The 144,179-nt window shown below is 43.6% G+C and overlaps 3 protein-coding genes and 1 long non-coding RNA gene across 6 annotated transcripts; 3 read left to right on the top strand and 1 right to left on the bottom strand.

Annotated features, from left to right (window-relative positions):
• The first annotated feature begins 31,455 nt into the window (after positions 1–31,455).
• On the top strand, positions 31,456–39,060 carry mtnr1al (melatonin receptor type 1A like). Its single transcript, XM_035766712.2, has 2 exons — positions 31,456–31,701; positions 35,356–39,060. Exons 1-2 carry the CDS (start codon positions 31,470–31,472, stop codon positions 36,156–36,158), a joined length of 1,035 nt encoding a protein of 344 aa, XP_035622605.1. The 5' UTR covers positions 31,456–31,469; the 3' UTR covers positions 36,159–39,060.
• A 4,253-nt stretch (positions 39,061–43,313) lies between these two features.
• LOC118373104 (proton-coupled amino acid transporter 1-like) lies at positions 43,314–116,934 on the bottom strand. Of its 3 annotated transcripts, none has more exons than XM_052487542.1 (12): positions 116,405–116,934; positions 103,719–103,846; positions 102,636–102,762; positions 102,250–102,340; positions 98,543–98,631; positions 98,041–98,130; positions 95,128–95,212; positions 81,045–81,263; positions 78,498–78,596; positions 78,152–78,318; positions 66,058–66,227; positions 43,314–43,837 (listed from the first exon to the last, which is right to left on the bottom strand). In XM_052487542.1, exons 2-12 carry the CDS (start codon positions 103,747–103,749, stop codon positions 43,563–43,565), a joined length of 1,443 nt encoding a protein of 480 aa, XP_052343502.1. In that variant the 5' UTR covers positions 103,750–103,846; positions 116,405–116,934; the 3' UTR covers positions 43,314–43,562. The 3 variants fall into 3 exon arrangements, with proteins under 3 accessions (XP_052343502.1, XP_052343500.1, XP_052343501.1); XM_052487540.1 differs by having other exon boundaries at positions 103,719–103,809; positions 116,405–116,933; XM_052487541.1 differs by having other exon boundaries at positions 103,719–103,809; positions 116,495–116,933.
• Positions 98,698–100,219, top strand: LOC127913882 (uncharacterized). Its single transcript, XR_008087104.1, has 5 exons — positions 98,698–98,748; positions 98,981–99,096; positions 99,329–99,415; positions 99,619–99,705; positions 99,793–100,219. It is a non-coding gene; the product is annotated as an uncharacterized LOC127913882 (long non-coding RNA).
• Positions 116,935–117,144: 210 nt separating the features above from the next.
• Positions 117,145–119,807, top strand: LOC118373100 (copper transport protein ATOX1-like). Its single transcript, XM_035759167.2, has 4 exons — positions 117,145–117,305; positions 118,560–118,632; positions 119,040–119,195; positions 119,324–119,807. Exons 1-3 carry the CDS (start codon positions 117,297–117,299, stop codon positions 119,165–119,167), a joined length of 210 nt encoding a protein of 69 aa, XP_035615060.1. The 5' UTR covers positions 117,145–117,296; the 3' UTR covers positions 119,168–119,195; positions 119,324–119,807.
• The last annotated feature ends 24,372 nt before the right edge of the window (positions 119,808–144,179 follow it).

The following is a 144,179-nucleotide window of genomic DNA, read 5'->3' as shown; positions in this document are numbered from 1 at the left end:
AATACTAGTCTCTCTAAAAACATGAAACCATTGAAATACTTGCCTCTCTAAAAACATGAAACCATTGAAATACTAGCCTATCTAAAAACATGAAACCATTGAAATACTAGCCTCTCTCTAAAAACATGAAACCATTGAAATACTAGTCTCTCTAAAAACATGAAACCATTGAAATACTAGCCTCTCTCTAAAAACATGAAACCATTGAAATACTAGCCTCTCTCTAAAAACATGAAACCATTGAAATACTAGTCTCTCTAAAAACATGAAACCATTGAAATACTAGCCTCTCTCTAAAAACATGAAACCATTGAAATACTAGCCTCTCTCTAAAAACATGAAACCATTGAAATACTAGCCTCTCTAAAAACATGAAACCATTGAAATACTAGCCTCTCTCTAAAAACATGAAACCATTGAAATACTAGCCTCTCTAAAAACATGAAACCATTGAAATACTAGCCTCTCTAAAAACATGAAACCATTGAAATACTAGCCTGAAACCATTGAAATCTAAAAACATGAAACCATTGAAATACTAGCCTCTCTAAAAACATGAAACCATTGAAATACTAGCCTCTCTAAAAACATGAAACCATTGAAATACTAGCCTCTCTCTAAAAACATGAAACCATTGAAATACTAGCCTCTCTCTAAAAACATGAAACCATTGAAATACTAGCCTCTCTCTAAAAACATGAAACCATTGAAATACTAGCTAAAAACATGAAACCATTGAAATACTCTCTAAAAACATGAAACCATTGAAATACTAGTCTCTCTAAAAACATGAAACCATTGAAATACTAGCCTCTCTCTAAAAACATGAAACCATTGAAATACTAGTCTCTCTCTAAAAACATGAAACCATTGAAATACTAGCCTCTCTCTAAAAACATGAAACCATTGAAATACTAGCCTCTCTCTAAAAACATGAAACCATTGAAATACTAGCCTCTCTAAAAACATGAAACCATTGAAATACTAGCCTCTCTCTAAAAACATGAAACCATTGAAATACTAGCCTCTCTAAAAACATGAAACCATTGAAATACTAGCCTCTCTCTAAAAACATGAAAACATTGAAATATACTAAAAAGCATTGAAATACTCTCTCTAAAAACATGAAAACATTGAAATACTAGCCTCTCTAAAAACATGAAAACATTGAAATACTAGCCTCTCTCTAAAAACACCATTGAAATACTAGCCTCTCTCTAAAAACACCATTGAAATACTAGCCTCTCTCTAAAAACATGAAACCATTGAAATACTAGTCTCTCTAAAAACATGAAACCATTGAAATACTAGCCTCTCTCTAAAAACATGAAAACATTGAAATACTAGCCTCTCTCTAAAAACATGAAAACATTGAAATACTAGCCTCTCTCTAAAAACACCATTGAAATACTAGCCTCTCTCTAAAAACACCATTGAAATACTAGTCTCTCTAAAAACATGAAACCATTGAAATACTAGCCTCTCTAAAAACATGAAACCATTGAAAATACTAAAAACATGAAACCATTGAAATACTAGCCTCTCTAAAAACATGAAACCATTGAAATACTAGCCTCTCTCTAAAACATGAAACCATTGAAATAACTCTCTAAAAACACCATTGAAATACTAGCCTCTCTCTAAAAACATGAAACCATTGAAATACTAGCCTCTCTAAAAACATGAAACCATTGAAATACTAGTCTCTCTAAAAACATGAAACCATTGAAATACTAGTCTCTCTCTAAAAACACCATTGAAATACTAGCCTCTCTCTAAAAACATGAAACCATTGAAATACTAGCCTCTCTCTAAAAACATGAAACCATTGAAATACTAGCCTCTCTCTAAAAACATGAAACCATTGAAATACTAGTCTCTCTAAAAACATGAAACCATTGAAATACTAGCCTCTCTCTAAAAACATGAAACCATTGAAATACTAGTCTCTCTAAAAACACCATGAAACCATTGAAATACTAGCCTCTCTAAAAACATGAAACCATTGAAATACTAGCCTCTCTCTAAAAACATGAAACCATTGAAATACTAGCCTCTCTCTAAAAACATGAAACCATTGAAATACTAGCCTCTCTCTAAAAACATGAAACCATTGAAATACTAGTCTCTCTCTAAAAACATGAAACCATTGAAATACTAGTCTCTCTAAAAACATGAAACCATTGAAATACTAGTCTCTCTCTAAAAACACCATTGAAATACTAGCCTCTCTCTAAAAACACCATTGAAATACTAGCCTCTCTCTAAAAACATGAAACCATTGAAATACTAGTCTCTCTAAAAACATGAAACCATTGAAATACTAGCCTCTCTCTAAAAACATGAAACCATTGAAATACTAGTCTCTCTAAAAACATGAAACCATTGAAATACTAGCCTCTCTAAAAACATGAAACCATTGAAATACTAGCCTCTCTCTAAAAACATGAAACCATTGAAATACTAGCCTCTCTAAAAAAATGATGAAACCATTGAAATACTAGCCTCTCTCTAAAAACATGAAACCATTGAAATACTAGCCTCTCTCTAAAAACATGAAACCATTGAAATACTAGCCTCTCTCTAAAAACATGAAACCATTGAAATACTAGCCTCTCTAAAAACATGAAACCATTGAAATACTAGCCTCTCTCTAAAAACATGAAACCATTGAAATACTAGTCTCTCTAAAAACATGAAACCATTGAAATACTAGCCTCTCTCTAAAAACATGAAACCATTGAAATACTAGCCTCTCTCTAAAAACATGAAACCATTGAAATACTAGCCTCTCTAAAAACACCATTGAAATACTAGCCTCTCTCTAAAAACACCATTGAAATACTAGCCTCTCTAAAAACATGAAACCATTGAAAAACTAAAAATGAAACCATTGCCTCTCTCTAAAAAATACTAGCCTCTCTCTAAAAACATGAAACCATTGAAATACTAGCCTCTCTAAAAACATGAAACCATTGAAATACTAGCCTCTCTCTAAAAACATGAAACCATTGAAATACTAGCCTCTCTAAAAACATGAAACCATTGAAATACTAGCCTCTCTAAAAACATGAAACCATTGAAATACTAGCCTCTCTAAAAACATGAAACCATTGAAATACTAGCCTCTCTAAAAACATGAAACCATTGAAATACTAGCCTCTCTAAAAACATGAAACCATTGAAATACTAGCCTCTCTCTAAAAACATGAAACCATTGAAATACTAGCCTCTCTCTAAAAACATGAAACCATTGAAATACTAGCCTCTCTCTAAAAACATGAAACCATTGAAATACTAGCCTCTCTCTAAAAACATGAAACCATTGAAATATACTAAAAACATGAAACCATTGAAATACTCTCTAAAAACATGAAACCATTGAAATACTAGCCTCTCTCTAAAAACATGAAACCATTGAAATACTAGTCTCTCTAAAAACATGAAACCATTGAAATACTAGCCTCTCTCTAAAAACATGAAACCATTGAAATACTAGCCTCTCTCTAAAAACATGAAACCATTGAAATACTAGCTCTCTCTAAAAAAAAACCATTGAAATACTAGCCTCTCTCTAAAAACATGAAACCATTGAAATACTAGCCTCTCTAAAAACATGAAACCATTGAAATACTAGCCTCTCTCTAAAAACATGAAACCATTGAAATACTAGCCTCTCTAAAAACATGAAACCATTGAAATACTAGCCTCTCTCTAAAAACATGAAAACATTGAAATACTAGCCTCTCTAAAAACATGAAACCATTGAAATACTAGCCTCTCTCTAAAAACATGAAACCATTGAAATACTAGCCTCTCTCTAAAAACATGAAACCATTGAAATACTAGCCTCTCTCTAAAAACATGAAACCATTGAAATACTAGCCTCTCTCTAAAAACATGAAACCATTGAAATACTAGCCTCTCTAAAAACATGAAACCATTGAAATACTAGCCTCTCTAAAAACATGAAACCATTGAAATACTAGCCTCTCTCTAAAAACATGAAACCATTGAAATACTAGCCTCTCTCTAAAAACATGAAACCATTGAAATACTAGCCTCTCTAAAAACATGAAACCATTGAAATACTAGTCTCTCTCTAAAAACATGAAACCATTGAAATACTAGCCTCTCTAAAAACATGAAACCATTGAAATACTAGCCTCTCTAAAAACCATTGAAATACTAGCCTCTCTCTAAAAACATGAAACCATTGAAATACTAGCCTCTCTAAAAACATGAAAACATTGAAATACTAGCCTCTCTAAAAACATGAAACCATTGAAATACTAGCCTCTCTAAAAACATGAAACCATTGAAATACTAGCCTCTCTCTAAAAACATGAAACCATTGAAATACTAGTCTCTCTAAAAACATGAAACCATTGAAATACTAGTCTCTCTAAAAACATGAAACCATTGAAATACTAGCCTCTCTCTAAAAACATGAAACCATTGAAATACTAGCCTCTCTCTAAAAACATGAAACCATTGAAATACTAGTCTCTCTAAAAACATGAAACCATTGAAATACTAGCCTCTCTAAAAACATGAAACCATTGAAATACTAGTCTGTCTCTAAAAACATGAAACCATTGAAATACTAGCCTCTCTAAAAACATGAAACCATTGAAATACTAGCCTCTCTAAAAACATGAAACCATTGAAATACTAGCCTCTCTCTAAAAACATGAAACCATTGAAATACTAGCCTCTCTAAAAACACCATTGAAATACTAGCCTCTCTCTAAAAACACCATTGAAATACTAGCCTCTCTCTAAAAACATGAAACCATTGAAATACTAGCTCTCTCTAAAAACATGAAACCATTGAAATACTAGCCTCTCTAAAAACATGAAACCATTGAAATACTAGCCTCTCTAAAAACATGAAACCATTGAAATACTAGCCTCTCTAAAAACATGAAACCATTGAAATACTAGCCTCTCTAAAAACATGAAACCATTGAAATACTAGCCTCTCTCTAAAAACATGAAACCATTGAAATACTAGCCTCTCTCTAAAAACATGAAACCATTGAAATACTAGCCTCTCTCTAAAAACATGAAACCATTGAAATACTAGCCTCTCTAAAAACATGAAACCATTGAAATACTAGCCTCTCTCTAAAAACATGAAACCATTGAAATACTAGCCTCTCTAAAAACATGAAACCATTGAAATACTAGCCTCTCTCTAAAAACATGAAACCATTGAAATACTAGCCTCTCTCTAAAAACATGAAACCATTGAAATACTAGCCTCTCTAAAAACATGAAACCATTGAAATACTAGCCTCTCTAAAAACATGAAACCATTGAAATACTAGCCTCTCTCTAAAAACATGAAACCATTGAAATACTAGCCTCTCTCTAAAAACATGAAACCATTGAAATACTAGCCTCTCTCTAAAAACATGAAACCATTGAAATACTACCATCTAAAAACATGAAACCATTGAAATACTAGCCTCTCTCTAAAAACATGAAACCATTGAAATACTACTAAAAACATGAAACCATTGAAATACTAGCCTCTCTAAAAACATGAAACCATTGAAATACTAGCCTCTCTCTAAAAACATGAAACCATTGAAATACTAGCCTCTCTCTAAAAACATGAAACCATTGAAATACTAGCCTCTCTCTAAAAACATGAAACCATTGAAATACTAGAAACCATTGAAATACTAGCCTCTCTAAAAACATGAAACCATTGAAATACTAGCCTCTCTCTAAAAACATGAAACCATTGAAATACTAGCCTCTCTCTAAAAACATGAAACCATTGAAATACTAGCCTCTCTCTAAAAACATGAAACCATTGAAATACTAGCCTCTCTCTAAAAACATGAAACCATTGAAATACTAGCCTCTCTCTAAAAACATGAAACCATTGAAATACTAGCCTCTCTCTAAAAACATGAAACCATTGAAATACTAGCCTCTCTCTAAAAACATGAAACCATTGAAATACTAGCCTCTCTCTAAAAACACCATTGAAATACTAGCCTCTCTCTAAAAACATGAAACCATTGAAATACTAGCCTCTCTCTAAAAACATGAAACCATTGAAATACTAGCCTCTCTCTAAAAACATGAAACCATTGAAATACTAGCCTCTCTCTAAAAACATGAAACCATTGAAATACTAGCCTCTCTCTAAAAACATGAAACCATTGAAATACTAGCCTCTCTCTAAAAACATGAAAAATGAAATACTAGCTCTCTCTAAAAACATGAAACCATTGAAATACTAGCCTCTCTCTAAAAACATGAAACCATTGAAATACTAGCTCTCTAAAAACATGAAAACATTGAAATACTAGCTCTCTAAAAACATTGAAAAACCATTGAAATACTAGCCTCTCTAAAAACATGAAACCATTGAAATACTAGCCTCTCTAAAAACAAAACCATTGAAATATAGCTCTCTAAAAAACCATTGAAATACTAGTCTCTCTAAAAACATGAAACCATTGAAATACTAGTCTCTCTAAAAACATGAAACCATTGAAATACTAGCCTCTCTAAAAACATGAAACCATTGAAATCTCTCTAAAAACATGAAACCATTGAAATACTAGCCTCTCTCTAAAAACATGAAAACATTGAAATACTAGCCTCTCTCTAAAAACACCATTGAAATACTAGCCTCTCTCTAAAAACATGAAAACATTGAAATACTAGACTCTCTCTAAAAACACCATTGAAATACTAGCCTCTCTCTAAAAACATGAAACCATTGAAATACTAGACTCTCTAAAAACACCATTGAAATACTAGCCTCTCTCTAAAAACATGAAACCATTCAGACAGGAAGAGGTGTGTGTGTGTGTGTGTGTGTGTGTGTGTGTGTGTGTGTGTGTGTGTGTGTGTGTGTGTGTGTGTGTGTGTGTGTGTGTGTGTGTGTGTGTGTGTGTGTGTGTGTGTGTGTGTGTGTGTGTGTGTGTGTGTGTGTGTGTGTGTGTGTGTGTGTGTGTGTGTGTGTGTGTGTGTGTGTGTGTGTGTTAAAATGGGAGTTGAAGGTAATTGTAGACATTGTGGTTAGCAATTGAAGCTGTTACCCAGAATCAAACAACGCATACCAGCCTGGTCTCAAGAACTAGACGTAACATAGTATATATATATCCGGGACACTCAAATTAGTATGCAAAAATTAATGCAAACGTCACACAAGCCAAAGAATTTGTTCTTAACTGACTTACCAATTTAAATAAAGGTTACATTTAAAAAATATATATATTTGTGTTTGATGGACAACTTGACCATTTTTGCCTTTTTAGCCATTACAGTGAGAGGTATCATACTGTCTAGTCTCTCCATAGTGATTACAGTGAGAGGTATCTCTACTGTCTAGTCTGTCCATAGTGATTACAGTGAGAGGTATCTCTACTGTCTAGTCTGTCCATAGTGATTACAGTGAGAGGTATCATACTGTCTGTCCATAGTGATTACAGTGAGAGGTATCTCTACTGTCTAGTCTGTCCATAGTGATTACATTGCGAGGTATCCCTACTGTCTAGTCTGTCCATAGTGATTACGGTGAGAGGTATCTCTACTGTCTAGTCTGTCCATAGTGATTACATTGAGAGGGATCATACTGTCTGTCCATAGTGATTACAGTGAGAGGTATCATACTGTCTGTCCATAGAGATTACAGTGAGAGGTCTCCTACCGTCTAGTCTGTCCATAGTGATTACAGTGAGAGGTATCATGCTGTCTGTCCATAGTGATTACAGTGAGAGGTATCTCTACTGTCTAGTCTGTCCATAGTGATTACAGTGAGAGGTATCCTACTGTCTAGTCTGTCCATAGTGATTACAGTGAGAGGTATCTCTACTGTCTAGTCTGTCCATAGTGATTACAGTGAGAGGTATCCTACTGTCTAGTCTGTCCATAGTGATTACGGTGAGAGGTATCTCTACTGTCTAGTCTGTCCATAGTGATTACAGTGAGAGGTATCATGCTGTCTGTCCATAGTGATTACAGTGAGAGGTATCTCTACTGTCTAGTCTGTCCATAGTGATTACAGTGAGAGGTATCCTACTGTCTAGTCTGTCCATAGTGATTACAGTGAGAGGTATCTCTACTGTCTAGTCTGTCCATAGTGATTACAGTGAGAGGTCTCCTACCGTCTAGTCTGTCCATAGTGATTACAGTGAGAGGTATCCTACTGTCTAGTCTGTCCATAGTGATTACAGTGAGAGGTATCTCTACTGTCTAGTCTGTCCATAGTGATTACAGTGAGAGGTATCTCTACTGTCTAGTCTGTCCATAGTGATTACAGTGAGAGGTATCTCTACTGTCTAGTCTGTCCATAGTGATTACAGTGAGAGGTATCATACTGTCTGTCCATAGTGATTACAGTGAGAGGTCTCCTACCGTCTAGTCTGTCCATAGTGATTACAGTGAGAGGTATCTCTACTGTCTAGTCTGTCCATAGTGATTACAGTGAGAGGTCTCCTACCGTCTAGTCTGTCCATAGTGATTACAGTGAGAGGTATCCTACTGTCTAGTCTGTCCATAGTGATTACAGTGAGAGGTATCTCTACTGTCTAGTCTGTCCATAGTGATTACAGTGAGAGGTATCATACTGTCTGTCCATAGTGATTACAGTGAGAGGTCTCCTACCGTCTAGTCTGTCCATAGTGATTACAGTGAGAGGTATCTCTACTGTCTAGTCTGTCCATAGTGATTACAGTGAGAGGTCTCCTACCGTCTAGTCTGTCCATAGTGATTACAGTGAGAGGTATCCTACTGTCTAGTCTGTCCATAGTGATTACATTGAGAGGTATCTCTACTGTCTAATCTGTCCATAGTGATTACAGTGAGAGGTATCCTACTGTCCAGTCTGTCCATAGTGATTACAGTGAGAGGTATCTCTACTGTCTAGTCTGTCCATAGTGATTACAGTGAGAGGTATCATACTGTCTAGTCTGTCCATAGTGATTACAGTGAGAGGTATCCTACTGTCCAGTCTGTCCATAGTGATTACAGTGAGAGGTATCTCTACTGTCTAGTCTGTCCATAGTGATTACAGTGAGAGGTATCATACTGTCTAGTCTGTCCATAGTGATTACAGTGAGAGGTATCTCTACTGTCCAGTCTGTCCATAGTGATTACAGTGAGAGGTATCCTACTGTCTAGTCTGTCCATAGTGATTACAGTGAGAGGTATCTCTACTGTCCTGTCTGTCCATAGTGATTACAGTGAGAGATATCATGCTGTCTGTCCATAGTGATTACAGTGAGAGGTCTCCTACCGTCTAGTCTGTCCATAGTGATTACAGTGAGAGGTATCTCTACTGTCTAGTCTGTCCATAGTGATTACAGTGAGAGGTCTAGTCTGTCCATAGTGATTACAGTGAGAGGTATCCTACTGTCTAGTCTGTCCATAGTGATTACATTGAGAGGTATCTCTACTGTCTAATCTGTCCATAGTGATTACAGTGAGAGGTATCCTACTGTCCAGTCTGTCCATAGTGATTACAGTGAGAGGTATCTCTACTGTCTAGTCTGTCCATAGTGATTACAGTGAGAGGTATCATACTGTCTAGTCTGTCCATAGTGATTACAGTGAGAGGTATCTCTACTGTCCAGTCTGTCCATAGTGATTACAGTGAGAGGTATCCTACTGTCTAGTCTGTCCATAGTGATTACAGTGAGAGGTATCTCTACTGTCCTGTCTGTCCATAGTGATTACAGTGAGAGATATCATGCTGTCTGTCCATAGTGATTACAGTGAGAGGTATCTCTACTGTCCTGTCTGTCCATAGTGATTACAGTGAGAGGTATCATACTGTCTCGTCTGTCCATAGTGAATACAGTGAGAGGTATCATACTGTCTCGTCTGTCCATAGTGATTACAGTGGGAGGTATCCTACTGTCTAGTCTGTCCATAGTGATTACAGTGAGAGGTATGCTACTGTCTAGTCTGTCCATAGTGATTACAGTGGGAGGTATCCTACCGTCTAGTCTGTCCATAGTGATTACAGTGAGCGGTATGCTACTGTCTAGTCTGTCCATAGTGAATACAGTGAGCGGTATGCTACTGTCTAGTCTGTCCATAGTGATTACAGTGAGCGGTATGCTACTGTCTAGTCTGTCCATAGTGAATACAGTGAGAGGTATCATACTGTCTAGTCTGTCCATAGTAATTACAGTGAGAGGTATCCTACTGTCTATGGAGTTAGTTCTACTCTATAATAAGCAGGGGTACTGAGCTGGGGGATGTGTGGTCTATGGTCTATGTTGTATGTTGTATGGTCTATGTTGTATGGTCTATGATCTATGTTGTATTGTCTATGTTGTATGGTCTATGTTGTATGGTCTATGTTGTATGGTCTATGGTCTATGTTGTATGGTCTATGTTGTATGGTCTATGGTCTATGTTGTATGGTCTATGGTCTATGTTCTATGGTCTATGTTCTATGTTCTATGGTCTATGTTCTATGGTCTATGTTGTATTTTCTATGGTCTATGTTGTATGGTCTATGTTGTATGGTCTATGGTCTATGTTGTATGGTCTATGGTCTATGTTGTATGGTCTATGGTCTATGTTCTATGGTCTATGTTCTATGTTCTATGGTCTATGTTGTATGGTCTATGGTCTATGTAGTATGGTCTATGTTGTATGGTCTATGTTGTATGGTCTATGTTCTATGGTCTATGTTCTATGGTCTATGTTGTATGGTCTATGTTGTATGGTCTATGGTCTATGTTGTATGGTCTATGTTGTATGGTCTATGGTCTATGTTGTATGGTCTATGGTCTATGGTCTATGTTCTATGTTGTATGGTCTATGGTCTATGTTCTATGGTCTATGTTGTATGGTCTATGGTCTATGTTCTATGGTCTAGCCCGCTAGCCCCGAATAGCTGCACTGTAGAAACTATTACACTCAACGGAACGACTTGATTAGTGTAGTGTCAACAACGCAGCCACTGCCAGCTAGCCTACTTCAGCAGTACTGTATCATTTTAATCATTTTAGTTAATAAGATTCTTGCTACGTAAGCTTAACTTTCTGAACATTTGAGACGTGTAGTCCACTTGTCATTCCAATCTCCTTGTATTAGCGTAGCCTCTTCTGTAGCCTGTCAACTATGTGTCTGTCTATCCCTGTTCTCTCCTCTCTGCACAGACCATACAAACGCTCCACACCGCGTGGCCGCGGCCACCCTAATCTGGTGGTCCCAGCGCGCACGACCCACGTGGAGTTCCAGGTCTCCGGTAGCCTCTGGAACTGCCGATCTGCGGCCAACAAGGCAGAGTTCATCTCAGCCTATGCCTCCCTCCAGTCCCTCGACTTCTTGGCACTGACGGAAACATGGATCACCACAGATAACACTGCTACTCCTACTGCTCTCTCCTCGTCCGCCCACGTGTTCTCGCACACCCCGAGAGCTTCTGGTCAGCGGGGTGGTGGCACCGGGATCCTCATCTCTCCCAAGTGGTCATTCTCTCTTTCTCCCCTTACCCATCTGTCTATCGCCTCCTTTGAATTCCATGCTGTCACAGTTACCAGCCCTTTCAAGCTTAACATCCTTATCATTTATCGCCCTCCAGGTTCCCTAGGAGAGTTCATCAATGAGCTTGCTGCCTTGATAAGCTCCTTTCCTGAGGACGGCTCACCTCTCACAGTTCTGAGCGACTTTAACCTCCCCACGTCTACCTTTGACTCATTCCTCTCTGCCTCCTTCTTTCCACTCCTCTCCTCTTTTGACCTCACCCTCTCACCTTCCCCCTACTCACAAGGCAGGCAATACGCTCGACCTTATCTTTACTAGATGCTGTTCTTCCACTAACCTCATTACAACTCCCCTCCAAGTCTCCGACCACTACCTTGTATCCTTTTCCCTCTCGCTCTCATCCAACACTTCCCACACTGCCCCTACTCGGATGGTATCGCGCCGTCCCAACCTTCGCTCTCTCTCCCCGCTACTCTCTCCTCTTCCATCCTATCATCTCTTCCCTCTGCTCAAACCTTCTCCAACCTATCTCCTGATTCTGCCTCCTCAACCCTCCTCTCCTCCCTTTCTGCATCCTTTGACTCTCTATGTCCCCTATCCCCCAGGCCGGCTCGGTCCTCCCCTCCCGCTCCGTGGCTCGACGACTCATTGCGAGCTCACAGAACAGGGCTCCGGGCAGCCGAGCGGAAATGGAGGAAAACTCGCCTCCCTGCGGACCTGGCATCCTTTCACTCCCTCCTCTCTACATTTTCCTCCTCTGTCTCTGCTGCTAAAGCCACTTTCTACCACTCTAAATTCCAAGCATCTGCCTCTAACCCTAGGAAGCTCTTTGCCACCTTCTCCTCCCTCCTGAATCCTCCTCCCCTCCCCCTCCTCCCTCTCTGCAGATGACTTCGTCAACCATTTTGAAAAGAAGGTCGACGACATCCGATCCTCGTTTGCTAAGTCAAACGACACCGCTGGTTCTGCTCACACTGCCCTACCCTGTGCTCTGACCTCTTTCTCCCCTCTCTCCAGATGAAATCTTGCGTCTTGTGACGGCCGGCCGCCCAACAACCTGCCCGCTTGACCCTATCCCCTCCTCTCTTCTCCAGACCATTTCCGGAGACCTTCTCCCTTACCTCACCTCGCTCATCAACTCATCCCTGACCGCTGGCCACGTCCCTTCCGTCTTCAAGAGAGCGAGAGTTGCACCCTTCTGAAAAAAACCTACACTCGATCCCTCCGATGTCAACAACTACAGACCAGTATCCCTTCTTTCTTTTCTCTCCAAAACTCTTGAACGTGCCGTCCTTGGCCAGCTCTCCCACTCTCTCTCAGAATGACCTTCTTGATCCTAATCAGTCAGGTTTCAAGACTAGTCATTCAACTGAGACTGCTCTTCTCTGTATCACGGAGGCGCTCCGCACTGCTAAAGCTAACTCTCTCTCCTCTGCTCTCATCCTTCTAGACCTATCGGCTGCCTTCGATACTGTGAACCATCAGATCCTCCTCTCCACCCTCTCCGAGTTGGGCATCTCCGGCGCGGCCCACGCTTGGATTGCGTCCTACCTGACAGGTCGCTCCTACCAGGTGTCGTGGCGAGAATCTGTCTCCTCACCACGCGCTCTCACCACTGGTGTCCCCCAGGGCTCTGTTCTAGGCCCTCTCCTATTCTCGCTATACACCAAGTCACTTGGCTCTGTCATAACCTCACATGGTCTCTCCTATCATTGCTATGCAGACGACACACAATTAATCTTCTCCTTTCCCCCTTCTGATGACCAGGTGGCGAATCGCATCTCTGCATGTCTGGCAGACATATCAGTGTGGATGACGGATCACCACCTCAAGCTGAACCTCGGCAAGACGGAGCTGCTCTTCCTCCCGGGAAGGACTGCCCGTTCCATGATCTCGCCATCACGGTTGACAACTCCATTGTGTCCTCCTCCCAGAGCGCTAAGAACCTTGGCGTGATCCTGGACAACACCCTGTCGTTCTCAACTAACATCAAGGCGGTGGCCCGTTCCTGTAGGTTCATGCTCTACAACATCCGCAGAGTACGACCCTGCCTCACACAGGAAGCGGCGCAGGTCCTAATCCAGGCACTTGTCATCTCCCGTCTGGATTACTGCAACTCGCTGTTGGCTGGGCTCCCTGCCTGTGCCATTAAACCCCTACAACTCATCCAGAACGCCGCAGCCCGTCTGGTGTTCAACCTTCCCAAGTTCTCTCACGTCACCCCGCTCCTCCGCTCTCTCCACTGGCTTCCAGTTGAAGCTCGCATCCGCTACAAGACCATGGTGCTTGCCTACGGAGCTGTGAGGGGAACGGCACCTCAGTACCTCCAGGCTCTGATCAGGCCCTACACCCAAACAAGGGCACTGCGTTCATCCACCTCTGGCCTGCTCACCTCCCTACCACTGAGGAAGTACAGTTCCCGCTCAGCCCAGTCAAAACTGTTCGCTGCTCTGGCCCCCAATGGTGGAACAAACTCCCTCACGACGCCAGGACAGCGGAGTCAATCACCACCTTCCGGAGACACCTGAAACCCCACCTCTTTAAGGAATACCTAGGATAGGATAAGTAATCCTTCTCACCCCCCTAAAAGATTTAGATGCACTATTGTAAAGTGGCTGTTCCACTGGATGTCATAAGGTGAATGCACCAATTTGTAAGTCGCTCTGGATAAGAGCGTCTGCTAAATGACTTAAATGTAAATGTAAATGTTGTATTTTCTATGGTCTATGTTGTATGGTCTATGGTCTATGTTGTAGGGTCTATGTTGTATGGTCTATGTTCTATGGTCTATATTCTATGGTCTATGTTGTATGGTCTATGGTCTATGTTGTATGGTCTATGTTGTATGGTCTATGTTCTATGGTCTATGTTGTATGGTCTATGTTGTATGGTCTATGTTCTATGGTCTATGTTGTATGTTCTATGGTCTATGTTGTATTGTCTATGTTCTATGTTGTATGGTCTATGTTGTACGGTCTATGGTCTATGTTGTATGTTTTATGGTCTATGTTGTATGGTCTATGGTCTATGTTGTATGTTCTATGTTGTATGGTCTATGGTCTATGGTCTATGTTGTATGTTCTACGGTCTATGTTGTATGGTCTACGGTCTATGTTGTATGGTCTATGGTCTATGTTGTATGGTCTATGTTCTATGGTCTTTGTTGTATTGTCTATGTTCTATGTTGTATGGTCTGTGTTGTATGGTCTATGGTCTATGTTGTATGGTCTATGTTGTATTGTCTATGGTCTATGTGCTATGTTGTATGGTCTATGTTGTATGTTCTATGGTCTATGTGCTATGTTGTATGGTCTATGTTGTATGGTCTATGTTGTATGGTCTATGGTCTATGTTGTATGGTCTATGTTGTATGGTCTATGGTCTATGTTGTATGGTCTATGTTGTATGGTCTATGTTTATGGTCTATGTTTATGGTCTATGTTGTATGGTCTATTTTCTATGGTCTATGTTGTATGGTCTATGTTGTATGGTCTATGGTCTATGTTGTATGGTCTATGTTGTATGGCCTATGGTCTATGTTCTATGGTCTATGTTGTATGGTCTATGGTCTATATTGTATGGTCTATGTTGTATGGTCTATATTCTAGGGTCTGTTGTATGGTCTATGTTCTATGGTCTATGTTGTATGGTCTATGTTGTACGGTCTATGGTCTATGTTGTATGTTCTATGGTCTATGTTGTATTGTCTATGGTCTATGTCTATGGTCTATGGTGTATGGTCTATGTTGTATGGTCTATGTTGTATTGTCTATGGTCTATGTGCTATGTTGTATGGTCTATGTTGTATGTTCTATGGTCTATGTGCTATGTTGTATGGTCTATGTTCTATAGTCTATGTTGTATGGTCTATGTTGTATGGTCTATGGTCTATGTTGTATGGTCTATGTTGTATGGTCTATGGTCTATGTTGTATGGTCTATGTTTATGGTCTATGTTGTATGGTCTATGTTCTATGGTCTATGTTGTATGGTCTATGTTGTATGGTCTATGGTCTATGTTGTATGGTCTATGTTGTATGGTCTATGGTCTATGTTCTATGGTCTATGTTGTATGGTCTATGGTCTATATTGTATGGTCTATGTTGTATGGTCTATATTCTAGGGTCTGTTGTATGGTCTATGTTCTATGGTCTATGTTGTATGGTCTATGTTGTACGGTCTATGGTCTATGTTGTATGGTCTATGTTGTATTGTCTATGGTCTATGTCTATGGTCTATGGTGTATGGTCTATGTTGTATGGTCTATGTTCTATGTTCTATATTGTATGGTTTATGTTCTATGGTCTATGTTCTATGGTCCATGTTGTATGGTCTATGTTGTATGTTGTACGGTCTATAGTCTATGTTGTACAGTCTATGGTCTATGTTCTATGGTCTATGTTGTACGGTCTATGGTAAATGTTGTACAGTCTATGGTCTATGTTGTGCGGTCTATGGTCTATGTTGTACGGTTATAGTCTATGTTGTACGGTCTATGGTCTATGTTGTACGGTCTATGTTGTATGGTCTATAGTCTATGTTGTATGGTCTATGGTCTTTGTTGTATGGTCTATGGTCTTTGTTGTACGGTCTATGTTGTATGGTCTATGTTGTATGGTCTATAGTCTATGTTGTACGGTTATAGTCTATGTTGTACGGTCTATGGTCTATGTTGTAAGGTCTATGGTCTATGTTGTACAGTCTATGTTGTATGGTCTATAGTCTATGTTGTATGGTCTATGGTCTTTGTTGTATGGTCTATGTTGTACGGTCTATGTTGTATGGTCTATGTTGTATGGTCTATAGTCTATGTTGTACGGTTATAGTCTATGTTGTACGGTCTATGGTCTATGTTGTAAGGTCTATGGTCTATGTTGTACGGTCTATGTTGTATGGTCTATGTTGTATGGTCTATAGTCTATGTTGTAAGGTCTATGGTCTATGTTGTACGGTCTATGGTCTATGTTGTATGGTCTATAGTCTATGTTGTATGGTCTATGTTCTCTCTGGTCTATGTTGTATGGTCTATGGTCTATGTTGTACGGTTATAGTCTATGTTGTACGGTCTATGGTCTATGTTGTACGGTCTATGGTCTATGTTGTACGGTCTATAGTCTATGTTGTATGGTCTATGTTGTACGGTTATAGTCTATGTTGTACGGTCTATGGTCTATGTTGTACGGTCTATGGTCTATGTTGTATGGTCTATAGTCTATGTTGTATGGTCTATGTTGTACGGTCTATGTTGTATGGTCTATAGTCTATGTTGTAAGGTCTATGGTCTATGTTGTACGGTCTATGGTCTATGTTGTATGGTCTATAGTCTATGTTGTATGGTCTATGTTGTATGGTCTATGTTGTATGGTCTATGTTCTATGGTCTATGTTGTATGGTCTATATTCTAGGGTCTGTTGTATGGTCTATGTTCTATGGTCTATGTTGTATGGTCTATGTTCTATGTTCTATGGTCTATGTTGTATGGTCTATGGTCTATGTAGTATGGTCTATGTTGTATGGTCTATGTTGTATGGTCTATGTTCTATGGTCTATGTTCTATGGTCTATGTTGTATGGTCTATGTTGTATGTTCTATGGTCTATGTTGTATGGTCTATGGTCTAAGTTGTACGGGCTATAGTCTATGCTGTACGGTCTATGGTCTATGTTGTACGGTCTATTGTCTATGTTGTGCGGTCTATGGTCTATGTTGTACGGTTATAGTCTATGTTGTTCGGTCTATGGTCTATGGTCTGTGGTCTATGTTGTATGGTCTATAGTCTATGTTGTATGGTCTATAGTCTATGTTGTACGGTCTATGGTCTATGTTGTATGGTCTATAGTCTATGTTGTACGGTCTATGGTCTATGTTGTATGGTCTATGTTGTATGGTCTATGTTCTATGGTCTATGTTGTATGGTCTATGTTGTATGGTCTATATTCTAGGGTCTGTTGTATGGTCTATGTTGTATGTTCTATGGTCTATGTTGTATGGTCTATGGTCTATGTTGTATGGTCTATAGTCTATGTTGTATGGTCTATAGTCTATGTTGTATGGTCTATGTTGTATGGTCTATAGTCTATGTTGTACGGTCTATGTTGTATGGTCTATGTTGTATGGTCTATGTTGTATGGTCTATATTCTAGGGTCTGTTGTATGGTCTATGTTGTATGTTCTATGGTCTATGTTGTATTGTCTATGGTCTATCAAATCAAATCAAATCAAATCAAATTTTATTTGTCACATACACATGGTTAGCAGATGTTAAATGCGAGTGTAGCGAAATGCTTGTGCTTCTAGTTCCGACAATGCAGTGATAATCAACAAGTAATCTAACTAACAATTCCAAAACTACTGTCTTATACACAGTGTAAGGGGATAAGGAATATGTACATAAGGATATATGAATGAGTGATGGTACAGAGCAGCATACAGTAGATGGTATCGAGTACAGTATATACATATGAGATGAGTGTGTAGACAAAGTAAACAAAGTGGCATAGTTAAAGTGGCTAGTGATACATGTGTTACATAAGGATGCAGTCGATGATGTAGAGTACAGTATATACATATGCATATGAGATGAATAATGTAGGGTAAGTAACATTATATAAGGTAGCATTGTTTAAAGTGGCTAGTGATATATTTACATAATTCCCATCAATTCCCATTATTAAAATGGCTGGAGTTGGGTCAGTGTCAATGACAGTGTGTTGGCAGCAGCCACTCACACTGTTAGTGGTGGCTGTTTAACAGTCTGATGGCCTTGAGATAGAAGCTGTTTTTCAGTCTCTCGGTCCCAGCTTTGATGCACCTGTACTGACCTCGCCTTCTGGATGATAGCGGGGTGAACAGGCAGTGGTTCGGGTGGTTGATGTCCTTGATGATCTTTATGGCCTTCCTGTAACAACGGGTGGTGTAGGTGTCCTGGAGGGCAGGTAGTTTGCCCCCGGTGATGCGTTGTGCAGTCCTCACTACCCTCTGGAGAGCCTTACGGTTGAGGGCGGAGCAGTTGCCGTACCAGGCGGTGATACAGCCCGCCAGGATGCTCTCGATTGTGCATCTGTAGAAGTTTGTGAGTGCTTTTGGTGACAAGCCGAATTTCTTCAGCCTCCTGAGGTTGAATAGGCGCTGCTGCGCTTCTTCACGACGCTGTCAGTGTGAGTGGACCAATTCAGTTTGTCTGTGATGTGTACGCCGAGGAACTTAAAACTAGCTACCCTCTCCACTACTGTTCCATCGATGTGGATAGGGGGTGTTCCCTCTGCTGTTTCCTGAAGTCCACAATCATCTCCTTAGTTTTGTTGACGTTGAGTGTGAGGTTATTTTCCTGACACCACACTCCGAGGGCCCTCACCTCCTCCCTGTAGGCCGTCTCGTCGTTGTTGGTAATCAAGCCTACCACTGTTGTGTCGTCCGCAAACTTGATGATTGAGTTGGAGGCGTGCGTGGCCACGCAGTCGTGGGTGAACAGGGAGTACAGGAGAGGGCTCAGAACGCACCCTTGTGGGGCCCCCGTGTTGAGGATCAGCGGGAGGAGATGTTGTTGCCTACCCTCACCACCTGGGGGCGGCCCGTCAGGAAGTCCAGTACCCAGTTGCACAGGGCGGGGTCGAGACCCAGGGTCTCGAGCTTGATGACGAGCTTGGAGGGTACTATGGTGTTGAATGCCGAGCTGTAGTCGATGAACAGCATTCTCACATAGGTATTCCTCTTGTCCAGGTGGGTTAGGGCAGTGTGCAGTGTGGTTGAGATTGCATCGTCTGTGGACCTATTTGGGCGGTAAGCAAATTGGAGTGGGTCTAGGGTGTCAGGTAGGGTGGAGGTGATATGGTCCTTGACTAGTCTCTCAAAGCACTTCATGATGACGGAAGTGAGTGCTACGGGGCGGTAGTCGTTTAGCTCAGTTACCTTAGCTTTCTTGGGAACAGGAACAATGGTGGCCCTCTTGAAGCATGTGGGAACAGCAGACTGGTATAGGGATTGATTGAATATGTCCGTAAACACACCGGCCAGCTGGTCTGCGCATGCTCTGAGGGCGCGGCTGGGGATGCCGTCTGGGCCTGCAGCCTTGCGAGGGTTAACACGTTTAAATGTCTTACTCACCTCGGCTGCAGTGAAGGAGAGACCGCATGTTTCCGTTGCAGGCCGTGTCAGTGGCACTGTATTGTCCTCAAAGCGGGCAAAAAGTTATTTAGTCTGCCTGGGAGCAAGACATCCTGGTCCGTGACTGGGCTGGATTTCATCTTGTAGTCCGTGATTGACTGTAGACCCTGCCACATGCCTCTTGTGTCTGAGCCGTTGAATTGAGATTCCACTTTGTCTATGGTGTATGGTCTATGTTGTATGGTCTATGTTCTATGTTCTATATTGTATGGTTTATGTTCTATGGTCTATGTTCTATGGTCCATGTTGTATGGTCTATGTTGTATGTTCTATGGTCTATGGTCTAAGTTGTACGGTCTATAGTCTATGTTGTATGGTCTATGGTCTATGTTGTACGGTCTATTGTCTATGTTGTGCGGTCTATGGTCTATGTTGTACGGTTATCGTCTATGTTGTACGGTCTATGGTCTATGTTGTACGGTCTGTGGTCTATGTTGTACGGTCTATGTTGTATGGTCTATGGTCTATGTTGTATGGTCTATAGTCTATGTTGTATGGTCTATAGTCTATGTTGTACGGTCTATGGTCTATGTTGTATGGTCTATGTTGTATGGTCTATAGTCTATGTTGTATGGTCTATGTTGTATGGTCTATGGTCTATGTTGTATGGTCTATGGTCTATGTTGTATGGTCTATGGTCTATGTTGTACGGTCTATGTTGTAAGGTCTATGGTCTATAGTCTATGGTCTATGGTCTATGTTGTACGGTCTATGTTGTAAGGTCTATGGTCTATGTTGTAAGGTCTATGTTGTATGGTCTATGTTGTACGGTCTATGTTGTAAGGTCTATGGTCTATGTTGTACGGTCTATGGTCTATGTTGTACGGTCTATGTTGTATGGTCTATAGTCTATGTTGTATGGTCTATGTTGTATGGTCTATATTCTAGGGTCTGTTGTATGGTCTATGTTGTATGTTCTATGGTCTATGTTGTATGGTCTATAGTCTATGTTGTATGGTCTATAGTCTATGTTGTATGGTCTATGTTGTATGGTCTATAGTCTATGTTGTACGGTCTATGTTGTATGGTCTATGTTGTATGGTCTATATTCTAGGGTCTGTTGTATGGTCTATGTTGTATGTTCTATGGTCTATGTTGTATTGTCTATGGTCTATGGTGTATGGTCTATGTTGTATGGTCTATGTTCTATGTTCTATGTTCTATATTGTATGGTTTATGTTCTATGGTCTATGTTCTATGGTCCATGTTGTATGGTCTATGTTGTATGTTCTATGGTCTATGGTCTAAGTTGTACGGTCTATAGTCTATGTTGTATGGTCTATGGTCTATGTTGTACGGTCTATTGTCTATGTTGTGCGGTCTATGGTCTATGTTGTACGGTTATCGTCTATGTTGTACGGTCTATGGTCTATGTTGTACGGTCTGTGGTCTATGTTGTACGGTCTATGTTGTATGGTCTATAGTCTATGTTGTATGGTCTATAGTCTATGTTGTACGGTCTATGGTCTATGTTGTATGGTCTATGTTGTATGGTCTATAGTCTATGTTGTATGGTCTATGTTGTATGGTCTATGGTCTATGTTGTATGGTCTATGGTCTATGTTGTATGGTCTATGGTCTATGTTGTACGGTCTATGTTGTAAGGTCTATGGTCTATAGTCTATGGTCTATGGTCTATGTTGTACGGTCTATGTTGTAAGGTCTATGGTCTATGTTGTAAGGTCTATGTTGTATGGTCTATGTTGTACGGTCTATGTTGTAAGGTCTATGGTCTATGTTGTACGGTCTATGTTGTATGGTCTATAGTCTATGTTGTATGGTCTATGTTGTATGGTCTATATTCTAGGGTCTGTTGTATGGTCTATGTTGTATGTTCTATGGTCTATGTTGTATGGTCTATGGTCTATGTTGTATGGTCTATAGTCTATGTTGTATGGTCTATAGTCTATGTTGTATGGTCTATGTTGTATGGTCTATAGTCTATGTTGTACGGTCTATGTTGTATGGTCTATGTTGTATGGTCTATGTTGTATGGTCTATATTCTAGGGTCTGTTGTATGGTCTATGTTGTATGTTCTATGGTCTATGTTGTATTGTCTATGGTCTATGGTGTATGGTCTATGTTGTATGGTCTATGTTCTATGTTCTATATTGTATGGTTTATGTTCTATGGTCTATGTTCTATGGTCCATGTTGTATGGTCTATGTTGTATGTTCTATGGTCTATGGTCTAAGTTGTACGGTCTATAGTCTATGTTGTATGGTCTATGGTCTATGTTGTACGGTCTATTGTCTATGTTGTGCGGTCTATGGTCTATGTTGTACGTTCTATGGTCTATGTTGTACGGTCTATGTTGTATGGTCTATGGTCTATGTTGTATCTCTATAGTCTATGTTGTATGGTCTATAGTCTATGTTGTACGGTCTATGGTCTATGTTGTATGGTCTATAGTCTATGTTGTATGGTCTATGTTGTATGGTCTATGGTCTATGTTGTATGGTCTATGGTCTATGTTGTATGGTCTATGGTCTATGTTGTACGGTCTATGTTGTAAGGTCTATGGTCTATAGTCTATGGTCTATGGTCTATGGTCTATGTTGTACGGTCTATGTTGTAAGGTCTATGGTCTATGTTGTATGGTCTATGTTGTACGGTCTATGTTGTAAGGTCTATGGTCTATGTTGTACGGTCTATGGTCTATGTTGTACGGTCTATGTTGTATGGTCTATAGTCTATGTTGTATGGTCTATGTTCTATGGTCTATGTTGTATGGTCTATGTTGTATGGTCTATGTTCTATGGTCTATGTTGTATGGTCTATGTTGTATGGTCTATATTCTAGGGTCTGTTGTATGGTCTATGTTCTATGGTCTATGTTGTATGGTCTATGTTGTATTGTTTATGGTCTATGGTGTATGGTCTATGTTGTATGGTCTATGTTTTATGTTCTATGTTCTATAATGTATGGTTTATGTTCTATGTTCTATGGTCCATGTTGTATGGTCTATGTTGTATGTTCTATGGTCTATGTTGTATGGTCTATGGTCTAAGTTGTACGGTCTATAGTCTATGTTGTATGGTCTATGGTCTATGTTGTACGGTCTATTGTCTATGTTGTGCGGTCTATGGTCTATGTTGTACGGTTATCGTCTATGTTGTACGGTCTATGGTCTATGTTGTACGGTCTGTGGTCTATGTTGTACGGTCTATGTTGTATGGTCTATGGTCTATGTTGTATGGTCTATAGTCTATGTTGTATGGTCTATAGTCTATGTTGTACGGTCTATGTTGTATGGTCTATAGTCTATGGTCTATGTTGTATGGTCTATGTTGTATGGTCTATGTTGTACGGTCTATGTTGTAAGGTCTATGGTCTATGTTGTAAGGTCTATGGTCTATGGTCTATGTTGTATGGTCTATAGTCTATGGTCTATGTTGTATGGTCTATGTTGTACGGTCTATAGTCTATGTTGTATGGTCTATGGTGTATGGTCTATGTTGTATGGTCTATGTTGTACGGTCTATGTTGTAAGGTCTATGGTCTATGTTGTAAGGTCTATGGTCTATGTTGTATGGTCTATGGTCTATGGTCTATGTTGTACGGTCTATGTTGTAAGGTCTATGGTCTATGTTGTATGGTCTATGTTGTGTGGTCTATAGTCTATGTTGTATGGTCTATGTTGTACGGTCTATAGTCTATGTTGTAAGGTCTATGTTGTATGGTCTATGTTGTATGGTCTATGGTCTATGTTGTATGGTCTATAGTCTATGTTGTACGGTCTATGTTGTATGGTCTATGGTCTATGTTGTACGGTCTATGTTGTATGGTCTATAGTCTATGTTGTATGGTCTATGTTGTACGGTCTATAGTCTATGTTGTAAGGTCTATGTTGTATGGTCTATGTTGTAAGGTCTATAGTCTATGTTGTATGGTCTATGGTCTATGTTGTATGGTCTATGTTGTATGGTCTATAGTCTATGTTGTAAGGTCTATGGTCTATGTTGTACAGTCTAAGGTCTATGGTCTATGTTGTACGGTCTATGTTGTATGGTCTATAGTCTATGTTGTATGGTCTATGTTGTACGGTCTATAGTCTATGTTGTAAGGTCTATGTTGTATGGTCTATGTTGTAAGGTCTATAGTCTATGTTGTATGGTCTATGATCTATGTTGTATGGTCTATAGTCTATGTTGTAAGGTCTATGGTCTATGTTGTACAGTCTAAGGTCTATGGTCTATGTTGTACGGTCTATGTTGTATGGTCTATAGTCTATGTTGTATGGTCTATGTTGTACGGTCTATAGTCTATGTTGTAAGGTCTGTTGTAAGGTCTATAGTCTATGTTGTATGGTCTATGGTCTATGGTCTATGTTGTATGGTCTATGTTGTAAGGTCTATGGTCTATGTTGTAAGGTCTATAGTCTATGTTGTATGGTCTATAGTCTATGTTGTAAGGTCTATAGTCTATGTTGTATGGTCTATAGTCTATGTTGTATGGTCTATGTTGTACGGTCTATAGTCTATGTTGTATGGTCTATGTTGTATGGTCTATGTTGTACAGTCTAAGGTCTATGGTCTATGTTGTGGATCAAAAAATGGCCAGATAAAGAAAAAGCTGACTTGTTGGGGGACATTTTCTAGGGGACATAGATGGGTTACCTTGGATGAAGTATAGAAGTAACAGAGGTGTGAGATTTGACATGCTCATGTTGATTTATATAAGAAAAGGGATACTGTCGACTCTTCTTCGGATGCTGTTTAATGAATTGTCCGTATGCTCCGTTGAACTGTGTGGCGATAGTGGCCCTCCAGTGGGTGGAGGACGTACAACCTGTTAGAATTATAGTATGCTCAGATTCTCTATCTGTATTGAATAGTTTATCATCTGGTCAATCTAAATAGGAGTGACCTACTATTGGAGCTATTCATGTTATTATGGAGAATAGAGAGACCTGGGTGTAGTAGTGAGATTCTGCTGGGTCCCAGCACATTCAGGTGTGGAAGGGAATGAAAATGAAGACCAGTTAGCCAAAAGAGCTTTGCAACTAGATATAATTGTTGACAGTTTTTCCTCACTTGCTTTGAAACAATTCCTGGAACAACTCACCATTCTCTCAAATCTTCACACGCAATTTTAAAAACCTCACGCCCAACGGTACAAACATCTAACTTCTGGGTCCCGATTCAAACTTTGCCCTCAAACACAGACCAGCTGTCAAAAACACAGACTACATGACTGTTTGTTACACACTGGAGGGATTCATTCAAAACACTGCTACCAAAATGTTTAGAATAGGTTTTCAGATAAATAATTTGGAATTTTGTAAAATCACAGAACTGACTATACAGATAACCTTTTCAGGAACACCCTGGTGAGAGAACTTCAACAGTACTGTAATAAATACCTCTTACATTAGTGGATAAGGGAATACTACTGTAATAAATACCTCTTACATTACTGGATAAGGGAATACTACTGTATATGCTGTTTTAGTCAAAAACCTCACCTTTGAAATGTCACACTGACAGAACATGTAAGCAAGAGTCCATGCACAGTACAATACCCCATTTAAAAAAGCTTTATTTCCAAATGCAGTAAATGTACAGGTTACTCAGCATCCGCGTTCTCATCATCTCGTCTCAGGTCTGGGGTCAGGCCATAATATCTCATCAACGTTCTCATCATCTCGTCTCAGGTCTGGGGTCAGGCCATAATATCTCATCAGCGTTCTCATCATCTCGTCTCAGGTCTGGGGTCAGGCCATAATATCTCATCAACATCACACATTATGTTTTAGCTGATATTGAAGTAGAAGGACTTGTGCCGAGTCGTATGGACCCACTTTGACATGGCTGTGGAAGACGCCATGATTGCTGATGGCTGCACATAGGATGACGTTGCCGGCACATACTGGAATCTTTGTTCCTTAACTCTGTTTGAATTCCTCTCAAAAGGCCCACGGTGCGGCTGCTTTGTTCTTATGGAGGTTCCTCTGAACGATCCGGTCAATGGTGGAAATGCTGATGCTGTCAAATCCTTGGAAGACGACCCGGTCTTCAACTCTTTGGGTTTTGAATTTCCCGTCAAACGGATGGCATTATTGGCAATCACCATATTCACCAGGGCAGTCTCCTGCTCAGCTGTGAGAAGTCTCAGTTCTGCAAAAATGAAATTTGACCATTACTGACCTGTGGTCATCCATTACCGTGGTAAAAACTACACTGCAAACAAAGTGGAGATTCAGTCTCTATGTACTACAACATTACATGTATCACAGTAACAACCAGGCAAATGACCTGTTTTCCCTTCTGAAAATACAGACAATGGATGCAACCGTGTAACGGTTTAGGTTGCGTTGCACTAGCTGTCCAGCTTCTCTCATAGACCTCCCATGTATGAGCACATGATGAACTAGGGCGGCACGGATATCATCTGAGATTACTTGTCTTTGTTGTTGTTGTCATCCTCGTCCTTGTCCTCATCCTCTTCCTCTCTGTTGTCTTGCAACTTCAACAGTGTTAGGATCCATTGTTCCAAAGCACATGGACGTGCCTCTAGGCCCTATTTATTGATTCTGCAATTCTGATTGGTGTGTTAACAATTTTGAGGCTTAGTGTTTGCACCTGGAGAACAGTGTGTTCTTTGAGTTTAGGTTGTAATGACTTGAGTTAATTATATTGAGAGCATGTGTTTGCTGAATTAATATATAGTGCAATGAATTATTCATTTGGCCACTTTTGTGTAAGGCTTTGCAGAAATAGTATTGAATATTGAAACAGGTGAATAGTGTTTATGGTTATGGGAAGCGTGTGTGTGTGTTTTTGGAAATGACGTAAGGGTATAGTTTTTTTGTGCCACAGGAAACCGTTTTTGTGTTTAAGCAATTGAGAAAAACTGTAATGTTCCACTGGGTAGAGGTGAGGGCAGACGTAAGATCACAGCCATTTTGATAGATGTGTGGCAGAAGAGATGAGACTCTGAGCCCAAGGGCCGGCATTTATATGCCCTCTAAAGAAACCTCTTTGGGCGAGACGTCCCGCTAGCGGCACACCTCGACAACATCCGGTGAAATTGCAGAGCGCGAAATTCAAAATACAAAAATCATAATATTAAACATTCATGGAAATACAAGTGCCTTGCATCGTTTCAAAGCTTAACTTCTTTTTAAACCAGCTGCTTTGTCAGATTTCAAAAAGGCTTTACTGCGAAAGCATATCATGCCATTATCTAAGGACAGCGCCCAGCGTACAAAAGCATTAAAAACATTTTCCAAACCAGCAGAGGCATAAATAGCGATAAAATAAATCACTTACCTTTGAAGATCTTCCTCTGTTTGCAATCCCAAGGGTCCCAGCAACATAACAAATGGTTGTTTTGTTCGATAAAGTCCTTCTTTATATCCCATAAAAGTCCATTTAGTTGGCGCGCTTGATTCAGTAATCCACCTGTTCCCCTCATTCAAAATGCATACAAAGGAATCCCAAAAGTTACCAATAAATAAACAAGTCAAACAACATTTCTAATCAATCCTCAGGTACCCTAATATGTAAATAAACAATCAAATTTAAGACGGAGAATAGTATGTTCATTACCAGAGATAAATAACAAAGTGCACGCGCCACAAGACTACAGTCAAAATAAGAGCCACCTAGAAAATCTACATTCTAGCTCATTTTTCAAAAAACAAGCCTGAAAACTGTTGACATCTAGGAACTGCAATCTGGGAGGATTTCCTTTGATTTTCCCATAGACAGCAATTTCAATGGGTGGTGACCTCAACAAAACGGATGGATTCTCCTCGGGTTCTTGCCTGCCATATCAGTTCTGTTATACTCACAGACATTATTTTAACAGTTTTAGAAACTTCAGAGTGGTTTCTATCCAATATTGTCAATTATATGCATATCAAAGCTTCTGGGCCTGAGTAACAGGCAGTTTACTTTGGGCAACTTAGTCATCCGAACTTCAGAATACTGCCCCCGATTCCTGAGAAGATAAAGAAAGGTCGCTGTACCAAGATTCAAAGGTCAGATTAGGAAGGAAGAGGTGGTGTTTGCTCGATTGCGCTTAGGACATTGTACATTGAACTCGTCATTACATCTGGTTGGCAAGCATGTTTGCGTCTGGAGGAGGGCTCTTTTTTATTTTCTCAGAAGTATTGAGTTAGGTAGTAGGATTTCGACATGTTGTAAACAGTGATTGACCACACTCCAGCACAGTAGGTGGCGCCATGCACCTTTAATGTTGGTTTACGGACCGCCATTATATCATAGAAGAAGAAGACGGACGTTATGACCAAAATTATCCTATTTACACGTAGTACATTTTGACATTAGAATAAAGGTTTTTGACTCCCTTCGATGCCACACAGGCTGTTTTCCAAATGAGAAGTTGTTTTGTAAGGGGCAGTTACTCTTTAAGCAAGTAAGGAGTTTTTGTATGACGGCCAACAAGTGTCAAATTTAGCAAAGATGAAAGTGAATTGCTTTTTTGCTACATGAGCTTTGTTTGAATGAATATAAGTTTTGTAATGCTTGGGTTGTTGCTAGGAGTGTACTGATATAAGTGTGATGCGCATGTGACATCCTGGCAACTTTGAGAAAAAACACTTTATATCGGAGTTGTACCTGTTGGAATACGAGATGGTCTGTGTATATTCATGAGGCTAGCATAACATCTCACTCTCCATTGAGTACAGATGGTTGATGTCAACGCCCCTCATCGAATATTCAAAAAAGTATTCAAATAACAAGATAAGTATCCACCAATCCAAAGAGAGGAAGAGGTGGGAACTTGACAGCTCGCCGTTCCTCTCTGTGGACAACGAATCTCATTGTTAGGGCAGAGACACAAGCATCTCATCACTATATCCAGTATCTCTGGTAGAGCAGCGTTTCCCGAACTTGGTCCTTTACTTTAGATATTTGAGTATATTTTAAACCAAAGACTTTTACTCAAGGTATGACAGTTGGGTACTTTTTCATGTTCTATTAATTACTTTTACTCAGGATATGACAGTTGGGTACTTTTTCATGTTCTATGAATTACTTTTACTCAGGGTATGACAGTTGGGTACTTTTTCCACCATTGGATGTATAAATGTAATATAAAATGATCTGGGCACTCAGTTCTTCTCTCCTTGTTCTGTGCTGGTTCCAAAGTGCCCTATATAGGAGTCATCCTGGTCTAAAGTAGTGCTGTATATAGGAGTCATCCTGGTCTAAAGTTGTGCCCTATATAGGAGTCATCCTGGTCTAAAGTAGTGCCCTATATAGGAGTCATCCTGGTCTAAAGTAGTGCCCTATATAGGAGTCATCCTGGTCTAAAGTAGTGCCCTATATAGGAGTCATCCTGGTCTAAAGTAGTGCCCTATATAGGAGTCATCCTGGTCTAAAGTAGTGCCCTATATAGGAGTCATCCTGGTCTAAAGTAGTGCCCTATATAGGAGTCATCCTGGTCTAAAGTTGTGCCCTATATAGGAGTCATCCTGGTCTAAAGTAGTGCCCTATATAGGAGTCATCCTGGTCTAAAGTAGTGCCCTATATAGGAGTCATCCTGGTCTAAAGTAGTGCCCTATATAGGAATCATCCTGGTCTAAAGTTGTGCCCTATATAGGAGTCATCCTGGTCTAAAGTAGTGCCCTATATAGGAGTCATCCTGGTCTAAAGTAGTGCTCTATATAGGAGTCATCCTGGTCTAAAGTAGTGCTCTATATAGGAGTCAACCTAGTCTAAAGTAGTGCTCTATATAGGAGTCATCCTGGTCTAAAGTAGTGCCCTATATAGGAGTCATCCTGGTCTAAAGTAGTGCTCTATATAGGAGTCATCCTGGTCTAAAGTTGTGCCCTATATAGGAGTCATCCTGGTCTAAAGTAGTGCCCTATATAGGAGTCATCCTGGTCTAAAGTAGTGCCCTATGTAGGAGTCATCCTGGTCTAAAGTAGTGCTCTATGTAGGAGTCATCCTGGTCTAAAGTTGTGCCCTATATAGGAGTCATCCTGGTCTAAAGTAGTGCCCTATATAGGAGTCATCCTGGTCTAAAGTAGTGCCCTATATAGGAGTCATCCTGGTCTAAAGTAGTGCCCTATATAGGAGTCATCCTGGTCTAAAGTTGTGCCCTATATAGGAGTCATCCTGGTCTAAAGTAGTGCTCTATGTAGGAGTCATCCTGGTCTAAAGTTGTGCCCTATATAGGAGTCATCCTGGTCTAAAGTAGTGCCCTATATAGGAGTCATCCTGGTCTAAAGTAGTGCCCTATATAGGAGTCATCCTGGTCTAAAGTAGTGCCCTATATAGGAGTCATCCTGGTCTAAAGTAGTGCTCTATGTAGGAGTCATCCTGGTCTAAAGTAGTGCTCTATGTAGGGAATAGAATGTGAAAAGACATGGACATTCTGGAATTCCGCTACTTGCTACCTCTTTTACATTGACTGACCCCATGCATTTAAAATCATTTGGATGGTGTACAGTATTTTAAGAAACATGATTGCAGTAGATCTTCAAGTCATCGATAATAGATCGAGGATAATAAGTTAGATGGAAATCCGGGTGAACCATCCATGATCTGCATGTCTGATAGGAGTGTGTTGATAATCAGAGTTAGTTAGTCAACCGAATAGAACCGATGACTTGTAGCTACTGCAAACACTGCATCTTTAAGGGGTTATAGGCAAGCTAACGGAGTCACTCAAACCAATTACACCAAAGTACAGTTACGTTGACTTGTAGCTACTGCAAACACTGCATCTTTAAGGGGATTTATAGGCAAGCTAACGGAGTCACTCAAACCAATTACACCAAAGCCATGCGGAGACTGGAAGAGAGGAGTACAGTTACGTTCATGCAAAATCAAAATCCGAATTAATTTACTTTATCTAAACCAGTGTTGCGTACTAAATAATATGTGCAGCCCTTAAAGTCATTAAAATGTAATAACAAAGGTTTTTAGTGTCTACAATGATGACTCATAAGTAGCCTATTGGACGTAATGCATGTATGAAGTCTATTATCCAGCCAGATGTATCTGGAAAGGTACCATAATATAATCTCTGAAAATACTCACTTTATTGACATTAAAATGTTATTAGACTGCAGCTTTTAAGTCTGTCATTAATAGGTTTTGAGCACACATAGTTGTTGGGTTTTTCTTTTTTGATCGCGGGAGGGGTGCTATGGCAGGGGACTAGCCTTCATTTGCACCGTGGACGTGTCGTGTGCTGAGGAGAGCCCAACATCAGCAGCATCATCATCTGAAAACGAAGGCGAGGAAAGCAGAGACTTTCTCGCGCACAGGAGTGACAGGAGAAAAGACAACACCGACGCTAAAGCGGAGATACGGAACGGAACTATTGCGCCCCACCGGATTGATAGGGAGAAAGTGGGGATACAAACCGCTCGAGGTGGGAAGGGTGTGGGAAAGTTCGCTGTGCGCGCAGCAGCAAGATCATTTTATGAATGAAGGATTAAAGACTCCAGATTAATGAAGAGGTTTATGAATATTTTGTAGAGATGGTAGAGATTTTGTAACTGGTCCTGTCACACAATTTTGCCAGTGTGAGATAATTAAATTACCTCTGCATGCATTGACTATTTGCCTAACCATGAATAAACTGTTGTTCCGAGTTTAATAATAATAATAATTTGCTAAAATATCATTTTTTTTTGTGCTAATAATTTCTTCTCATTATAAAATATCATGATGCATTACAATTAAATCTGCTATGATTCCATTTCAAATCAAAGTAGAAGAAGACAACATTCTTCTTTAAGAAGATTAGTTATCGGAAAAATAACAAATGACTTTCGTGCATTCACTGACTGGAAAGTCATACAACTTAAACTCAATGCAAGTCGTCATTGAACGGACAAGGACCATGCAGGACATACTGTCCCTGACGTTAAAGGATGAAGTGAGGATGGTTGAAGATACTGTGGCCCCTAGAAACTCTTCTTCACAAGGGGGTGGCAGGGACACAGAGGGGCATCCTTACCCGTTGGTGGTCACTCTACTGGCAACAGTCCTGATCCTAACTATTGTGGTAGACATTCTGGGGAACCTGTTGGTCATCTTGTCTGTCTTCAGGAACAGGAAGCTCAGGAAAGCAGGTAATAACCTATTGCAAGTAGCCACCCAGTCTGTTATTTTATGTGTTGTTAGTCGTACTATTTTACTGAGGTAACTGTGTTGTTAGTAGTACTGCAGTACTGGGGTATGTGTTGTTAGTCGTACTGCAGTACTGTGGTATGTGTTGTTAGTAGTACTACAGTACTGGGGTATGTGTGGTGTTAGTAGTACTGCAGTACTGGGGTATTTCTTGTTAGTAGTACTGCAGTACTGGGGTATCTGTGTTGTTGTTAGTAGTACTATTTTACTGAGGTATCTGTGTTGTTAGTAGTACTACAGTACTGGGGTATCTGTGGTGTTAGTAGTACTGCAGTACTGGGGTATGTGTTGTTAGTAGTACTGCGGCACTGGGGTATGTGTTGTTAGTAGTACTACAGTACTGAGTTATATGTGTCGTTGGACAATTACATTTACAATTGTGATATTATGTCATGCCTTCAGAAGTGCTCATCTCCTTTTCTGATCAATTTGGCCTCAACCCAGTTGTCTCATTCCAATTCACAACAGAAGCTTCCCATGTAACGTCTTCCAGTTATATTTCATCATTTCATTTCATAGCATCATGTCCCACAGAGAGGACTGTAAACTGAAGACAAATACAGTACGTTCATATAAATAGAAGAATAGTTTATTAAATGTATATGGATACAGTATCCAGTGATTCAGTCAGGGGTGTTCATATGTAACAGTATAACTTTCGACCGTCCCCTCGCCCATACCCGGGCTCGACCCAGGGACCCTCTGCAAACATCAACAACAAGTCACCCACGAAGCAATCGTTACCCATCGCTCCACAAAAGCCGCGGCCCTTGCAGAGCAAGGGGAACCACTACTTCAAGGTCTCGAAGCGTGTGACGTCACCGATTGAAACGCTATTAGCGCGCACCACCGCTAACTAGCTAGCCGTGTCACATCCATTACACACATCCTTTCTTCAACTGATTTGAAAAGCAGAGAGTATTTTGTTCTGGTTTCGGCCACAAATTGTCAGACAGGAACACTGTTGTCAATACGTTTCGACCCCTTTCACCAGTGCAGTTACTGCAGGCATAGAGGACATCCTGGTTGTGCTACTCCGTAACTGTGCCAGATCATCAGCTGCAGGTCACCCATCACGACGTGTCACGATGTGTCACAATTTAATTTACTTCCTGAAGTGAGCGATCCCTAATGACTACTGATTTTTTTAACCTTTATTTAACTAGGCAAGTGAGTGAAGAACAAATTCTTATTTACAATGATGTCCTACACCGGCCAAAACCCGGACGACACTGGGCCAATTGTGCTCCGCCCTATGGGACTCCCGATCACGGCCCGGTTGTGATACAGCCTGGATTCGAACCAGAGTGTCTGTAGTGTCGCAACTAGCACTGAGATGCAGCGCCTTAGACCGCTGTTTAACTGTACAGCACATCTGTGAATGAATGCATCAATGAGATGAGTTGGCTATTCAGTGTGAACTATGGCGAGGCAGAGATATGATGATCCATCACTTCTGTAAAAATCCTGCTCTTTCTTGCACCGGGGGACATGAATCCACCTACCAAGCTAAACATCTATGTAGCCCTCAGCTGCTCTGAGTACACCGTATATGTCCACGTTGGGGGTTAATTAACTCAGTTTTCAATTCAGGGTATAGGATTTAAAAATTCAAGCTCCTATGTAGGTATCACCTCAATGGAAGTCCTGTTTTCTGCAAGCACATCTCACGGCTCTAGAGAGACTATTTAAATTATCGAGACAATAAGGCTGCGTTCATACAGGCTGTTCTTTAGCCACTAATTGGTCTTTTGACCAATCAGATCTTTCGAGAATAAAAAAAATCTGAATTGGGCTGCCTGTGTAAACATAGCCTAAGATACAAACTGCCTAGACACACTATGAATTGACAAGTTGTAGTGGAGAGGGAGGCTATTTCAGGGAGTTCTACCCCCTTGTTTGATAACCTTATTAAATACACCTCACTCTTTCCTCCTCTCCCTCCCCTCTCCTTATCCTCATCTTCCTCCCCTCTCCTTATCCTCCTCCCCTCTCCTTATCCTCATCCCCTCTCCTTATCCTCCTCATCTACTTTCCTGCTTGGCCTTGTCACAGGTAATTACTTGATTATTAGTAAAGTAAAGACAATCGTGCATCGTCTCTCGGGGTAGATTCACTGGCAGCCTTCGCACACACACACACACACACACACACACACACACACACACACACACACACAGAGAGAGAGAGAGAGATGAGAAAGAGAGAGAGAGGTGAAAGAGAGAGAGAGGAGAAAGAGAGAAAGAGGAGAAAGAGAGAGAGGTGAAAGAGAGAAAGAGGAGAAAGAGAGAGAGGTGAAAGAGAGAGGAGAAAGAGAGAGAGGAGAAAGAGAGAGAGAGGAGAAAGAAAGAGAGAGAGGAGAAAGAAAGAGAGAGAGGTGAATTAGAGAGAGAGGAGAAAGAGAGAGAGAGAGGAGAAAGAGAGAGAGAGGAGAAAGAGAGAGAGGTGAATGAGACAGAGAGGAGAAAGAGAGAGAGGTGAAAGAGAGAGGAGAAAGAGAGAGAGGAGAAAGAGAGAGAGATGAGAAAGAGAGAGAGAGGAGAAAGAAAGAGAGAGAGAGGAGAAAGAAAGAGAGAGAGATGAATTAGAGAGAGAGAGAGAGAGAGGAGAAAGAGAGAGAGGTGAATGAGACAGAGAGGAGAAAGAGAGAGAGAGAGGAGAAAGAGAGAGAGGTGAATGAGACAGAGAGGAGAAAGAGAGAGAGAGGAGAAATAGTGAATGTGTGGATTTGTATGAATACCAACCCCATCTATCAGGACAGTGATATTACTATCTGACTGGAAGCAATGATTCAACTCATTAGACTCCGGTTCAAGTCAGATCGTGTGTCTGACTCCAGGGGCTATTCAACTCATTAGACTCCGGTTCAAGTCAGATCGTGTGTCTGACTCCAGGGGCTATTCAACTCGCATATAAATGTCATGTTTATGTTTTATGTTATTGCACACGTGGATGGGATGCTGTAAATTAAATCAATGAATGAAATAATCTAGCATGCAAGCACTAGCTGATGCTGAAATCCTGGGGGTCTTCATTAACCATTTACAATTATTATCATGTAGTTTTAACACACAAGTCATAATGAGAATTAACAAGGATCCTCAAATCCCCTGGTCTTTCCCTATGTACTGTACATACTAATAGGAGTTTTATGAGGGTTTGGCAAGACAGGAATGATAACAGGGTTTTAAGGATATACCCTTAGAAAAATGAACTATAGTTAATTTGGAGCAACCAGTACATATTAGATAGGGTCAGATTATTTACCAATAATTATTTGATTTATTACGTTTTGGTGATATTGAATGGTTTTACAAAGAGGATGGGAGACCTTGAACTTCTGCTAATGAACGGTCACAGAACAGAACAAAACAGACTATTTAATCTGAGGTATCCTCTGCCCCATCGGAAATGCCTGTGTGTGGTGAGTTTGGCTCTGACAGACCTTGTCGGTGGAAATGTATCAATATTTTATTGTTTTTATTCTGTTTTTTAGATTATAAATGAATATATTTACAAATAAAAAATGGCAGCCCTTGAAAACTGTCCTAACACTCTGAAGATCCATCCAATCTTATGCACTCTCTGCCCCATAGGAAATGCCTTTGTGGTGAGTTTGGCTCTGGCAGACCTGGTGGTGGCGATCTACCCTTACCCTCTGGTTCTGACAGCCATCTTTCACAACGGCTGGATCGCCGGGTACATCCACTGCCAGATCAGCGGCTTCCTGATGGGCCTGAGCGTCATCGGCTCCATCTTCAACATCACCGGCATCGCCATCAACCGCTACTGCTACATATGTCACAACCTGAAGTACGACAAGCTCTTCTCCAACCAGAACACCGTGTGTTACGTCATCCTGGTGTGGGCGCTGACTGTGTTGGCCATCGTGCCCAACTGGTTTATGGAGTCTCTGCAGTACGACCCGAGGGTCTACTCGTGTACCTTCGCCCAGTCGGTGAGTTCCTTGTACACCATCACCGTGGTCGTGGTTCACTTCATCCTCCCCATCAGTATCGTCACGTACTGCTACCTGAGGATCTGGATCCTGGTCTTACAGGTGAGGAGACGGGTGAAACCGGACACGAGGCCCAAGATCAAACCACACGACTTCCGTATCTTCCTGACTATGTTTGTGGTGTTTGTGTTGTTCGCTGTCTGCTGGGCTCCTCTGAACTTCATTGGGCTGGCGGTGGCTATCAACCCCAGACTGGGAGTGAATATCCCTGAGTGGCTCTTCACAGCCAGCTACTTCATGGCCTATTTCAACAGCTGCCTCAACGCAGTCATCTACGGAGTGCTCAACCATAACTTCAGGAAGGAGTACAAAAGGATAGTTCTAATCATTTTCAAGTTCCACTGCAGAGGGTTCGCTAGGGCTTCGGAACTGCACTGCTGAGGGTTCCGTAGGGTTCTGGAACAGCACGGCTGAGGGTTCCGTAGGGTTCTGGAACAGCACTGTTGAGGGTTCTGTAGGGTTCCGGAACAGCACTGCTGAGGGTTCTGGAGGGTTCCATAGGATTCTGGAACAGCACGGTTGAGAGTTCCATTGGGTTCTGTGACAGGAAAGACTGAGACTAAAACACTGTGCCAGGATGGGGGATGAGTCAAATGATGATGTCTTGGTCAAAGTCAGAGCTGTTGGCAATGTCACAATCATCTGTCAGCAAGCTTTGAGTTACAAATTCTGAAACTTTGGGTTTGATCTCACACCTTTTCCATGGGTTGTCCATCTTGCATTTTCCCTGGAAGCGTTTTAGTATGGATCTGAGTGTAATGAAAAGTTGAATGCCAATCTGTTGAAGTACATTGTTTGGTCATGATGTAAAATCAACATCGTTACACATGTTACCATTTCTTTTACTGCACAACTCAATTCAAATACATATTCATAAGCAATTGACTGCACTTCCATTAAATACCCAATCCTACCTATCCCTTTAAACAATGTCCAATTCAAACTCCACACATTTGCTTAATCGAAACAAAGAATGAGGAACGGAAAACAATAATTAATTCATTTAAAAAAATGTATACCGGTAGATACAGTTGAAGTCGGAAGTTTATATACACTTAGGTTGAAGTCATTCAAACTCGTTTTTCAACCACTCCACAAATTTCTTGTTAACAAACTATAGTTTTGGCAAGTCGGTTAGGACATCTACTTTGTGCATGACACAAGTAATTTGTCCAACAATTGTTTACACACAGATTATTTCACTTATATTTCACTGTATCATAATTCCAGTGGGTCAGAAGTTTACATACACTAATTTGACTGTGCCTTTAAACAGCTTGGAAAATTTCAGAAAATTATGTCATGGCTTTAGGAGCTTCTGATAGGCTAATTGACATCATTTGAGTCAATTGGAGGTGTACCTGTGGATGTATTTCAAGGCCTACCTTCAAACTCAGTGCTTCTTTGCTTGACATCATGGGAAAATCAAAAGAAATAAGCCTATACCTCAGGAAATAAATTGTTATCCTCCACAAGTCTGGTTCATCTTTGGGAGCAATTTCCAAACACCTGAAGGTACCACGTTCATCTGTACAAACAATAGTTCACAAGTATAAACACACTGGGACCACGCAGCCATCATACCACTCAGGAAGGAGACGCATTCTGTCTCCTAGAGATGAATGTACTTTGGCGTGAAAAGTGCAAATCAATCCCAGAACAACAGCAAAGGATCATGTAAAGATACTGGAGGAAACAGGTACAAAAGTATCTATATCCACAGTAAAACAAGTCTTATATGGACTTAGCCTGAAAGGCCGCTCAGCAAGGAAGAAGCCACTGCTCCAAAACCGCCATAAAAAAGCCAGACTACGGTTTGCAACTGCACATGGGGACAAAGATCATAGTTTTTGGAGAAATGTCCTCCGGTCTGATGAAACAAAAACATAACTTTTTTGCCATAATGAACATCGTTATGCTTGGAGGAAAAAGGGTGATGCTTGCAAGCCGAAGAATACCATCCCAACCGTGAAGTACGGGGGTGGCAGCATCATGTTGTGGGGGTACTTTGCTGCAGGAGGGACTGGTGCACTTCACAAAATAGATGGCGTCATGAGGAAGGAAAATTATGTGGATATATTGAAGCAACATCTCAAGACCTCAGTCAGGAAGTTAAAGCTTGGTCGCAAATGGCCCCAAGCATATTTATATTTATTGCCTTAACTCCCTTATCTTACCTCATTTGCACTCAAACTTTTTTTTGTTTTCTTTTGTTCTATTGTATTATTGACTGTATGTTTGGTTTATTCCATGTGTAACTCTGCGTTGATGTATGTGTCGAATTGCTATGCTTTATCTTGGCCAGGTCGCAGTTGCAAATGAGAACATGTTCTCAACTAGCCTACCTGGTTAAATAAAGGTGAAATATATATTTTTTTAAATACATCCCAAGTTCTAGCTAAATGGCTTAAGGACAACAAAGTCAATGTATTGGAGTGGCCATCACAAAGCCCTGACCTCAATCCCATAGAATATTTGAGGGCAGAACTGAAAAAGCATGTGTGAGCAAGGAGGCCTTACAAACCTGACTCAGTTACATCACTTCTGTCAGGAGCAATGGGCCAGATTTCACCCAACTTATTGTGGGAAGCTTGTGGAAGGCTACCCGGAACATTTGATCCAAGTTAAACAATGTAAAGGCAATACTACCAAATACTAATTGAGTGTATGTACACTTCTGACCCACTGGGAATGTGATGAAAGAAATTAAAGCTGAAATAAATAATTTTCTGTACTATTATTCTGACATTTCACATTCTTAAAATAAAGTGGTGATCCTAACTGACCTAAAACATGGACTTTTTTACTAGGATTAAATGTCAATAATTGTGAAAACTGAGTTTAAATGTATTTGGCTAAGGTGTATGTAAACTTCCAACTTCAACTGTATTTGATGCGTCACAATACTTCATTATAAGGTCCAATGAGACTGGTAACGTGGGATGGGAATATCGATTGGCCAATTAGCTGCAACTACCCAATCCTAGGTCCAACACAAATGTGTTTTACTTGTTTAATTCAAATGATAAAATATAAGGACACAATTAAGGAAATGTTTAGTTTTTTCATAGTTATTAAAAATAGCCAATGAAGAAATGTGTAAGGATCGATGCTGGAGACGAGAAGCAGGTACAGGGAGTGGACATTTAATGAAACAACGGACATGAAACAGAACAGGATCAGCGTCTGGACAGGAGTAGAAATAACGACATCAATGCCGACACAGGGAACACATTTAGGAGCAGACAGAAATAGAGGGGGTAATCAACAAAGTAATGGAGTCCGGGTGATAATGGTTATTTATAATGGATATTTGACTCTGTCCATTAAACGAACGGTAAGGTGCACATGTTAGAACGGTGTTTTCCCAACACATTGCATTTTGAAACATTCTCGCTCAGGCCTACCGCCGTGTGTACATTGCTGCGCCGAAATAATACTTGATCAACATTTTAAGCTAAACTTTCTGATTTGTTCCATCAGTTTTATTAATTAATAGAGCGTATACCTCCACTACACTACTTTGATACGCATTGTGGGGATTAAGAAGTGAGTATACGAAATTATTTAATGTTTACGTCTATTGTTTACGTATCAGGCATACATATTTGTTTACATATAATTTTTTTGTGACGTTTCACGTGTATATGTGAGTTATTTGAATGTCCTGGGTAGCTTGGTGAAAAATATGATTATGAGAATGTCCCATTTTTTTGTCATGCTTTTTTTTCGCAAATGATCATAAAAATCATAAAGATGATGGAGAATGGTATTTATGACTTTAATAAGTTTGATGAGAACATTTTGTGTCTAAGATAATACAAAACAGTTGTAAATAAAGATGTCTTGTGGATGTGCTGTTGTTTTTCTTCTCTAGCTTTATATATGCACTCGGAAAGTATTCAGACCTCTTGACTTTTTCCACATGTTGTTACATCACAGCCTTATTCTAAAATGTATATATTTTTTTCTCATCAATCTACACACAATACCCCATAATGACATCACAATACCCCATAGTGACATCACAATACCCCATAATAACAAAGAGAAAACAGGTCTGGGGAAGGTTCCCAAAAATGTTCTGCAGCATTGAAGGTCCCAAAGAACAAAGTTGCCTCCGTCATTCTTAAATGATAGAAGTTTGAACCACCAAGACACTTCCAAGAGCTGCCCAGCCAAACTGATCAATCGGGAGAAGAGCCTCGGTCAGGGAGATGACCAAGAACCCGATGGTCACTCTAACAGAGTTCCTCTGTGGAGATGGGAGAACCTTCCAGAAGGTCAACCATCTCTGCAGCAATCCACCAATCAGGTCTTTATGGTAGAGTGGCCAGACAGAAGCCACTCCTCAGTAAAAGGCACATGCAAAAGGCACCTAAAGACTCTCAGACCAAGAGAAACCAGATTCTCTGGTCTGATGAAACTAAAATTGCACTCTTTGGCCTGATTGCCAAGCATCACGTCTGGGGGAAACCTGGCATCATCCCTACAGTGAAGCATGCTTTTGGAAGCATCATGCTGTGGGGATGTTTTTTAGCGGCAGAGACTGGGAGAATAATCAGGGTCAAGGGAAAGATGAACAGAGCAAAGTACAGAGAGATCCTTGTTGAGAACCTGATCCAGAGTGCTCAGGACCTCAGACTGGGGAGAAGGTTTTACCTTCCAACAGGACAATGACCGTAAGCACATGGCCAAGACAACACAGGAGTGACTTCGGGAAAGGTCTCTGAATGTCCTTGAGTGACCCAGCCAGAGCTCGGACTTGAACCCGATCTAACATGTCTGGAGAGACCTGAAAATATCTGTACAGCGAAGCTCCCCATCCAACCTGACAGAGCTTGAGAGGATCTGCAGAGAAGAATGGGAGGAACTCCCCAAACACAGGTGTGCCAAGCCTGTAACGTCATACCCAAGAAGACTTGAGGCTATAATCGCTGCCAAAGGTGCATTAACAAAGTACTAAGTAAAGGGTCTGAATACTTTTGTAAAAGTGATATTTTCATTTTATAGATTTTTTTTTAAAACACTTTTTTTGCTGTGTTATTATGGGGTATTGTGTGTATATTGATGAGGGGGAAAAAAACAATTTAATCAATTTTAGAATAAGGCTGTAACGTAATTTTTTAGGGAAAAAGTCAAGGGGTCTGAATACCTTCCGAAGGCACTGTATGTTGTTCATCGAACTGATGGACAACCTGATATATACAAATGGGCGTGTTCGAGAGAATCGAATCTGATGCATTGTGGGTAAATGGTGACTGACGCACTGATCTACAAATAATAGGCTGTGTTCGACTTGCCTGGTTAAATAAAGGTAAAATAAATAACAGGATTATTCAACATTAGTCACTCCGAAAGCCCTCTCTCTATGTCACTTATCAGTTCAGTCAAAACAGGATTATTAAACTTCAAGCATACTTACAGAAGACCCAACAACTTAAGTGGAGAGCATTTTAGACATGGAGGAAACATGCACATATTTACTATATACACACACTACAGGAGTCTCTATTTTGCTGTAATGACATTCAGTGACTCAAAGGAACAACATTGCACTGGCTTTAACATACATACATACGTGTGAAAACCCCACAAGACAAGCTGTAATGATAGTTGATGATATTCAGAATATGCAAATATTTATTTCCATTAAAGACATGCTCCGGTACTTCTGGCGAATAGTAAGTATCTTTGGGCTGGATGTGTTCATGCAGACATCATCTATGAGGAGAATCACTGTTTCACCTAAATTAGCCATAAAATCCTTAGCTTGATGGCAACTTTTCTAGAAGCTGTGCAGTGCCATTTTCGCTATATTTATCCCCACGTGCGCCAGCCCCCCTAGCAATTTCAATTTCAGGGCCCATTCAGTCCAACCCACTCTAAACTGGGCCCATTCAGTCCAACCCACTATAAAGTGGGCCCATTCAGTCCAACCCACTCTAAACTGGGCCCATTCAGTCCAACCCACTCTAAACTAGGCCCATTCAGTCTAAAAACTCAAGAAAACAGTTGGCACAACAGAGACAAGTGATAAAATAAATGCTGCCTAAATGATGAATAAATCCAATGCCCAACTTGAGACAAATGTAATAAATGAAAGCACCAACATAAATGACCTCAACTGAGAAATAACACAAGGTATTTAGCTCCACAATATTCACATTATTTTGTCATATTTCTTTACAGTCCCTTAAGTTAATCAGTATTACAGTAGGTGATCTGGACAGCTTGACTTGAAACATGTAAATGAGGCTTTTCCTTTTAAAAACAAAATATTTCCATTAAACTATTACATCTTTTTGTCTCTCAATTTGTAGTCAGGAAACTGTATTCAATTTGTAGTCAGGAAACTGTATTCAATTTGTAGTCAGGAAACTGTATTCAATTTGTAGTCAGGAAACTGTATTCAATGTCAATGTCATAGCTACATGTGCAGCAGTAATGATGATGGTGATTGTCAGACTACAGGTTGTAGTGTTCTGATAGTCATATTAAACACGGTCAGTCATTTACCATTCTATTGGAAATACTGTAGTTAAAACAAGGCCTATATAGAATTATGATATGAATCAAAATGGAACTTAACTGTTATTTAAATGCTATTTTATCACTTGGACAACTTCCAGGATGTATTTCAACAGAACGTCGAACAAGAATGAGTATTTCTATTATTACCTATTAGTATTTCTAGTATTACCTATTAGTATTTCTATTAGTACCTATTAGTATTTCTATTATTACCTATTAGTATTTCTATTATTACCTATTAGTATTTCTATTATTACCTATTAGTATTTCTATTATTACCTATTAGTATTTATTATTACCTATTAGTATTTCTATTATTACCTATTAGTATTTCTATTAGTACTTATTAGTATTTCTATTATTACCTATTAGTATTTCTATTAGTACCTTAGTATTTCTATTAGTACTTATTAGTATTTATATTATTACCTATTAGTATTTCTATTAGTACCTTAGTATTTCTATTAGTACCTATTAGTATTTCTATTAGTATTTATATTATTACCTATTAGTATTTATATTATTACCTATTAGTATTTATATTAGTACCTATTAGTATTTCTATTATTACCTTGTTTTAACAATAATAAATGTTACGAGAATGTGATTGCTCAATATTCAATGATTTGGTTAAATTATTCAACATAAAATAATAAAACATGTAAGATAGGTGCTCTTGCGGCATGGAAAAGTTAAAAAATATATATAAAAAAGTACATCATAAAAATAAGAATTTAAAAACATGGAAGCTCATAAGGCACAGAGAGAATGAAGCTCATGTCATAGGGCGGAAACCATTGGACGAGCGCCGTCCGGGTTTGGCCGGAGTAGGCCGCCATTGTAAATAAGAATTTGTTACTTAACTGACTTGCCTAGTTAAATAAAGGTTAAATAAAATAAAATGTGTTGGCTATACGGTTACTGTAACAATTAGTTGGTTTACACTTATATTCCATTAAATAATTGCTCCACAGCGACCAATAACCACAACAGTAAGCAGACTCACAATATCAATAAATGTTTAATCAATGGACAATAGAGCAAGTGAGGAAAACACATGTCTGAAGTCAGGGTGAAGACATCTTTTAACTGTGATTGTTTGACAGCAGTGGAGGCTGGTGTCACTAAATCGAAGGAAGGTACCATCCATACTAAAATGAGCCTGTCTTCAGATTTTATCCACCCGCCAGCCTTCACTGTTTGCCAGACCCAACCACTGTCAAGATATCCTCCTCTTCCTCACTAGATCTCTCACTGGACCTGGAAGAAGGTCACATCCAGATTGTCATGTCTGCCGTTGCGTTTGATGATCTCTGTGATGGATATATAGGTGCCGGTGATGAAGCCGAGGAAGCCGATGACAGAGATCAGGGTGTTCTTGACGATGACCCAGTGAGACAGACCTTCGTTGTGGTAGGTGAGGATCTGGAGGAGTGGCGGGAAGATGAGAGCCAGGAAACTGCTGCTGACGGACCCCACTAAGGAGATGACCAGGTCCAGCTGGGGGACCAATATGGCCAGGACACCTGGGGAGAAAGAGACAGAACCATTTCATCCTCTGGGGAGGGGGGGGACAGAACCATTACATCCTCTGGGGAGGGGGGCAGAACCATTACATCCTCTGGGGGGGCAGAACCATTACATCCTCTGGGGGCAGAACCATTACATCCTCTGGGGGGGGCAGAACCACATCTCTTGTTCTATACAGGTAGGGTGAGGGGTCAGGGGTCGAGGATGAGATGAGACACAAATGAACACACAGAGTCACCTCTTTCTCTTACCTGGGGAGGTAGGAAGGGGTGAGGGGGAATTAAATGAATGGCAGTAGCATAAAAAAAGTACATTGAAAAACAACAACGACCAAAGAAGCATAATTGTTATTGACTGTGTTTTTCATGTCTGTGGGGCTGGTTGGTGGCCTTTCAGTGCTAGGAGACAACTGGGGATCACCCATCTTCATCTGTTGCTAAGGAGATTGATGTGATGTGATGTGAAAAGGAACAGGGGTGGGGCAGCTGTGGCAGCCCAAATAAGTTGAGTTGCCGTGCCAATGCCACGCTGTTCCACTACCCAGCTCCTCACTGATCCACTCACAAACCAACCACCTAACGAGACGCTCGGAGAGAGAGCGAAACCAATCAGTTCCCTTAAAAGCCCGGTGAACACTTTCCTTATATTGAGTTACACCCCCTTGCCCTCAGAACAGCCTCAATTCCTCAGTGCATGGACTCTACAAGGAGTTGAAAGTGTTCCACAGGGATGCTGGCCCATGTTGACTCCAATGCTTCCCACAGTTGTGTTAAGTTGGCTGGATCCCATTGGGTGGTGGACCATTCTTGATACACACCGGAAACTGTTGAGCGTGAAAAACCCAGCAGCATTGCACATCTTGACACAAACCGGTGCACCTGGCACCTACTACCATACCCTGTTCAAAGGCACTTAAATATTTTGCGCATTCACTCTCTGAATGGCAGACGTTCACAATCCATGTCTCAGTTGTCTCAAGGCTTAATTATTTTTTTTTAACCAGTCTCCTCTCCTTAAATCTACACTGATTGAAATGGATTTAACAAGTGACATCAATAAGGGATCATAGCTTCACCTGGTCAGTCTGTCATGGAAAGAGCAGCTGTTCCTGATGTTTTATACACTCAGTATATTTTCAACATTACGAGGTTGGAATAATACTGTGCAATTGTGAAAATATAATAATGCCCTTTTAGTGTAAGAGCTGATTGAAAATAATGCCTGAAATTTCAGCCTGTTTTGGTGGGATGGAGTTTTGGCCTTCCATGGTGACATCACCAGGCGGTAAATTAATGAATAGAAAACAAGAAAGAGTTCCAAACCTCTCTTCCAATAACAGATCATTTTGCAAAGCTGTCATCAAGGCAAAGGGTGGCTACTTTGAAGAATCTAAAAGGGTGGCTACTTTGAAGAATCTAAAAGGGTGGCTACTTTGAAGAATCTAAAAGGGTGGCTACTTTGAAGAATCTAAAATCTAAAATATATTTTGATTTGTTTAACACTTTTTTGGTTACGACATGATTCCATATGTGATATTTCATAGTTTTGATGTCTAGACTATTATTATACAATGTAGAAAACAGTAACAATAAAGAAAAACCCTTGAATGAGTAGGTGTGTCCAAATATTTGACTGGTACTGTATGCATGTACAGGTTCTGTTGTGTGGAATATGTGACAAGGATAATATGACAAAACAGGGAGACAACCTTCACGTTCACTGTTGCAGCAGGTAGCCTCGTGGTTAGAGCGTTGGACTAGTAACCGAAAGGTCGCAAGATCGAATCCCTGAGCCGAAAAGGTAAAAATCTGTTGTTCTGCCCCTGAACAAGGCAGTTAACCCTCTTCGTGACTGTCTTGGTGTGTTTGGACCATGGTAGTTTGTTGGTAATGTGGACCCCAAGGAACTTTTAAAAAACTCTCAACCTGCTCCACTTCAGCCCCGTCAATGTTAAATGGGGGCCTGTTTGGCTCTTCTTCTTCCTGTCTTTTCCTGTAGGTCCACGATCAGCTTCTTTGTCTCGCTCACAATGAGGGAGAGATTGATGTGAGTCATGACCAGCCTTTCAAAGCCCTTCCTGGCTACCTACGTGAGTGCTACGGGGCGGTAATCATTTAGGCAGGTTACCTTCCCTTTCTTCGGCACAGGTCTTGCTCACATATGCTACGGAGAGCGTGATCACACAATCCTCTTGAACAGCTGGTGCTCTCATGCATGCTTCAGTGTTGCTTGCCTTGAAGCCAGTATAAAAAGGCATTTAGCTCATTTGGTAGGCTCGTGTCAGCTGGGGTTCCCTTTGTAGTTCCTAATAGTTTGCAAACCCTGCCACATCCTTACTCCTGTATTGACGTTCTGCCTGTTTGATGGTTCGTCTGAGGGCATTGCGGAATTTCTTATAAGCGTCTGGATTAGTGTTCCGCTCCTTGAAAGCGGCAACTCCAGCCTTTAGCTTGGTGCAGATGTTGCCTGTAATCCATGGCTTCTGGTTGGGATATATACGTACGGTCACTGTGGGACGACGCCATCGATGCATTTATTAATGAAGCCGGTGACTGATTCTTTAATATTAGACATCGCGCACCAGCTGTTAATGACAAATAGACACACATTCCAACCCCTTGTCTTACCAGACGTAGCTGTCCTGTCCTGCCGATGCACGGAAAACCTAGCCAGCTCTATAGTATTTGTGTCGTCGTTTAGCCACGACTCAGTGAAACAAGATATTTAAAAAATGTATTTCCTGTTGTTAGGTTAATCTCGAACGGAGATAATCTAGTTTATTCTCCAGTGATTGGCCAATAGAACAGATGGTGGAGGCGGGTTACCCACTCGCCGACAAATTCTCAAAAGGAACCCCTATTTCCGTCTTTTCTTCATGCGAATGATGGGGATTTGAGCTTGGTCTTGGGAAAGCAGTATATCCTTCGCATTGGACCGGCGCCATTACATTTAAATGATTTTCAATGTCCGTAGTTTATGCCTGCCCATACCATAATCCCACCATGGGGCACTCTGTTCACAACGTTGACACCAGCAAACCGCTCACCCACACCACGCCATACACATGGGTCTGCGGTTGTGAGGCCAGTTGGATGTACTGCCAAATTCTCTAAACAACGAAGACGGCTTATGGTAGAGAAATTAACATTAAATTCGCTGGCGACAGCTCTGGTGAACATTCCTGCAGTCAGCATGCCAATTACACAATCCCTCAAAACTTGAGACATATGTGGCAATGTGTTGTGTGACAAAACTGCATATTTTAGAGTGGCCTTTTATTATCCCCAGCACAAGGTGCACCTGTGTAATGCTCGTGCTTTTTAATCAGCTTCTTGATATGTTTCACCGGACAGGTGGATGGATTATCTTGGTAAAGGAGAAATTCTCACGTAAACACATTTGTGCCCAAAATTTGAGAGAAATACATTTTTGTGCGTTTGGCAAACTTCTCAGATCTTTTATTTCATCTCATGAAACATGGGACCAACACTTTACATGTTGTGTATATACACTGCTCAAAAAAATAAAAGGGAACACTTTGTAACAACACAATGTAACTCCAAGTCAATCACACTTCTGTGAAATCAAACTGTCCACTTAGGAAGCAACACAAACATTTCACATGCTGTTGTGCAAATGGAATAGACAACAGGTGGAAATTACAGGCAATTAGCAAGACACCCCCAATAAAGGAGTGGTTCTGCAGGTGGCGACCACAGACCACTTCTCAGTTCCTATGCTTCCTGGCTGATGTTTTGGTCACTTTTGAATGCTGGCGGTGCTTTCGCTCTAGTGGTAGCATGAGACGGAGTCCACAACCCACACAAGAGGCTCAGGTAGTGCAGCTCATCCAGGATGGCACATCAATGCGAGCTGTGGCAAGAAGGTTTGCTGTGTCTGTCAGCGTAGTGTCCAGAGCATGGAGGCGCTACCAGGAGACAAGCCAGTACATCAGGAGACGTGGAGGCCGTAGGAGGGCAACAACCCAGCAGCAGGACCGCTACCTCCGCCTTTGTGCAAGGAGGAGCAGGAGGAGCACTGCCAGAGCCCTGCAAAATGACCTCCAGCAGGCCACAAATGTGCATGTGTCTGCTCAAAAGGTCAGAAACAGACTCCATGAGGGTGGTATGAGGGCCCGACGTCCACAGGTGGGGGTTGTGCTTACAGCCCAACACCGTGCAGGATGTTTGGCATTTGCCAGAGAACACCAAGATTGGCAAATTCGTCACTGGCGCCCTGTGCTCTTCACAGATGAAAGCAGGTTCACACTGAGCACATGTGACAGACATGACAGAGTCTGGAGACGCCGTAGAGAACGTTCTGCTGCCTGCAACATCCTCCAGCATGACCGGTTTGGTGGTGGGTCAGTCATGGTGTGGGGTGGCATTTCTTTGGGGGGGCCGCATGTGCTGGCCAGAGGTAGCCTGACTGCCATTAGGTACCGAGGTGAGATCCTCAGACCCCTTGTGAGACCATATGCTGGTTCGGTTGGCCCTGGGTTCCTCCTAATGCAAGACAATGCTAGACCTCATGTGGCTGGAGTGTGTCAGCAGTTCCTGCAAGAGGAAGGCATTGATGCTATGGACTGGCCTGCCCGTTCCCCAGACCTGAATCCAATTGAGCACATCTGGGACATCATGTCTCGCTCCATCCACCAACGCCACGTTGCACCACAGACTGTCCAGGAGTTGGCGGATGCTTTCGTCCAGGTCTGGGAGGATATCCCTCAGGAGACCATCTGCCACCTCATCAGGAGCATGCTCAGGCGTTGTAGGGAGGTCATACAGGCACTTGGAGGCCACACACACTACTGAGCCTAATTTTGACTTGTTTTAAGGACATTACAGCAAAGTTGGACCAGCCTGTAGTGTGGTTTTCCACTTTAATTTTGAGTGAGACTCCAAATCCAGACCGCCATGGGTTGATACATTTAATTTCCATTGATCATTTGTGTGATTTTGTTGTCAGCACATTCAACTATGTAAAGAAAAAGTATTTAATAAGAATATTTAATTCATTCAGATCTAGGATGTGTTATTTTAGTGTTCCCTTTATTTTTTTGAGCAGTGTATTTTTGTTCAGTTTAGATCTCTCAAAGGGAGGGATAAATACATTAAAATGTTCCCTGCTCAGTGTTCATGTACATTTATTGTGAAACCATGATTGAAATAATTGCATGTATACATTTTGGGTACTATGGGTATAATAGAAGCAGCAAGTTTGTCAAAGACAGGCTCATTTGCTATTTTTAGTTTGTGTTTCTTTATTCTCAAAACAGGGCTCTTGTCAGGTTTATTCACAACACAGAGAAATCAATTTTCTACAGTTAATCTACTCGTTACAGCTTAACTTTCAATCTAACATGGTCTGAGAGAGAAAGAGGAGAAGAGCTACCATGGCTGAGAGAGACAGAGGAGAAGAGCTACCATGGCTGAGAGAGAAGAGAGGAGAGGAGAAGAGCTACCATGGCTGAGAGAGACAGAGGAGAAGAGCTACCATGGCTGAGAGAGACAGAGGAGAAGAGCTACTATGGCTGAGAGAGAAAGGAGGAGAAGAGCTACCATGGCTGAGAGAGAAAGGAGGAGAAGAGCTACCATGGCTGAGAGAGACAGGAGGAGAATAGATACCATGGCTGAGAGAGAAGAGAGGAGAAGAGCTAGCATGGCTGAGAGAGACAGAGGAGAATAGCTACCATGGCTGAGAGAGAAAGAGGAGAAGGGCTACCATGGCTGAGAGAGACAGAGGAGAAGGGCTACCATGGCTGAGAGAGAAGAGGAGAAGATCTACCATGGCTGAGAGAGAAAGAGGAGAAGAGCTACCATGGCTGAGAGAGTGAGAGGAGAAGATCTACCATGGCTGAGAGAGAAAGAGGAGAAGAGCTACCATGGCTGAGAGAGTGAGAGGAGAAGAGCTACCATGGCTGAGAGACAGAGGAGAAGAGCTTCCATGGCTGAGAGAGAAGAGAGGAGAAGAGCTACCATGGCTGAGAGAGACAGAGGAGAAGAGCTACCATGGCTGAGAGAGCAGAGGAGAAGAGCTACCATGGCTGAGAGAGACAGAGGAGAAGAGCTACCATGGCTGAGAGAGAAAGAGGAGAAGAGCTACCATGGCTGAGAGAGACAGAGGAGAAGAGCTACCATGGCTGAGAGAGAAAGGAGGAGAAGAGCTACCATGGCTGAGAGAGACAGGAGGAGAAGAGCTACCATGGCTGAGAGAGACAGAGGAGGAGAAGAGCTACCATGGCTGAGAGAGACAGAGGAGAAGAGCTACCATGGCTGAGAGAGACAGAGGAGAAGAGCTACCATGGCTGAGAGAGAAAGAGGAGAAGAGCTACCATGGCTGAGAGAGACAGAGGAGAAGAGCTACCATGGCTGAGAGAGAAAGGAGGAGAAGAGCTACCATGACTGAGAGAGAAAGGAGGAGATGAGCTACCATGGCTGAGAGAGACAAGGAGGAGAAGAGCTACCATGGCTGAGAGAGACAGAGGAGAAGAGCTACCATGGCTGAGAGAGAAAGAGGAGAAGAGCTACCATGGCTGAGAGAGACAGAGGAGAAGGGCTACCATGGCTGAGAGAGACAGAGGAGAAGGGCTACCATGGCTGAGAGAGACAGAGGAGAAGAGCTACCATGGCTGAGAGAGAAAGAGGAGAAGAGCTACCATGGCTGAGAGAGTGAGAGGAGAAGAGCTACCATGGCTGAGAGAGACAGAGGAGAAGAGCTACCATGGCAGAGAGAGGAAGAGGAGAAGAGCTACCATGGCAGAGAGAGAAAGGAGGAGAAGAGCTACCATGGCAGAGAGAAAGGAGGAGAAGAGCTACCATGGCAGAGAGAGAAAGGAGGAGAAGAGCTACCATGGCAGAGAGAGTGAGAGAAGAAGAGCTACCATGGCTGAGAGAGACAGAGGAGAAGAGCTACCATGGCTGAGAGAGACAGAGGAGAAGAGCTACCATGGCTGAGAGAGAAGAGAGGAGAAGAGCTACCATGGCTGAGAGAGACAGAGGAGAAGAGCTACCATGGCTGAGAGAGTGAGAGAAGAAGAGCTACCATGGCTGAGGGAGAAAGAGGAGAAGAGCTACCATGGCTGAGAGAGTGAGAGAAGAAGAGCTACCATGGCTGAGAGAGTGAGAGAAGAAGAGCTACCATGGCTGAGAGAGTGAGAGGAGAAGAGCTACCATGGCTGAGAGAGTGAGAGGAGAAGAGCTACCATGGCTGAGAGAGTGAGAGGAGAAGAGCTACCATGGCTGAGAGAGACAGAGGAGAAGAGCTACCATGACTGAGAGAGAGAGGAGAAGAGCTACCATGGCTGAGAGAGAAAGGAGGAGAAGAGCTACCATGGCTGAGAGAGACAGGAGGAGAAGAGCTACCATGGCTGAGAGAGACAGGAGGAGAAGAGCTACCATGGCTGAGAGAGACAGAGGAGAAGAGCTACCATGGCTGAGAGAGACAGAGGAGAATAGATACCATGGCTGAGAGAGACAGAGGAGAAGAGCTACCATGGCTGAGAGAGACAGAGGAGAAGAGCTACCATGGCTGAGAGAGAAAGAGGAGAAGAGCTACCATGGCTGAGAGAGTGAGAGAAGAAGAGCTACCATGGCTGAGAGAGACAGAGGAGAAGAGCTACCATGGCTGAGAGAGTGAGAGAAGAAGAGCACCCACACAGGGGTGAAAATCAGTTCAGGCTGGTCGCATGCAATCTGCACGTTTTTCAAATGCAGACACATTGTCTAAAATGGACGAACAAGCGCCACCCACTAATCACAGTATCATCAATGGACACTCGGACAGCAAATGCTTTTAAGAAGTACCTAACCAACACAACATATAATTTTCATCAGATCAGATGCACTGCTATGACTAAAAACCTCAACACAGGAATGTCCATCCACAGTAGAACTGAAAACACACACTGGATAGGTAATTGGAGCGACCTTTACCCTTTCCTCCCTGCATTCTCTGAACCCTCAGAGACCTTCCGTGTTCTTTAACCTAGGTGTCACTTTGATTTTGGGGTACGTTCTCTTCGTGAGGGAAGAAGAGAAGACAAATGAGGAGGGATTAGGTTTGTGTGCAGAGGGTCTGTTGCCCTTCCTAGCTCTGTAGGGGGGTGACAGGGTGCATGCCTCTCTCTGTGGGTGCGTGTGCGTGTGTGTGTGTGTGTGTGTGTGTGTGTGTGTGTGTGTGTGTACACTATCCTCCTCAGATTGGTCGACCAGGTCCCGGATGCAAGGACACCCCCTCTGGTCGCGTGTCATGGCTCTCTGCCCCTGTCCTCTCAGACAAGTTAGAGGTCTAAGGAGGCTCACGCAACATCCGGTTTCCATCAAGAGACACAGCAACAGACACACTAGCCTCATCATCCTGAGGCCTGCAGCACAGAGGTTTAGTACCCTGGGAATTATTGCCTTCCTCGTCCGCCGTTTCACATTCATTCATTCATTCATTCATTCATTCATTAAATGTGATGAACCAGTTTGTTTTAATCTGAAAGATCACTTATCACAATATCTTTGCACTAGTTGGCTGCACCAAAACTCCAGTATGTATATTTTTTTATTATACATAATAGCTCGTTCTCCATCTTCTTATTAAATAGGGCGCCAAATGATTTTCAGCACTTTTATTTCTATGACTGATCAAAACCGGTTTTCTCATGGCTCTCACTCGTCCCTCTGCAGCAGATATATTTGGACCACGGAATGGCAATAAAATCACAGTATAGAATCGCAATACATATCCGCACAGAATTATAATTAATTATAACATAATTATGGTAATAATATGGTATTGGTGAGGTACCTGACAATTCCCAGCCCTAAATGATACCCTTGGATATAACTAAACTTTATACGTTTTGAATTTCATTCACTGGTAATTAACTTGGTAAGTTGTTTGAAATAAGTTTACAACACGTTTCTTGACAGTGTTTTGTAGCCCCTTTACAAGAAAGTTAAAAGTGCAACGAGAGATTTGATTGTATGCACCTTTTTCCTCGACTGAGAAAGACAAATCGTGTTCTTTTGTTGTTGTTGTCCTCATCCAGTTAGAAACAGACTACAAGCTCAAAAGAACTGGGAGCATAAAAGTAGATTATACCGAATAAATATCGCGTCAACCCAGCCACTCAACTCCATTGAACATACAGACAAACTTCTGGGATGAGACAAAGAGAGCTGCAGAGCGCAACAAAGACAAGCCCATCTCCAGAGAATCCAGGATACAGATCTTTTGGTTTTCAATGTGAAAGGATCTATACAAAAGCCATATATATATATAACTCCATCCATTGAATGTAAAGTACTGCTAGCCAATGGAGAGAATGTGTCTTTGTGTTTTGGCCGTACATCGTACAAATCGGCTCATTCACTCGAATTAGCCGAGAAGCTACACTGAATAATCTAGAAAATGTCCCGCAGACAAAAAGTGGCACATACTGTACATGTAGTGCCTTATCAATATGTATTATGACAGCTAAGGGCAGAGCTCATCTGCATACCATGTTTCATAGAATAAGAATCAAACCAACAAGAGGCGAGAAAGACCTGGCAGTAAAGCAGAGGAGTAAAAGAAGAAGGGGAAGGACAGAGAGGACGGGGTGTTTCAGGGGTATGGAAGGACAGAGAGGACAGGGTGTTTCAGGGATATGGAAGGACAGAGAGGACAGGGTGTTTCAGGGGTATGGAAGGACAGAGAGGACAGGGTGTTTCAGGGGTATGGAAGGACAGAGAGGACGGGGTGTTTCAGGGGTATGGAAGGACAGAGGACAGGGTGTTTCAGGGATATGGAAGGACAGAGAGGACAGGGTGTTTCAGGGGTATGGAAGGACAGAGAGGACGGGGTGTTTCAGGGATATGGAAGGACAGAGAGGACGGGGTGTTTCAGGGGTATGGAAGGACAGAGAGGACGGGGTGTTTCAGGGGTATGGAAGGACAGAGAGGACAGGGTGTTTCAGGGGTATGGAAGGACAGAGAGGACGGGGTGTTTCAGGGGTATGGAAGGACAGAGAGGACGGGGTGTTTCAGGGGTATGGAAGGACAGAGAGGACAGGGTGTTTCAGGGGTGTGGAAGGACAGAGGACGGGGTGTTTCAGGGGTGTGGAAGGACAGAGGACAGGGTGTTTCAGGGGTATGGAAGGACAGAGGACGGGGTGTTTCAGGGGTGTGGAAGGACAGAGGACAGGGTGTTTCAGGGGTGTGGAAGGACAGAGAGGACAGGGTGTTTCAGGGGTGTGGAAGGACAGAGAGGACAGGGTGTTTCAGGGGTGTGGAAGGACAGAGGACGGGGTGTTTCAGGGGTATGGAAGGACAGAGGACAGGGTGTTTCAGGGGTATGGAAGGACAGAGGACGGGGTGTTTCAGGGGTGTGGAAGGACAGAGGACAGGGTGTTTCAGGGGTATGGAAGGACAGAGGACGGGGTGTTTCAGGGGTATGGAAGGACAGAGGACAGGGTGTTTCAGGGGTATGGAAGGACAGAGGACGGGGTGTTTCAGGGGTGTGGAAGGACAGAGGACGGGGTGTTTCAGGGGTATGGAAGGACAGAGGACGGGGTGTTTCAGGGGTATGGAAGGACAGAGGACAGGGTGTTTCAGGGTTATGGAAGGACAGAGGACGGGGTGTTTCAGGGGTGTGGAAGGACAGAGGACAGGGTGTTTCAGGGGTGTGGAAGGACAGAGAGGACAGGGTGTTTCAGGGGTGTGGAAGGACAGAGAGGACAGGGTGTTTCAGGGGTATGGAAGGACAGAGAGGACGGGGTGTTTCAGGGGTGTGGAAGGACAGAGGACAGGGTGTTTCAGGGGTATGGAAGGATAGAGAGGACAGGGTGTTTCAGGGGTGTGGAAGGACAGAGAGGACAGGGTGTTTCAGGAGTATGGAAGGACAGAGAGGACGGGGTGTTTCAGGGGTGTGGAAGGACAGAGAGGACAGGGTGTTTCAGGAGTATGGAAGGACAGAGGACAGGGTGTTTCAGGAGTATGGAAGGACAGAGAGGACAGGCTGTTTCAGGGGTATGGAAGGATAGAGAGGACAGGGTGTTTCAGGGGTATGGAAGGACAGAGAGGACGGGGTGTTTCAGGGGTATGGAAGGACAGAGGACGGGGTGTTTCAGGGGTGTGGAAGGACAGAGAGGACAGGGTGTTTCAGGAGTGTGGAAGGACAGAGGACAGGGTGTTTCAGGAGTATGGAAGGACAGAGAGGACAGGCTGTTTCAGGGGTATGGAAGGACAGAGAGGACAGGGTGTTTCAGGAGTATGGAAGGACAGAGGACAGGGTGATTCAGGGGTATGGAAGGACAGAGGACAGGGTGTTTCAGGGGTGTGGAAGGACAGAGAGGACAGGGTGTTTCAGGAGTATGGAAGGACAGAGGACAGGGTGTTTCAGGAGTATGGAAGGACAGAGGACAGGGTGTTTCAGGGGTATGGAAGGATAGAGAGGACAGGGTGTTTCAGGGGTATGGAAGGACAGAGAGGACAGGGTGTTTCAGGGGTATGGAAGGACAGAGAGGACAGGCTGTTTCAGGGGTATGGAAGGACAGAGAGGACAGGCTGTTTCAGGGGTATGGAAGGACAGAGGACAGGGTGTTTCAGGGGTATGGAAGGACAGAGGACAGGGTGTTTCAGGGGTATGGAAGGACAGAGAGGACAGGCTGTTTCAGGGGTATGGAAGGACAGAGAGGACAGGGTGTTTCAGGGGTATGGAAGGACAGAGGACAGGGTGTTTCAGGGGTATGGAAGGACAGAGGACAGGCTGTTTCAGGGGTATGGAAGGACAGAGAGGACAGGGTGTTTCAGGGGTATGGAAGGACAGAGAGGATGGGGTGTTTCAGGGGTATGGAAGGACAGAGGACGGGGTGTTTCAGGGGTGTGGAAGGACAGAGAGGACAGGGTGTTTCAGGAGTGTGGAAGGACAGAGGACAGGGTGTTTCAGGAGTATGGAAGGACAGAGGACAGGGTGTTTCAGGAGTATGGAAGGACAGAGAGGACAGGCTGTTTCAGGGGTATGGAAGGATAGAGAGGACAGGGTGTTTCAGGAGTATGGAAGGACAGAGGACAGGGTGATTCAGGGGTATGGAAGGACAGAGGACAGGGTGTTTCAGGGGTGTGGAAGGACAGAGAGGACAGGGTGTTTCAGGAGTATGGAAGGACAGAGGACAGGGTGTTTCAGGAGTATGGAAGGACAGAGGACAGGGTGTTTCAGGGGTATGGAAGGATAGAGAGGACAGGGTGTTTCAGGGGTATGGAAGGACAGAGAGGACAGGGTGTTTCAGGGGTATGGAAGGACAGAGAGGACAGGCTGTTTCAGGGGTATGGAAGGACAGAGGACAGGGTGTTTCAGGGGTATGGAAGGACAGAGAGGACAGGGTGTTTCAGGGGTATGGAAGGACAGAGGACAGGGTGTTTCAGGGGTATGGAAGGACAGAGGACAGGCTGTTTCAGGGGTATGGAAGGACAGAGAGGACAGGCTGTTTCAGGGGTATGGAAGGACAGAGAGGACAGGGTGTTTCAGGGGTATGGAAGGACAGAGGACAGGGTGTTTCAGGAGTATGGAAGGACAGAGGACAGGGTGTTTCAGGAGTATGGAAGGACAGAGGACAGGGTGTTTCAGGGGTATGGAAGGACAGAGAGGACAGTGTGTTTCAGGAGTATGGAAGGACAGAGAGGACAGGGTGTTTCAGGGGTATGGAAGGACAGAGGACAGGGTGTTTCAGGGGTATGGAAGGACAGAGGACAGGGTGTTTCAGGAGTATGGAAGGACAGAGGACAGGGTGTTTCAGGGGTATGGAAGGACAGAGAGGACAGGGTGTTTCAGGAGTATGGAAGGACAGAGGACAGGGTGTTTCAGGAGTATGGAAGGACAGAGGACAGGGTGTTTCAGGAGTATGGAAGGACAGAGGACAGGGTGTTTCAGGGGTATGGAAGGACAGAGGACAGGGTGTTTCAGGAGTATGGAAGGACAGAGGACAGGGTGATTCAGGGGTATGGAAGGACAGAGGACAGGGTGTTTCAGGGGTATGGAAGGACAGAGGATGGGGTGTTTCAGGGGTATGGAAGGACAGAGGACAGGGTGTTTCAGGGGTATGGAAGGACAGAGGACAGGGTGTTTCAGGAGTATGGAAGGACAGAGGACGGGGTGTTTCAGGGGTATGGAAGGACAGAGAGGACAGGCTGTTTCAGGGGTATGGAAGGACAGAGGACAGGGTGTTTCAGGGGTATGGAAGGACAGAGGATGGGGTGTTTCAGGGGTATGGAAGACAGAGGACAGGGTGTTTCAGGGGTATGGAAGGACAGAGGACAGGGTGTTTCAGGAGTATGGAAGGACAGAGGACGGGGTGTTTCAGGGGTATGGAAGGACAGAGAGGACAGGCTGTTTCAGGGGTATGGAAGGACAGAGAGGACAGGGTGTTTCAGGGTTATGGATTTACAGAGGACAGGGTGTTTCAGGAGTATGGAAGGACAGAGGACAGGGTGTTTCATGGGTATGGAAGGACAGAGAGGACAGGGTGTTTCAGGAGTATGGAAGGACAGAGAGGACAGGCTGTTTCAGGAGTATGGAAGGACAGAGGACAGGGTGTTTCAGGAGTATGGAAGGACAGAGAGGACAGGCTGTTTCAGGAGTATGGAAGGACAGAGGACAGGGTGTTTCAGGAGTATGGAAGGACAGAGGACGGGGTGTTTCAGGGGTATGGAAGGACAGAGGACAGGGTGTTTCAGGGGTATGGAAGGACAGAGGACAGGGTTTTTCAGGCGTACGGAAGGACAGAGGACAGGGTGTTTCAGGGGTATGGAAGGACAGAGAGGACAGGGTGTTTCAGGGGTATGGAAGGACAGAGGACGGGGTGTTTCAGGGGTATGGAAGGACACAGGACAGGGTGTTTCAGGGGTATGGAAGGACACAGGACAGGGTGTTTCAGGGGTATGGAAGGATCAAGAGGAATGGAATTATCTGATACATGATGAGTGTGTTGAATCAAACAGCTGTTACAGCTCTTCAAACGAACTGAGCAATTCATCAGGGATTTCAAAATGGAAATTTAAAAGAAAATCTGCTGCCTCCTCAAACTTCAAGACATCACAGTGTGTTCTTTATCGTGTCCACAGGTTTAGAGTTAGGTAGCTAACTCTACCTCAAACATGGGGGTTGGATACTATGCCTAAATGAGGTTAGACTATGGTGGTGAGGTTTAAACTATCCCATTCAGAATACTAACTCAAAATGCTCAAGTAGCCTAGTCTGGAGTTTGACGTCCCCTAATCTTAAAGGAAAGCACTGATGTGGTGGCTCTTCAAGCTATACAATGTTGTAAAGGTCATTTAAATGTTGAGCAGGTAAATTGTAGTTCTTGTCAGCAGTACATTCTACAAAGGGAAACCGAGCCGCAAGCTGCCCAGTGACGCGAGTCTACCAGACAAGCTAAATGCCCTTGACGTTTGATGAAAGGCAAGCAACACTGAAGCATGCATGAGAGCACCAGCTGTTGAGGACGACTGTGTGATCATGCTCTCCGTAGCCGATGTGAGCAAGACGTTTAAACAGGTCAACAGTCACAAGGCCGTGGGGCCAGGGCGTGTACTCGGAGCATGCACGGACCAACTGGCAAGTGTCTTCACTGATATTTTCAACCTCTCCCTGACCGAGTCTGTAATACCTACATGTTTCAAGAAGACCACCATAGTCCCTGTGCCCAAGAAAGCCAAGGTAAACCGCCATAATGGCTATTGCCCTGTAGTACTCACATCTATATCCAAGAAATGCATTGAAAGGCTGGTTCATGGCGCACATCAACACCATCCTCCCAGATCCACTCAAATTCACATACCGCCCCAACAGATCCTTAACAATCTCAATCGCACTCCACACTTGCCCTTTCCCACCTGGACAGAAGGAACACCTATGTGTTCCTTTAGAATGCTGTTCATTGACTACAGCTCAGCGTTCAACACCATAGTCAACAAAGCTCATCAAAGCTAAGGACCCTGGGACTAAACACCTCCCTCTGCAACTGGATCCTGTTCACCAACAGCCTCCAAACAGACCCCCCATTAACATCGATGGGGCTGAAGTGGAGCGGGTCAAGAGTTTTAAATTCCTTGGTGTCCACATCACCAACAAACTACCATGGTCCAAACACACCAGGACAGTCGTGAAGAGAGCACGACAACACCTTTTCCCTCTCAGGATACTGAAAAGATTTGGCATGGGTCCCCAAATCCTCAAAAGGTCTTGGCCTTGTAATTGTTATGTAATTTTATTTTGTTACTTTTTATATATTTTTTTAAAACTTTAGTTTATTTTCTAAATATTTTCTTAACCAACAATGCAGTGCAAGAAATAGAGTTAAGGGCTTGTAAGTAAGCATTAAGCAGTAAGGTTGTATTCAGCGCAATGTGACAAATCAAATTGGATTTTGATTTGAGCCAGAATGAAGGATATTTCAAAGCATCATGCTAAGAACGGACCAGTGACCGTTTGAGGAACTCTGATCCACATACAACACAAGGAGTAAGAGTCTGAAGTTAGTCTAATGGTCACTTCACTAAACACCTACTTTTATAGATTACTACTCTGAGTCAGAGATTGTAGGTCAGCTGACTAAGTATCAACCCCAGATCTCACACCAAGCAACTGATTTTCAGTCTCAACAGTATTACATGCAGACAGAGTGTTCATGTTTTTTTGTATATAACTAGGCGAGTCGATAAGAACAAAATTCTTATTTACAATGACGGCCTACCAAAGAGGAAAAAGTCCTCCTGCTGGGACTGTAAAATAAAAAATATATGACAAAAACACACCACGACAAGAGAGACACCACCACAACACTACATAAAGAGAGACCTAAAGACAACAACAGAGTATGGTAGCAACAGAGTATGGTAGCAACACAACATGACTACAACACGGTAGCAACACAACATGACTACAACACGGTAGCAACACAACATGACTACAACACGGTAGCAACACAACATGACTACAACACGGTAGCAACACAACATGACTACAACACAGTAGCAACACAACATGACTACAACACGGTAGCAACACATGACTACAACATGGTAGCAACACCACATGACTACAACATGGTAGCAACACCACATGACTACAACACGGTAGCAACACAACACGGTAGCAACACAACATGACTACAACACGGTAGCAACACACGACTACAACACGGTAGCAACATCAACATGACTACAACACGGTAGCAACATCAACATGACTACATCACGGTAGCAACACAACATGACTACAACACGGTAGCAACACATGACTACAACATGGTAGCAACACCACATGACTACAACACGGTAGCAACACAACACGGTAGCAACACATGACTACAACACGGTAGCAACACAACACGGTAGCAACACCACATGACTACAACATGGTAGCAACACCACATGACTACAACACGGTAGCAACACAACACGGTAGCAACACAACATGACTACAACACGGTAGCAACACACGACTACAACACGGTAGCAACACAACATGACTACATCACGGTAGCAACATCAACATGACTACATCACGGTAGCAACACAACATGACTACAACATGGTAGCAACACCACATGACTACAACACGGTAGCAACACAACACGGTAGCAACACAACATGACTACAACACGGTAGCAACACACGACTACAACACGGTAGCAACACAACATGACTACATCACGGTAGCAACATCAACATGACTACATCACGGTAGCAACATCAACATGACTACATCACGGTAGCAACACAACATGACTACAACACGGTAGCAACACATGACTACAACATGGTAGCAACACCACATGACTACAACACGGTAGCAACACAACACGGTAGCAACACATGACTACAACACGGTAGCAACACACGACTACAACACGGTAGCAACACAACATGACTACAACACAGTAGCAACACAACACGGTAGCAACACCACATGACTACAACACGGTAGCAACATCAACATGACTACAACACAACATGACAACAACACGGTAGCAACCCCACATGACTACAACACGGTAGCAACACAACACGGTAGCAACACCACATGACTACAACACCACATGACTACAACACGGTAGCAACACAACACGGTAGCACCACCACATGACTACAACACGGTAGCAACATCAACATGACTACAACACAACAACACGGTAGAAACACCAACATGACTACAACACGGTAGCAACACCACATGACTACAACACGGTAGCAACACGGTAGCAACACCACATGACTACAACACGGTAGCAACACATGACTACAACACAGTAGCAACACCACATGACTACAACACGGTAGCAACACCACATGACTACAACACGGTAGCAACACGGTAGCAACACCACATGACTACAACACAGTAGCAACACATGACTACAAAACAGTAGCAACACCACATGACTACAACACGGTAGCAACACAACACGGTAGCAACACCACATGACTACAACACAGTAGCAACATCAACATGACTACAACACAACATGACAACAACACGGTAGCACCACCAACATGACTACAACACGGTAGCAACACAACATGACTACAACACAGTAGCAACATCAACATGACTACAACACGGTAGCAACACCAACATGGTAGCAGCACAACATGGTACAAACATGTTAGGCACAGACAACAGCACAAAGGGCAGAAAGGTAGAGAGAACAAAACATCACGAGAAGCAACATAGATAGCAGCGTGAAGACATTTTCAAATTCACAGATTATTTAAATGACACCATTCCCCCCCCCCAGATATTGGTTGGGAAATTCAACAAGTGGCCTCTCGGCTCCTAGGAGCCGTGCTGCAATGGTTACAATGCTGTTTGAAAAAGTCCTCTCTCATTAAGAACAAATGAACTGGGAGGTCAATGTCCATGCCAAAAGAAAGGAAGAAATTACAATTTTGTCTAGGACTACACCACATTCACCATACCTCACATAACCTTCTGCCATTCTACCTTCACCACTATACCTCACATAACCTTCTGCCATTCTACCTTCACCACTATACCTCACATAACCTTCTGGCATTCTACCTTCACCACTATACCTCACATAACCTTCTGCCATTCTACCTTCACCACTATACCTCACATAACCTTCTGGCATTCTACCTTCACCACTATACCTCACATAACCTTCTGGCATTCTACCTTCACCACTATACCTCACATAACCTTCTGGCATACTACCTTCACCACTATACCTCACATAACCTTCTGGCATTCTACCTTCACCGCTATACCTCACATAACCTTCTGGCATTCTACCGATTGCATGGCTATTAACAAGAGGAACCTGAAACTCAAGGCTCTTTCACAAGAGATGCCACCGAGAGAAAGAGAGAGCAACAGAGAGAGCGAAACAGAAATTGTCAGTGTTTCACAGAGAAATGTAAGGCAGAGAGAGAGAGAGAAATGTAAGGCAGAGAGAGAGAGAGAAATGTAAGGCAGAGAGAGAGAGAGAAATGTAAGGCAGAGAGAGAGAGAGAAATGTAAGGCAGAGAGAGAGAGAGAAATGTAAGGCAGAGAGAGAGAGAGAAATGTAAGGCAGAGAGAGAGAGAGAAATGTAAGGCAGAGAGAGAGCGAGAGAGAGAGAGAGAGAGAGAGAAATGTAAGGCAGAGAGAGAGAGAAATGTAAGGCAGAGAGAGAGAGAGAAATGTAAGGCAGAGAGAGAGAGAAATGTAAGGCAGAGAGAGAGAGAGAGAGAGAGCGAGAGAGAAATGTAAGGCAGAGAGAGAGAGAAATGTAAGGCAGAGAGAGAGAGAGAAATGTAAGGCAGAGAGAGAGAGAAATGTAAGGCAGAGAGAGAGAGAAATGTAAGGCAGAGAGAGAGCGAGAGAGAGAGCGAGAGAGAGAGCGAGAAATGTAAGGCAGAGAGAGAGAGTAAGCCACACAGAGAGAGAGCAAGAGAGCCACAGAGAGAGAGAGGGAGAGAGAGCGAGAGAGAGACCTCTCTGATGAGAATAGGCTACCCCTCCTGTTGGGGGAGGACGCAGAGAGCTGTGGGTTGGCAGCACACTACATTGCTGCCTGTCATAATACGAGGGACAGTGTGTGACAGACCAATCAACCTGCACATATACTCTACTCTATGCTTATTGTTATTGTTCAATGTGTGGTTATTTTGACCCTTGGTTAATGTTGTTACCGTTGTCCCATTGACAATTTTGATTATCTTAATATTGTAAAAATACAAAGCAAGCTTTGCCAATATGTACATTGTTACGTCATGCCAATAAAGCAAATTGAATTTAAAATTGAGACACACACACACACACAGAGAGCGAAAGAGACACAGAGAGAAAGAGACACATTTGACCCCAATAACTACCGTGGGATATGCATCAACAGCAACCTCTGCATTATCATTAACAGCAGACCCGTACATTTCCTCAGTGAAAACAATGTACTGAGCAAATGTCAAATTGGCTTTTTACCAAATGACCATACAACAGACCACGTATTCACACTGCACACCCTAATTGACAAATAAACAAACCAAAACAAAGGCAAAGTCTTTTCATGCTTTGTTGATTTCAAAAAAGCCTTCGACTCAATTATAAATGATAAAATCCATGTACACAAACAACAAGTGTGCGGTTAAAATAGGCACATTTCTTCCCACAGGGCCGTGTTTTTTTTTTTTCTATTCTTTCTTTTCCTTCACTCTGCGGTCCAAATCATCCCAAACCATCTCATTTGGGTTGAGGTCAGGTGATTGTGGAGGCCAGGTCATCTGATACAGCACACCATCACTCTCCTTCTTGGTCAAATAGCCCTTACTTTTATTTTATTTCACCTTTATTTAACCAGGTAGGCTAGTTGAGAACAAGTTCTCATTTACAACTGCAACCTGGCCAAGATAAAGCAAAGCAGTGTGACACAGACACCGAGTTACACATGGAGTAAACAATAAACAAGCCAATAAAACAATAAACAAGCCAATAACATAGTAGAAAAAATGATGTCTATATACAGTGTGTGCAAAAGGCATGAGGAGGTAAGGCAATAAATAGGCCATAGAAGCTAATAATTACAGTTTAGCAGATTAACACTGGAGTGATAAATGAGCAGATGATGATGTGCAAGTAGAGATATTGGTGTGCAAAAGAGCAGCAAAGTAAATAAAATAAAAACAGTATGGGGATGAGGTAGGTAGATTGGGTGGGCTATTTACAGATGGACTATGTACAGCTGCAGCGATTGGTTAGCTGCTCAAATAGTTGATGTTTGAAGTTGGTGAGGGAAATAAAAAAAGTCTCCAACTTCAGCGATATTTGCAATTCGTTCCAGTCACTGGCAGCAGAGAACTGGAAGGAAAGGCGGCCAAATGAGGTGTTGGCTTTGGGGATGATCCGTGAGATACACCTGCTGGAACGTGTGCTACGGGTGGGTGTTGTTATCGTGACCAGTGAACTGAGATAAGGCGGAGCTTTACCTAGCATAGACTTATAGATGACCTGGAGCCAGTGGGTCTGGCGATGAATATGTAGCGAGGGCCAGCCGACTAGAGCATACAAGTCGCAGTTTGCTGAGTAGAGAGATAGAAGCTATTTTGTAGATGACATCGCCGAAGTCGAGGATCGGTTGGATAGTCAGTTTTACTAGGGTAAGTTTGGCGGCGTGAGTGAAGGAGGCATTGTTGCGAAATAGAAAGCCGGTTCTAGATATGATTTTGGATTGGAGATGTTTAATATGAATCTGGAAGGAGAGTTTACAGTCTAGCCAGACACCTAGGTATTTGTAGTTATCCACATATTCTAGGTCGGAACCGTCCAGGATGGTGATGGTAGTCGGGCAGGCGGGTGTGGGCAGGAATGCAGCTTAAGCCCCACCCTCTTCACCATATATGTCAACAAAATTGGCGAGGGCACTAGAACAGTCTGCAGCACCCGGCTTCACCCTACTAGAATCTGAAGTGAAATGTCTACTGTTTGCTGATGATCTGGTGCTTCTGTCACCAACCAAGGAGGGTCTACAGCAGCACCTAGATCTTCTGCACAGATTCCGTCAGACCTGGGCCCTGACAGTAAATCTCAATAAGACAAAAAAATAATGGTGTTCCAAAAAAGGTCCAGTCACCAGGACCACAAATACAAATTCCATCTAGACACCGTTGCCCTTGAGCACACAAAAAGCTATACATACCTCGGCCAAAATATCAACACCACAGGTAAACTTCCACAAAGCTGTGGACGATTTGAGAAACAAGGCAAGAATGCCATCAAAAGGATCCTTATCCCAGTCTGCTGTTCCCACATGCTTCAAGAGGGCCACCATTGTTCCTGTTCCCAAGAAAGCAAAGGTAACCGAGCTAAATGACTACCGCCCCGTAGCACTCACTTCCGTCATCATGAAGTGCTTTGAGAGACTCAAGGAACATATCACCTCAACCCTACCTGACACCCTAGACCCACTCCAATTTGCTTACCGCCCCAATCGGTCCACAGACGACGCAAACGCAACCACACTGCCCTATCCCATCTGGACAAGAGGAATACCTATGTGAGAATGCTATTCATCGACTACAGTTCAGCATTCAACACCATAGTACCCTCCAAACTCGTCATCAAGCTCGAGACCCTGGGTCTCGTCCCGGCCCTGTGCAACTGGGTCCTGGACTTCCTGACGGGCCGCCCCCAGGTGGTGAGGGTAGGAATCTCCACTCCGCTGATCCTCAACACTGGGGCCCCACAAGGGTGCGATCTCAGCCCTCTCCTGTACTCCCTGTTCACCCATGACTGCGTGGCCAGTCACACCTCCAACTCAATCATCAAGTTAGCAGACGACACTACAGTGGTAGGCTTGATTACCAACAACGAAGAGACGGCCTACAGGGAGGAGGTGAGGGCCCTCGGAGTGTGGTGTCAGGAAAATAAACTCACACTCAACGTCAACAAAACAAAGGAGATGATCGTGGACTTCAGGAAACAGCAGAGGGAGCACCCCCCTATCCACATCGACAGGACAGTAGTGGAGAAGGTGGAAAGTTTGTGTACAAAATATTATTACAAAATTTGGCCTGCGGCTGAGCCTAGTTGCCTACCCCCGGCCTAGGCGCTTGAGACTTCAGTCAGACTCACAGGTGAAGTGATGTTTTCAGAGTCTAGCCAGATGCAATACTACACACTGAGGCATTGGGGATGGTAGACTGCCCTGGGGGCATCAGACAGAAAGATAGACGTCATACTCACAGGTGAAGACTACGAGCGCAGTGCGGAGCAGGAGATCAACCGTCAGTTCCCATCTCTCTGAGAAGCGGGACAACACAGGAGGAATCAGGATCGCAGCTGGCACGTAGAACTGAAGGGCAAAGGTGATGTAGATACCGAAACAGTAGAGAAGCTTTACAATCTGATACATCCTGGAGAGAGAGAAAGACACAGAGAGAGAGAGAGAGAGAGAGAGAGAGAGAGAGAGAGAAAGACACAGAGAGAGAGAGAGAAAGACAGAGAGAGAGAGAGGAAAGACACACAGAGAGAGAGAGAGAGAGAGAGAAAGACACACAGAGAGAGAGAGAGAGAGAGAAAGACACAGAGAGAGAGAGAGAGAGAGAGAAAGACACACAGAGAGAGAGAGAGAGAGAGAAAGACACACAGAGAGAGAGAGACACAGAGAGAGAGAGACACAGAGAGAGAGAGACACAGAGAGAGAGAAAGACACAGAGAGAAAGACACAGAGAGAGAGAGAGACACAGAGAGAGAGAGAGACACAGAGAGAGAGAGAAAGACACAGAGAGAGAGAGAAAGACACAGAGAGAGAGAGAAAGACACAGAGAGAGAGAGAGAGAGAGAGAGAGAGAGAGAGAGAGAGAGAGAGAGAGAGAGAGACACAGAGAGAGAAAGACACAGAGAGGTTAAAGTCACAGCAAAGGCTGACACACACAACCATGGTTTTATTGATGACTGCATTTCAAGTTCCTGATGAGACATCATATTCATTAATGAGTAGGGCTAATTATTACGTAATCAGTAGTAGTAAATAATAGTCAAACAGCACAGCATTTTGACAATAATACATCATGTAGAAACAGTAACCGAGACGGTAGTTACAATCTTGTGCCTTTTGATGGCTGCAATTCAAGTTGGGAGTGAGCCCCTGTATGAGAGTAGTCTGATATGAATGAGCCCCTGTATGAGAGTAGTCTGATATGAATGAGCCCCTGTATGAGAGTAGTCTGATATGAATGAGCCCCTGTATGAGAGTAGTCTGATATGAATGAGAGTAGTCTGATATGAATGAGCCCCTGTATGAGAGTAGTCTGATATGAATGAGCCCCTGTATGAGAGTAGTCTGATATGAATGAGAGTAGTCTGATATGAATGAGCCCCTGTATGAGAGTAGTCTGATATGAATGAGAGTAGTCTGATATGAATGAGAGTAGTCTGATATGAATGAGCCCCTGTTATGAGAGTAGTCTGATATGAATGAGAGTAGTCTGATATGAATGAGCCCCTGTATGAGAGTAGTCTGATATGAATGAGCCCCTGTATGAGAGTAGTCTGATATGAATGAGAGTAGTCTGATATGAATGAGCCCCTGTATGAGAGTAGTCTGATATGAATGAGCCCCTGTATGAGAGTAGTCTGATATGAATGAGAGTAGTCTGATATGAATGAGCCCCTGTATGAGAGTAGTCTGATATGAATGAGAGTAGTCTGATATGAATGAGCCCCTGTTATGAGAGTAGTCTGATATGAATGAGCCCCTGTATGAGAGTAGCCTGATATGAATGAGAGTAGTCTGATATGAGTGAGCCCCAGCTCAGACAAACAGGGTACTGATACTCCAGCTCAGACAAACAGGGTACTGAATCTCCAGCTCAGACAAACAGGGTACTGAATCTCCAGCTCAGACAAACAGGGTAATGAATCTCCAGCTCAGACAAACAGGGTACCGAATCTCCAGCTCAGACAAACGGGGTACCGACACTCCAGCTCAGACAAACGGGGTACTGACACTCCAGCTCAGACAAACGGGGTACTGACACTCCAGCTCAGACAAACGGGGTACTGACACTCCAGCTCAGACAAACGGGGTACTGACACTCCAGCTCCGACAAACGGGGTACTGATACTCCAGCTCAGACGAACGGGGTACTGATACTCCAGCTCAGACGAATGGGGTACTGATACTCCAGCTCAGACAAACGGGGTACTGATACTCCAGCTCAGACGAACGGGGTACTGATACTCCAGCTCAGACAAACAGGGTACTGAATCTCCAGCTCAGACAAACGGGGTACTGACACTCCAGCTCAGACAAACGGGGTACTGACACTCCAGCTCAGACAAACGGGGTACTGACACTCCAGCTCAGACAAACGGGGTACTGACACTCCAGCTCAGACAAACGGGGTACTGACACTCCAGCTCAGACAAACGGGGTACTGACACTCCAGCTCAGACAAACGGGGTACTGACACTCCAGCTCAGACAAACGGGGTACTGACACTCCAGCTCAGACAAACAGGGTACTGACACTCCAGCTCAGACAAACAGGGTACTGACACTCCAGCTCAGACAAACAGGGTACTGACACTCCAGCTCAGACAAACAGGGTACTGACACTCCAGCTCAGACAAACAGGGTACTGACACTCCAGCTCAGACAAACAGGGTACTGACACTCCAGCTCAGACAAACAGGGTACTGACACTCCAGCTCAGACAAACAGGGTACTGACACTCCAGCTCAGACAAACAGGGTACTGACACTCCAGCTCAGACAAACAGGGTACTGACACTCCAGCTCAGACAAACAGGGTACTGACACTCCAGCTCAGACAAACAGGGTACTGACACTCCAGCTCAGACAAACAGGGTACTGACACTCCAAACAAACATTCAGATGTATGTACGGAACTGCCTGGTGTTGTTTTCCATCGTGACAAAGTTAAAGAGAGTCTCCTATCAGTCTATAGATGGTCAGAACAGAAGGTGTCCAGGTTTAGATGTCCAGGTGGATGAAACAGAGTGACCTATTGGCACAGCTTCCTGTCATTTGAGCCAGGTGGTTAGGGGTGTGTGTGTGTGTGTGGTGTTTATTTATAGGTGTGTGTGTGCGTGGCCACTATCCGATCCCGCAATGCCGGCCCTACTGACAGCTGAGAGCAGCTCCGAGAGCACAGTGGAATTGGTCGTGAGCCACGCCTCCTCACAGGTTCACTGGTCAACTCTCTTTCATGCTGCCTCCCTCTGACCTGTTCAATCTGTTCCTTCTATATCTACCTGACCGATCTGCTCCTTCTAGATCTACCTGACCGATCTGCTCCTTCTAGATCTACCTGACCGATCTGCTCCTTCTAGATCTACCTGACCAATCTGCTCCTTCTAGATCTACCTGACCGATCTGCTCCTTCTAGATCTACCTGACCGATCTGCTCCTTCTAGATCTACCTGACCGATCTGCTCCGCCTAGATCTACCTGACCGATCTGCTCCGCCTAGATCTACCTGACCGATCTGCTCCGCCTAGATCTACCTGACCGATCTGCTCCGCCTAGATCTACCTGACCGATCTGCTCCGCCTAGATCTACCTGACCGATCTGCTCCGCCTAGATCTACCTGACCGATCTGCTCCGCCTAGATCTACCTGACCGATCTGCTCCGCCTAGATCTACCTGACCGATCTGCTCCGCCTAGATCTACCTGACCGATCTGCTCCGCCTAGATCTACCTGACCGATCTGCTCCGCCTAGATCTACCTGACCGATCTGCTCCGCCTAGATCTACCTGACCGATCTGCTCCGCCTAGATCTACCTGACCGATCTGCTCCTTCTAGATCTACCTGACCGATCTGTTCTGTCTAGATCTACCTGACCGATCTGTTCCGTCTAGATCTACCTGACCGATCTGATCCTTCTATATCTACCTGACCGATCTGTTCCTCCTAGATCTACCTGACCGATCTGCTCCGCCTAGATCTACCTGACCGATCTGCTCCGTCTAGATCTACCTGACCGATCTGCTCCTTCTAGATCTACCTGACCGATCTGTTCCGTCTAGATCTACCTGACCGATCTGTTCCGTCTAGATCTACCTGACCGATCTGTTCCTTCTAGATCTACCTGATCTGTTCCTTCTAGATCTACCAGACTGATCTGTTCCTTCTAGATCTACCAGACTGATCTGTTCCTTCTAGATCTACCAGACTGATCTGTTCCTTCTAGATCTACCAGACTGATCTGTTCCTTCTAGATCTACCAGACTGATCTGTTCATTCTAGATCTACCTGACTGATCTGTTCCTTCTAGATCTACCTGACTGATTACTTGGATTAAGGCACGATTGAGCAAAGAATCAGTCGGCTTTACTGCCTTAAATTGAATTCTCCCTGGCTCATGATGTCTGATTCATGGTGTCTTGTAACCTGCCACCATGAATGAACGTGACTGCTGCACCTCCCAGTCATTGTGTCTGTGTCTCCATGGAGACAGATACAGGAGTGGTATTTACAGAACACCTCCCAGTCATTGTGTCTGTGTCTCCATAGAGACAGATACAGGAGTGGTATTTACAGAACACCTCCCAGTCATTGTGTCTGTGTCTCCATGGAGACAGATACAGGAGTGGTATTTACAGAACACCTCCCAGTCATTGTGTCTGTCTCCATAGAGACAGATACAGGAGTGGTATTTACAGAACACCTCCCAGTCATTGTGTCTGTGTCTCCATGGAGACAGATACAGGAGTGGTATTTACAGAACACCTCCCAGTCATTGTGTCAGTGTCTCCATAGAGACAGATACAGGAGTGGTATTTACAGAACACCTCCCAGTCATTGTGTCAGTGTCTCCATAGAGACAGATACAGGAGTGGTATTTACAGAACACCTCCCAGTCATTGTGTCTGTGTCTCCATAGAGACAGATACAGGAGTGGTATTTACAGAACACCTCCCAGTCATTGTGTCTGTGTCTCCATAGAGACAGATACAGGAGTGGTATTTACAGAACACCTCCCAGTCATTGTGTCTGTGTCTCCATGGAGACAGATACAGGAGTGGTATTTACAGAACACCTCCCAGTCATTGTGTCTGTGTCTCCATAGAGACAGATACAGGAGTGGTATTTACAGAACACCTCCCAGTCATTGTGTCTGTGTCTCCATGGAGACAGATACAGGAGTATTTACAGAACACCTCCCAGTCATTGTGTCTGTGTCTCCATAGAGACAGAACATTTACAGAACACCTCCCAGTCATTGTGTCTGTGTCTCCATAGAGACAGATACAGGAGTGGTATTTACAGAACACCTCCCAGTCATTGTGTCTGTGTCTCCATAGAGACAGATACAGGAGTGGTATTTACAGAACACCTCCCAGTCATTGTGTCTGTGTCTCCATGGAGACAGATACAGGAGTGGTATTTACAGAACACCTCCCAGTCATTGTGTCTGTGTCTCCATAGAGACAGATACAGGAGTGGTATTTACAGAACACCTCCCAGTCATTGTGTCTGTGTCTCCATAGAGACAGATACAGGAGTGGTATTTACAGAACACCTCCCAGTCATTGTGTCTGTGTCTCCATAGAGACAGATACAGGAGTGGTATTTACAGAACACCTCCCAGTCATTGTGTCTGTGTCTCCATAGAGACAGATACAGGAGTGGTATTTACAGAACACCTCCCAGTCATTGTGTCTGTGTCTCCATAGAGACAGATACAGGAGTGGTATTTACAGAACACCTCCCAGTCATTGTGTCTGTGTCTCCATAGAGACAGATACAGGAGTGGTATTTACAGAACACCTCCCAGTCATTGTGTCTGTGTCTCCATAGAGACAGATACAGGAGTGGTATTTACAGAACACCTCCCAGTCATTGTGTCTGTGTCTCCATAGAGACAGATACAGGAGTGGTATTTACAGAACACCTCCCAGTCATTGTGTCTGTGTCTCCATAGAGACAGATACAGGAGTGGTATTTACAGAACACCTCCCAGTCATTGTGTCTGTGTCTCCATAGAGACAGATACAGGAGTGGTATTTACAGAACACCTCCCAGTCATTGTGTCTGTGTCTCCATAGAGACAGATACAGGAGTGGTATTTACAGAACACCTCCCAGTCATTGTGTCTGTGTCTCCATAGAGACAGATACAGGAGTGGTATTTACAGAACACCTCCCAGTCATTGTGTCTGTGTCTCCATAGAGACAGATACAGGAGTGGTATTTACAGAACACCTCCCAGTCATTGTGTCTCCTGTTTACAGAACACCTCCAGTCATTGTGTCTGTCTCCATAGAGACAGATACAGGAGTGGTATTTACAGAACACCTCCCAGTCATTGTGTCTGTCTCCATAGAGACAGATACAGGAGTGGTATTTACAGAACACCTCCCAGTCATTGTGTCTGTGTCTCCATAGAGACAGATACAGGAGTGGTATTTACAGAACACCTCCCAGTCATTGTGTCTGTGTCTCCATAGAGACAGATACAGGAGTGGTATTTACAGAACACCTCCCAGTCATTGTGTCTGTGTCTCCATAGAGACAGATACAGGAGTGGTATTTACAGAACACCTACCAGTCATTGTGTCTGTGTCTCCATAGAGACAGATACAGGAGTGGTATTTACAGAACACCTCCCAGTCATTGTGTCTGTGTCTCCATAGAGACAGAGACAGGATTTACAGAACACCTCCCAGTCATTGTGTCTGTGTCTCCATAGAGACAGATACAGGAGTGGTATTTACAGAACACCTCCCAGTCATTGTGTCTGTGTCTCCATAGAGACAGATACAGGAGTGGTATTTACAGAACACCTCCCAGTCATTGTGTCTGTGTCTCCATAGAGACAGATACAGGAGTGGTATTTACAGAACACCTCCCAGTCATTGTGTCTGTGTCTCCATAGAGACAGATACAGGAGTGGTATTTACAGAACACCTCCCAGTCATTGTGTCTGTGTCTCCATAGAGACAGATACAGGAGTGGTATTTACAGAACACCTCCCAGTCATTGTGTCTGTGTCTCCATAGAGACAGATACAGGAGTGGTATTTACAGAACACCTCCCAGTCATTGTGTCTGTGTCTCCATAGAGACAGATACAGGAGTGGTATTTACAGAACACCTCCCAGTCATTGTGTCTGTGTCTCCATAGAGACAGATACAGGAGTGGTATTTACAGAACACCTCCCAGTCATTGTGTCTGTGTCTCCATAGAGACAGATACAGGAGTGGTATTTACAGAACACCTCCCAGTCATTGTGTCTGTGTCTCCATAGAGACAGATACAGGAGTGGTATTTACAGAACACCTCCCAGTCATTGTGTCTGTGTCTCCATAGAGACAGATACAGGAGTGGTATTTACAGAACACCTCCCAGTCATTGTGTCTGTGTCTCCATAGAGACAGATACAGGAGTGGTATTTACAGAACACCTCCCAGTCATTGTGTCTGTGTCTCCATAGAGACAGATACAGGAGTGGTATTTACAGAACACCTCCCAGTCATTGTGTCTGTGTCTCCATAGAGACAGATACAGGAGTGGTCATTTACAGAACACCTCCCAGTCATTGTGTCTGTGTCTCCATAGAGACAGATACAGGAGTGGTATTTACAGAACACCTCCCAGTCATTGTGTCTGTGTCTCCATAGAGACAGATACAGGAGTGGTATTTACAGAACACCTCCCAGTCATTGTGTCTGTGTCTCCATAGAGACAGATACAGGAGTGGTATTTACAGAACACCTCCCAGTCATTGTGTCTGTGTCTCCATAGAGACAGATACAGGAGTGGTATTTACAGAACACCTCCCAGTCATTGTGTCTGTGTCTCCATAGAGACAGATACAGGAGTGGTATTTACAGAACACCTCCCAGTCATTGTGTCTGTGTCTCCATAGAGACAGATACAGGAGTGGTATTTACAGAACACCTCCCAGTCATTGTGTCTGTGTCTCCATAGAGACAGATACAGGAGTCTCCATAGAGTATTTACAGAACACCTCCCAGTCATTGTGTCTGTGTCTCCATAGAGACAGATACAGGAGTGGTATTTACAGAACACCTCCCAGTCATTGTGTCTGTGTCTCCATAGAGACAGATACAGGAGTGGTATTTACAGAACACCTCCCAGTCATTGTGTCTGTGTCTCCATAGAGACAGATACAGGAGTGGTATTTACAGAACACCTCCCAGTCATTGTGTCTGTGTCTCCATAGAGACAGATACAGGAGTGGTATTTACAGAACACCTCCCAGTCATTGTGTCTGTGTCTCCATAGAGACAGATACAGGAGTGGTATTTACAGAACACCTCCCAGTCATTGTGTCTGTGTCTCCATAGAGACAGATACAGGAGTGGTATTTACAGAACACCTCCCAGTCATTGTGTCTGTGTCTCCATAGAGACAGATACAGACGTGGTATTTACAGAACACCTCCCAGTCATTGTGTCTGTGTCTCCATAGAGACAGATACAGGAGTGGTATTTACAGAACACCTCCCAGTCATTGTGTCTGTGTCTCCATAGAGACAGATACAGGCGTGGTATTTACAGAACACCTCCCAGTCATTGTGTCTGTGTCTCCATAGAGACAGATACAGGAGTGGTATTTACAGAACACCTCCCAGTCATTGTGTCTGTCTCCATAGAGACAGATACAGGCGTGGTATTTACAGAACACCTCCCAGTCATTGTGTCTGTGTCTCCATAGAGACAGATACAGGAGTGGTATTTACAGAACACCTCCCAGTCATTGTGTCTGTGTCTCCATAGAGACAGATACAGGAGTGGTATTTACAGAACACCTCCCAGTCATTGTGTCTGTGTCTCCATAGAGACAGATACAGGATTGTGTCTGTGGTATTTACAGAACACCTCCCAGTCATTGTGTCTGTGTCTCCATAGAGACAGATACAGGAGTGGTATTTACAGAACACCTCCCAGTCATTGTGTCTGTGTCTCCATAGAGACAGATACAGGAGTGGTATTTACAGAACACCTCCCAGTCATTGTGTCTGTGTCTCCATAGAGACAGATACAGGAGTGGTATTTACAGAACACCTCCCAGTCATTGTGTCTGTGTCTCCATAGAGACAGATACAGGAGTGGTATTTACAGAACACCTCCCAGTCATTGTGTCTGTGTCTCCATAGAGACAGATACAGGAGTGGTATTTACAGAACACCTCCCAGTCATTGTGTCTGTGTCTCCATAGAGACAGATACAGGAGTGGTATTTACAGAACACCTCCCAGTCATTGTGTCTGTGTCTCCATAGAGACAGATACAGGAGTGGTATTTACAGAACACCTCCCAGTCATTGTGTCTGTGTCTCCATAGAGACAGATACAGGAGTGGTATTTACAGAACACCTCCCAGTCATTGTGTCTGTGTCTCCATAGAGACAGATACAGGAGTGGTATTTACAGAACACCTCCCAGTCATTGTGTCTGTGTCTCCATAGAGACAGAGACAGGAGTGGTATTTACAGAACACCTCCCAGTCATTGTGTCTGTGTCTCCATGGAGACAGATACAGGCGTGGTATTTACAGAACACCTCCCAGTCATTGTGTCTGTGTCTCCATAGAGACAGATACAGGAGTGGTATTTACAGAACACCTCCCAGTCATTGTGTCTGTGTCTCCATAGAGACAGATACAGGAGTGGTATTTACAGAACACCTCCCAGTCATTGTGTCTGTGTCTCCATAGACAGACAGATACAGGCTGTGTAGAGACAGATACAGGCGTGGTATTTACAGAACACCTCCCAGTCATTGTGTCTGTGTCTCCATAGAGACAGGTACAGGAGTGGTATTTACAGAACACCTCCCAGTCATTGTGTCTGTGTCTCCATAGAGACAGATACAGGCGTGGTATTTACAGAACACCTCCCAGTCATTGTGTCTGTGTCTCCATAGAGACAGATACAGGAGTGGTATTTACAGAACACCTACCAGTCATTGTGTCTGTGTCTCCATAGAGACAGATACAGGCGTGGTATTTACAGAACACCTCCCAGTCATTGTGTCTGTGTCTCCATAGAGACAGATACAGGCGTGGTATTTACAGAACACCTCCCAGTCATTGTGTCTGTGTCTCCATAGAGACAGATACAGGCGTGGTATTTACAGAACACCTCCCAGTCATTGTGTCTGTGTCTCCATAGAGACAGGTACAGGAGTGGTATTTACAGAACACCTGTTAATGCGAGTGTAGCGAAATGCTTGTGCTTCTAGTTCCGACAATGCAGTAATAACCAACGAGTAATCTAACTAACAATTCCACAACTACTACCTTATACACAAGCAAGTGTAAAGGAATGAAGAATATGTACATAAAGATATATGAATGAGTGATGGTACAGAATGGCATAGGCAAGACGCAGTAAATGGTATAGAGTATAGTATATACATATGAGATGAGTAATGTAGGGTATGTAAACATTATATAAAGTGCCATTATTTAAAGTGGCTAGTGATACATTTTTTACATCAATTTTTACATCCATTATTAAAGTGGCTGGAGTTGAGTCAGTATGTTGTTAGCAGCCACTCAATGTTAGTGATGGCTGTTTAACAGTCTGATGGTCTTGAGATAGAAGCTGTTTTTCAGTCTCTCGGTCCCAGCTTTGATGCACCTGTACTGACCTCGCCTTCTGGATGATAGCGGGGTGAACAGGCAGTGGCTCGGGTGGTTGTTGTCCTTGATGATCTTTATGGCCTTCCTATGACATCGGGTCATAGGAAGGCCATAAATGCTCTCAATTGTGCATCTGTAGAAGTTTGTGAGTGTTTTTGGTGACACGCCGAATTTCTTCAGCCTCCTGAGGTTGAAGAGGCGCTGCTGTGCCTTCTTCACCACGCTGTCGGTGTGAGTGGACCAATTCAGTTTGTCCGTGATGTGTACGCCGAGTCACTTCAAATTGACTACCTTCTCCACTACTGTTCCATCGATGTGGATAGGGGGTTGCTCCCTCTGCTGTTTCCTGAAGTCCACGATCATCTCCTTTGTTTTGTTGACGTTGAGTGTGAGGTTATTCTCCTGACACCTGTTCTCACCACCTGCCGGTAGGCCGTCTCTTCGTTGTTGGTAATCAAACCTACCATTTTAGTGTCGTCCGCAAACTTGATGATTGTGTTGGAGGCGTGCGTGGCCACGCAGTCATGGGTGAACAGGGAGTACAGGAGAGGGCTCAGAACGCACCCTTGTGGGGCCTCAGTGTTGAGGATCAGCGGGGTGGAGATGTTGTTACCTACCCTCACCACCTGGGGGCGGCCCGTCAGTCCGTACAGGGCGGGGTCGAGACCCAGGGTCTCGAGCTTGATGACGAATTTGAAGGGTACCATGGTGTTAAATGCTGAGCTGTAGTCGATGAACAGCATTCTCAAATAGGTATTCCTCTTGTCTAGATGGGTTAGGGCAGTGTGCAGTGTGGTTGCGTCGTCTGTGGACCTATTGGGGTGGTAAGCACATTGGAGTGGGTCTAGGGTGTCAGGCAGGGTGGAGGTGATATGGTCCTTGACTAGTCACTCAAAGCACTTCATGATGACGGAAGTGAGTGCTACCGTTAGGGCATTTAGCTCAGTTACCTTAGCTTTCTTGGGAACAGGAACAATGGTGGAAGCATGTGGGGACAGCAGACTGGGATAAGGATTGATTGAATATGTCTGTAAACACACCAGCCAGCTGGTCTGCGCCTGCTCTGAGGACGCGGCTGGGGATGTCGTCTGGGCCTGCAGCCTTGCGAGGGTTAACACGTTTAAATGTTTTACTCACATCGGCTGCTGTGAAGGAGAGTCCGCAGGTTTTGGTAGCGGGCCGTGTCAGTGGCACTGTATTGTCCTCAAAGCGAGCAAAGAAGTTGTTTAGTTTGCCTGGGAGCAAGACATCCTGGTCCGCGACAAGGCTGGTTTTCTTTTTGTAGTCTGTGATTGACTGCAGACCCTGCCACATACCTTGTGTCTGAGCCGTTGAATTGCGACTCTACTTTGTCTCTTATAGCCACAGTAAAGAGAGAGAGAGGATCATATTTAGGGCCATAGTAAAGAGAGAGAGGGGATCCTATTTTGGTCAAATCTTCAAGACGATGCACACTTCGGACAATCCAAAAATGACCAAAAGCCTTTCGATGAATATAATTATGACCAGTGTTACACTGTTAAAAAATACAGCTGCTTTGTGATTATTCTATACAGCACCATCTCTTCAGTATCTATGTGATTCTATACAGCACCATCTCTTCAGTATCTATGTGATTCTATACAGCACCATCTCTTCAGTATCTATGTGATTCTATACAGCACCATCTCTTCAGGACATTGTAAGAAGAACTCACCAGCAGTTGGGTAAGTTAAGGGTGATACTTCCACCTATGGCCTCTCCAAAGGTGATGTACCCTATGGTCCCCAAGCTGATATAGAGGAAGGTGACGATGCCCATTCCCAGACATAGAACCATATTGAAACTCTGAGGCTTCTGCATCTTGTTCTCCAGGGGCAGGACCTGAGACATGGAGAGGAACAACGTTAGGTGACACTTCACCTTAACTTGCCATTATACCAATGAAACTACACCTTACTAACTGTAGTGACTTTGTAATACCATAAAATTATGTCAGTATTAACATGGTAATAATGTTGTTTTTTTGCGGCATATGTTCAACAGGAACAATAATACGTTACCACTCCTATCCCCTCGAAAGCAAAGATGGCCGTTCCAAAGAAGAGAGGGTAGTCTTTGGCATGACCCACCTTGGGCAGGTTGATATGATTTGGGATGTTCTGGAAATCAAAAACAGAAAAATTGGTTGAATATCAAATTAAGTCCAGTAAGGTCATTAAATAACAATGCATAGCAGTTAACATTATAGGATGTTTGAGATTTCGCATAGCTTCCACCCAGTGTCTGGAACTCTATTGGAGGGATACGACATCGTTCTTCCATCGTTTGGTGTTTTGATGATGGTAGAAACACTGGCGGAAACACACAGCCCATCAGCCGCCCCAATGGTCAGGGTCCCCCTGGAGGGAGGACTCTTTTTCTAGCCATGGTAGCCAAAGATAATGGGCTAACAGGCCATTTTTATACACCACGCTAAGCATGATGGGATGTTCACTGCATAATTAACTCAGAAACCACATCTGTGTGGCAGCACCCGCGTTCAGTATACTTTGTGTCCTTCATTTACTCAAGCAGTTTCTTTCATTGACGCAGGTACCTGTATTTTGATCTATTATACATCTGTTTGGGATAGTGATCATTTGAAGTGGCTCCATTTGCCCCCAGAATGCATTTGTCCACCATTCTGAATGTCTTAAGTAGAGATGGGCAACTTTGATGGAGGTGGGGGCCACAAAACCAATCAGAATTCATGATGAAGGGCCAAAGGGGCTCATGGGTTTGCACCCACATCGATGCCCACAGAACATTTGGCCATGGAGCAGAGAGAAAACATTTGGCCATGGAGCAGAGAGAACATTTGGCCATGGAGGAGAGAGTTGATGTTAAGAATGGATAACATTGTTAAGAACGGATGTTTTGTTAAGAACGGATAACATTGTTAAGAACGGATAACATTGTTAAGAACGGATAACATTGTTAAGAACGGATGTTTTGTTAAGAATGGATAACATTGTTAAGAATGGATGTTTTGTTAAGAATGGATAACATTGTTAAGAACGGATGTTTTGTTAAGAATGGATAACATTGTTAAGAACGGATGTTTTGGTGCTTTGCAAGAATGGATAACAGTTATGATAACATTTACTGATAACATTGTTCAGTTTTTTAAGAATGGATAACATTGTTAAGAACGGATGTTTTGTCATGAATGGAAACCGGATAACATTAAAGCTGAGACATTGTTAGGGAACGGATAACAGTTGTTAAGAATGGATAACATTTTAGAATTTATTTTTTAACATTGTTAAGAATGGATATCACGTTAAGAATGGATAACATTGTTAAGAATGGATCACCTCGTTAGTCGGATGTTTTGTTTGGATAACCTGTGCTGGTTCAGAATGGATAACATTGTTAAGAACGGATGTTCTGGCTTTGGATATGTAAAGTTCTGCTATTTACTGTAAGTGTCTCAGGGGATATTAAGTGTCTGGCCAACGATATGAATAAACCAACTAAAGCTGAGGGGATATGTAAGAGTGTCTGGCCCAGTGGGTTACAGGCTTTTACAGTGTTTATTTTTCAAGGGATAGGAGTGTCACGTTAACACAGGGGATCACCTGTAGTCAGTATGTGTTTTCTGTGCTGGCCAGGGGATATTTAAGAGTGTCTGGCTCAGGGGATATGTAGGAGTGTCTGGCCCAGGGGATATTTAAGAGTGTCTGGCTCAGGGGATATGTAAGAGTGTCTGGCCCAGGGGATATGTAGGAGTGTCTGGCCCAGGGGATATTTAAGAGTGGCTGGCCCACTGCTCCAGTTGTCTGGAGAGATGTGGAGGGTTAACACCTTTAGTTGGCTCTCCCCATTTTGATTTCTAACAAACAAAAACTAAATCTGATTTTCCCCTGTTCTGCTCCACTTTGGAGTCTCCTTCCTGTCGAAGTTTGGTGTTGGTTTTAATTGTGTTTGCCTCTTCTTGGGCAAATTTTTAGTGGGTGCTCATGGTGGGTGTCTTTTAGGTTCCAGTTGTTGCAAGTCAACTTTCAGTAGACACCTTAATGAGTGTTTTTCAGAACCCATCCTAAAACCCCACCAGTTTTGTTTTGGTTGTTGTTAGTGATTCGTCATTAGTTCCCCCTTCTGTTTGACAACATTTTGGGGGGGGTTTCTTGCTAGGGAATGTAACACGTGTCATGGGACTGGAGTGTATTCATTAGTGCACACTGTAGCAAACTGTTTTGCAACAGAAAAGTTGCGTTTCTTATTCGGACAAGTTCTTGTTGGTACCTCCCACCAGAAGACAGCCCTGCAGTACCTACCATAAAGCAGAAGACAGTCCTGCAGTACCTACCATGAAGCAGAAGACAGTACCAACCATGAAGAAGAAGACAGTCCTGCAGTACCTACCATGAAGCAGAAGACAGTACCAACCATGAAGAAGAAGACAGTCCTGCAGTACCTACCATGAAGCAGAAGACAGTACCAACCATGAAGAAGAAGACAGTCCTGCAGTACCTACCATGAAGCAGAAGACAGTACCTACCATGAAGCAGAAGACAATCCTGCAGTACCTACCATGAAGCAGAAGACAGTCCTGCAGTACCTACCATGAAGCAGAAGAAGTAGATGAGGACCAGACTAGTACACATGGCCAGGTTGGCTGCCAGAGAGAGGGGGGCCAGGTACTTCAGGTTGCGGGTGAACACCAGGAGTATAACAGCTGGCAGGAGACACAACATGTAGAGACGGGAGTCAAAGCTGGGGACGGTCACAGCCGTCTGGTTTCTGTGGCAGTTCATGGTTGTCCCGTTAGAAGCTTCCACCACCTGAAGGAAGAATGCCAAAGTATAGTGAACACATAGTAGGGTATCCTTCTGTCACGGCATGCGGTATTTTCTTCATATTGCCCTTTCCAGCAAGGAGCAAGCAACCGATGGATAGTGATGGCTTTGGGATGTCTGAACTTTAAATGTTATGAATCATTAGTTATAATAGAGACCTGAGGGGTGGCATAGCCGAGGGTCTACACCAGAGGTTAATGGTTATCTGTAGGAGGAAGGTATATGGTGGGTGTAATTAAGATTGGAATGTACTGAGCGATCACATGTGGCAGGCATTGATAAGGGGAGAGAGAGTCATGGATTAGTGATGAAGGGGGTGGAGGTCATGTCATATTAAGGGGGAAGGAAAATGTTATTGCCCGAATCACTTAGTTTCCTGCCTAGCAATAAAGATAATGTTTAGCGAGGAGGAGGAGACTTCACCCAAAGTGGGGTACAAATACCACCACTAATTTAAACATGTTTTTGTCGCTTCAGAAGTTCGATCCTTTGGGAAGAATAAACTTGGTTTAAGCTTTCACAGTGTCCGTTGAGTTCTTACTCTAATAATTAGAACCTAATGGTTGGCGTTGTCGGCAGGATTCACCATGATTTATAGTCAAACCAGGAAGTGCAGAGCTGGCAACAAACAAGGTAGGCACAGTTCCTACACCTGTTGTTTCCACTCATTTTGATATCTTGGGGAGATGAGAATCGTAGGCTGAACACTTATAGGATCCGGATCTAGAAAGCCTGAGTTTATTCAGTAGGGCCCATTGAGAAAGGACCGGTCGTAAATATATGGTGTAGGGTGGGTTCCTTTAAGGATTAGGTCCCAAGTGGAGGTTTTCCTCTGCGAGATCTGTAAAAGGGGACAGAAATCCCAGCTGCAGTGACAGTGAGGCAGTAGAGCGTATGTGGATAGTGATAAGAAGGTTACCTATAAACTCTGAAGAAAAGCCACATGCATGGTTAAAAGAAAAGCAATAAGATATTCGAAAACTGTTTGAGATTTGTGTAGGAACATTAGCAATAAGGAGAGAGGTTGGTTTATTCCCCATGACAGATTATGTGGAAATAGGAAGTGTGAATCATTCTGGTAATGTGTGTTATCAACAACAGTGATATTTGATGCACAACACTTGAATAAAGTCATTGAGTCATCCGTATTCTCCAGTAATACATTAACAGACACTGTAGTATTGGTTCTAATACAAGGTATTAAGTGCCGTTACCAATTAATAGGCACAAATACCATAACTATTCTCCGGGGAAGTGGGTATCAATACCATAACTATTCTCCGGGGAAGTGGGTATCAATACCATAACTATTCTCCGGGGAAGTGGGTATCAATACCATAACTATTCTCCGGGGAAGTGGGTATCAATACCATAACTATTCTCCGGGGAAGTGGGTATCAATACCATAACTATTCGCCGGGGAAGTGGGTATCAATACCATAACTATTCTCCGGGGAAGTGGGTATCAATACCATAACTATTCTCCGGGGGAATAACTATTCTCGGGGGAAGTGGGTATCAATACCATAACTATTCTCTGGGGTATCAATACCATATTCTCCGGGGAAGTGGGTATCAATACCATAACTACTTCTCTGGGGAAGTGGGTATCAATACATAACTATTCTCTGGGGGAAGTGGGTATCAATACCATAACTATTCTGGGGAAGTGGGTATCAATACCATAACTATTCTCTGGGGAAGTGGGTATCAATACCATAACTATTCTCTGGGGAAGTGGGTATCAATACCATAACTATCTGGGGAAACTCAATACCATAACTATTCTCTGGGGTATCAATACCATAACTATTCTCTGGGGAAGTGGGTATCAATACCATAACTATTCTCTGGGGAAGTGGGTAGAGCAACCTTAGATAAGTAGTTAATCTGGGGAAGAGTGTTCAATATCATAACTATTCTCTGGGGAAGTGGGTATCAATACCATAACTATTCTCTGGGGAAGTGGGTATCAATACCATAACTATTCTCTGGGGAAGTGGGGAAGTGGGTATCAATCAATACAGGGAAGTGGGTATAATAACTATTCTCTGGGAAGTGTGGTATCATAGATATCATTTGTACTTCGGTTTCTGATGGCAGGTTTGATAAAATAATGGCAATTGAGGGAAGTGGGTATCAATACCATAACTATTCTCTGGGGAAGTGGGTATCAATACCATAACTATTCTCTGGGAAGTGGGTATCAATACCATAACTATTCTCTGGGGAAGTGGGTATCAATACCATAACTATTCTCTGGTATCAATACCATAACTATTAACTATCTCTCTGGGGGAAGTGGGGTATCAATACCATAACTATTCTCTGGGGAAGTGGGTATCAATACCATAACTATTCCTGGGGGCTGTAACTATTCTCTGGGGAAGTGGGTATCAATACCATAACTATTCCCTGGGAAGTGGGTATCAATACCATAACTATTCTCTGGGGAAGTGGGTATCAATACCATAACTATTCTCTGGGGAAGTGGGTATCAATACCATAACTATTCTCTGGGGAAGTGGGTAGAGCAACCTTAGAAAGTAGTTAATAGAAGGTGGGTTTTATAGACTAGAGTGTTGAAATCTTAAACACCCTGGACACGGTCGGGAGAGGTTTGGGAATAATAACTATTGATATGGTGACAGACGGACCAGATTCTCCCTGTGAAGCGGAGCTAGAGGATTTTAATAAAGCCATGGAGGCCGCTGAAAGAAGCGCAAGAGCATTCTACCAATTTGGCTCGAATATGGAAAAAAAATGAGCAAACTGGGTCAAATTGACCAGCACTTCCCTGTTGACGGAAAACTCAAAATCAAACAAAGAACTCAGACATGCTGTTGTGCACAATGACGTCAATGAGAAATCACAAGCTCAATATACTAGTGTTCTGATGTCAGCGTTTAATCAACAGAAGAGTATAACTGATTAAAATTCATTTGTAGATGTACTCAGCTTCAAAATGTGAGTACATAGATATCATTTGTACTTCGGTTTTGATGGCAGGTTTGATTTTAAAAAAAATGGCAATTGAGGGGGTAGTGGATGAAATAGAGCAGGATGCTTTAGGGGTAGGAAAAAAAACTCTGCTCACTGAACAGATGTGCGAGGGGTTAATACGACCACAGGGAAAGTCACTAACTATAGTTTCAATGGCCAAGGCAAGGCAACGAAACTTAGAGAAAAAACAAAGGTGTGGGCCTGTTGGTCATTGGAAAAAGGAGTGTAAAAGTAGGAAAGAAGCCTGCTGTATATGGGCTAAATGCTGCCTGCTGTATACGGGCTAAATGCTGCCTGCTGTATACGGGCTAAATGCTGCCTGCTGTATACGGGCTAAATGCTGCCTGCTGTATACGGGCTAAATGCTGCCTGCTGTATACGGGCTAAATGCTGCCTGCTGTATACGGAAAACATGCTGCCTGCTGTATACGGGGAAAACATGCTGCCTGCTGTATACGGGCTAAATGCTGCCTGCTGTATACGGGCTAAATGCTGCCTGCTGTATACGGGCTAAATGCTGCCTGCTGTATACGGAAAACATGCTGCCTGCTGTATACGGAAAACATGCTGCCTGCTGTATACGGAAAACATGCTGCCTGCTGTATACGGGCTAAATGCTGCCTGCTGTATACGGGAAAACATGCTGCCTGCTGTATACGGGCTAAATGCTGCCTGCTGTATACGGGAAAACATGCTGCCTGCTGTATACGGGCTAAATGCTGCCTGCTGTATACGGGCTAAATGCTGCCTGCTGTATACGGGATAAATGCTGCCTGCTGTATACGGAAAACATGCTGCCTGCTGTATACGGAAAACATGCTGCCTGCTGTATACGGAAAACATGCTGCCTGCTGTATACGGGCTAAATGCTGCCTGCTGTATACGGGCTAAATGCTGCCTGCTGTATACGGAAAACATGCTGCCTGCTGTATACGGGCTAAATGCTGCCTGCTGTATACGGAAAACATGCTGCCTGCTGTATACGGGCTAAATGCTGCCTGCTGTATACGGGAAAACATGCTGCCTGCTGTATACGGGAAAACATGCTGCCTGCTGTATACGGGAAAACATGCTGCCTGCTGTATACGGGCTAAATGCTGCCTGCTGTATACGGAAAAACATGCTGCCTGCTGTATACGGGCTAAATGCTGCCTGCTGTATACGGAAAACATGCTGCCTGCTGTATACGGGCTAAATGCTGCCTGCTGTATACGGAAAACATGCTGCCTGCTGTATACGGGCTAAATGCTGCCTGCTGTATACGGGCTAAATGCTGCCTGCTGTATACAGGCTAAATGCTGCCTGCTGTATACAGGCTAAATGCTGCCTGCTGTATACAGGCTAAATGCTGCCTGCTGTATACGGAAAACATGCTGCCTGCTGTATACGGGACAACATGCTGCCTGCTGTATACGGGACAACATGCTGCCTGCTGTATACGGGAAAACATGCTGCCTGCTGTATACAGGCTAAATGCTGCCTGCTGTATACAGGCTAAATGCTGCCTGCTGTATACAGGCTAAATGCTGCCTGCTGTATACGGGCTAAATGCTGCCTGCTGTATACGGGCTAAATGCTGCCTGCTGTATACGGAAAACATGCTGCCTGCTGTATACGGAAAACATGCTGCCTGCTGTATACGGAAAAACATGCTGCCTGCTGTATACGGGAAAACATGCTGCCTGCTGTATACGGGGGAAAACATGCTGGCTAAATGCTGCCTGCTGTATACGGGCTAAATGCTGCCTGCTGTATACGGAAAAACATGCTGCCTGCTGTATACGGAAAACATGCTGCCTGCTGTATACGGGAAAAATGCTGCCTGCTGTATACGGGAAACATGCTGCCTGCTGTATACGGGACAACATGCTGCCTGCTGTATACGGAAAACATGCTGCCTGCTGTATACGGAAAACATGCTGCCTGCTGTATACGGGCTAAATGCTGCCTGCTGTATACGGGAAAACATGCTGCCTGCTGTATACGGAAAACATGCTGCCTGCTGTATACGGGCTAAATGCTGCCTGCTGTATACGGGAAAACATGCTGCCTGCTGTATACGGAAAAACATGCTGCCTGCTGTATACGGGCTAAATGCTGCCTGCTGTATACGGGAAAAATGCTGCCTGCTGTATACGGAAAACATGCTGCCTGCTGTATAGGGAAAAATGCTGCCTGCTGTATAGGGAAAACATGCTGCCTGCTGTATACGGGAAAACATGCTGCCTGCTGTATACGGGAAAACATGCTGCCTGCTGTATACGGAAAACATGCTGCCTGCTGTATACGGGAAAACATGCTGCCTGCTGTATACGGAAAACATGCTGCCTGCTGTATACGGGCTAAATGCTGCCTGCTGTATACGGGCTAAATGCTGCCTGCTGTATACGGGCTAAATGCTGCCTGCTGTATACGGAAAACATGCTGCCTGCTGTATACGGGCTAAATGCTGCCTGCTGTATACGGAAAAAATGCTGCCTGCTGTATACGGGCTAAATGCTGCCTGCTGTATACGGGCTAAATGCTGCCTGCTGTATACGGGAAAACATGCTGCCTGCTGTATACGGGCTAAATGCTGCCTGCTGTATACGGGCTAAATGCTGCCTGCTGTATACGGGCTAAATGCTGCCTGCTGTATACGGAAAAACATGCTGCCTGCTGTATACGGAAAAACATGCTGCCTGCTGTATACGGAAAACATGCTGCCTGCTGTATACGGAAAACATGCTGCCTGCTGTATATGGGCTAAATGCTGCCTGCTGTATACGGAAAACATGCTGCCTGCTGTATATGGGCTAAATGCTGCCTGCTGTATACGGAAAACATGCTGCCTGCTGTATACGAGGAAAACATGCTGCCTGCTGTATACGGAAAAATGCTGCCTGCTGTATACGGGCTAAATGCTGCCTGCTGTATACGGGCTAAATGCTGCCTGCTGTATACGGGCTAAATGCTGCCTGCTGTATACGGGCTAAATGCTGCCTGCTGTATACGGAAAACATGCTGCCAAGCGTTCGCCTCTTTTTCAAAAGAGCAACAACAAATCCTCCTGAAAGTAGCAGGACAGGAGTCCTATGCGCTGTATGGCCTCGGTACGATCAATAGTAGGTCATAGAGATTACAGTTTCTATGTGATCACGTCTTACACAACTTTTTAATAGATGCCAGGATCAAATATCGCGGATTCCTTATGGTGAGAAATTGGCTAAATTTGCCACAGGAAAAAGCATATTGGGCTGAAGGATCTAGTCCAAATACCAGGGGGATGGGTTCTAAAGAGGAAACACATTGATATTATCTGGTCCAAACACTCCTCGCAAACCCAGAAAACCTTGGAAGGTTTTTAATCTCATGAGACATTCTGTCATTTTATTACGGATAGATTTACATTGTATGTCGTCCTACTCTGAAATAGATTTCTAGAATGGACGAAAAGGTGGAGGGGTTCACGAGGAATTAGCATAAGGGTACCACACCTAAAATGAACGTAACATTTTTTTTTGTTCATGAACATGGTAGTGTGGTGGTCATGCAGAATCATGGGGGAAAGAGACCAGTGAATCGTTGGACTCATGGCGAGAATAAGTCACCGTGTCTAAGGGTAGTACATGCTAAATAAAAAATACATAAAAGGATGTGGTGGATTAAAACATGATTGGAGTAATGGACCGCGGATTTACCATTATCTTCTTCGGTTTATAATTAATACTTCTGGATTGCTGATTAAGATGTAGCATAGTGAATGCTAACGAAATGTACACTTTTGTTTTCCAGAAGAGGAGGGGGGTTTCATTATCTCTCGTTGGAATGTTCCAGAGACTGTGGTATTGGGGAGAGCAGTTAGTGATATTCAGCAGTTTTAAGTGTAAAAGGTTCTGAATTAGAAACAGAGTTCCAGATAAGGCCTGTTCATGTGTGTTTTTGACACACACACACACACACACACACACACACACACACACACACACACACACACACACACACACACACACACACACACACACACACACACACACACACCCGGTTATGAGTATGTGTTAGTGGTGTTGATACTGTGGGATTTATTTTCTTATCAACTTGGTTTTAATTTGGGTATGCAATTACTTTACGAGATACCATTATTTCCATATGGAGTTATCAAGAGTTGTAATTCTGAGTTGATTGGTTATTCGAATTGGTTTATTTTTGATGGGACATGTTTTTGAGTCACGATGTGAATCATGTGTTCGAAGGGGAAATAGTTCCCAGGGGCCCTGGTCTTTGGGTAAAATACACAAACGGATTTTGTTCAGTCTGCATATAGAAGGAAAAATATATGTTAATAATGGGTTGACAGTTACTCCAAATGGACTGTGATATGTGAATTGATGATTGCATCGATACAAATTACACCAGATTGGGTCTACTGTATTGTTGGGTTCGGGTGCTAATTCTCTGATCTGGTAACTCTTCAGAGCGGTCAGCAGTAGAATAAGGGAGTATGAACTAACTTTGACAATGGTTGTTTCTACAGTAACAGCATGTTGTTATGCTCTTTGACATTTGTCGTAGAGGTAATGTTATTTCAGAAAATTGGGAATGTAATCATTTACCTGGGTGCGGGCCATTAACCTGGGTGCGAGCCATTAACCTGGGTGCGAGCCATTAACCTGGGTGCGAGCCATTAACCTGGGTGCGAGCCATTAACCTGGGTGCGAGCCATTAACCTGGGTGCGAGCCATTAACCTGGGTGCGAGCCATTAACCTGGGTGCGAGCCATTAACCTGGGTGCGGGCCATTAACCTGGGTGCGGGCCATTAACCTGGGTGCGGGCCATTAACCTGGGTGCGGGCCATTAACCTGGGTCCGGGCCATTAACCTGGGTGCGGGCCATTAACCTGGGTGCGGGCCATTAACCTGGGTGCGGGCCATTAACCTGGGTGCGGGCCATTAACCTGGGTGCGGGCCATTAACCTGGGTGCGGGCCATTAACCTGGGTGCGGGCCATTAACCTGGGTGCGGGCCATTAACCTGGGTGCGGGCCATTAACCTGGGTGCGGGCCATTAACCTGGGTGCGGGCCATTAACCTGGGTGCGGGCCATTAACCTGGGTGCGGGCCATTAACCTGGGTGCGGGCCATTAACCTGGGTGCGGGCCATTAACCTGGGTGCGGGCCATTAACCTGGGTGCGGGCCATTAACCTGGGTGCGGGCCATTAACCTGGGTGCGGGCCATTAACCTGGGTGCGGGCCATTAACCTGGGTGCGGGCCATTAACCTGGGTGCGAGCCATTAACCTGGGTGCGAGCCATTAACCTGGGTGCGAGCCATTAACCTGGGTGCGAGCCATTAACCTGGGTGCGAGCCATTAACCTGGGTGCGAGCCATTAACCTGGGTGCGAGCCATTAACCTGGGTGCGAGCCATTAACCTGGGTGCGAGCCATTAACCTGGGTGCGAGCCATTAACCTGGGTGCGAGCCATTAACCTGGGTGCGAGCCATTAACCTGGGTGCGAGCCATTAACCTGGGTACGGGCAGCAGGAGTGTGCCATGAGTCCGGAGACCGCCCAAATGGAGTGAGCATGGAGAGAGATTACATTCAAACTTCTATCATGCTCCTGGTGTACTGCTGAGAGAAATGGACCAGACAGAATGGTGGTAGCGGCTCAGGTGAGAGGCTTGTGTATGTGGGAAAAAACATATTACTTTATATTGAAATCGGGACATTACCAAGGGCCATCAAAAGTGACAGACAAGAGTTACACATGTGCTGTTGGGAAGGAGGAAATGCCCAGGAGGAGAGGGGAGAGGGGGTGGGATTGAGGAAGGCCTACACACTGCGAACAATTTAGACAAAGAATACATTGGAGATACCGATCTTTAATTACCATGCCTCTCACAACAGGAAAACAGGGACAAAAGGGGGGTTGTAATGAGAATAGTCATTACCAGCAATTAAAGGCCCCAGTTTATAAAGGTACATTCTAGCCGGGATGATGTGTGCCAGGTTGTCAGAATAATAGTAGAGAGAATGATTTAAGCTTTTGTTTCTTTCATCACATTCCCAGTGGGTCAGAAGTTTAGTATTTGGTAGCATTGACTTTAAATTATTTAACTAAGGTCAAATGTTTCAGGTAGCCTTCCACAAGCTTCCCACAATAAGTTGGGTGAATTTTGTCCCATTCCTCCTGACAGAGCTGGTGTAACAGAGTCAGGTTTGTAGGCCTCCTTGCTCGCACACGCTTTTTCAGTTCTTCCCACAAATCCTCTACAGGACTGAAGTCAGGGCTTTGTGATGGCCACTCCAATACCTTGACTTTGTTCTCCTTAAGCCATTTTGCCACAACTTCGGAAGTATGCTTGGGGTCATTGCTTTAACTTGACTGACTGATGCCTTGAGATGTTACTTCAATATTTCCACATAATTTTCCTCCCTTATGCTGCCATCTATTTTGTGAAGTGCACCAGTCCCTCCTGCAGCAATCACCCCCACAACATGATGCTGCCCCGCTCCCATGCTTCACGGTTGGGATGGTGTTCTTCAGCTTGCAAGTCTCCCCCTTTTTTCTCCAAACACAACGATGGTCATTATGGCCAAACAGTTCTATTTTAGTTTCATCAGACCAGAGGACATTTCTCCAAAAAGTACAATCTTTGTCCCCATGTGCAGTCGCAAACCGTAGTCTGGCTTTTTTATGGCAGTTTTGGAGCAGTGGCTTCTTCCTTGCTGAGCGGCCTGTCAGGTTATGTCAATATAGAACTCGTTTTACTGTGGATATAAATACTTTTGTACCAGTTTCCTCCAGCATCTTCACAAGGTCCTTGTGTTTATTTCCCTCGGGTCTTGGCTGATTTCTTTTGAATTTTCCCAAGATGTCAAGCAAAGAAGCACTGAGTATGAAGGTAGGCCTTCAAATACATCCACAGGTACACCTACAATTGACTCAAATGATGTCAATTAGCATATCAGAAGCTTCTAAAGACATGACATAATTTTCTGGAATTTTCCAAGCTGTTTAAAAGGCACAGTCATCTTCATGTATGTAAACTTCTGACCCACTGGAATTGTGATACAATGAATTATAAGTGAAATAATCTGTCTGTAAACAATTGTTGGAAAAATTACTTGTGTCATGCACAAAGTAGATGTCCTAACCGACTTGCCAAAACTATAGTTTGTTAACAAGAAATTTGTGGAGTGGTTGAAAAACAAGTTTTAATGACTCCAACCTAAGTGTATGTAAACTTCCGACCTCAACTGTATATTGTTACTGGAGATAACTGTCCTCCTGTCTCTCTACGAAGCTAACTGTGCAAAATATAGGGTCTATTAGGAGTTCAATTGAACGTTAACACAGACCCAGATCATGGTGAGAGTAGAAGAGATAGTGTCTGAAATGCCATCACTATTGTCAACTTTCAAGAAACCTGTGACTCACGAGTTTTGTTAGGTTGGATATTCTTCCAACTTCATTCAGCTCTTCCCCATTCATAACAACCTGCGAACACTTGACAGATTCCATGAAGTAATTACTCACGGCAGTCGCTGTAGGGACAGTAATTGAAGAAGGCTATAGTAACAGCTTGGAATGGGACTACGGTATAAATGAGGGAGTTTGAGGTATGCATCATCATGGGCATTACTTTAGTAGCATTGTTGGGATATCAGTTTGAGGACTCATGTCACATGGCTTGGTAGCTGGTAACTGGGAGACTGATGGGAGAACCGGGGGCTGTTAGTCACGTCGCAAATTAGTGATCTAGTGGATCTACGTCGTCAGGAAGTGACCCATGCGTTGCAGTGTGTATATTCTCAACTGGAAGTGGCACGTGCTGTCACGTGAAATGAGGTCTAGCTGCATAATGGGTGAGCTTGAAGACGCCATGACAGAGGAAGCGGAGCTAATGAGAGATTCCACCGTAGACATACAGATGGGTTGGGTCTGGAAGCTACTTTAACCTCCATAAAGATGCCATGTTTAACGAGAAGGAGGAGACTTCACCCAAAGTGGGGCACAAATACCACCACTATTGTAAACATGTTTTTGTCGATTCAGCGGTTCGATCCTTTGGGAAGAATAAACTTGGTTTCAGCTTTCACAGTGTCCGATGAGTTTACCACAGGTGGACTCCAATCAAGTAGTAGAACCGTCTCAAGGACGATCAATGGAAAACAGGAAGCACCGGAGCTCAATTTCGAGCCTCATAGCAAAGGGTCTGAATACTTATGTAAATAAGGTATTTGTTTTTAATACAAACATTTCTAAAAACCTGTTTTCGCTTTGTCATTATGGGGTATTGTGTGTAGATTGATGAGGGGGGAAAACGATTTAATCCATTTTAGAATAAGGCTGTAACGTAACAAAATGAGGAAAAAGTCAAGAGGTCTGAATACTTTCCGAATGCACTGTAGCTAAGTAACAGAACAAGCAGAAGAGTTTGGCTGGAATCTTGTCCACACCAGTGATGATAACATCCAAACTGCTGGAATCTTGTCCACACCAGTGATGATAACATCCAAACTGCTGGAATATTGTCCACACCAGTGATGATAACATCCAAACTGCTGGAATCCTGAATTTTAAAAAAGGGGTTAAGGGCAGAGAGAACCCTTGGTTTACTAAGGAACTTACAAAAATCATAAGGGAATGAAATGCTATGTGGCCTAAAGCAAGAGGGACTGGTTTGGCTGATGATTGGACGTCTTCGAAATATAGGTGTGGCTATGATCCGTAAATTGAAAGCAGAAATCTACTTCACAAAATGTAAATAATCCATCCACATTTCGACAAGTAGTGAAAGGTTTGGAGTGCAGAAAAGATCACAGCTTCATGTTGGTCGACACACAGATTGTAACTGAGAGAACCTCCATTCTGAAAGCCTTGAACCAGCATTTTTTAGATGCAGGCAGTTTATTTGAAATGGTCAAAGGTATAATTGAGCCCCCTATGAATTTACCTGACACCCCTGTGTACTCCTTCACCAAGTTCTCCTTTTCATCCTTCTCTGTTTCAGAAGTGTGAAATTGATTTTTAAAAATCCCCTGGCCCTGATGAACTAGACCACCGCCTCCTACACCTAGCTGCTGACATCACTGCTCCCCCTTAACATGTATTTTTAACCTTACGCTTGATGTTAAGGAAAACCTCAAGTTATGGAAATCTGCTTTTGTACTGCCTCTCCTGAAAGGTAGAGATCCTTCGCTACTTGACAACTATCGACCCATATCAAAATTGTCTGTACTGTCACAGGTACTGAGTCCTTAGTTAGTAGGCAGCTAAAAACCTACTTCCAAGAAAACAACATCTTAAATGGAATGCAATCAGGTTTTAGGCCTGGCCACAGCACTGTTTCAGTAACATTGAAGGTTTTAAATGACGTCCACTGTGCTCTTGATAAGAAGTTACATTGTGTGTCTATTTTTATTGATTTGTCGAAGGCTTTTGACACCGTGGACACATGCTGTGTTAGTGCAAAGGTTAAAATGTTGTGGAATTACTGGTCATGCTCTAGATTGGTTTATAAGTTACCTATCAAATCGTACACAATATGTAATGGCGGATGGTTTTAAATCTGAGTCCATAGAGGTGTGCTCAGGTGTTCCGCAAGGTTCTATTTTAGGACCACTGTTGTTCATTTTGTATATCAACAACATTGGGGATCTTATTGAAACAGTAGATGTTAATTTTTATGCAGATGATACTGTTCTTTATTCAAGTGGTAGTAGTTTATATTTAGCTTTAGAAAATGCCCAAAGAGCATTTAACATCATACAACAGAATCTGTATGATTTAAAGCTGATTCTAAATTCAGGTAAAACAAAATGCATGGTATTTTGAAATGCCAGGCATGTTACAAATAACGTCATTGCTACATTGGCTGGACATACTATAGAGCAAGTTAAAGTGTACAAATATTTGGGTGTGTGGGTTGATGATAAGCTGAGCTTCATTCTGCATGTAGAGAACTTGATAAGGAAGCTCAAGCTGAAAATAGGATTTTATTACCGGCATAAGGCTGGTTTTGCTTTTAAGGCCAGGAAGGAGCTGGTACGATGTACATTACTGTCGGTTTTAGATTTGAGTGATGTTATATATATGCAGGCCTCAGCCACGACCCTGAGAGCACTTGATTCAGTGTATCCTGCAGCCCTCAGGTTCATTACCAATCAGAAACGTCTAACACATCATTGTGATGTCAACAGGGCTGTTGGCTGGTCGTCATTGACCTTACGTCGGCTTAAACACTGGTATACACTGATTTATAAGGTCATACTGGGTAAAATGCCATTTTATCTCTGTTCTTTTAAGTCAGGTCAGTAAATAAATATAAATTACGGTCCCAATCTGATTTGCTTCTAACAGAACCAAGAATTAGAACAGGTCATGGTAGAAATAGTTTTAGTTATTCAGCTCCGTGGTCCTGGAATTCTCTCCTGAACATTTTAAAATGTGATGATCTAGTTTCATTGGTGGAGTTTAAACACTTGATCTATGTATATATCACAGAAGAGTGTAATTGTTTTTAGGCCATCTGTTTTGAATTGTAATATGTATCTGTTGTACTGTATGTGTGTTGATAGTTGTGTTTAATGTTGTGTTCGTGTATGTAAGTTGTTTTGTCTGAAACGTTGTTCCCTGTGCTGCTATTGGACCAGGTCTCTCTTGGAAAAGAGATATCTCAATGAGAAAAAACCTGTATAAATAAAGGTTAAATATTTTTTTTTTTAAAGAACATCCAAACTGCTGGTATTTGTCGACTCCAGTGATGATAACATCCAAACTGCTAGTACTGCTCAGGAAGAAGGAAACACCACCACCTGGTGGTGTGAAACAGTACTGGTCAACTTGATGACATGTCACCTACCTGTTTGACGTTGTCACTGAGGAAGACGAAGTAGACACAGCAGAAACCCAGCTGGGTGATGATCAGAAACACGTTCACTATCCGCCTGATGGGAAAACAGGGACAAGGACACAAATAAACATTGTTTCTAAACATTAGAGGGGACTGAAAACACCAGATATTAAACCAAACACTTACTGAATAAGGTGAAAACACAAGCCATAATATAGAATACGAGAGGGAGTTCAACTTGTTATTACAAAATACATTTCATGTGATTCATAACCTTCCTGTAGACACATTCTACAGTAACTACTGTACACATTCTACTGTACACACACTACTGTAGACACTCTACTGTAACTACTGTAGTCACTATTCTGCCCTTGAGTTGCGTTCCCATGCAAAACTAGACAGATAGTTAGCTAAATCTTCAATAAAACTCCCAAGGCGTGACTTTTCTTGAATGAATATATTGAAAACGTTTATGTTGTGAAACTGCAAAATACAGAAAAGAATATACTTTAGTGTTCAATTCACACCGACATACTGTAGCTGTGTACATTAAACATTTGAAGTTGCATAAATACAAAGCACGCGCTAAGGTACCATGCATCTGGCATGATACCAAACCATATAGCTAATTGTTAACCATATGGTAATTGGCTCCTTTCATTACTCTAATAATGTATAACCATCTATGTAGAATAACAAAGCATATTACACTAGAAACAGTCACAAAACTACAGTATTGTTTATTTTACAATTCGTTTGCATGACGCATGAGCAAAGTAATACAGCTAACGACATACATTAAAGGCATTGCAATTTGTGAGTAAATGCAACCAACATTGATATGTAAGAAACTCTATCAATAACAAGATTATCATCATTAGCTAAATGCTTGAATCGAACTTACAAACAAATATTTTTCCAAGGCTGAAGCGTGACAAGAAATAACTACATTGAAAGACCTGCACCGTAGCGTTGTTTGTAGCTGCTTCAATGCGTGCAAAACAAATTCTGAACTTCCCGTTTGCGTTGTCTTTCTAAGTACCAGAAAGCGCCACTAGGGGGCAAATAACACCATTGAACACAATGAAAATCCAATTTAACCATTGTAATAAAATAATCTGTTACCTTCTAACAGGATGGCAGCACAGTCACTCTACTGTAACTACTGTTGTCACTCTACTGTAGACACACTCTACTGTAACTACTGTAGACACACTACTGTAGACACACTCTACTGTAACTACAGTAGTAACTACTGTAGACACACTACTGTAGACACACTCTACTGTAACTACTGTAGACACACTCTACTGTAACTACAGTAGTAACTACTGTAGACACTACTGTAGACACACTCTACTGTAACTACTGTAGACACACTACTGTAACTACTGTAGACACACTACTGTAGACACTCTACTGTAACTACTGTAGACACACTACTGTAGACACACTCTACTGTAACTACTGTAGACACACTCTACTGTAACTACTGTAGACACACTCTACTGTAACTACTGTAGACACATTCTACTGTAATTACTGTAGACACACTCTACTGTAACTACTGTAGACACATTCTACTGTAATTACTGTAGACACACTCTACTGTAACTACTGTAGACACACTACTGTAACTACTGTAGACACACTACTGTAACTACTGTAGACACATTCTACTGTAACTGCTGTACACACTCTACTGTAGACACATTCTACTGTAACTACTGTAGACACACTCTACTGTAACTACTGTAGACACACTACTGTAGACACACACTACTGTAACTACTGTAGACACACTCTACTGTAACTACTGTAGACACACTCTACTGTAACTACTGTAGACACACTACTGTAACTACTGTAGACACATTCTACTGTAATTACTGTAGACACATTCTACTGTAACTACTGTAGACACACTACTGTAACTACTGTAGACACATTCTACTGTAACTACTGTAGACACATTCTACTGTAACTACTGTAGACACATTCTACTGTAACTGCTGTACACTCTACTGTAGACACATTCTACTGTAACTACTGTAGACACACTCTACTGTAGACACACTCTACTGTAACTACAGTAGTAACTACTGTAGACACTCTACTGTAACTACAGTAGTAACTACTGTAGACACTACTGTAGACACACTACTGTAACTACTGTAGACCCACTCTACTGTAACTACTGTAGACACACTCTACTGTAACTACTGTAGACACACTACTGTAGACACTCTATTGTAACTACTGTAGAGACACTCTACTGTAACTACTGTAGACACATTCTACTGTAACTACTGTAGACACAATCTACTGTAACTACTGTAGTAACTACTGTAGACACACTACTGTAACTACTGTAGACACACTACTGTAGACACTACTGTAGACACACTCTACTGTAACTACTGTAACTACTGTAGACACACTCTACTGTAGACACACTACTGTAGACACACTCTACTGTAGACACACTACTGTAGACACACTCTACTGTAACTACTGTAGACACATTCTACTGTAACTACTGTAGACACTACTGTAGACACATTCTACTGTAACTACTGTAGTAACTACTGTAGACACATTCTACTGTAACTACTGTAGACACATTCTACTGTAACTACTGTAACTACTGTAGTAACTACTGTAGACACATTCTACTGTAATTACTGTAGACACATTCTACTGTAACTACTGTAGACACATTCTACTGTAACTGCTGTACACACTCTACTGTAGACACATTCTACTGTAACTACTGTAGACACATTCTACTGTAGACACATTCTACTGTAACTACTGTAGTAACTACTGTAGACACATTCTATTGTAACTACTGTAGACACATTCTACTGTAACTACTGTAGACACGTTCTACTGTAGACATATTCTACATATATTTACCTCCCCCATATTGAGTGCCTTCTCAGCCACGAGACATTCTCCATACCATGCTGCACAGCATCACCATAGTCCAGAAAGGGCTTGTTCAACCTAGAACGGAGGGAACATCACTCAGGGCACAGATTCAGATCTGGGATCAGGACTACCCTGTCCATGTAACCTTATTCATTTTGGTCTGAATGGAAAAACTGAATATGGGCCCAGATGTGTTTTGCCCCACTGTATTTTTGTTCAATTGGATCTGTTTATGGGTCTCCAGAGTGGCACAGCGGTCTAAGGCAGTGTGATTGAGGCGTCACTACAGACACCCTGGTTCAAATCCAGACTGTATCACAACCGGCCGTGATTGGGAGTCCGGGTTTGGCCAGGGTAGGCTGTCAATTTAAATAAGAATTTGTTCTTAACTGACTTGTTATATATATAATAATAATATTATAATGTTATAACTATGGAACAACTGAGAAGTGCTTCAGACAAATGGTGTGAGAAAGGCTCCACTTACTTTGCACTGAGGTGGTGGGAACATTTTGCAAGCAGATTCATACAGTGGACTGCTATTATCCCCATGGCAAACAGACTCAGAGGTCCTAACTGGAAAGGAAGAGAAAAGACTGTCATTAGGTGTAGTCACACTGGGATTCCGTCATTAGGTATAGTCACACTGGGATTCCGTCATTAGGTATAGTCACACTGGGATTCCGTCATTAGGTGTAGTCACACTGGGATTCCGTCATTAGGTGTGGTCACATTGGGATTCCGTCATTAGGTATAGTCACGTTGGGATTCCGTCATTAGGTATAGTCACATTGGGATTCCGTCATTAGGTGTAGTCACATTGGGATTCCGTCATTAGGTATAGTCACATTGGGATTCCGTCATTAGGTGTAGTCACACTGGGATTCCGTCATTAGGTGTGGTCACATTGGGATTACGTCATTAGGTGTAGTCACATTGGGATTCCGTCATTAGGTGTGGTCACATTGGGATTCCGTCATTAGGTGTAGTCACATTGGGATTCCGTCATTAGGTATAGTCACATTGGGATTCCGTCATTAGGTGTAGTCACACTGGGATTCCGTCATTAGGTGTAGTCACATTGGGATTCCGTCATTAGGTGTAGTCACACTGGGATTCCGTCATTAGGTATAGTCACACTGGGATTCCGTCATTAGGTGTAGTCACATTGGGATTCCGTCATTAGGTGTGGTCACATTGGGATTCCGTCATTAGGTGTAGTCACATTGGGATTCCGTCATTAGGTGTGGTCACATTGGGATTCCGTCATTAGGTGTAGTCACATTGGGATTCCGTCATTAGGTATAGTCACACTGGGATTCCGTCATTAGGTGTAGTCACATTGGGATTCCGTCATTAGGTGTGGTCACATTGGGATTCCGTCATTAGGTGTAGTCACATTGGGATTCCGTCATTAGGTGTAGTCACATTGGGATTCTGTCATTAGGTGTGGTCACATTGGGATTCCGTCATTAGGTGTAGTCACATTGGGATTCCGTCATTAGGTATAGTCACACTGGGATTCCGTCATTAGGTGTAGTCATGTTGGGATTCCGTCATTAGGTATAGTCACATTGGGATTCCGTCATTAGGTGTAGTCACATTGGGATTCCGTCATTAGGTATAGTCACACTGGGATTCCGTCATTAGGTGTAGTCACGTTGGGATTCCGTCATTAGGTATAGTCACATTGGGATTCCGTCATTAGGTGTAGTTACATTGGGATTCCGTCATTAGGTGTAGTCACATTGGGATTCCGTCATTAGGTATAGTCACATTGGGATTCCGTCATTAGGTGTAGTCACATTGGGATTCCGTCATTAGGTATAGTCACATTGGGATTCCGTCATTAGGTATAGTCACATTGGGATTCTGTCATTAGTTATAGTCACATTGGGATTCCGTCATTAGGTATAGTCACATTGGGATTCCGTCATTAGGTGTAGTCACATTGGGATTCCGTCATTAGGTATAGTCACATTGGGATTCTGTCATTAGTTATAGTCACATTGGGATTACGTCATTAGGTATATTCACATTGAGATTCTGTCATTAGTTATAGTCACTAATGTTGCAAAATTCAGGGAACTTTCAATATATTCCCTTGTTTTCCCGAAATCCCGGTTGGAGGTTTTAGAATCAGGAGAGAATAAGCAGAGAATCCAGAATCATCCAGCCAGGATTTCTGGAAAACAAGGGAATATATTGAAAGGTCCAGGAATTTTTGCAACCCTAATAGTCCCCATTAGGATTGTGTCCTTCCCTCACACTGCACTTGCAAAATAAATGTATTAGCCATGGATATCTACTAAGGAGCTCTAGAATAGATCAAAGTAAGATAGTTGAAATAATGATAATGGTTTTGAACAAATACAAGAGAACACTTAAATAAAAATGGTGGTAGAACGATGTCCTTCTTCGAACCCTAACCCTTACCACAAGGCCTGCGTTCCTGACAGCCAGAGGTAGACCTAGCAGCCCCGTACCCTAACCCTTACCACAAGGCCTGCGTTCCTGACAGCCAGAGGTAGACCTAGCAGCCCCGTACCCTAACCCTTACCACAAGGCCTGCGTTCCTGACAGCCAGAGGTAGACCTAGCAGCCCCGTACCCTAACCACAAGGCCTGCGTTCCTGACAGCCAGAGGTAGACCGAGCAGCCCCGTACCGATGACCCTCTCCTAACCCTAACCCTTACCACAAGGCCTGCGTTCCTGACAGCCAGAGGAAGACCTAGCAGCCCCATACCCTAACCCTTACCACAAGGCCTGCGTTCCTGACAGCCAGAGGTAGACCTAGCAGCCCCGTACCGATGTCCCTCTTCTAACCCTAACCCTTACCACAAGGCCTGCGTTCCTAACAGCCAGAGGTAGACCTAGCAGCCCCGTACCGATGTCCCTCTCCTAACCCTAACCACAAGGCCTACGTTCCTGACAGCCAGAGGTAGACATAGCAGCCCTGTACCGATGTCCCTCTCCTAACCCTAACCCTTACCACAAGGCCTGCGTTCCTGACAGCCAGAGGTAGACCTAGCAGCCCTGTACCGATGTCCCTCTCCTAACCCTAACCACAAGGCCTGCGTTCCTGACAGCCAGAGGTAGACCTAGCAGCCCTGTACCGATGTCCCTCTCCTAACCCTAACCCTTACCACAAGGCCTGCGCTCCTGACAGCCAGAGGTAGACCTAGCAGCCCTGTACCGATGTCCCTCTCCTAACCCTAACCCTTACCACAAGGCCTGCGTTCCTAACAGCCAGAGGTAGACCTAGCAGCCCCATACCCTAACCCTTACCACAAGGCCTGCGTTCCTAACAGCCAGAGGTAGACCTAGCAGCCCCATACCCTAACCCTTACCACAAGGCCTGCGTTCCTGACAGCCAGAGGAAGACCTAGCAGCCCCATACCCTAACCCTTACCACAAGGCCTGCGTTCCTGACAGCCAGAGGAAGACCTAGCAGCCCCATACCCTAACCCTTACCACAAGGCCTGCGTTCCTAACAGCCAGAGGTAGACCTAGCAGCCCCATACCCTAACCCTTACCACAAGGCCTGCGTTCCTGACAGCCAGGGGTAGACCTAGCAGCCCTATACCGATGTCCCTCTTCTAACCCTAACCCTAACCCTAACCACAAGGCCTGCGTTCCTAACAGCCAGAGGTAGACCTAGCAGCCCCGTACCGATGACCCTCCCCTAACCCTAACCCTTACCACAAGGCCTGCGTTCCTGACAGCCAGAGGTAGACCTAGCAGCCCCGTACCGATGTCCCTCTCCTAACCCTAACCCTTACCACAAGGCCTGCGTTCCTGACAGCCAGAGGTAGACCTAGCAGCCCCGTACCGATGACCCTCCCCTAACCCTAACCCTTACCACAAGGCCTGCGTTCCTGACAGCCAGAGGTAGACCTAGCAGCCCCGTACCGATGTCCCTCTCCTAACCCTAACCCTAACCCTAACCCTAACCACAAGGCCTGCGTTCCTGACAGCCAGAGGTAGACCTAGCAGCCCTGTACCGATGTCCCTCTCCTAACCCTAACCCTTACCACAAGGCCTGCGTTCCTGACAGCCAGGGGTAGACCTAGCAGCCCCGTACCGATGTCCCTCTTCTAACCCTAACCCTAACCACAAGGCCTGCGTTCCTGACAGCCAGAGGTAGACCTAGCAGCGCCGTACCGATGTCCCTCTCCTAACCCTAACCCTTACCACAAGGCCTGCGTTCCTGACAGCCAGAGGTAGACCTAGCAGCCCCGTACCGATGTTCCCTTTCAGGAGGTGGATCAGGGTCTGTAAAAAACTACAACATAAAAAAATAAAACATGATCCGTGTCAAATTACATCCCTTAACGCAATAATGTCGTCAAACAATTATGAATACAGGGTCTCATACGCTCTCATATAATCAGCTCTGTGTGTGGGGCCTCAGGTCTCAGGATGAAAACTGTGTTGCTAGGGATTTACTTGGTAAATAAAAAGTGTCCGTTTCAATACAACAATACAAGTTACGCTCTTTAATTTTGTATGACCAAGAGCTGGAATGAAAAAATAAATACATTTTAATATATATATATATATAACATAACCGTACTTACGAAGTCCCTGTTTGGCCTCCAATTCTCTCGTACTGAGAATCAGGTCCTGGGGGGAGAGGTGGAATAGGACAGAGAACATCCTCCTCAGAGGTGCTCGCTGATATCCTGGAGAGAACTGGACGTGGGCCTGCAATACGGGGACACACAGTTGTTCCTACAGTTGGATTGGTACAACGGCAACTTCAATAATACTTTATATTCAAATCACAAAAATTCCCCAGTCAGAAGAATGTCTTAATTCTGCTGCTGAGATGACAGATACGGCTACATTATTTCGTACGTTAGATAGTAGGGTTGTACTATACAGAATCCCCACAGAAGGACCAGAGTTCTAGGCATAATCAGTCTGCCAGGCTGGGCACAAACAAAGCAGTGTTAGCTAATGATCATCCGGCAGGTAGCCTAGTGGTTAGAGTGTAGAGGCGGCAGGGTAGCCTAGTGGTTAGAGCGTTGGACTAGTAACCGGAAGGTTGCAAGTTCAAATCCCCGAGCTGACAAGGTACAAATCTGTTGTTCTGCCCCTGAACAGGCAGTTAACCCACTGTTCCTAGGTCGTCATTGTAAATAAGAATGTGTTCTTAACTGACTTGCCTAGTTAAATAAAAGGTAAAAAATTATAATTTTTAAAAAATCCACAAACAAGACACTTTAGGCTACTTCCCATCCAAACGAAAAAACACTGAATGGAAAGTAATGAAATACATTATAGCAGAAGAAAATAGCCTCTGCAGGTGGAAAAAATGTGTTATCTAATCAATCACTCGTTACGTCAGTTTCCTGGATATGTTCACGAGGCAAATGTCAAGACATTTATCTTCTACATGTCAGAGAATCTCGTTTGTCCTACATAATATATTGCAAATGAACATGTTCCACAATGTTGAGCCCTGCTCAATGCAGCCCAGGGCCTGTAATCATGAAGCTACTCAAGAGTAGGAGTACTATTTCTAGCATAAAATAATATAATCGGCCTCCTGCTCATACGGAGACACTGGTCGTAGATGAGCAGTCCTACTCTGAGACACTATGAATACAGGCGTCTGTTCTGACTAAAACAGAGCCATGGGGTTTTAAATTCAATACCGTCTTGACGATGGTCAGTGTCAGAGGTCATGGTTGGTCCGCTGGTGCTGGGTGGATCCTCCTGCTGCCTCTTCGATTCCTCCTCCAGACACTGTGGTAAGGACAATGTAATTGTAGTTCATTCCATGCTAAATTCACCAAAAAAAGAAACATCCCCTCACTGTCAACTGCGTTTTTTTCACAACAAACTTAACATGTGTAAATATATTTGTACGAACATAACAAGATTCAACAACTGAGGCATAAACTGAACAAGTTCCACAGACATGTGACTAACAGAAATTGAATAATGTGTCCCTGAACAAAGGGGGAGGTCAAAATCAAAAGTAACAGTCAGTATCTGGTGTGGCCACCAGCTGCATTAAGTACTACAGTGCACCTCAACCTCATGGACTACACCAGATTTGCCAGTTCTTGCTGTGAGATGTTACTCCACACTTCCACCAAGGCACCTGCAAGTTCCCAGAAATTTCTGGGGGGGAATGGCCCTTGCAATGACAACAAGCTCAATCAGATGATGCTGTGACACACCGCCCCAGACCATGACGGATCTTCCACCTCCAAATCGATCCTGCTCCAGAGTACAGACCTCGGTGTAACGCTCATTCCTTCGACGATAAACGCGAATCCGACCATCACCCCTGGTGAGACATAACTGCGACTCGTCAGTGAAGAGCACTTTTTGCCAGTCCTGTCTGGTCCAGCGAAGGTGGGTTTGTGCCCATAGACGACATTGTAGCCGGTGATGTCTGGTGAGGACCTGCCTTACAACCTGCCTTACAACAGCCCTACAAGCCTTCAGTCCAGCCTCTCTCAGCCTATTGCGGACAGTCTGAGCACTGATGGAGAGATTGTGCGTTCCTGGTGTCACTCGGGCAGTTGTTGTTGCATCCTGTACCTGTCCCTCAGGTGTGATGTTCAGATGTACCAATCCTGTGCAGGTGTTGTTACACATGGTCTGCCACTGCGAGGACAATCAGCTGTCCGTCCTGTCTCCTGTAGCACTGTCTTAGGCGTCTCACAGTACGGACATTGCAATTAATTGCCCTGGCCACATCTGCAGTGCTCATGCCTCCTGGCAGCATGCCTAAGGCACGTTCACACAGATGAGCAGGGACCCTGGGCATCTTTCTTTTGGTGTTTTTCAGTAGAAAGGCCTCTTTTAGTGTCCTAAGTTTTCATAACTGTGACCTTAATTGCCTACCGTCTGTAAGCTGTTAGTGTCTTAACGACTGTTCCACAGGTGCATGTTCATTAATTGTTTATGGTTCATTGAACAAGCATGGGAAACAATGTTTAAACCCTTTACAATGAAGATCTGCAAAGTTATTTTGTTTTTTACGAATTATCTTTGAAAGACAGGGTCCTGAATAAGGGACTTTTATTTTTTTGCTGAGTTCATAAATGGTCTACCAGATACCAGACCTCAAGCACCAGCAGCAGTGTTCTTATCTGGAGAAGCCTAGAACTGCTGGAGTCGAGGCTAGTTCTATCCTATTACTGTACAGTCAGATTCTGACTGTGACTGCCGAACAACCTTGAAATTACAATTGCTGTTCTGAATTGGCAACATTCTTTCTATTCTCCTGGGAGTGTGACTTTTAATATTTTGTTGTCTCTCTCGTGCGACAACATCCCAGGGCTTGGTTTAACTTCAACTTCTTGTCAACACATGTAGGCCTACACACACACACACACACCCCCGTCAGTTCCTCCCTCAGGGGAGTGATGGAGAGTAAGTTATTAATAGCACAACGTGCTACCATGTGTGCTGAAGAACAACTTAGACGATTAGCAAGCAGTCAAGTCAGTTTTATTGTCTATTAGGCCTAATCAATATTGATTATTTTTAGACTATCAAGTACAGTTCTTTTTTGTTTCTTGTCACTGGATCAAAGAAAAATTATCTTGCATTGAAGATGCATAGCTAGGAGATGATACCATTCTGGGAAATAGCTAGTAGATTCTATTCATAGACCAACACGTTGCCGTCATGAAGCAATTCAATTTGCTGAATGTTGTCAGTATTTATTTACATTGTTGCAGGTTATGTTAAAAACGCAAATAATATGATTTCTTCTGACACGGGAAAATGCCAAAGTCATGCAAAGTTCAAATGCAAGGGACGATGCAATAAAAACACAGACCTCATAGACTCTCTCTTATACAGACAGCGAGTCCAGACGTCATAGACTCTCTCTTATACAGACAGCGAGTCCAGACGTCATAGACTCTCTCTTATACAGACAGCGAGTCCAGACGTCATAGACTCTCTCTTATACAGACAGCGAGTCCAGACGTCATAGACTCTCTCTTATACAGACAGCGAGTCCAGACGTCATAGACTCTCTCTTATACAGACAGCGAGTCCAGACGTCATAGACTCTCTCTTATACAGACAGCGAGTCCAGACGTCATAGACTCTCTCTTATACAGACAGTGAGTCCAGACGTCATAGACTCTCTCGTATACACACAGTGAGTCCAGACGTCATAGACTCTCTCGTATACACACAGTGAGTCCAGACCTTACAGATTCTACAAGTGTCTGGAACTCTATTAGAGGGATGAGCACCATTCTTCCACAATAAATTCCATCAAATGTTGTCAGGTTGAGGTTTATTGTCATGAGTCTTGCCCTGGAGATAGAACTGAGCGATTTCCGTTTTATAGGCCAGCTGCAAAGTCAAACTTGTCTGTTGTAAAAAAAAACTGATGAGCAGTGTGGTTAATGTTAGGGTTAAGGTTCGGTTAAAAATCTGATTTTATGACAACTCTGAATTGCTGCCTCCCAGGCAAGACTCATGACAAGAATTAAAAACAGGTTCAGCCCCTGGTTCAACCGTGACCTTGCAGAGTTACTCCACCTCAAGAATTGCATTTGGCGAAAGGCTCGGCACATGCATGCTGAGGCTGACTGGCTCTCGTTCAGGCAAATGAGAAATAAGTGCCAAAGTTAGTTACTTTAAGGAGCCGTTCTCTCTGTGGGTTTAACCCCAAGAAGTTCTGTAAAACTGTTAAAGACCTGGAGAATAAACCCTTCTCACAGCTGCCCATGTTCCTTAATGTTGATGATGTAGTTGTTACTGACAAGAAGCACATGGCTGAGCTCTTTAACCTCTTGATGACTGGGGGGGCAGTATTGAGTAGCTTGGATGAATAAGGTTCCCAGAGTAAACTGCCTGCTACTCAGCCATAAAAGCTAGAATATGCATATTATTAGTAGTATTGGATAGAAAACACCCTGAAGTTTTGAAAAAATTTTGAATGATGTCCGTGAGTATAACAGAACTCATATGGCAGGCGAAAACCTGGGAAAAAAATCTAACCAGGAAGTGGGAAATCTTGAGGTTTGTAGTTTTTCAACTCAGCCCCAATTGAAGATACAGTGGGATATTGGTTGTTGTCCTTCCTAATGCTTCCACTAGATGTCGACCGTCTTTAGAAATTTGTTTGAGGCTTCTACTGTAAAGGAGGGGCTCATAAGGGCTGTTTGAGTCAGTGGTCTGGCAGAGTGCCACAGGCTCGTAACGCGCGGTCATGAGAGAGTTAGCTCTCGTTCCATTGCTTTTCTACAGACAAAATAATTCTCTGGTTGGAACATTATTGAAGATTTATGTTAAAAACATCCTAAAGATTGATTCTATACATCATTTGACATGTTTCTACGGACTGTAACGGAACTTTTTGACATTTCGTCTGCTCCTAGTGAACGCGCTTCGTGAGTTTCGATTTGTTTACCAAACGTGCTAACAAAAGTAGCTATTTGGACATAAATGGACATTATCGAACAAATCAAACATTTATTGTGGAACTGGGATTCCTGTGAGTGCATTCTAATGAAGATCATCAAAGGTAAGTGAATATTTATAATGCTATTTCTGACTAATGTTGACTACCCAACATGGCTGATATTTCTCTGGCTGGTTTGGGCTCTGAGCGCTGTACTCAGATTATTGCATGGTATGCTTTTTCTGTAAAGTTTTTTTAAAATCTGACACAGCGGTTGCATTAAGGAGAAGTTTATCTAAAGTTCCTTGTATAATAGTTGTATCTTTTATCAATGTTTATTATGAATATTTCTGTGAATTGATGTGACTCTGCAAAATCACCGCATAGAGACTGGAACGAGCTCCCACAAAACACGCAAACTGGACAGTTTTATCTCCATCTCTTCATTCAAAGACTCAATCAAGGACACTCTTACCGACAGTTGTGGCTGCTTTATGTGATGTATTGTTGTCTCTACTTTCTTGCCCTTTGTGCTATTGTCTGTGCCCAATAATGTTTGTACCAGGTTGTGCTGCTACCATGTTGTGTTGCTACCATGTTGTTTTTGTGTTGCTACCATGCTGTGTTGTCATGTGTTGCTGCCTTGCTACGTTGTTGTCTTACGTCTCTCTTTATGTAGTGTTGTCTCTCTTTTTGTGATGTGTGTTTTGTCCTATATTTAGATTCTATATTATTTATTTTTTATCCCACGCCCCAGTCCCCGCAGGAGGCCTTTTGGAAGGCCATCATTGTCAATAAGAATTTGTTCTTATTAACTGACTTGCTTAGTTAAATAAAGGTTCAATAAAATAAACAAGAAATGCCATCCTCGTTTTGTTGACTGTGTTGGAAAACGCTGTCTTAGGTGCTGCTCCAGAAGTGTTCAAATTTGGTTGAGATTAGACCCACTAATAATTCAATTTTATCAAATTAGTGATCTATGAAAAAAATATATATATATATATATATATATAATAAATTCAGAGCCATCCATGCATAATGCACATTCACTAATAAATGACTAACTTATTGGAGCAGGCTATAGAAAATGAACACAAGTCTCATAAACAATCTCTCAAGCACAAGCCCACATTCTAGTGAGTAGCCAGCTCATCCTTATATTTCCAGTTTAGCCAACTTGTATCTATTTGCTAGCTAACAAAGCAGAACAGTTGAATTGTTCTGAACACACCCTTCGGTCAGTCTCCAACTGTTTGAACAGCGTGCTAGCACGTCCAGTATGCACTTTGTTCAGATGTTGAAATCAAGTGGCCTATCTTATTTCTCAGAATGAGAATGAGTTGCCAAATCCTTATATAAATTGTTTTTTTCTTCTTCTTATTGCACATTTATCAAACAACAAACTATACAGCTAGTATAACAGTGTTTTGCTAAAATGTTGCTAGCGGTACACAGTATAGCAATGCCGCACGCAACAAACTGCACATTAATTTTTCCGGAATCAATATTCATTGATACTCTTTCGTTGCATTACACCCAGAGAGGAAGTCCGCTTTGTGTAGTGTTCAGTATATCCACTAGGGGGCTTGTGGAACCAGAGTAGCTTACCAAGCAAGAGGAGCCTTGTGTTGTGGACAACAACAACTTGAACTGCTATTACTAATGAGGAGGAGAAGGGTGGAAAAAAGACTGAGAAAATAGCAAGTTCATCCACTGAACACTACAAGAGGGGACAATGGAGAATACACGTCTCCTGTCCAACCTATGCGAAGCATTGACGAGGAAAGACATTTTCAATATTTTCAGAAGTTGGTTGCCAGATTTGAAGACTTGCTTCAGCAGCTTGCCCCTCACACCTCGCACAAGACAATGCACAGCTTCCCAGTAACTACTGCAGAAAGGTTGACTGTGACCCTAATTTTCAATGTCTCCCATCCAAAAAAGATCTGATTTCACATGTTCTAACTAGGTATGCTAAACATAACAAACACACACACACTGACTGTACAAAAGAACTCATACGGTACCTTGCATGTTGCTGTCTGTCTGACAATGTTTCACATGAACACAAAACCAATCCAGTTGTCTGACAAACGGTGGGACACACCCCAGCGGCAGCTACACTCCTCGTCTCCTTAACCCTTTTCAGGGTCTTCATCGAAGAGTTGAAGAGGTCCTCGTATTGTCTCACCAGCTCGCACAGACGCTCCTCCGAACTGGACATAGACATAATTGTGCTTAGCAAATCTCTAAATAGTACCCTTATCCTACTCCTCCTCTGGTGACGTAGAGGTTAATCCAGGCCCAGCAGAGCCTAGCTCCACTCACATTCCCCAGGCGCTCTCATTTGTTGACTTCTGTAACCGTAAAAGCCTTGGTTTCATGCATGTTAACATTAGAAGCCTCCTCCCCAAGTTTGTTTTATTCACTGCCTTAGCACACTCTGCCAATCCGGATGTCTGAATCCTGGCTTAGGTAGACCACCAAAAACCCTGAAATTTCCATCCCCAACTATAACATTTTCCGACAAGATAAAACTGCCAAAGGGGGCGGAGTGGCAATCTACTGTAGAGGTGGCCTGCAGAGTTCTGTCTTACTATCCAGGTCTGTGCCCAAACAATTTGAGCTTCTACTTTTAAAAAAATCCACCTTTCCAGAAACAAGTCTCTCACTGTTGCCGCTTGCTATAGACCACCCTCTGCCCCCAGCTGTGCCCTGGACACCATATGTGAATTGATTGCCCCCCCCATCTATCTTCAGAGCTTGTGCTGCTAGTGCTAGGTGACCTAAACTGGGACATGCTTAACACCCCGGCCATTCTACAATCTAAACTTGATGCCCTCAATCTTACATAAATTGTCAATGAACCTACCAGGTACAACCCCAAATCCGTAAACACGGGCCCCCTCATAGATATCATCCTCACTAACTTGCCCTCCAAATACACCTCTGCTGTCTTCAACCAAGATCTCAGCAATCACTTCCTCATTGCCTACATCCGTATTGGGTCTGCGGTCAAACTACCACCCCTCATCACTGTCAAACGCTCCCTAAAACAATTCAGTGAGCAGGCCTTTCTAATCGACCTGGCCCGGGTATCCTGGAAGGATATTGACCTCATCCCGTCAGTAGAGGATGCCTGGTTATTCTTTAAAAGTGCTTTCCTCAGCATCTTAAATAAGCATGCCCCAATCAAAAAATGTAAAACTAGGAATAGATAAAGTCCTTGGTTCACTCCAGACCTGACTGCCCTTGACCAGCACAAAAACATCCTGTGGCATACTGCATTAGCCTCATATAGCCCCCGTGATATGCAATTTTTCAGGGAAGCAATATACACAAGCAGTTAGGAAAGCTAAGGCTAGCTTTTTCAAACAGAAATTTGCATCCTGTAGCACAAATTCCCAAAAGTTCTGGGACACTAAAGTCAATGGAGAATAAGAGCATGGAGAATAAGAGCACCTCATCCCAGCTGCCCACTGCACTGAGGCTAGGAAACACTGTCACCACCGATAAATCCACGATAATTGAGAATTTCAAGAAGCATTTCTCTACGGCTGGCCATGCTTTCCACCTGGCTACCCCTACCCCGGTCAACTGCCATGCACCCCCCCACAGCAACTCACCCAAGCCTCCCCAATTCTCCTTCACCCAAATCCAGATAGCTGATGTTCTGACAGAGCTGCAAAATCTGGACCCCTACAAATCAGCCGGGCTAGACAATCTGGACCCTCCCTTTCTAAAATGATCTGCCTAAATTGTTGCAACCCCTATTACTAGCCTGTTCAACCCCTCTTTCATATCGTCTGAGATCCCCAAAGATTGGAAAGCTGCCGCGGTCATCCCCCCTCTTCAAAGGAGAGACAATCCAGACCCTAACTGCTACAGACCTATAGCTATCCTACCCTGCCTTTCTAAAGGTCTTCGAAAGCCAATTTAACAAACAGATCACCAACCATTTCAAATCCCAACTTAGCTTTTCCATGCTATGCTCTCTGGCTTCTGAGCTGGTCATGGGTGCACCTCAGCCACGCTCAAGGTCCTAAACTTATGCCATCGATAAGAGACAATACTGTGCAGCTGTATTCATCGACCTGGCCAAGGCTTTCGACTCTGTCAATCAACACATTCTTATCAGCAGACACAACAGCCTTGTGTCATGGTGTTGGCCTGCCAAAGACATGACACTTGGTTTCTCAAATGACTGCCTCATCTGGTTCACCAACTACTTCTCAGACAGAGTTCAATGTGTCAAATCGCAGGGCCTGTTGTCCGGACCTCTGGCAGTCTCTATGGAGGTGCCACAAGGTTCAATTCTCGGGCCGACTCTCTTCTCTGTATACATCAATGATGTCGCTCTTGCTGCTGGTGATTCTCTGATCCACCTCTACGCAGACGACGTCATTCTGTATACTTCTGGCCCCTCTTTGGACACTGTGCTAACTAACCTCCAGACGAGCTTCAGTGCCATACAACTCTCCTTCCGTGGCCTCCAACTACTCTTAAATGCTAGTAAAACCAAATGCATGCTCTTCAGCCGATCGCTACCCGCACCTGTCCGCCCATCCAGCATCACTACTCTGGACAGTTCTGACCTAGAATATGTGGACAAGTACAAATACCTAGGTGTCTGGTAGACTGTAAACTCTCCTTCTAGACCCACATTAAGCATCTCCAATCCAAAATTAAATCTAGAAATCGGCTTCCTATTTCACAACAAAGCATCCTTCACTCATGCTGCCAAACATACCCTCGTAAAACTGACTAACCTACCGATCCTCGACTTCGGCGATGTCATTTACAAAATAGTCTCCAACACTCTACTCAACAAATTGGATGCAGTCTATCACAGTGCCATCGGTTTTGTCACCAAAGCCCCACATACTACCCACCACTGCGGCCTACTACACTCTCGTTGGCTGGCCCTCGCTTCATACTTGTCGCCAAACCCAATGGCTCCAGGTCATCTACAAGTCTTTGCTAGGTAAAGCACTGCCTTATCTCAGCTCACTGGTCACCATAGCAGCACCCACCCGCAGCACGCACTACAGGAGGTATATTTCAATGGTCACCCCAAAAGCCAATTCCTCCTTTGGCTGCCTTTTCTTTCCAGTTTTCTGCTGCCAATGACTAGAACGAACTGCAAAAATCACTGAAGATGGAGACTCTTATCTCCCTAACTAACTTCAAGCACCAGCTGTCAGAGCAGCTCACAGATCATTGCACCTGTACATAGCCCATCTGTAAATAGCCCATCCAACTACCTCATCCCCATACTGTATTTATTTAGCGCCTTTGCACCCCAGTATCTATACTTGCACATTCATCTTCTGCACATCTATCACTCCAGTGTTTAATTGCTATATTGTAATTACCTCACCACTATGGCCTATTTTATTGCCTTACCCCCCTCATCTTACCTCATTTGCACACACTGTATATATATATATACTTATTTTTCTACTGTATGTTTGTTTATTCCATGTCTAACTCTGTGCTGTTGTATGTGTCGAACTGCTTTGCTTTATCTTGGCCAGGTCGCAGCTGTAAATGAGAACTTTTCCTCAACTTGCCTAACTGGTTAAATAAAGGTGTTCTCAACTAGCCTACCTGGTTAAATAAAGGTGTTCTCAACTAGCCTAACTGGTTAAATAAAGGTGTTCTCAACTAGCCTACCTGGTTAAATAAAGGTGTTCTCAACTAGCCTAACTGGTTAAATAAAGGTGTTCTCAACTAGCCTAACTGGTTAAATAAAGGTGTTCTCAACTAGCCTAACTGGTTAAATAAAGGTGTTCTCAACTAGCCTAACTGGTTAAATAAAGGTGTTCTCAACTAGCCTAACTGGTTAAATAAAGGTGTTCTCAACTAGCCTAACTGGTTAAATAAAGGTGTTCTCAACTAGCCTAACTGGTTAAATAAAGGTGTTCTCAACTAGCCTAACTGGTTAAATAAAGGTGTTCTCAACTAGCCTAACTGGTTAAATAAAGGTGTTCTCAACTAGCCTAACTGGTTAAATAAAGGTGTTCTCAACTAGCCTAACTGGTTAAATAAAGGTGTTCTCAACTAGCCTAACTGGTTAAATAAAGGTGTTCTCAACTAGCCTAACTGGTTAAATAAAGGTGTTCTCAACTAGCCTAACTGGTTAAATAAAGGTGTTCTCAACTAGCCTACCTGGTTAAATAAAGGTGTTCTCAACTAGCCTACCTGGTTAAATAAAGGTGTTCTCAACTAGCCTACCTGGTTAAATAAAGGTGTTCTCAACTGGCCTAACTGGTTAAATAAAGGTGTTCTCAACTAGCCTACCTGGTTAAATAAAGGTGTTCTCAACTAGCCTACCTGGTTAAATAAAGGTGTTCTCAACTAGCCTAACTGGTTAAATAAAGGTGTTCTCAACTAGCCTAACTGGTTAAATAAAGGTGTTCTCAACTAGCCTAACTGGTTAAATAAAGGTGTTCTCAACTAGCCTACCTGGTTAAATAAAGGTGAAATAAAAAAATAAAACTCTGTGTACTTATTCTTTGTATTATTATTATTATTTTCTGCATGTATTTATCTCTCTGCATTGTGGGAAAATGACCCTTAAGTAAGCATTTCACTGTTAGTCTACACCTGTTGGTTTATTAAGCACGTTGCAATATATATATATATATATATATATATATATATATATATATATGTATATATATGAGAGTGGCAGTTTGTGTGTGTATGAATATAAAACAGAGAGGAAGAGGCAAAGCAAGAGGTTTCACTGCTGAAAAAAATATTTCAAAAATAAGACCAGTGTGTTTTTATGGGCTAATTTTAGACCTAAGGTTGTCGTCTGCCTTCCCACTTTTGGGACGACTCCCATTGTTAGAACGGAGGCATCTCGTCATTATATACAGTTCTCTGGTGTAAAATGGCAAGGTGCACACAGCACAGCAGGAGTGAAGGAGACAAAACAATATATATAGCCTGAATCTTGTTTATCATGGTGTGAGAGTCTTTAGGTGCCGTTTGACAAACTCCAAGCGGGCTGTCATGTGCCTTTTACTGAGGAGTGGCTTCCGCCTGGCCACTCTACCTTAAAGGCCTGATTGGTGGAATGCTGCAGAGATGAATGTCCTTCTGGAAGGTTCTTCCATCTCCACAGAGGAACTCTGGAGCTCTTTCAGAGTGACCATCGGGTTCGCCCTTCTCCGCCGGTTGCTCAGTTTGGCCCGGTGGCCAGCTCTAGGTGGTTCCAAACGTCTTCCATTTAAGAATGATGGAGGCCACTGTGTCAAAGATTTTTATAACGAAGCCAAGATTGACCACAGCTTGTCGTTTCCAACGGAAACAAATGAGTCATAGTGGGCAGAACAAGCAAGGTGGTGGGCAGAGCCAAGCATGCGCTAGCGAGATCCTATTGGCGCGTTCTAGTATAATTCTACATATTTCCATTAGGGAAAGCCTAATCTGTGAAGTCTGCATGTTCAATAACTAAATTTACATTTGCACTCATAAACAGCATGATACTTTTTTACAACTTTTGTAAAGGGTAAAGTCTACAAAACTTAGTCTGTTCTGTTCATAACAGATTTTAGTTTAGGGAACAGAGAACTGTGTTGAGACCGAATGTTTAATTGATGGGAAGATTTGCAGAATGTCGGCCAAAATCCATCTCATTCCATCTTCTCCCACTGCCTGCCAGTGGGCTTCCTCTCATTACCATATTTGGTAGTGAGTGGAAACGCCAACCGGATGCTCAACATTTATACATTCAGTTAAATATCTGTCTCATTGTTCTGTGACTGTGTTCTTGGGGACCTTCAATGCTGTAGAAATGTATTGGTACCCTTCCCCAGATCTGTACCTCGACACAATCCTATCTCGGAGCTCTACAGACAATTCCTTCGACTTCATGGCTTGGTTTTTGCTCTGACATGCACTGTTAACTGTGAGACCTTATATAGACAGGTGTGTGCCTTTCCAAATCATGTCTAATCAATTGAATTTAGCACAGGTGCCACTCCAATCAAGTTATAGAAACATCTCAAGGATGATCAATGGAAAGAGGATGCACCTAAACTTAAAAATTAAAATTAAATGAATTTGTAAACATTTCTAAAGACCTGTTTTTGCTTTGTCATTATGGGGTATCGTGATGTCATTATGGGGTATCGTGATGTCATTACGGGGTATCGTGATGTCATTACGGGGTATCGTGATGTCATTACGGGGTATCGTGATGTCATTACGGGGTATCGTGATGTCATTATGGGGTATCGTGATGTCATTATGGGGTATCGTGATGTCATTACGGGGTATCGTGATGTCATTACGGGGTATCGTGATGTCATTACGGGGTATCGTGATGTCATTACGGGGTATCGTGATGTCATTATGGGGTATCGTGTGTAGATTGATGAGGGGGAAAAAACGTAACAAAATGTGGGAAAAAAAGTCAAGTGGTCTGAATACTTTCCGAATGCACTGTATCTGGACATAATAAGGATACATTAATCAATTAACAGAATTACCAACTGAAGGGCTTTGGCACAGTAGCTGTCAGTTAGCCACTGTAGCTACTTACCCACAACTATCCACTTATTTTACTAGCAGACAACAACGAAAAAGCTATTGGTATGACGTTAACTAGGTACTGCACTTGATATCAGCAAGGCCATAGTTATTCTGCAATTACTGCGTCCAAAATACCACAGTCGACTGCAGGTAGTACACTTTTTTTACTGCGGTTTCAAAACTGTAATATTGTTTTGAATGGTCTCAAAGCCAATTATCATAAAGTTCTGTTGGGGTTGTATTCGTTAGCCAAACTAGCCTATATATCAAGTTACAACATCATTGTTTGATCACATATTACAGCTACACCACCTCCAGCTGGATACTGTTAAGTTGACAACACATCATTGTTTTGCATGCTCCAATCCTGGCTAATTAGCGAGTCATGATTATTGTATGTTAATTCACCTGTAAAAGCTGTGATTCCTGGCTCGGTAGTATTTACATCAAAGAGGTTCGCTAGAGGGGCATGTCTTGGGAAAGCAGTATTTTTCCTACCGTCGATATTGTACTGGTTGTGGGAGGAAGAGGCGATATCTGGTTCCATACAAGTGAACAGCTCGAGCTACCTATCTGGAGACCCCTTCTGAAACCCAGGAGGGGTTGGTCACATGACCTGGAAGATGCCGCATATCAGCTGATTGCATTTTGGGTGCTTGGTTTTATAGCTGGCTTGTTAGCAAACTAACTTTCCATCCAAATTAAATCAATTATCGTTAGTGTGAAATCATGAAGGTTGTCTGGTATAACACATCACCCCAAACATTGAATTGGTCAAGTTGCAACAAGCGTATTTTCCCATGGAGCAAACTGGGCTAGTTCTTATCAGAAAATGCGCACCATAATCTATCGTTATTGTGATATGTCACTTTTTCGTGGTCTCTCATATTTGGTTCATTTGAAGCAGTTTTGTTAAATGTTTTTTTCCCCAAAATGTTTCAAACTTCCGTATTCCGGTGTGACGTTTTAAGGGCTCTGGAAAAGTTACCTGCAGCAATATTTTTATGAGAAGAAAAAAAACTACTTCTTCCAAAATAATGTAATTTGAAAGTGTTCTGCAAAATAATTATATCTGATATTAGTCAGTATAATTGTGCACTCGTCCCACCAACTTTCTACAAGTGAATATTGAGTCAAATATGCAGTTACTTTCACCAATATCTAGCGAAATGTCGATGGTCCCTAACTTTGATGTACTTTAGCTAGCAAGCAAGACAAGGCGGCAACATACTCAGCAGCTAGTTAGTCGTGCAAGCTTTGAAAGAGGAGAAAGTCCATTGATATTGCGCTCTACCTCAACATGACGACCGTGAGTTATTTAATAAATTCGCACATTGTTACATAGTGCTGAGATTGGATTGCAGCGCTTTATACATATCTAGTTAGTCTGATTAATCATGCTGTAATGCACAATTTAATTGGTGTAGCGTTACTGCCTAATGCCTGCACAATCGTGCAATTGTTCCTTACAAGCCAGACTGTAATATAACTTATATTTAAACGTACTCTACCGATTGTCTGTGCGGCTTGTCCTTGGGACAAAATATCCACAGGCAAGTATAGTTTACCCGAATCGGTATCTGGGCGTTTGGGACCGAAATGGTCCGATTTTAAACTCTCATTCACCAGCTTATGCGTTTTGTCAAAATACGTTCGTTGATCACCAAATATGGAGTTTCGCTGAGCAACTATCTTAATTTTCGCCTTTTTAAAATGGCCGGTATTTACTTCGAAAAAAGGCCTAAATAAAAATGTACAAGCAACTGAAAAACAAAATAGCCTATTTGGAACCTCTAATGTATTGAGCTGTTGCAGATTTCCGACCTCTGCGTGGCAGTAATGAGTGACTGGAGGTGCCGGAAAGGATTTGGTTTTCCGTTGCTTGTACATGTTTGTTTTTTTTCCGATGTTTCCTAGAATTATATAGTCGTATGAACTCCATATTTGGTGATCAACGAAAGGTATTTTGACATTTTATAATGCTTTCAGAGCTGGTAAATGGTCTAATACTTAGATCAGATAAACGACTTTCCTATGAAAGTATTGTTTTTATTATTTTTGAATCCGGTTAAAATAAAAGTTAACACAACACAAATGTTCTCCAACCTCCCCTGATACAGACAAACATGGTGTTTCATTGTCATGGCAGGCCGGGTTCAAACGTTTTTGAGAGAACCGAATATCCAATACAACAACAAACACAAAAATATCGGTGCTGACCCGAACATATACCTAGCTGTTTTCTAAGAAGTCAGGGAAACAATACTTTCCTGTGAATAATTTGTCTTAAATTCCAAGCAACTGAAGAACAAAATAAACCACACAGACAACCGGTGTAGAGTACATTTTAAATGTCATTTTATTCCACATTCTGGCTTGTAAAGAAACATTTGACACGATTTTGCAGTGATTAGTTTCAGGCTGTATATACCAATGTATTGTGTATTACAGTCTGATTTAATCAGACTAATAGCTGAGCTAGTCGTTGCTTGCTAACTGATTAGCTGTCCCATACTAACATGAGAATGAGGCATAACTCCCGGACTGTGAATTATTCCCACAGAAGCAGGAATTCTTTGTGGACATGACATGTGAGGGATGCTCTGGTGCAGTTACCCGAGTCCTCAATAAACTGGGTGAGTAGCTAAATGTCACCCGAGTCCTCAATAAACTGGGTGAGTAGCTAAATGTCACCCGAGTCCTCAATAAACTGGGTGAGTAGCTAAATGTCACCCGAGTCCTCAATAAACTGGGTGAGTAGCTAAATGTCACCCGAGTCCTCAATAAACTGGGTGAGTAGCTAAATGTCACCCGAGTCCTCAATAAACTGGTTGAGTGTCTCTAATAGCTAAATGTCACAGCAAATCCAGAATTCTGGAATATTTGGAGGAGGTTGTTAAACAGCACTCTCATCCACACACACTTTGTTGAGAATCGTGTACTTTGGTTTTTGCTCAATTCAGCAAATATAGATTACTTGTCATATTGACTGGCTCGTTGAAATTGTTTTATTTTCTCTCTCTGTCTTATTTGTTGGCGTAAGGTGGTGTCCAATTTGAGATCGACCTCCCCAACAAGAAGGTTTTCATTGAGTCTGACAAGGACACTGATTTGCTTCTGGAAACACTTAAGAAGACTGGAAAGGCGGCTAACTACATCGGCCCCAAGTGAATCCTCCTCTTTCCTCTTTATAGAACAGGTGAACTCTCACGGTCTAAATATATATTAAGTGACAATCAATTCAATATGGACAACTTCCCCCTCCTCCATCCCAACATGTCGTTTCTCTTCTCATCATTTGCAACCTGTTTTGTTTCTGTGTGTTAGCTGTTGGGTCGGTGACTATCTGAAGGATGACTATGAGAAGAAAGAACCCTCTGACTGCAGAACAGGCTTGCTGTTATGTCTTCATGGATCACTGTAATGAGTTCACGCTGCCAAGCTGTCCACTTTTGTTAGTTAAACACTATTATTTATGCATCCCAAATGGCACCCTATGGACCCCAGTCCAAACTAAGGGACTATTATACGGAATAGAGCACTGTTTGGAACGCATCCACTATGAAAATCCAGTACGATTGCTGACAAAATTAAATAGATCATGTACTTCTATGGGTTAATGTTAGGCCTACTGCAGGTAAATTAGATTATGTGAAATTGAAGTAAGTTTTGTCTTAATGAAGCAGCTATTGTAATTCACGTTGATTTGGACAGTTTGGGGGGGGGGGCAAATCATCCTGTATTAAGTTTTCCTTTCATCTCTGAATATTGTTCATGTTCACCCATATGTCGAATTAAAAAGTTAATTCTAGTCACCTGTTCTCTTATTTGTAATACAAAAGGACAGCCTTCCACAGAAGGTTTGACTAAAAAGCTGTTTGTTATCCCAACTAGATACTGCAAAAAGGGGCCAGCATACAAGTTTTAGAACTTCCTATATTGCGCAAACATTATTTTAGATTTGCGTTCCCGAGTGGAGCAGCTGTCTTAAGTCATTGCATCTCAGTGAAAGAGGTGACACTACAGTCCCTGGTTCGATTCCAGGCTGTATCACATCTGGCCGTGATTGGGAGTCCCATAGGGTGGTGCACAATTGACCCCAGCGTCGTCCGGGTTTGGCCCGGAGTCGGACGTCATTGTAAATAAGAATTTGTTCTTAACTGACTTGCCTGGAGAAATGCATTCTTTTTTAAGGTCTTGTCAGATTCTGTTGTGACACGTTGTGCCACTGGGTGGCAGTATTAGTTCTTGGTTTAATTTGACCTGAGGAGCCGTCCCTGTCAGCAATTCCATGGAATTAGACTTCGGTGTCTTGCACAATGACGTGTATGTTTTTACCATGCAAATGCAAACATCAACCGTTTTCATCAAAGATAAATGATTGATCTGTAATGCTCTAATGCAGTGATAAATCCTTTAGCGTTCACATCAGCTACTTGAGACATTTCATAGCTTACCTGAGAGAATATTGAGGCGTTGTGTGGCAATGGCTCTCCTACCTCTGTTGAGCTCTGGTCTGATAGTGAAGAGAGCACGGAAGGAGAGAGCACTGGAGCCAGAGATGAAGATCCAAGACAAACTATGTGTACCTGATAATTAATCAAATACAGTAGGTGCTCACATTAATGCCATCAACTTAGCCTATGTTGTCAATTGTACACACAGTACTAGGCAGTCAGTCAGCCATTACAGGGACATTTGTTGGGTTATTTAGAGAGAAACATCCACCATTTAAAAAAAAAAAAATACTAGGACTGAAGTTGTAATATACTGTAATTGTGGTTATAATACTTTAATTGAAGCTCTATACTTTTAATTGTAGTGCTACATTGAACTGTTGTTCGCTTGGATGAAACGGGTGTGTACGTCAACATAGTAAAGTTGAATGAATAGCCCACATTCATGACATCTTGTGAGTGGGACAACGCTGCCTGATGTAACAAAGCTTTCGGTTTGATGACAGCACGTCACACTACTGCCAACCATACTGTCATTTCAGACACAGTGGCCCAATTGTTGTGCTGTACAGTAGTTTGGAATAGCACTGAATGCATCCCAAATGGCACCCTCTTCCCCATATAATATAGTGCCCTATGGATCCTGGTCAAAAGTAGTGGGAATATAAAGGGATATAATAACGAATAATATAAAAGAAATATGGTGGTTTGGGATTTAGCCGCCCTCCACAAAAGGAATATGGTGGTTTGGGATTTAGCCGCCCTCCACAAAATACATATGGTGGTTTGGGATTTAGCCGCCCTCCACAAAAGAAATATGGTGGTTTGGGATTTAGCCGCCCTCCACAAAAGAAATATGGTGGTTTGGGATTTAGCCGCCCTCCACAAAATAAATATGGTGGTTTGGGATTTAGCCGCCCTCCACAAAAGGAATATGGTGGTTTGGGATTTAGCCGCCCTCCACAAAAGAAATATGGTGGTTTGGGATTTAGCCGCCCTCCACAAAAGAAATATGGTGGTTTGGGATTTAGCCGCCCTCCACAAAAGAAATATGGTGGTTTGGGATTTAGCCGCCCTCCACAAAAGGAATATGGTGGTTTGGGATTTAGCCGCCCTCCACAAAAGGAAGATGGGTAGCAGTAACTCTGCTCACCTGTCCATACTGGAAACATGGTGCAACTGGAGAAGCTGTTACAGACGACGAACAGGCCCTCGCTGGTCCCCTCCGGTTGGACCAGCCACCATGGGGGCACACAGGCACATTGTGTACAGCCTAAACTCCACAGACACCATGGGGGCACACAGGCACATTGTGTACAGACTAAACTCCACAGACACCATGGGGGCACACAGGCACATTGTGTACAGCCTAAACTCCACAGACACCATGGGGGCACACAGGCACATTGTGTACAGCCTAAACTCCACAGACACCATGGGGGCACACAGGCACATTGTGTACAGCCTAAACTCCACAGACACCATGGGGGCACACAGGCACATTGTGTACAGACTAAACTCCACAGACACCATGGGGGCACACAGGCACATTGTGTACAGCCTAAACTCCACAGACACCATGGGGGCACACAGGCACATTGTGTACAGCCTAAACTCCACAGACACCATGGGGGCACACAGGCACATTGTGTACAGCCTAAACTCCACAGACACCATGGGGGCACACAGGCACATTGTGTACAGCCTAAACTCCACAGACACCATGGGGGCACACAGGCACATTGTGTACAGCCTAAACTCCACAGACACCATGGGGGCACACAGGCACATTGTGTACAGCCTAAACTCCACAGACACCATGGGGGCACACAGGCACATTGTGTACAGCCTAAACTCCACAGACACCATGGGGGCACACAGGCACATTTTGTACAGCCTAAACTCCACAGACACCATGGGGGCACACAGGCACATTGTGTACAGCCTAAACTCCACAGACACCATGGGGGCACACAGGCACATTGTGTACAGCCTAAACTCCACAGACACCATGGGGGCACACGGGCACATTGTGTACAGCCTAAACTCCACAGACACCATGGGGGCACACAGGCACATTGTGTACAGCCTAAACTCCACAGACACCATGGGGGCACACAGGCACATTGTGTACAGCCTAAACTCCACAGACACCATGGGGGCACACGGGCACATTGTGTACAGCCTAAACTCCACAGACACCATGGGGGCACACAGGCACATTGTGTACAGCCTAAACTCCACAGACACCATGGGGGCACACAGGCACATTGTGTACAGCCTAAACTTCACAGACACCATGGCTGTCATCACTGTTACTGGGTTCATCATGCCACTCGGTTTTTGTCTTTCTCTGCTCTTGAAAATGAGCTCTTTCAAGCAGCTTAGTCAGATGAATATATTTTTGGGGGGGGACAGATTGGAAAGAGCCTTTTAGTTTATAAGTTATAGCCAATATACAGTATCTGATTAAATTGGTTTTGTCTTCTGGCTTATTTGGCTCATAACTGGTTGTGTCCAGTGACAGCATTGGATCTTCGTGTTCCTGTTTTCAGAATGTGATGTATTTTCTGTTCTATCAATGATATGTGTGTTCTGTTCTATCAGTGATATCATGTGTGTTCTGTTCTATCAGTGATATCATGTGTGTTCTGTTCTATCAGTGATATCATGTGTATTCTGTTCTATCAGTGATATCATGTGTGTTCTGTTCTATCAGTGATATCATGTGTATTATGTTCTATCAGTGATATCATGTGTGTTCTGTTCTATCAGTGATATCATGTGTGTTCTGTTCTATCAGTGATATCATGTGTATTCTGTTCTATCAGTGATATTATGTGTGTTCTGTTCTATCAGTGATATCATGTGTATTCTGTTCTATCAGTGATATCATGTGTGTTCTGTTCTATCAGTGATATCATGTGTGTTCTGTTCTATCAGTGATATCATGTGTGTACTGTTCTATCAGTGATATCATGTGTGTTCTGTTCTATCAGCGATATCATGTGTGTTCTGTTCTATCAGTGATATCATGTGTGTTCTGTTCTATCAGTGATGTCATGTGTGTTCTGTTCTATCAGTGATATCATGTGTGTTCTGTTCTATCAGTGATATCATGTGTATTCTGTTCTATCAGTGATATTATGTGTGTTCTGTTCTATCAGTGATATCATGTGTATTCTGTTCTATCAGTGATATCATGTGTGTTCTGTTCTATCAGTGATACCATGTGTATTCTGTTCTATCAGTGATGTCATGTGTGTTCTGTTCTATCAGTGATATCATGTGTGTTCTGTTCTATCAGTGATACCATGTGTATTCTGTTCTATCAGTGATATCATGTGTGTTCTGTTCTATCAGTGATATCATGTGTATTCTGTTCTATCAATGATACCATGTGTGTTCTGTTCTATCAGTGATATCATGTGTGTTCTGTTCTATCAATGATACCATGTGTATTCACAAATGATACTGGCTTACCTAGACAGCCAAACTTGTGGACACCCCTTCAAATTTACATTACATTTACATTTAAGTCATTTAGCAGACGCTCTTATCCAGAGCGACTTACAAATTGGTGCATTCACCTTATGACATCCAGTAGAACAGTCACTTTACAATAGTGCATCTAAATCTTAAAGGGGGGGGTGAGAAGGATTACTTATCCTATCCTAGGTATTCCTTACAGAGGTGGGGTTTCAGGTGTCTCCGGAAGGTGGTGATTGACTCCGCTGTCCTGGCGTCGTGAGGGAGTTTGTTCCACCATTGGGGGGCCAGAGCAGCGAACAGTTTTGACTGGGCTGAGCGGGAACTGTACTTCCTCAGTGGTAGGGAGGCGAGCAGGCCAGAGGTGGATGAACGCAGTGCCCTTGTTTGGGTGTAGGGCCTGATCAGAGCCTGGAGGTACTGAGGTGCCGTTCCCCTCACAGCTCCGTAGGCAAGCACCATGGTCTTGTAGCGGATGCGAGTTTCAACTGGAAGCCAGTGGAGAGAGCGGAGGAGCGGGGTGACGTGAGAGAACTTGGGAAGGTTGAACACCGGACGGGCTGCGGCGTTCTGGATGAGTTGTAGGGGTTTAATGGCACAGGCAGGGAGCCCAGCCAACAGCGAGTTGCAGTAATCCAGACGGGAGATGACAAGTGCCTGGATTAGGACCTGCGCCGCTTCCTGTGTGAGGCAGGGTCGTACTCTGCGGATGTTGTAGAGCATGAACCTACAGGAACGGGCCACCGCCTTGATGTTAGTTGAGAACGACAGGATGTTGTCCAGGATCACGCCAAGGTTCTTAGCGCTCTGGGAGGAGGACACAATGGAGTTGTCAACCGTGATGGCGAGATCATGGAACGGGCAGTCCTTCCCGGGAGGAAGAGCAGCTCCGTCTTGCCGAGGTTCAGCTTGAGGTGGTGATCCGTCATCCACACTGATATGTCTGCCAGACATGCAGAGATGCGATTCGCCACCTGGTCATCAGAAGGGGGAAAGGAGAAGATTAAATGTGTGTCGTCTGCATAGCAATGATAGGAGAGACCATGTGAGGTTATGACAGAGCCAAGTGACTTGGTGTATAGCGAGAATAGGAGAGGGGGCCTAGAACAGAGCCCTGGGGGACACCAGTGTTGAGAGCGCGTGGTGAGATTCTCGCCACGCCACCTGGTAGGAGCGACCTGTCAGGTAGGACGCAATCCAAGCGTGGGCCGCTCCGGAGATGCCCAACTCGGAGAGGGTGGAGAGGAGGATCTGATGGTTCACAGTATCGAAGGCAGCCGATAGGTCTAGAAGGATGAGAGCAGAGGAGAGAGAGTTAGCTTTAGCGGTGCGGAGCGCCTCCGTGATACAGAGAAGAGCAGTCTCAGTTGAATGACTAGTCTTGAAACCTGACTGATTTGGATCGAGAAGGTCATTCAGAGAGAGATAGCGGGAGAGCTGGCCAAGGACGGCACGTTCAAGAGTTTTGGAGAGAAAAGAAAGAAGGGATACTGGTCTGTAGTTGTTGACATCGGAGGGATCGAGTGTAGGTTTTTTCAGAAGGGGTGCAACTCTCGCTCTCTTGAAGACGGAAGGGACGTAGCCAGCGGTCAGGGATGAGTTGATGAGCGAGGTGAGGTAAGGGAGAAGGTCTCCGGAAATGGTCTGGAGAAGAGAGGAGGGGATAGGGTCAAGCGGGCAGGTTGTTGGGCGGCCGGCCGTCACAAGACGCGAGATTTCATCTGGAGAGAGAGGGGAGAAAGAGGTCAGAGCACAGGGTAGGGCAGTGTGAGCAGAACCAGCGGTGCCGTTTGACTTAGCAAACGAGGATCGGATGTCGTCGACCTTCTTTTCAAAGTGGTTGACGAAGTCATCTGCAGAGAGGGAGGAGGGGGATTCAGGAGGGAGGAGAAGGTGGCAAAGAGCTTCCTAGGGTTAGAGGCAGATGCTTGGAATTTAGAGTGGTAGAAAATGGCTTTAGCAGCAGAGACAGAGGAGGAAAATGTAGAGAGGAGGGAGTGAAAGGATGCCAGGTCCGCAGGGAGGCGAGTTTTCCTCCATTTCCGCTCGGCTGCCCGGAGCCCTATTCTGGGCTCCGGGCAGCAAATGATTGGATTTGGCTATTTCAGCCACACCCGTTGCTGACAGATAAAATCATTGAGTATTACACAGCCATGCAATCTCCATAGACAAACATTGGCAGTATAATGGCCCTTGAAGGTCTCATGGTCATTGGATGCCAACTTTCCAACAACTCAGTTCGTCAAATTTCTGGCCTTCTAGAGCTGCCCCAGTGAAATGTAAGTGCTGTTAACAACGGCTCAGCCACGAAGTGGTAGTCCACACAAACTCACAGAACAGGACCGCCGATTGCAGAAGCACGTAGCACTTGAAAATCGTCTGTCCTCAGTTGTAACACTCACTACAGAGTTCCAAACTGCCTCTGGAAGCAACGTCAGCACAATGACTGTGGTCGAGCAGCTGCACACAAACCTAAGATCACCACAAGCAATGCCAAGCGTCGGCTGGAGTGGTGTAAAGCTCGCCGCCATTGTTCTCTAGAGCAGTGGAAAACGTGTTTTCTGGAGTGATGAATCACTCTTCGCCATCTGGCAGTCTGATGGACGAAAGAATGCTACCTGCCCCAGTGCATATAGTGCCAACTGTAAAGTTTGGTGGAGGAGGAATAATAATGGCCAGAACAGATCCCTGAATTCAACTCCATCAAATATATTTGGGAAGATTTGGAATTCAGACTGTGAGCCAGGAGGCCTAATCACCCAACATCAGTGACCTCACTAATGGTCTTGTGGCTGAATGGAAGCAAGTAACCGCAGCAATGTTCCAACATCTAGTGGAAAGCCTTCCCTGAAGAGTGGAGGCTGTTGTAGCAGCAAAGGGGGGACCAACTCCTTATTAATGCCCATGATTTTGGAATGAGATGAGATGTTTGACAAGCAAGTGTCCACATACTTTTGGTCATGTAATGTCTCTGGGAATGCATTACAATTGTTATTGTAAAATGATTATTTACTCCTTTCATCCGCAACATAAGGAAGGCTATCCTTGAGGGACAATGATAACACTCCGCTCAACTTATTCATTACAGAGGAAGATCATTGGAAACAGGGAGACTTATTTTTGTAATTCATGCTAAAACCCATTTGAGATATTTCTGCATTTAAAACAATCATAATAGTAATAATAGTGTCTGAATGAATCAAACAGTAATGAAACAAGATACAAGCTAATAAATTACTTACTGTATGTGTTGTTAAAATTGACATTCAAATATATTTTTGGAATTCCCTCAACCCACGACTGTTGATTGTCTAATATAGAGACTGATTGATGAGCTATGAAGGCTGTTCAATGAAGAGTCTCAACAATCAGGTAATCTTAATGGGAGATTTTAATATTAATTATGAAGACAAGTCTTGTAGGAAAACCCTCAAACGGATCACTAATACCTTTGACCTTACACAGCTAGTTAAAGGGCCAACCAGGGTGACTTGTTGCTCTAAAACACAGATTGAGTTGGTGTCCAGTAATAAACCAGAGCGAGTGACTAAATCATTCATTATGGTTACTGGGCTATCTGATCTGGTCAGCGGGGTGGTGGCACCGGGATCCTCATCTCTCCCAAGTGGTCATTCTCTCTTTCTCCCCTTACCCATCTGTCTATCGCCTCCTTTGAATTTCATGCTGTCACGGTTACCAGCCCTTTCAAGCTTAACATCCTTATCATTTATCGCCCTCCAGGTCCCCTCGGAGAGTTCATCAATGAGCTTGATGTCTTGATAAGCTCCTTTCCTGAGGACGGCTCACCTCTCACAGTTCTGGGCGACTTTAACCTCCCCACGTCTACCTTTGACTCATTCCTCTCTGCCTCCTTCTTTCCACTCCTTTCCTCTTTTGACCTCACCCTCTCACCTTCCCCCTACTCACAAGGCAGGCAATACGCTCGACCTCATCTTTACTAGATGCTGTTCTTCCACTAACCTCATTGCAACTCCCCTCCAAGTCTCCGACCACTACCTTGTATCCTTTTCCCTCTCGCTCTCATCCAACACTTCCCACACTGCCCCTACTCGGATGGTATCGCGCCGTCCCAACCTTCGCTCTCTCTCCCCCGCTACTCTCTCCTCTTCCATCCTATCATCTCTTCCCTCTGCTCAAACCTTCTCCAACCTATCTCCTGATTCTGCCTCCTCAACCCTCCTCTCCTCCCTTTCTGCATCCTTTGACTCTCTATGTCCCCTATCTTCCAGGCCGGCTCGGTCCTCCCCTCCCGCTCCGTGGCTCGACGACTCATTGCGAGCTCACAGAACAGGGCTCCGGGCAGCCGAGCGGAAATGGAGGAAAACTCGCCTCCCTGCGGACCTGGCATCCTTTCGCTCCCTCCTCTCTACATTTTCCTCCTCTGTCTCTGCTGCTAAAGCCACTTTCTACCACTCTAAATTCCAAGCATCTGCCTCTAACCCTAGGAAGCTCTTTGCCACCTTCTCCTCCCTCCTGAATCCTCCTCCCCCCCCCTCCTCCCTCTCTGCAGATGACTTCGTCAACCATTTTGAAAAGAAGGTCGACGACATCCGATCCTCGTTTGCTAAGTCAAACGACACCGCTGGTTCTGCTCACACTGCCCTACCCTGTGCTCTGACCTCTTTCTCCCCTCTCTCTCCAGATGAAATCTCGCGTCTTGTGACGGCCGGCCGCCCAACAACCTGCCCGCTCGACCCTATCCCCTCCTCGCTTCTCCAGACCATTTCCGGAGACCTTCTCCCTTACCTCACCTCGCTCATCAACTCATCCCTGACCGCTGGCTACGTCCCTTCCGTCTTCAAGAGAGCGAGAGTTGCACCCCTTCTGAAAAAACCTACACTCGATCCCTCCGATGTCAACAACTACAGACCAGTATCCCTTCTTTCTTTTCTCTCCAAAACTCTTGAACGTGCCGTCCTTGGCCAGCTCTCCCGCTATCTCTCTCAGAATGACCTTCTTGATCCAAATCAGTCAGGTTTCAAGACTAGTCATTCAACTGAGACTGCTCTTCTCTGTATCACGGAGGCGCTCCGCACCGCTAAAGCTAACTCTCTCTCCTCTGCTCTCATCCTTCTAGACCTATCGGCTGCCTTCGATACTGTGAACCATCAGATCCTCCTCTCCACCCTCTCCGAGTTGGGCATCTCCGGCGCGGCCCACGCTTGGATTGCGTCCTACCTGACAGGTCGCTCCTACCAGGTGGCGTGGCGAGAATCTGTCTCCTCACCACGCGCTCTCACCACTGGTGTCCCCAGGGCTCTGTTCTAGGCCCTCTCCTATTCTCGCTATACACCAAGTCACTTGGCTCTGTCATAACCTCACATGGTCTCTCCTATCATTGCTATGCAGACGACACACAATTCATCTTCTCCTTTCCTCCTTCTGATGACCAGGTGGTGAATCGCATCTCTGCATGTCTGGCAGACATATCAGTGTGGATGACGGATCACCACCTCAAGCTGAACCTCGGCAAGACGGAGCTGCTCTTCCTCCCGGGAAGGACTGCCCGTTCCATGATCTCGCCATCACGGTTGACAACTCCATTGTGTCCTCCTCCCAGAGCGCTAAGAACCTTGGCGTGATCCTGGACAACACCCTGTCGTTCTCAACTAACATCAAGGCGGTGGCCCGTTCCTGTAGGTTCATGCTCTACAACATCCGCAGAGTACGACCCTGCCTCACACAGGAAGCGGCGCAGGTCCTAATCCAGGCACTTGTCATCTCCCGTCTGGATTACTGCAACTCGCTGTTGGCTGGGCTCCCTGCCTGTGCCATTAAACCCCTACAACTCATCCAGAACGCCGCAGCCCGTCTGGTGTTCAACCTTCCCAAGTTCTCTCACGTCACCCCGCTCCTCCGCTCTCTCCACTGGCTTTCAGTTGAAGCTCGCATCCGCTACAAGACCATGGTGCTTGCCTACGGAGCTGTGAGGGGAACGGCACCTCAGTACCTCCAGGCTCTGATCAGGCCCTACACCCAAACAAGGGCACTGCGTTCATCCACCTCTGGCCTGCTCGCCTCCCTACCACTGAGGAAGTACAGTTCCCGCTCAGCCCAGTCAAAACTGTTCGCTGCTCTGGCTCCCCAATGGTGGAACACACTCCCTCACGACGCCAGGACAGCGGAGTCAATCACCACCTTCCGGAGACACCTGAAACCCCACCTCTTTAAGGAATACCTAGGATAGGATAAAGTAATCCTTCTCACCCCCCCCCCCCTTAAAAGATTTAGATGCACTATTGTAAAGTGGCTGTTCCACTGGATGTCATAAGGTGAATGCACCAATTTGTAAGTCGCTCTGGATAAGAGCGTCTGCTAAATGACTTAAATGTAAATGTAAATGTAATCATAATCTGACACTTATAGACAGAAAGCTGTCTAAGAGCAGGTTTAACCTCTCTACTGTTAGAAAGCCGGATCAACTAAGAACAATAAGTTAAGCTATTTTGAAAACGCAATTAAGGGATTTTTTTTTTTTTTTACCTTTATTTAACTAGGCAAGTCAGTTAAGAACATATTCTTATTTTCAATGACGGCCTGGGAACAGTGTTGGCCTGTTCAGGGGCAGAACGACAGATTTGTACCTTGTCAGCTCGGGGGTTTGAACTCGCAACTTTCCGGTTACTAGTCCAACGCTCTAACCACTAGGCTACGCTGCCGCCCTGGAATGATCTCTTGTCCTATACAGACGTGGAAGCTGATAGTCAGGTTTTTCAATCCACAATCCAGACTACAATAAATAGTTTCCTAAAGAAAATCAAATCCAAACCTGGCCAAAAGAGCACTTTTCCTTGGCTAAATGGAGAAATCTGGAAATTGATGTGAAAGAACGAGATTATGCTCTAAAAACAGCCCTAAAGTCCAAATTAGAGCATGACAGACGTACGTTTACCATGTTGAGAAATAAGGTGATAAAAGAAATCAGACAGTGCAAGGCAAATGTTTTTATTAACATAATTGGTGTAGCAAAGGGAAATTCTAAACGGATCTCGGAGAATCTAAAAAAGTTAACAGGGAAAGACCATAGTAACACTGCAAAAAGACTAGAAATCATGGTGAATAACAATCTAACACAGGATGCAGTCGAAATAGCAATAGCCTTCAATTCCTACTTTATTGACTCTGTCAGGGTACTAACATACCTCCCCTCCACTGGTTTCTTGGGTTCAGTGCTAGTAAATGACACTCAACCTGTCTTCATCATAAGGGAGGTTTCTGAGTCAAAGGTGAACAAGGTGATTAGCTCACTAAAGAACTCTAAAGCCAAAGATGTGTTTGGGCTGGACTCTACCTTTCTTAAAAACTACAAAGCGTCACTCATTGGCCCCATTACTAAGGTCAACAACACATCTATTGGTCCCGGGGTGTTTCCAAGGGTATGGAAGTCGGCCATAATAACGGCCATCTTTAAATCAGGCGACCCTGCTGACGTGAGTAACTACAGGCCCATTAGTATACTACCTGTGGTGTCAAAGGTCTTTGAAAAGTGTGTAGCAGAACAACTGATTTCCCACCTCAACAACAGCCCCTTCACATTACACTCCATGCAGTTTGGCTTCAGAGCGAAATACTCCACAGAAACGGCTTTCTTCTGGAAAATGTGAAGTCCAAGATGGACAAAGGGGGCGTTGTTGGGACTGTGTTTCTGGACCCGAGGAAGGCTTTTGATACTGTTAACCATGAGATTCTCATCAGAAAATTGTCCAAGTTCAACTTTTCCCCCGATGCCTTGAGATGGATGAAATCATACCTTGAAGGCAGAACTCAGTGTGTCAGAGTGAGCAATGAGCTGTCGCCCACTCTTAGCTATGATGTGGGCGTGCCCCAAGGGTCAATACTGGGGCCCCTCCTGTTCAGCCTGTACATTAATGATCTGCCTTTTGTCTGTACTGGGTCTGAAGTTCAAATGTATGCAGATGATACAGTGATATATGTGCATGCAAAGAGCAAACAACAAGCTGCACAAGAACTCACTACTTTTAATGGACCAGGTTACAAATTGGCTCAGTGACTTGTGTTTGCATCTCAATGTGAAAAAAACTGTTTGCATGTTCTTCACAAAGAGGGCAACAGATGCCACTGAGCCAGATGTCTGTGTATCAGGGGAGAAGCTCCAGGTTGTATCTGATTTTAAGTACCTTGGCATCATACTTGATTCCAACCTCTCTTTTAAAAAGCATGTGAAAAAGGTAATTCAAATAACCAAATTCAACTTAGCTAATTTCCAATTTATACAAAATTGTTTGACTACAGAGGTAGCAAAACTGTACCTCAAATCTATGATACTCCCCCACTTAACATACTGCTTGACTAGTTGAACCCAAGCTTGCTGTACAACATTAAGACCTATTCAGTCTGTCTACAAACAGGCTCTCAAAGTGCTTGATAGGAAGCCCAATAGCCATCATCACTGTTACATCCTCAGAAAGCATGAGCTCCTGAGTTGGGAAAATCTTGTGCAATACACCGACGCATGTCTTGTATTCAAGATCCTAAATAGCCTGGCTCCCACTCCAATCAGTACTTTTGTTAAACAGAAAACCCAGACATATGGCAGCAGATCCACAAGGTCTGCCATGAGAGGTGACTGTATAGTTCCCTTAAGGAAAAGCACCTTTAGTAAATCTTCATTCTCTGTGAGAGCTTCCCATGTCTGGAATACACTGCCATCAGACACACATAACTGCACCACATATCACACTTTCACAAAATGCTTGAAGACATGGCTAAAGGTCAATCAGATTTGTGATCATAATCCCTAGCTGTGTGTTGCCGCTTTCCATGTTGTCTGTTGTCTGTAGCTTGTGAGGTGTGGAAACACTTTGTTGCTTTTATGAATTTTGTCTTGCTGCTTTTTGTTCTGTTGCTCTGTCTGTATGCTACGTCTTGCTTGTTCTATGTTGCTCTGTCTGTATGCTATGTCTTGCTTGTCCTATGTTGCTCTGTCTGTATGCTACGTCTTGCTTGTTCTATGTTGCTCTGTCTGTATGCTATGTCATGCTTGTCCTATGTTGCTCTGTCTGTATGCTACGTCTTGCTTGTCCTATGTTGCTCTGTCTGTATGCTACGTCTTGCTTGTCCTATGTTGCTCTGTCTGTATGCTACGTCTTGCTTGTCCTATGTTGCTCTGTCTGTATGCTATGTCTTGCTTGTCCTATGTTGCTCTGTCTGTATGCTATGTCTTGCTTTTCCTATGTTGCAATTGTCTATATTGTAATTGTTTTTAATAACCTGCCCAGGGACTGCGGTTGAAAATTAGCCGGCTGGCTAAATCCGGCACTTTTACTGAAATGTTGATTAATGTGCACTCTCCCTATAAAAATAAAATACTTTTTTTTTTAAATAAAAAGATGGATGAAATCATACCTTGAAGGCAGAACTCAGTGTGTCAGAGTGAGCAGAGTGAGCAATGAGCCCACTCTTAGCTATGATGTGGGCGTGCCCCAAGGGTCAATACTGGGGCCCCTCCTGTTCAGCCTGTACATTAATGATCTGCCTTCTGTCTGTACTGGGTCTGAAGAATGTATGCAGATGATACAGTGATATATGTGCATGCAAAGATTTTTTTATTTTTATTTAGAAAGGAAATCCTAGAAAGGTAGAGGAAATCCACTGTGAACCAGGGCAACCCTCCTCTCACTACCCCGTCTTCCTCTTTCCTGAGTTGACCAGCGAGGCCGTCCTCCTGCGGGGAGGGAAATGCTCCTGTTAGATCCTGTGGTCCCTGCCAAAGGAAACAGAATTCAGATAAATGAGATAAATGTGCATATTGAGTGCTGAGAGTAAATATGCAAAAGTGGACATACAGACATGTTTAGACTTGCTGAAATGTTATTTCCTTTCTGCACTGCCCACATCATTAGATTAAACTACATGTTGAAGGAAATTATTAAAATAAATGTTTGGTGTCTAATCTCTGATTTCACACAGCCAAACAATGGACCCGGATGGATATTAAAGCCACAATCTGCAATTAGTTCATCAGCCAAGCAATAGCCTTGCCTCTGTAAATACCATTTCATAGTATGATTGAAGGTGCACAAAATGGAGGGTAGCTGAAGGCTGGGACAAAAGAACAAACACAAGATAACTTGTGTAAAATATACTGTCTGTGAAATGAATGCAGTATTTATGAACTGGAAGTAGAGGCCTAAGTGTTGTTGTCCATTAGTTTACTCCAATAAGGGGAGGGGTGGTAAGGTTAGGGGGAAATAATGAAGAAGGAACATATATTTAAAAATATATATATATATATTAATAATACATATTTTTACAAAAAAAATATAGATATGGGTGATTGTAAATGATGCAGACAATTACTTTGATAGAAGCCACAATCTATCTGTAATATTATAGCTGTTCTAGCCCCTACATTTCTTTTATGTAAATGACTTTATTTTCTTTATCCAATGTATTTGTCAAAATATAAATCCAGTCCCAGCTGCTGATGGATTCTGTGAGGCCTGTCTTTTTAAACAACATAAATCCAGTCCCAGCTGATGATGGATTCTGTGAGGACTGTCTTTTTAAACAAATATCAAGAATCATACCGAATCTTGTGTGGAGCTTCGGCAATGTTGGACATCAAAACAGCTCAGGCTTGTTTTGGCGTGTTCACAGCAGTGATTTTCTTTGCATTCCGAAGTTGAATGTCTCCTCTGGGCAGTACTGATAGTACTGCTGATAACATGGAGCAGGGAGACTGATCACAGATCAGATTGGAGGGGGGTAACATTTAGAGACACCGAGACATTTAGAGACACAGAGACATTAAGAGATAGAGACATTTAGAGACAGAGACATTTAGAGACAGAGACATCAAGAGACAGGGACATTTAGAGACAGAGACATTTAGAGACAGAGACATTTAGAGACAGAGACATTAAGAGAGACAGAGACATTAATAGACAGAGACATAGAGACATTTAGAGACAGACATAGAGACATTTAGAGACAGACATAGAGACATTTAGAGACATTTAGAGACAGAGACATTTAGAGACACAGATACATTTAGAGACACAGAGACATTTAGAGATAGAGACATTTAGAGACAGAGACATTTAGAGACACATAGACATTTAGAGACAGAGACATAGAGACAGAGACATTTAGAGAGACAGAGACATAGAGACATTTAGAGACACAGAGACATTTAGAGAGACAGAGACAGACATTAAGAGACAGAGACATTTAGAGATACATTTAGAGACACAGACAGAGACATTTAGAGACATTTAGAGACACAGGCAGAGACATTTAGAGACACAGAGACATTTAGAGACATAGATACCTTTAGAGACACAAAGACAGAGACATTTAGAGACAGACATTTAGAGACACAGATACAGAGACATAAAGACAGAAACATTTTTAGAGAGACAGATACATTTAGAGAGACAGAGACATTTAGAGAGACAGAGACATTTAGAGAGACAGAGACATTTAGAGAGACAGAGACAGAGATATTTAGAGAGACAGAGACATTTAGAGACAGAGACATTTAGAGACATTTAGAGAGACAGAGACATTTAGAGACAGAGACAGAGATATTTAGAGACATAGAGACATTTAGAGAACCACAGACACAAGACAGACACAGAGAGAGATACTTCTTTCATGCTCATGCAGACACTAACATAACAAACACATAACCCCTATCAGACCTTCAAATGAAAAACGACTAGTCTCTAGGAAGAACCCAAAACGGAAGATGTGTTTATTTGTGAGACATGAAGCCAACAAAGCCTAACAACATATTCTGAGACTGAAAGACATTAGAGCCTCCTGAGTGGATTTAAGAACACTGCAAGCAGGACTGAAGCCAACTGAATAATGTAGTACAGTTTTGCATGATTTAATCATAAAGAGAGAACATTAACACTCCTTTTAAAGCCACGTGGACACAACTCTTCCATGAAATCGATTGTGCAACCAGGGCTGGTAAAACTCTGGATCATTGTTATTCTAACTTCCTTGACGCATATAAGGCCCTCCCCTGCCCTCCTTTCGGAAAAGCTGACCACAGCGGCCATTTTGTTGCTCCCTGCCTAGAGACAGAGACAAAAACAGGAAGCTCCCACGCTCAGGTCTGTTCAACGCTGGTCCGACCAATCTGATTCCACGCTTCAAGATTGCTTCAATCACGTGGATTAGGATATGTTCCGCATTGCGTCAAACAACAACATTGATGAATACGCTGATTCGGTGAGCGAGTTTATTAGCAAGTGCATCGGCGATGTCGTACCCACAGAAACTATTAAAACATTCTCAAACCAGAAACCGTGGATTGATGGCAGCATTTGCGAGAAACAGAAAGCGCAAACCACTGCTTTTAACCAGGGCAAGGTGACCGGAAACATGACCGAATACAAACAGTGTAGCTATTCCCTCTGCTCAGCGTCAGTATAGAGACAAAGTAGAGTTGCAATTCAACGACTCTAACACAAGAGGTATGTGGCAGGGTCTACAGTCAATCACGGATTACAAAAAGAAAACCAGCCCTGTCACGGACCAGGATGTCTTGCTCCCAGACAGACGAATGAACTTCTTTGCTCGCTTTGAGGACAATACAGTGCCACTGACACGGCCTGCTACCAGAACCTGCGGACTACCCTTCACTGCAGCCAACATGAGTAAAACATTTAAACATGTTAACCCTCGCAGGGCTGCAGGCCCAGACGGCATCCCCAGTCGCATCCTCAGAGCATGCGCAGACTGGCTTTTGTGTTTACGGATATATTCAATCAATCCTTATCCCTGTCTGCTGTTCCCACATGCTTCAAGAGGGCCACCATTGTTCCCGTTCCCAAGAAAGCTAAGGTAACTGAGCTAAACGACTACCGCCCCGTAGCACTCACCTCCGTCATCATGAAGTGCTTTGAGAGACTAGTCAAGGACCATATCACCTCCACCCTACCTGACACCCTAGACCCACTCCAATTTGCTTACCGCCCCAATAGGTCCACAGACGACGCAATCGCAAATACACTGCCCACTGCCCTAACCCATCTGGACAAGAGGAATACCTATGTGAGAATGCTGTTCATCGACTACAGCTCAGCATTTAACACCATAGTACCTCCAAACTCGTCATCAAGCTCGAGACCCTGGGTCTCGACCCCGCCCTGTGCGGACTGATGGGCCGCCCCCAGGTGGTGAGGGTAGGTAACAACATCTCCACCCCACTGATCCTCAACACTGGGGCCCCACAAGGGTGCGTTCTGAGCCCTCTCCTGTACTCCCTGTTCATCCATGACTACGTGGCCATTCACACCTCCAACTCAATCATCAAGTTTGCAGACGACACTACAGTGGTAGGCTTGATGTGGTGTCAGGAAAATAACATCACACTCAACGTCAACAAAACAAAGGAGATGATCGTGGACTTCAGGAAACAGCAGAGGGAGCACCCCCCTATCCACATCGACGGAACAGTAGTGGAGAGGGTAGTAAGTTTTAAGTTCCTCGGCGTACACATCACGCACAAACTGAATTGGTCCACCCATACAGACAGCATGGTGAAGAAGGCGCAGCAGCGCCTCTTCAAACTCAGGAGGCTGAAGAAATTTGGCTTGTCACCTAAGACCCTCAAACTTTTACAGATGCACAATCGAGAGCATCCTGTCGGGCTGTATCACCGCCTGGTACAGCAACTGCTCCTCCCACAACCGTAAGGCTCTTCAGAGGGTAGTGAGGTCTGCACAACGCATCACCCGGGGCAAACTACCTGCCCTCCAAGACACCGACACCACCCGATGTCACAGGAAGGCCATAAATATCATCAAGGACAACAACCACTCGAGCTACTGCCTGTTCACCCCGCTATCATCCAGAAGGCGAGGTCAGTACGGGTGCATCAAATCAGGGACCGAGAGACTGAAAAACAGCTTCTATCTCAAGACCATCAGACTGTTAAACAGCCACCACTAACATTGAGTGGCTGCTGCCAACACACTGACTCAACTCCAGCCACTTTAATAATGGAAAAATGGATGTAAAAAATGTATCACAAGCCCCTTTAAACAATGCCACTTTATATAATGTTTACATAACCTACATTACTCATCTCATATGTATATACTGTACTCTATACCATTTACTGCATTTACTTGCCTATGCCGTTCTGTACTATCACTCAATCATATATTTTTAAATACATATTCTTCATTCCTTTACACTTGTGTGTATAAGGTAGTTGTTGTGAAATTGTTAGGTTAAATTACTCGTTGGTTATTACTGCATTGTCGGAACTAGAAGCACAAGCATTTCACTACACTCGCATTAACATCTGCTAACAATGTGTATGTGACAAATAAAATGTATTTGAAATTACTTCAACTGTCTAGCATTAAAGCAGGGCAGGCCCAAAGCCGAACTAGGCTGTGTGACATCAGAGCAGGGCAGGCCCAAAGCCGAACTAGGCTGTGTGACATCAGATCAGGGCGGGCCCAAAGCCGAACTAGGCTGTGTGACATCAGAGCAGGGCAGGCCCAAAGCCGAACTAGGCTGTGTGACATCAGATCAGGGCGGGCCCAAAGCCGAACTAGGCTGTGTGACATCAGAGCAGGGCAGGCCCAAAGCCGAACTAGGCTGTGTGACATCAGATCAGGGCAGGCCCAAAGCCGAACTAGGCTGTGTGACATCAGAGCAGGGCAGGACCAAAGCCGAACTAGGCTGTGTGACATCAGATCAGGGCAGGCCCAAAGCTGAACTAGGTTGTGTGACATCAGATCAGGGCAGGCCCAAAGCCGAACTAGGCTGTGTGACATCAGAGCAGGGCAGGCCCAAAGCCGAACTAGGCTGTGTGACATCAGATCAGGGCAGGCCCAAAGCCGAACTAGGCTGTGTGACATCAGAGCAGGGCAGGACCAAAGCCGAACTAGGCTGTGTGACAATAGAACTAGGCTATGTGACAATAGAACTAGGCTGTGTGACAATAGAACTAGGCTGTGTGACAATAGAACTAGGCTGTGTGACAATAGAACTAGGCTGTGTGACATCAGATCAGGGCAGGCCCAAAGCCGAACTAGGCTGTGTGACATCAGAGCAGGGCAGGCCCAAAGCCGAACTAGGCTGTGTGACATCAGAGCAGGGCAGGCCCAAAGCCGAACTAGGCTGTGTGACAATAGAACTAGGCTGTGTGACATTGGAACTAGGCTGTGTGACAATAGAACTAGGCTGTGTGACAATAGAACTAGGCTGTGTGACAATAGAACTAGGCTGTGTGACAATAGAACTAGGCTGTGTGACAATAGAACTAGGCTGTGTGACATTGGAACTAGGCTGTGTGACATTAGAACTAGGCTGTGTGACAATAGAACTAGGCTGTGTGACAATAGAACTAGGCTGTGTGACAATAGAACTAGGCTGTGTGACAATAGAACTAGGCTGTGTGACAATAGAACTAGGCTGTGTGACAATAGAACTAGGCTGTGTGACAATAGAACTAGGCTGTGTGACAATAGAACTAGGCTGTGTGACATTAAAGCAGGGCGGACCCAAAGCCGAACCAGGAGAAACAACTTATTAGGCTACTGCTTTTTGTAGCAGAGAGGAAATATTTAAAGTTTATTAAACGTGCAGGAAGATACAGAAAGGGGCAAGAGAAATCATAGTGTATCCGTTGAATGGTGCATCCAAGATGCATTCAGCTATCTGTTTCTGAGAACATGGACATGAGGACATTACATACAGCAGAGACAGTTGAAGAGACAGTTGAAGAGACAGTTGAAGAGACAGTTGAAGAGACAGTTGAAGCAAAATGTTACAATGTCATTTCAAATAACGTCTTGATTTCAGTGTGTCTAACATACATTTTCATGTCAAGGAATGCTTTAAAAAAAAAGTGAATGACTCTGGCAGATAAGTGATTTAAAGAAATCATTCTACGGTAATAATTCTACGGTAATAAGTGCTATCTGTTATGGGATGAGATCATAAACAATTCAACACTTCATTCATTGTCATTGTCACTAATTAAATGCAAAGGGAAATGGGCAATTAACTGTGGCCGTACAGATCCACAGCGTGTCTCTCTCACGCACGCACGCACGCACGCACGCACGCAGCACACGCACACGCACACGCACACACACGCAACACACACACACACACACACACACACACACACACACACACACACACACACACACACACACACACACACACACACAATCTACCATCTAACGATCTCCCTCTGATGTTTCCCACGTCCTCCAGATTGATGATACACTGTCAGAGGGGCATATCACAAACCAGTTTGTTTCAAGGTTGTTCCTCTCTGTCTTGTCAAATTAATTTCCTTCCCACTTGGCGTTGACCCTGAGGAAAGACATAAAAGCTGATTGGTTCAATATCTCAATGCACTGCACTCTCCGTGGCAACAGAACAATAAAAAGACTGCACCCTTTCACAGGTTCATAAAATAAACAGACCGGTTTTATGCTCAAATTTGTACGTTGTAGTGAAAAGTTTCAGCAAAGTAAAAAACTATTCTGTAGAAATTCAAATAATGTACAATGTCCTTTACTCCTCTTTTACGGCCCAGAACACCCTGTTTCATCTCCTCGGTTCAGCTGGGCAGGACGTGAGTCAAAGTGTCTGGCCAGACCAGAACACCCTGTTTCATCTCCTCGGTTCAGCTGGGCAGGACGTGAGTCAAAGTGTCTGGCCAGACCAGAACACCCTGTTTCATCTCCTCGGTTCAGCTGGGCAGGACGTGAGTCAAAGTGTCTGGCCAGACCAGAACACCCTGTTTCATCTCCTCGGTTCAGCTGGGCAGGACGTGAGTCAAAGTGTCTGGCCAGACCAGAACACCCTGTTTCATCTCCTCGGTTCAGCTGGGCAGGACGTGAGTCAAAGTGTCTGGCCAGACCAGAACACCGAGCACAGGCTGTGATTCAGTACTCCCATACACCACGTCATCAGAGTTTTAAACAGTGGGCTACGTCTGAATGCATTTCACTACTCAGAGGGACTATTCAGGTGCCATGCAGGCAACTATCCCTCAGTTATAGCCAATTGCAAGGTCTCTTCATCTGTTGGGCTGTAGTAAAAGATACTGTCACATTTCAAGACTGAAAAATGTCTAGTATTAACCATACTAATGTAGCTAGTGGATCTGTCAGACAGTCTCAAGGGCTGTTCGTCACTGTTCTTAGAGGTCATTTTAAGTAATCTATGCATCCTAGCTGTTATCCTAAAGTCAGTTAAATGGGAGAATGAAAGAACTGCCAAAATAGGTATTCTTCCCTGCATACTGCCAAAATATATATTATTTTCTGCATACTGCCAAAATAGGTATTATTCCCTGCATACTGCCAAAAGAGGTCCTTTTTTAAGATTATCTGTTTTTGACTCTCTTAATATTACCAAATTGACATCTGCAGGCTCGTATTTTGTATTTCTATTGGATTTATTAAGGATCCCGATTAGCTGCTGCTGGGCTCCAGCAACATTAAGACCGTTATAAACAAGAACAAATATCACATGACATTACATTTCATAACAGTGTGTTCCCTCAGGCCACTACTCCACTACCACATATCTACAATACAAAATCCAGGTGTACCTGTGTGTGTGTGTGTGTGTGTGTGTGTGTGTGTGTGTGTGTGTGTGTGTGTGTGTGTGTGTGTGTGTGTGTGTGTGTGTGTGTGTGTGTGTGTGTGTGTGTGTGTGTGTGTGTGTGTGTGTGTGTGTGTGTGTGTGTGTGTGTGTGTGTCACAATCCCCATGATCTGTGTGTCTCTGTGTAATTACAGAGTACAACTGCCAATACAGCGGATGCATCTCAGTTGAACCGAATAAATGGCTCTCTATCCACCGGATGTGTACCAAACTCACTAAAAGTGGTAGTAATAAAGACTCTTGAAAAAGCCAAAGTTGACGCAGAAAATATGAAAAACTAAGAGCCTATATCGAAATCTTCCATTCCTTGAAAAATTTTAGAAAAGGCTGTTGCGCAGACACTTGCCTTCCTGAAGACAAACAATGTATAGTTGAAATGCTTCAGTCTGGTTTTAGACCCCATCATAGCACTGAGATGGCACTTGTGAAGGTGGTAAATTACATTTTAATGGCATCGGACCGAGGCTCTGCATCTGTCCTCGTGCTCCTAGACCTTAGTGCTGCTTTTGATACCATCGATCACCACATTCTTTTGAGAGATTGGAAACCCAAATTGGTCTACACGGACAAGTTCTGGCCTGGTTTAGATCTTATCTGTCGGAAAGATATCAGTTTGTCTCTGTGAATGGTTTGTCCTCTGACAAATCAACTGTAAATTTCGGTGTTCCTCAAGGTTCCGTTTTAGGACCACTATTGTTTTCACTATATATTTTACCTCTTGGGGATGTTATTCGAAAACATAATGTTAACTTTCACTGCTATGCGGATGACACACAGCTGTACATTTCAATGAAACATGGTGAAGCCCCAAAATTGCCCTTGCTAGAAGCATGTGTTTCAGACATAAGGAAGTGGATGGCTGCAAACTTTCTACTTTTAAACTCGGACAAAACAGAGATGCTTGTTCTAGGTCCCAATAAACAAAGAGATCTTCTGTTGAATCTGACAATTCATCTTAATGGTTGTACAGTCGCCTCAAATAAAACTGTGAAGGACCTCACACTCTGACCCTGATCTCTCTTTTGAAGAACATATCAAGACCATTTCAAGGACAGCTTTTTTCCATCTACGTAACATTGCAAAAATCAGAAACTTTCTGTCCAAAAATGATGCAGAAAAATGAATCCATACTTTTGTCACTTCTAGATTAGACTACTGCAATTCTTTACTTTCCGGCTACCCGGATAAAGCACTAAATAAACTTCAGTTGGTGCTAAATACGGCTGCTAGAATCCTGACTAGAACCAAAACATTTGATCATATTACTCCAGTGCTAGCCTCTCTACACTGGCTTCCTGTCAAAAGAAGGGCTGATTTCAAGGTTTTACTGCTAACCTACAAAGCATTACATGGGCTTGCTCCTACCTATCTCTCTGATTTGGTCCTAAAAAGTACATACCTAGGTTCATAAAATAAACGCTACGGTCACAAAGACGCAGGCCTCCTAATTGTCCCTAGAATTTCTAAGCAAACAGCTGGAGGCAGGGCTTTCTCCTATAGAGCTCCATTTTTATGGAACGGTCTGCCTACCCATGTCAGAGACGCAAACTCGGTCTCAACCTTTAAGTCTTTACTGAAGACTCATCTCTTCAGTGGGTCATATGGTGTCAGTCTGGCCCAGGAGTGGGAAGGTGAACGGAAAGGCTCTGGAGCAACGAACCGCCCTTGATGTCTCTGCCTGGCCGGTTCCCCTTTCCACTGGGATTCTCTGCCTCTAGCCCATTACAGGGGCTGAGTCACTGGCATAATGGGGTTTCATGCCTCCCTGGAAGGGGTTCGCCTGGGTTGATTCACTGATGTGGTCATCCTGTCTGGGTTGACCGAACCCCCTTGGGTTGTGCCATGGCGGAGATCTTTGTGGGCTATACTCAGCCTTGTCTCAGGATGGTAAGTTGGTGGTTGAAGATATCCCTCTAGTGGTGTGGGGGCTGTGCTTTGGCAAAGTGGGCAGGGGTTATATCCTTCCTGTTTGGCCCTGTCCAGAACACCCTGTTTGTCCTCGGATGGGGCCACAGTGTCTCCTGACTCCTCCTGTCTCAGCCTCCAGTATTTATGCTGCAGTAGTTTATGTGTCGGGGGCTAGGGTCAGTTTGTTATATCTGGAGTACTTCTCCTGTCCTATTCAGGTGTCCTTCAGTGAATCTAAGTGTGCGTTCTCTCAGAGTTTTCTCTCCTACGTCTCTCTTTCTTTCTCTCTCGGAGGACCTGAGCCCGAGGACCATGCCTCAGGACTACCTGACATGATGACTCCTTGCTGTCCCCAGTCCACCTGAATGCTGCTGCTCCAGTTTCAACTGTTCTGCCTTATTATTATACGACCATGCTGGACATTTATGAACATTTGAACATAATATATTATAATAATATATGCCATTTAGCAGACGCTTTTATCCAAAGCGACTTACAGTCATGGTGCATACATTCTACATATGGGTGGTCCCAAAATAGGAACCCACTACCCTGGCGTTACAACATGCTCTACCAACTGAGCTACAGAAGGACATGTTCTGTTATAATCTCCACCCGGCACAGCCAGAAGAGGACTGGCCACCCCACATAGCATGGTTCCTCTCTAGGTTTCTTCCTAGG

The sequence above is a fragment of the Oncorhynchus keta genome, chromosome 30 (assembly GCF_023373465.1).
Source record: "Oncorhynchus keta strain PuntledgeMale-10-30-2019 chromosome 30, Oket_V2, whole genome shotgun sequence".
NCBI lineage: Eukaryota > Metazoa > Chordata > Actinopteri > Salmoniformes > Salmonidae > Oncorhynchus > Oncorhynchus keta.
This window is presented reverse-complemented; position numbering and strand designations above follow the sequence as displayed.

Coding starts and splice junctions, on each gene's coding strand:
- mtnr1al (XM_035766712.2), top strand. CDS start 31,470: ATGCAGGACATACTGTCCCTGACGTTAAAGGATGAAGTGAGGATGGTT. Junction 31,702..35,355: donor CAGGAAGCTCAGGAAAGCAG/GTAATAACCTAT, acceptor TCTGCCCCATAG/GAAATGCCTTTGTGGTGAGT.
- LOC118373104 (XM_052487542.1), bottom strand. CDS start 103,749: ATGACCTCTGACACTGACCATCGTCAAGACG. Junction 78,597..81,044: donor TCTACTTCTTCTGCTTCATG/GTAGGTACTGCA, acceptor TTTGATTTCCAG/AACATCCCAAATCATATCAA. Junction 66,228..78,151: donor CTTAACTTACCCAACTGCTG/GTGAGTTCTTCT, acceptor CTCTCTCTCCAG/GATGTATCAGATTGTAAAGC.
- LOC118373100 (XM_035759167.2), top strand. Junction 118,633..119,039: donor CCGAGTCCTCAATAAACTGG/GTGAGTAGCTAA, acceptor TGTTGGCGTAAG/GTGGTGTCCAATTTGAGATC.